General features: G+C 37.4%; 2 protein-coding genes and 1 pseudogene across 4 annotated transcripts; 1 reads left to right on the top strand and 2 right to left on the bottom strand.

Annotated features, from left to right (window-relative positions):
• Nucleotides 1–6313: 6313 nt before the first annotated feature.
• pnp6 (purine nucleoside phosphorylase 6) lies at nt 6314–13556 on the bottom strand. Of its 3 annotated transcripts, none has more exons than XR_009204498.1 (7): nt 13342–13555; nt 11417–11586; nt 10301–10404; nt 8403–8578; nt 7577–7767; nt 6644–6956; nt 6314–6591 (listed from the first exon to the last, which is right to left on the bottom strand). XR_009204498.1 is itself a non-coding variant. In XM_058388415.1 (6 exons), exons 1-6 carry the CDS (start codon nt 13362–13364, stop codon nt 6760–6762), a joined length of 861 nt encoding a protein of 286 aa, XP_058244398.1. In that variant the 5' UTR covers nt 13365–13556; the 3' UTR covers nt 6314–6759. The 3 variants fall into 3 exon arrangements, 1 of the variants encoding a protein (XP_058244398.1); XR_009204499.1 differs by lacking the exon at nt 13342–13555 and adding an exon at nt 11866–11884; XM_058388415.1 differs by having other exon boundaries at nt 6314–6956; nt 13342–13556.
• A 4780-nt stretch (nt 13557–18336) lies between these two features.
• On the top strand, nt 18337–94918 carry hydin (HYDIN axonemal central pair apparatus protein). The gene is made up of 84 exons (XM_058388292.1): nt 18337–18555; nt 18916–19072; nt 20462–20587; nt 20947–21066; nt 22251–22385; nt 23704–23903; nt 24008–24132; nt 30422–30623; nt 31349–31532; nt 34886–34985; nt 35502–35620; nt 36245–36468; nt 36923–36990; nt 37108–37343; nt 39384–39484; nt 39581–39716; nt 39876–40040; nt 40216–40368; nt 44222–44460; nt 44562–44838; nt 45636–45779; nt 47679–47822; nt 49180–49493; nt 52927–53200; nt 53970–54179; nt 54270–54410; nt 54725–54899; nt 58281–58411; nt 59332–59471; nt 59745–59881; nt 59999–60126; nt 61924–62118; nt 63046–63195; nt 64365–64604; nt 66409–66538; nt 67201–67368; nt 67501–67662; nt 68486–68656; nt 68738–68931; nt 69543–69659; nt 69830–70013; nt 70269–70410; nt 70488–70632; nt 70713–70916; nt 71146–71556; nt 71759–71977; nt 72077–72291; nt 72754–72936; nt 73052–73171; nt 73414–73573; nt 74311–74483; nt 75577–75775; nt 75994–76093; nt 76195–76294; nt 76412–76580; nt 76662–76903; nt 76989–77094; nt 77451–77655; nt 81287–81522; nt 81600–81751; nt 82441–82618; nt 82710–82818; nt 83877–84113; nt 84252–84613; nt 84883–85043; nt 85185–85279; nt 85485–85698; nt 86119–86340; nt 86433–86559; nt 86687–86852; nt 88753–88900; nt 89041–89248; nt 89488–89709; nt 89821–89990; nt 90078–90276; nt 90383–90541; nt 90751–91031; nt 91689–91908; nt 92020–92232; nt 92538–92701; nt 92826–92976; nt 93091–93321; nt 93529–93753; nt 94283–94918. Exons 1-84 carry the CDS (start codon nt 18467–18469, stop codon nt 94793–94795), a joined length of 15261 nt encoding a protein of 5086 aa, XP_058244275.1. The 5' UTR covers nt 18337–18466; the 3' UTR covers nt 94796–94918.
• LOC131352447 (U1 spliceosomal RNA) lies at nt 56196–56343 on the bottom strand (annotated as a pseudogene).
• Nucleotides 94919–101515: the final 6597 nt, after the last annotated feature.

The following is a 101515-nucleotide window of genomic DNA, read 5'->3' as shown; positions in this document are numbered from 1 at the left end:
TTAGGCATCTAAACTCTTTCTTTGAAATGACTCATGGTTAGATCATTGTCTGGTGCTTAAAGCTTCTTTACTAATGAATGGGTGTGTAGGAGTGATAGTACTGGAAATTCAACTTCAATAATTAGTCTGTCATACTGCAGTATCCTCAATAACATACTCAGTAAAGTACTATATTTTGATCTGGTGGGTACCAGTGTGCATAATCTGCTTTAACCAATCATCCTAAATGGCACTGGGGTCTACATAGCACAGCAGTATTTTGGAGATCCTAAGGAGAAAATTTCTTCTATTCTGCTTGATGTTATTCCCTGCACACTTCTTAGCGCTCCCTTAATCCACAGTAGTTACCAAGCTGTAAGGGCAAAAGGCTTGTTTCGAGTCGAATGCCATTTCTTCTACACAGAGAGCAGGCCAATTAGCATTTTTAATTAATGTAATTTAACACTTTGAATTCTTGGAACTGTTTCTTAACAGACTACATATTGGATTTTACTTGATGTGTTAGTGAATTAAATTTGATTTGATTCAATCTTATTTATATTCTGTATCATTTGTGGGCATTGTCACAGGGCAGCTTCACAGGAATATAGAATTTCAGGATGGAAATGATAGATTAAAATTAAATTTAAGATTTGAATTTAAATTTATCGCTAATAAGCCTGAGATGGAAAACTCACTGAGACAATATTAGAAAGACTCCAAGTGATAAGAACTGCAACCAAAAACTGGTCATGAGGTGAGGGCAACTTCCTGAGGCAGAATAAACCAAACCCCTTAACCTTTTCTTCCACTTGATAGTGGGATTCATGAAGTCAGGAGTCACACTGTAGACAAACCTGAGTCAGAACTGTGGTTCTGGCTAGGTTGCCTTCGGAGCCTTTAGATACAATTAACTCTACGGATTAATTACTATGCTAAATTATCATGTAACAATTGTATATAAATAGCATATCCAGTCATGGGGAGCCACACAGCAGTTTCTCTTCTTATAACACACCAAATTAAGCTCATAGAAGACCTGTCAATTTTCTGATGAGTGTGGGGAAATTCTATACTACAGTGACAGTTCAGGAAATGAGCAATGACTGGTTTGAATGGGTTATGTAAAAGGATGCATAATGGTTTCAGATAATTAGGTTATTTTTTGGCAACAATAACCAATTTTCTTTTTTGTAAATGGTCTTGGCTTTGGAGTTGAGTTTAGAGTCAACAAATTTCCGGAGTGAGAGGTCTGAATAGGAGAAGACCATAGTACAGGAGGCAGTGGTTATTGCATATTTAGTCATTATCAAAAACCTCAGCACTTCTCATATAAAACACATGTAATTGCGTTTCATACATTGAATTATAATGTATGAATGAAAGTAAGTAAGCTTCATCAGTAACTGTTACATTTATCCAAGCTGTTCAGAGGGGGACCCTGCATGTTGAAATGTTGAGGTTGCTGTGCATAGTGAACTAGTGAATTCAGAGTGCTGCATTCTGTCACATTCTAGCTGCATGCTGAATTATGCAGATGTGGGAGCATGGGATGGAATCAGCAGGAAATACAGGGAAACCACTTCTCAGTTCAGAAGGTGTAGAGCACGTATGTACTGTTGTCCATCTGTATTCAAGATGTGTTTTGCTTTTTCATGTTCTCCCCTTTTAGATTTTAATGTATGTGGTTACCTGATCCATGACTCTTGCCTGATTTATATCATGCACAAGTGCCAATGTTATAATGCACCAAATCTGTAACATGCATGTGTATGACATTAGAGCACAGTTTGTAACATTTCTTATTTGTTACAGCTGGTGGATAAAAAAAGTATTTGTTCATGAAAATTTTCTTGCTTAATTGGTTGTTTACTTGTAATAAGTTGTAATTCTATAAGAAATAGATTTGGGCCAACCCACGTAAATACCAAAATGAAAATAGTATTCCATATTAAGTAATGATTAGAGGAAAATTCTCTTAATTAGTTCATTTTAAAATCTATTTTTCAAGGAGGCAAAATGGTTGCAGTATAGACCACCATATTCAGAATATTCAGAATAACAAATTTTTTAATACATCAAGCTTTTTGTTATGATACAGATTTGTTTTGCCAGGTTTGCATTTGTTTGTTATAACCATGGGTGCTCAAATTTCATAATGTGACCTTGTTTACATGCACAGAGGATTGTCTCCATCTGTAAAATATTAATGTGTGTGTGGTACAGATAGGGCAGCATCATCAGTGCAGTGCAAATTCAGCAGGAGACATGAATCTGTTAACCTTGATGTACCTGTAAGCCAAATTTTTAGATCTACAAAGCATAATTCAGAATTGGGTGTCAGCAAATAAAAGCAATAAATGTCAGAGATGTAAAAAAAAAAACACAGAGGTATTAAAAAAATTTAATATATGAAATGGACAGTTCTTACAGTTGTTAGGCAATACTTCAGTAATGTACACTACATATATAAGCTGACACACACACATACACACTCACACTGAAGTGCACACTGGAAACAATTTTTAGATCATTGAAACAGCTCTTTTGTTCTCCTCCTTAGCTGACAACACATTGCTTCCTTCTACACTCCCCACACCAGGCCATTTTTTTTCTTTTTCATCTTGTACTAATCTAATCCTTGCTAATGATAAAGAAATTCCCTGCCTGTGTTTGGAACAGGCAATGCCAGTAAGAAGGAGAAAAGAAAGAGACAGCCCAAGGGGCAAGGCTACATTAGGCAACCAAATACTTCACAGGAAAATCCCAGTATCCAGCATAGTTTGCTACAGTGACTGAAATACTCTGAAGGCCAAAATTGAATCCACAATCTTTTCTTGAGTATGTTAAGGTAACCTATCTAGACTGTAAAACACACATATACAGAGAGAAAGTAATATAATAGTAGAGAAATATAGGATTCAGGCACAAACAACATCACCAGCAAATCTAGATTGCTGTCTTACTAATTTGTATGCCTCAAAACCCTTTAAAAATATACTTCAAACAGGAAGGAAGCTAATAAAAAAACTATTTAATACATTTGACGTTGCTGTGATCTTGACACTGTTTGGATCAGTTCCAAAAATCTAATCTTAATCTAATCTATATCTTGATCTTGAGAATGAGCTAACAAGAATCTCGGGCGGACTCATAGCCATCTAACCAGACTGACGAGCGGACAGCTGGATAGAATGGCAACCCGAAAACAAAAGAAAGTGTGCATACACTGCAGGGGTTGATGTCTTACTTACATCTCCCATGGTGTTGTATCGTATTCTAAAATGATAATCCATTTGCCCTTGCATCCTCAATAAACTCAGAGTTGATCGATTTCACAGTTACAAAAGCAGCCAAGGAAATAGACTCTGACATGTCTGCTGAACATTGACTTTTTTCACTTTTCAACTCACCCGTCACCCTAGTGGTGCCCAGCCAAGAGGCATGCAATGGGGCTGCCATATGCGCTATTGACTCACTGTCCCTCACTCATCATATTAACTTACTGTCACTTTCAGGACACACTGACTGGCATTTTTGTCCTGTATTTGATATCAGATAACTGCCCATTGCACATCCTTCCTGACTGTCAATTGATTTGACAATAGTAACTGACTGACAGAAAAACTAGAGTAGCCCCATGTTTCAGAGAATTTAATGGGGAATTTTTTCCAGACTGAAAATCTGAAATAATAGCACATATATTTCAGAAAGCTTTGATAAAAATATATGATATAAACCAAAAAGTAAACATTATATCTTTCAAAGAGCATAAATAACTATGCAGATGGGCCTCAAAAAAGTCTATTTAGAGAAGTATCCTGATGTGATCCAGGGCATCAGTTAAGTGCTGTGTTGGGGCTGAGGTAGGCAAAAGACAACTATAAACTTGACTTTCCTCTGTGTACTGAAACCTTGTCTGCGGTCAGGACACAATGGACCAGATTACTCCTGTTTCTGTTACTAGCTTCTGGAAGAGCTGCAACCTCACATGGCTGTATGTTTCTTCTGACATTTGGATGCTAGAAGAGACTGGAAACTGATTATTTTTAACCCTTGTCTTGTAGAGACCCAAGGACCTTCGGTGGGATTGTCATGTTGCAAAAGATACACTGAGCTACACTGCTAGCCAAATCTTTAGTGATTTCACAGTATGAAAGCACTGTAGCAAACTTAAAAAAACTTAAGATGTAACTTTGATGTTAGGTTGTGTTAAATGTTTAGTATCTAAGTGCAATCTATAGGTAACACTTAGGATCATGTGTAAGGGGTATATTTTCTAGATAGCTAACTATGTAGCTAGAAACATGTCTGAATTATTAAGAGTTGAATTCATGTTAACTCATACTCATAATCAAACTAGCAAGCTCCAGCATCATTTGGCATAGTCAGCTAGCCATAAAAACAAAATACATTCTAGAACATTTTCTGATTATTTGTCTAAAGATGCCTTTATGTTAAGAGTCATTGAGTTGAATACACTATGTTGCCAAATGTTTTGGGACACCCCTCCAAATCTTAATCTTTGACTCTTAACATAAAGGCCTCTTTAGACAAAGCCCAATCCCTGACAAACAACACCTGAATTCAATGATTTGGAGGGGTGTCCCAAAATTTTTGGCAACATAGTGTAGGACAGTTAAAGGGGCCACTGTAAACGTTTACCAAATGAATCATTTATTCATTGGATGTACCTCTTGGGTATGGAATAACTATTTAATGTTTGTGTGTGTATATTGATTGTGTTTTGCTTTAAATTGTCAGGACCAAAAGTCTGGTATGCAAAAGCTATGCTTTTTTCAAAAACAAAAGTAAAGCCTTTTCTTTATGGTTAATTAGCTTATGGTTAAAGTTAGGATTAAGTGTTAATTTTTTTTTATTACATATAATAGTTACATGCTATTTTAGCTGCCATTGAAGTGATGGCGACTCAATAGTTGTCCTCAAAAGCATCCGTTCTTTCACCAACCAGCTAAGACTTGCCCAGCATGATGTCCTTCCCCATTGACTGTCCTCTCTGCATGATGTGATCAAAGTTAGAGAAGCCAAGCTGTGTTATCTGAGCTTCCAACAACATTTTTGGTTTGATCTGCTGCAATACCCATGTATTTGTTTTCCAGGCTGTCGCGGGTAAACACGGGATTCTTCGTCAGTTACATACATACAATATTTGCATTACATATGTATAAACTTGGAAATGTTTTGAAACAAAAACAAATGTGTGTTTGTATGTTTGTGTTTTGGTCTATTTACTCTGTCTCAAATCACATACATAATAGCAGGTAATGATAATAACAATTATTATTATTATTATTATTATTATTATTATTATTACTTCTTCTTCTTCTTCTTCTTTTTCTACTACTACTACTACTACTACTACTACTACTACTACTAATAATAATAATAATAATTCTATGAAACCCATATAAACATATCATGTGTAAATGATTATGTACAAGAATATAATACACACATTTTATTATTTGTCATATATTTATTTAGAAGTTATGTTAACATTTATATGTGCTCAGAATAAGAATAGAATAGAATAAGAATTTAATAAAATAGAGAATAGAATAGTTTTCCAAATACTATATAAAACCATTTAGTCTCAAAAAAAGAAAAGACATTAGCATCATGTCTCAGATGAAGCTCATGCTAGTCTACATTGTAACATAAAAATGTGTAAAATACTTTTTTAATTTGTTCTTTTCAATAAAAATTCAGCTGCTCTGATCGACTCTGCCTTATCATGATTCAATTTAATTAAACCTTATTTGTGTTGTGCTTTTAACAATAGATATACAGTGATTGTAGCAAGGAAAAATCCCAGAGAAACGTAAGTAAGAATTATTTCTTAACATTATATTTTGCAAGCATTATTGCTAGCATCACATGCTCTGTGAATGCATGTGTGTACTAGTTTGTTCTAGTAACTCTTTTTTAGGGTGGGAGAGGCAGGTATGACTTGAAAATAATTCAAATGATGGTTGCTCACAGTGTAGTACACTAATGTGCCAAAGAAAATATTTTCTTGCTTGGTAGCTTACTGTAAAATATTATGTATTCGTTGTATCATTTAGAAGTAATGTGTGAAGTAAAAAAAAAAATCATGTACCTTCTGCTGTATATTTGTTCTAAGGCTTCAGAATAATGAGGTAGAGCATTATCAATTGATCTCATGGCCACTGGCTATAGATACTGGTTTACTGGTTATGGATATAGTCCGCTTACTCTGGTTCTAATGGCATCTTGATAATTTAAGACTTGCTTGATTTGTCTGAGGAGGTGAATATACTATCAAAAAAGAAGAACAGGCCATTTGTTGTCACACACACACAGACACACACACACACACTCACACACACACACTCACACACACACACACACACGATTAGATGATCTTTCCAGGATACTGTGGGTTGTGATATTACTCTTCAGTGTAGACTGCAAACAGTAATTTAAGTATTTAAGTGACTACAGGGTTCACAGTGAAGAGTAAAAGTGTGTCAATCATGTACCGTAATAAATATTATTTATAGTTATCTGTAGATAGGTAGATATAGCAGTCTAAATCATCTTAATATTGCTGGGATTAAATTATAAGATGTCAGACTGCTAGTGCAAAATATAAATTACTCTTTACAGTTAATGCTATAATCTCTAAGTCTCTTATTAGTGCAATTATTCCATTATAGCATTTTACACATACTTTGTTGGTTATGTAAGCTTCATTGTTAGGGAGCTTGTATTGCCTGTAGACCAGGAAGCATGACTTTATATTTTTTTCACAAGATGACTGACCAAGCGCTGAATATCTTGAGTACGCATGTTTGTGGTTGTAAGAACCTCATCATGGTTGGCACGCTCCTCACTGTTGTAGTCGGACACCACCTTGTTGGTGATGAGGGAGAGGCCAAAGACGCGCAGGCCACAGTGACGTGCCACCACAACCTCTGGCACCGTGCTCATGCCTGCAAAAGAGTTAAACAAATGAGAAAGGCCACATCTCACTCTGCGCTCACAGAAGTTGCTAAAATTGCTCCAGGTTTGTATATTGTGACCACTTGCCACAGATATTCAATGTTTCAAAATAAGTTTATACTTAAGTTGCAGTAGAATGAAAAACCTGGGCACTGGGTTATCCTTTGCCGAGTAGCGCATAGAACATTGTTTTTCTTCTTTAACTTTACTGTATAGTAATAGTAGTCTAATAGCAATAACAGTCTTCATTTATTTGTCTGCAAAGTGCTTAGTGATAATTGAATGTTTTAAAATGTACTTTTGAAGTCATTATTTTAATTAGTATCTGTAGAGATTTCATTAGTGCTCTTGACTTTAGTTAGCTAAAATGTAAATTGATACGTTTATAACATTCTATAGAAATCTTTAAAAATGGTAAAGTTGGTGGTCTTTTGTAGCCCATCATAATATATGTACATATCTACTGACAATTAACATTTACATTGACAATTAGCATAAAATAACATAACAAGGCAGATGGAATACTAATGAACAGCTAAAGTATCAGTTTTTGGTAAATAAGTTGGTTCACACAACATTCCTATTGTGAGTCTGTGGGTTTTCCACTTACCTACAGCATCTGCCCCCAGTAACTGGAGGACTTTACACTCAGCTACAGTTTCATACGTAGGTCCAGCCAGCATACAGTAGACTCCCTGTTGGAGGAATTCATCAAAGCCCAGATCCTTAGCTGTCTGCCTGGCTAGCTGAGCCAGGTCTTTATCATATGCATCCGACATGCAGGGAAATCGCACGCCAAACCTGCACATACACATGACCACATAAATTCAGGCAATAGAAGAAGGAGCTCTGTTGTTCCAGATCTCCTCTAGGAAGTTCAAAGCATTCAAATACAAGGATCAGCAAATAGCCAAGTTCCTCAGTTGTTTACTTATATGCTCAGATTTTAGTCTGATTCAGTTTTAAGCATTTAAAAAAAGTCTGAATCAAATGTAGTTATCCATCAACATGCAGATTCATTAGCATTACTATGCTTTCAGAACATATGCAAAGAATGGAATATTTTCAGAGCAATAACAGAACTCACAGATTTACAACACTGAGAAAAAATTTGAATGATTTATTTTAGTTCATTGAACATAATGTGCAATTTTCCACACTGCTGTTGAAACACTCACATAATGAGTTTGAGAACATGTTTTTAATGGCTTGTGCCATTAAAGTAAACATATTCAGATCATCACTGATGCAATAGAAAATTATGTGCTATTCATATGCATGCTTAAGATAATATCCAGTATGGCTTAAGAAAACCAATTGCAAAGTTTCTCAATGTGCTGTATGTATGATTTGTCAATTATTTCTCATGAACATGCTTACATGCTTCATATTTACAATGATAGAAACTTTATTACTAATAAAAAACAACAATTCACCTCTCATCATTTGGGCCACACAGAGGATTCTGGCCTGCAAAGCCAGGAATATTGATGTGATCCTTGATCATCATAATATCTCCCACCTTATAATTAGAGTTTAACCCTCCTGCAGCATTCGTTACAATCAAAGTCTCGACTCCAAGAAGGAAAAAGACACGTACTGGGAATGTGACCTGTGTGGGAAGAAATAGGATGTATTTCTTGCTGACTCAAGAAAGCAAAAGTGAAGTTTCAGATCTCTACTTACTACATATATAATATTTGTTTTTACATGCTAAAGTTCTCTATGCAGTCCTATCACCAAAATGTAGTTATTTTTATTGTATACAAATTAGCTAACTGCTTTATCTTTCTGCTTATGAAGAACAGAGAAATGTACATAAAATAAAAAGCCCTCTCACCCCACTATATTGTTCAAAGATCCAGTCATAAACATACATATCCTGAATTACAATTAAGGTCACTGAACTGTAGTTTCACTTTAAAAAAGAACAGTAAACCCTTGCACTCTCTGTTTTTTAAAAACACACTGTGTCTTTAAGGTTTAATCAAAGACTAAATCTCCAGTTCATAATTTAAGAGTGTGACATGGGACACGTGGTCTAAAAAGAGCGACATTACTGAATTGAGGTGTCTGTAGTAAAAGATTGATGTAGGTTAAACTAAGTGGTTAATTGTTAAATAAAATAAAAAGTTTGTCTGTTTGGAGGTATATGATTTATGAGTAAAAGAAAGTGTCAACTCCAACATTATTGTTCATGTTTAGCTCATGCATCACTGTATATTACTAGCTTTTAGCGGCCCAGTGAGAGGCTAGTCTGAGAGGCTTTCATTTGTAACTTTAAGGAAGTTTGTTTTATCTGCATTCCATGTTTGATTATATAACTCCCATTATATCAGATAAATCATTTGCTGTTACAAGTTACTATTTAACACATGCAATATCATTGCTGCAGCATTCACAATGAAATATCATGAATTTACCTAGACCTATATGTGATTAATGATGCTCTTTTTATATGCTGTGTTCCACATTGAGAAGAGAGAACCACCTGAGTTGTCTATACGTAAATCAGGGTATCAATCGAAATGCAAATAACCCTAAGTAAGACAGAGTAGTGTGTACATGGCCCAAGGTTTAGTGAACCAATCAACTTCTCTCTCAGTGGGTTGGGGTGCAGACAACTGATGACATCAGAGACAATGTCAGCTTTGTGGTGCTGGATGATTACTGGTGGGTTCATCATAATGGGTCCAATTTTCCCTGAATGCCAACCCTTCACACCCTTGACCACCCTCCATACAACCAAAGCCAAGGTGGGGAATTGGAATTGGAAGATTGGGTGAGGTTCGGTGTAAACTCTAGTGACTGCTGTATGTGAAATTCCTGAGAGATTAGCAGTTCTGAAATACCCAAACCAGCCCATTTTGCTTCAGTAACAATGCCATGGATAAAGTCACAGACATCAAATTTCACATCCCCATTCTGATGACTGATGTGAAAATTAACTAAAGCTCTTGACATCTTGCTGTATTATTTTGTGCACACTCTTTTGACACATGACCGGCTGATTGAACAATTGCGTAATGAGCAGGTGCACAGATATTCCTACTAAAGTGGTACAAAATAAAATCCAAAATGGTACAAAGGTGCTTTATAAATCTTTCTCATTTTATACTCTAATCAACATTGATCCATTGCACAAAAAATGTTTAATAGTTGTCAAGTTCTATATTAAAATAAAATCTTGAGCTCTTGAACAATGAATGCATTTATATTGTTCTCAATTTTTTTCTCTAGTCATTGCTGTATGAGAAATTTGCAAATACTGATTACACAGGGCATGCCCCTTGCTTATAAATCCCTGCTTTCTGTAAATACATTTGATTCTCACCATGGCAATGTCATAGCCCTCATAGAAGTGAAAGCGGCCTTTCATGCAAACACACTGCTTTCCGTTCAGCTCCCCAAACACCAGCTCTCCTGCATGTCCTGCTACTGCAGGAGTAAGAGAGAGAGAGATTATATTTCAATGCAAAATAAAGAGGAAAGTCCTTGCTGATGTGAGAATTCAATGGAGAATGTCTATAATGGTTTGAGCTGACAGCAAAGCTGCAGTACCCTAATAACAACTCTGTACATTTGTGGTGAACAGAAAATAATCTCAGAATGCACAAACACCTTGAACATTTAGGTAGATTGGCTAAAACAGCAGAAGACCACATCAGGTTCTACTTATGTCAGTCAAGAACAGAAAGCTAAGGCTGCAGTGGGCACCTGCTCAGCAAAACTGGATAGCTGAAGACTGGAAAAACATAGCCTGGTCTGATGACACAACCAACCTTGTGTCAATAGTTCAGGAAGTGGTGTAATAGTGTGCCACAGCCTGTCTGTGTATTGTTGGTAACCATGTCACCCCTTCATTGCCACAGTTAATCAATTTTCTAATGCATGGATGTCCAATCTTATCCAGAATGGGAGTGCTGCTGCAAGTGTTCATTCCAATCAATTGAGAAATCACACCACATAGTGTGTTGAAAGATCGGCCAATCAAACAGGTAGAATCAGGTGTGGCTCCCACTTGATTGGAATGACATCTTGCACTTCCAGTATGACAGCGTACCATGTCATGAAGCAAAAGTTGTCTCAAACTGGAATGAACATAACAATGAGTTCACAGATCTTCAGTGGATCACCAGATCTGAATCCAGTAGAACTTCACTGGGGAATGAAAAGGGAAATTTTGGGGAAATTTGTAGCATGAAAGAGTACCGAAAAACTGCAGGAATTGCTTACACATTGTTGTGTCAAAGTGTTTAGCTGTGGTTCTCTTTTCTCCTTACAAACATCTTAGATCTATTTCTGGTCTTGAGGCACTTGTATGAGCCAACTAAATAGTTGTTTTAATTAAAGTCAATTGCCAAATTAATAAGCATTAAAGTAAGTGTAAATGATTAACTTAATTTAGGCACATTGTTGGGAATCTTAAGAGATCATGAAGTATGCATACCTGTACTGTGTGGGAAATTGGGGATATCCATATAAGGAAACACAATCCTGTTGTTCAGCAGATCAGACAGGCCTCCAAGACCTGATCCACAGATAATAGCTACTTTTGGCTGGATGTTTGTATGAGCCAGCAGCCAGTCTACTGTTTCTTTGCATTCCTCATATTTGTACCTATAGCCATAAAAAAAATAATTGTTTCGTTTATTAATCTCAATACTTATATTTATTGGTGTGATAAGATAATTAGGTGTAAGTACTATGCTGATCATGTCAGACCACACATCATGAGGACCAAGACTACCTAGTGAACATGTAATGACAAGTAAGATCAAAAAATGTCTACAGGAATTTCAGTGCAAGTAAGAATGTAAGATCTCATCTGTAGTTGACTGACTGGTACTAGATAAGAAGCACAAAACATAGCTGTCAGTAACATCTGTTTTGGACTACCTTTCCCACCTCCATGTACACACACACAAACGAACTCATACAATGAAATGAACTGTCATCTGCAGTAACCCCCATCAAGCTCTGTTGGCAGTTTCATAGAGATGAAGAATAGTCCAGAAGAGTACCAGAAAGCCACAGCATTTATAGATAAAGTGTCCAGTACACAATAGATTAACACAATTTATGGATGCTCTAGAAATATTTAACCTTGTTCAGTTCTGTTCTATTTTATGTAGACACAGTTACAAACAGTAGATAAGTAATCTCTTCATGCCTCATAATGTATAAAGTGGGTCTCCCTTAAACAATAACTGTTGCTGTAGTTAAATGTTGTTCTTTACAAGTAACATATTGAAACCATCCTGTTTATAAGTGATCACAGAACACTACAAACATGAAGCCAACCTAGGAAACACACACACACACACAAATTTTTCTAATAATAGTTCATTACTTACTATCAGTGCATTAAATTTGACCAAACTGTGTGGGATTAGTAAGTAATAAATTAATATGTAGTAAGCTAAATGTGTCATTAGTGTGAGTAGAGTGTTTCTTATACAAAAGTGCTCTCAATACAATACTTTTTGTGTAGTTCTCAAAAAACGTCCAAGTTTCTATGTTATTTAGTAATCATACAATGGCATTGATCATAAAAGTTTATCTCCAGCTTTTATGGAGCAAATTTCATTCCAAAATAAAACTGACAGGACTGATAGTATAACTTTAACCTCGGTTTAATTGTTCAAATAGACGGACACTCCTGGAGTAAACGTGTTCTAAAAGCATCACATGACTTGGAGGTCGCGTGCTTTAGTGGGGAGGGGAGGGTGAGTCTGGCGCTGTCCGTGGTGCTACACCACAAACACACACACACACACACACACACACACAGAAAGTGTGATTAGCATGAAGCTCACTAATTCTGGGCATGTCATTATGGGACTCTGGAAAGCTCACAGGGAATGCACAATAGAGCGCCTCATTAGCAGCCACTGTAGATGAATGTGGTTCTTTTGAAAAGCTTTGGCAAACAGTGTACACTGAATCTGGAATTTAGTCATAAATCTGTCCCTTTAAGAGCTAACCCACTGGCACGTTGGTATTCCCTAAACAGGAATTGCGTCTGGCAGAATTAATCACTCTCATATACTGTAATCGGAAGGCATACATTAAAATACAGTAACGCCTCCGACAGCAGTGTGGGATCGACAGACATTACAATACATTCTTATAATTTATGGGACGCAGTAGTTAGTAGAACCTGGGCACTGAATACATTTGCTTACTTGCGCTTCGTGATTATAGAAGGTATTTTTTATAGCAAGCAATGATTACAGAAATGGCACAGAAAACAAACTCTTCAGGGAATATTACAACATTTTGAATAAAAAAAATGTGACATTTCCCCTAGCATCAGCGGGTGAATTATGAATGGTACATACCGAATACACTCGATTCTCCAAATAATCTTACCTGCACTCGCTGGATGCAGCCATGTCCGGAGCGGCTGGGGTGCGAAATTACCGAAACGCTTAGGATGAAGGACGTTTAGAGTTTCTACTACGGGTGGATTACTAGGTTAATTGTAACCAAGAGACGGGTCATGAACGCGATATCCTGACGGGAATGACGTGTTGGAGGTGGAGTCTCCGAGCTCAGCGGTTTCTTTAAAAAGTGGGTCGCAGTGATAATCCTGTTTTCTAACAGACTGAGCCGCTCACTGACCCGGAGGCAGAGCACAATGGGCACTGGCAAAATGGACAGTGAGAGTTTATCCGGGCTCACAAATGAAAAAAAAAAAACTGCTGACAGAACACTTTAGTGTTTATATAACTAAACTATTGTTTGCAGTAGCGCCCTGACTATTATCTTCTCTTAAATACTATTATCACAAGATTTTATTATTGCAGTTATAGTTACAGGCTTCTTACATCTGTATTTAGTGAATGACTTTTAGTAATGTCTATGAGTTTTCCTTGAAACCCGATTTGTTTTTGAATGTAATATGGCCACGACCAGCTTTGTTGTTTTAGCAGTGTTAATGATCATCCATTTTTATTTTTAGTCTCTTTATTTAGATAAATACATGAACTATGTACACACAAACACACACACACACACACACACACACAAAAAAAAAAAAAAAAAAAAAACCCAGAATAAAATCTAGGGAAATGTCAGTAGTGTGACCTCCTAACCTGGGGAAACTGTCCAGAAGTTTTCTGAAGTAATTTGGTATATCATACCAAGCAAACAGGAGTTCTTTGTTAGATTTAGGCTGTGTTTTATATTTTTCTCTTTCCATGAGATCCCATACTGGAATATATTATTCAGGTCTGGCCTCTGTGGAGGCATGACTGTCAGTGTTTTATCAGAAGTTTTTGTCTCCAAATATAATTTGGACAATATCACCAACACCACTGGCAGAAATGCAGCCCAAAACCAGGACAGACCCTCCACCGTGTACCAACAAAGGCCGCAAGCACCCATTTCTCCATCTCTCTCCAACTCAAAAACTCTACAATACTCTTTTCCACTGATTTCATTCCTCATGAACTCATTCTTTATGGGTTTTAGCATATCTCAGCATTTCCCCCGTTCCCCTTCCAAAAAAGTGGGTTCATGGCTGCTCCTCTTCCACACAGACCATTCCTGATCAATTTTCTTTGGATTGTAAAAGGGTCAACTGTAGAGCCAGGTTCTTGCTGGACTTCCTCTGATCTCTCAAAAAAAAGAAACTCTGAGAAACTTCTCATCAGATTTTTTAAGTTTTCTTGGACAGTCTTTTTTTTTTTGTCTTTGACCTCTCCTGATTCTTCAAATTTCTTTATAACAGTTTGAAGACCACATTTTGGATATCCAGTTTGTTTGCTGATTTTGCCTTGAGAGTGGCCTTGCTGATGGAAATTTGTGATTTTTTTTCTGTCAAATTCTGTGATCTTTGGCATTTTGAATTGAATTATGTAATTGAAAGTTAATCTTGTTAGCAAACGTCCGATGAACAAAACTCATACAACATGTGTATTTAATGCTAAAGTATGTCTTACACAAACCTAGTGTAATAGACCTTTTTCACAGCAGTTATTTTGATATGAGATTGTAGGACAAATACAAGTGTTAGCAGTTCCATTCCATTTAGGTTTAAGGTCCCTGCTATTTCAAGGGTATTTCACACTAAATACTTCCTACTTTATGTTATAGAAGCTGATTTTTCTGAAAATTTTCTCCTGTTTCTTAGTGCTGCATACAAATTTCCTCTATTCTCTGGTGGTATTCTAATAGAGACACTGAGAAATAATTATATATGGTCATTATACCATTGCTAAAACAACAAATCTAATAGTTTCCATTATAAACCATACACCATTCACTATCTAGAGAGGAAACTAGTTAAATCACTTTATATTTTCTCCATCATTCATCACTTATTCTCAGTAACTGATTTATCCAGGTTAGGCTCACCATGAATCCAAAACCTACTCTGGGAACAATGGGTGTGAGGTGGGAGAATTCATCTCAGACGGTACACCAGCCAATCCCATGACACCGTGCATGCACACACACTTAGGTGCAATTTAGCATAGCCAATCCACACTACCTGCCTGCTTTTTGCAATTGGAGGAAAGCTGGAGAACCTGGAGGAAACCTACAATAGCGCAGGAAGAATGTGTGTGGTGAAGTGCTTCACTGACTTGAGCTTAGGATTGAACCCCAGACTCTGGTGCTGTTAGGCATTAATGCTATCCATTGTGCCACTGTACTGCCTTGTTCTTTTTTAATCATAAATATGTATGAAAATCATGCTATATATTCAGAGCTATATTTTATATGTTAATTCATAAACCAAATAAGAACAATATTAAAGAGAAAGAGAAAACATTATATTTTTAACCAATAAAGAACAACAAACTATTCATTGCATTCAGTTTGAAATATGAATATTAAAAAAGCTTAAGATTTTGATTGAAAATGTAATCTGAATAATGAATCATATCATATCATTTTTGCTTCACTGATCATCATTCATTTACCAATTCCTTAGCCAAATTGGTTTTGGGTAAAAAGCTATTTGTGCTTTGTGCATTTTATTATTTACTTTCTAAACATAAAGTCCAAACAGATCTGATCACTACCATAAAATAGGACCATATAATAGTTTTATCATCTAAACTGGAAATAAAACAAAAAAGTAATAAACAACAACAAAAACAGAAGACACATGTGCTTCATACACACCATAAACCATAAATAGTGCAAAAAGAACTACAGAGGTTTACCACAAACAACCTACTGGCTGCATATTGTTACATTGTCTTTAAATCATAAGTCATATACTAATTGTTTTGTTCAAACTCCCAAAGGCTGTTAACAATTATACAGTTTAATGTAATTTACAGTGATGCCTGGAGCCAATCATCATTTAACAAACTAGTTCCATGAACATGACAATGAGTTTATTATATAATGAGATGAGTGGCCTCCCTAGTCACTAGATCTGAATACAACAAAGCACCTTTGGGATGTGCTAGAACAGCAGATTCATGGCATGAATGTGCAGCTGACACATCTGTAGCACTTATGTGACGCAATCATGTCAACATGGAGCAGAATCTCAAAGGAATGTTTCCAACACCTTGTGGAATCCTTGCCACAAAGGATTGAGTCTGTTCTGAGAGCAACTGGGGGTACTACAGTATTAATATTAGTGGGTATGTATCATAAATGTAGCAGTGGCTGCATGATATAAATAAAAGGACATGTAAACAAATGACTTGTTAAATGTCTTGAGTAAGTTACCAGCCTACAGTTTAATCAAGTCAAATGCGTTTTTATTGTCCACTATATAGTTGGATATTTGGGAATGATATTTGGTTTCTCTAGGACCATAGTGCAACACATAGCAGAACTACAAGACTACATAAAGTGCAAATACACAACAATGTGAAATGAGTGCAGGACAATAAATACCCAGGACAATAAATAAACAGAACATGGGTTATATAGTGGAAACTATTTGGTGATGTAGCAGTAATGAGTATAGCTGTAATAGGTAAAGTGTTCCCTATGCAGCTGTATCTGATGCAACTTTGTAAAGTGTGATGAGTCAGAGTGGGTTATGGCTTTTGACTAAGCCCAGGTGAGAAGCAGGGTGTTGATTAATCTCACTGCCCCACAGAAATAACTATTGCAGAGTCTACCAATGGCTACACTAATACTCCTGTACCTTCTGCTATAGGCAACTCCCCAATGCTGGTGCAACCATAGATTTCAAAATGGGGTCCTGGGACTCACAGAGGTCTCTGAGGCATAGACAATAGGTCCTTCATTTTAAAATTGTTTTACAGTTGGGGAAATTACAGCCTACTACCACTACAATTATTATTATTATTATTATTATTATTATTATTATTATTATTATTTAGTTCTTTGACAAGCCACATGAATTTAAGTGGGTTAACTTCAAATCTCAGTAACTCAAAAGGCCTGTAATGTTCAATTCAATTTAATTCAGTTCAATTTTATTTGTATAGCGCTTTTAACAAAGAGCATTGTCTCAAAGCAGCTTTACATAAAAAACAACATAAGAAAACAACAAACATATAAACAGACAAACAGTCCTAGATGTTATCCCAGGTGAGCAAGCCTGAGGTGACTGAGGCGACTGTGGCAAGGAAAAACTCCCTTAGATGGTATGAGGAAGAAACCTTGAGAGGAACCAGACTCAAAAGGGAACCCATCCTCATTTGGGTGACAGAGTGTGATTATATTGTGCATTTATGTGTAATCAATTGTGTGATGCCGATACAGCATGTGTAGAATATTATGTAAATTAATAAGGAGGTTGTTGTCGTCCATGTAAGGTTGACAGCGTTGCTTTGAGTACCCCAATCCTCACAAAGCAGAACCCGGCTGGAGCTGGTCCATCTCCGGATGCCACTGGAGCCGGCACAGTCACTGTATGCCTCGGTATGGGTAGAAGAAGGGAAACAATGGAACAGAATTAGCGTAGCTGCTGTTCATAATATTAGCAGCACTAGATGATAATGTGATACTGTTAACTTGATAATTTTACTAAATTGTGTCAGTAAAAAATACCCAAAATATCATTGCATACATGTTAAATATTGAACACATTTGAATAGAAACCCTCATGTTTAAAAAGGTTACATATTTAAATAGTATGTGTTATAAGAATAAGAATATACTAAAAGGGACCGTACATTTTTTTTTTTATAGTTAAAACTTTGAGTCAAAAAAAAAATTCTGAAAAGGCACCTCTGGACTTATTATGAAATTTCAAGTTCAAAATTCTTGTGTTTTTCTCCTGTTATAAGTGATTATACCATAGAAACGTGCTTTAAAAACATGAACATATATTTTTTTACGATTTAAATGGACTTTTGCAAATCTTCGCATCATTTTACGCATGCGCAAGACCATCACCCCTCCCTCCCTCCCTCCCGCTCAGTGTGTTATGTTGCTGTGTTGCTAAGACAGGGACTCGGCACTACTGCACGCGCCTCGCCCTTTGTCACAAGAGCAGCCTGTTATCCAATCAGCGCAGGCCACTGCAGACTTCAGCGAATCAGATGGCTCGATGTTGGAACGCGAAAGGACTTGCTGTCATGGCAACCATCAAGCTAAGAGTGTTGTGAGAAACGTGTGCATGTTGAATACGGGTTGCTCGTAAGTAATTTATTTTAAAACACGTATATTCTGTTTCTGGTGTATATATTTTATTCAAATAACAGTAAAAACAAACAACCAAAAAATATGAGAAATATTAGCATTACTTACGTGATCGTGAGGTGTTGACAGATATGAGCGGTCATAGTTATATTAGCTAGCAAGCTCGTTACTCTGTACTCGCTTATTTATTTATTTATTTATTTATTTATTTGTTTGTTTGTTTGTTTGTTTGTTTGTGTTCATTCATTCATTCATTCATTCATTCATGCATTTATTATGTTTATTTGGTTTATTAGTTGCTTGATAAATACAGAAAAATGCCATTAACTATCTGTCTGTCTGCATGTCCAACTACAGGTCAAGGTCAGGTGATTTCACGATGCTCACCTCTAAAATTCCAGTTTCGAGCTCAGCTTTGCAAACCTTGCCTCTGAAGATGCCAGAAGGAGTCAAGACTAAAGTAGTAGCACCAAGAAATCCCAAGCTGGTAAAAAGAGAAGAGAAAGATAGAAAGGTGAATAAGAAATTATGTGGGTCTGAGTATAAACAAACCCAAATAAAAAATAAATTAAAAAAAAAAAACAGGGTGCTTTTTCTCTCTCTTTTTTTAATGAATAAAAATTGAGCACATAGGTATGGCCTCCATAAAAAGGTAAATGTGTGCCTACACACACAAACAAATTCCACATGATCATACTTAATTTTCTCTTTTTAAGCTTAAATAAATAGCTGTTATTAGTTTCTGTTGCCTTTATAACATGAAAAGTCTCCTTTATCAAGCTGGATAATAATGGATTTATTTGTAAATTGAGTGAAACAAATGAAAAATTCATGAAAAATTCATGTCCTGCTCCTACTCCAAATTGTGTGTAATGCATAAGAAGTCTAACTAATGTAAACATTGACTTGATATCTATCTATCTATCTATCTATCTATCTATCTATCTATCTATCTATCTATCTATCTATCTATCTATATATATATATATATATATATATATATATATATATATATATACACATATATATATATGTATATAATACACTGTCAAATAACTTCACAGTCTCTATCTAAAACACATTTTCATGCTTGCTCACTTGTACCAGAAAAAATTGTGAAAATAATAATAATATAATAAAATAAAGAAAACAGGCCAACCCAAAGCCATAAATTAAGACAAAAGAAAAGTTGTTGTGTAAACAGGATGAGCCAGTCTGTCTGTGCATATCCATAAACAATAAACAAATGCCACAGCTGGCAGAGAATGTAGTGCTCACTTAATATTATTTATATAATATAATATTCAATATTATCATTGGCATTGTGAGTCCAAAAATTTTCAACTTTTCTTTTATAGTTTTTCCCTCATCCTTAATTTTGTGCTCCCAGCTGTCTTTGCACTTGAACCTTTAGGTTTTGTGGGCGTTACTTTAGGCAAATGGACTGCTTTGCATGTTACAGGTGATTAACATACGCACCCAAGTACAAACAAATTCAGCCTTTCTGAAACCTTTATAAACCTGGTGGAAAATATTTTGTCCCAATGAGGCCCAATGTTTGAAAAATACATATTGTATAACTTAAAACTTTTTAACAAAATGGCACCATATATCCATTTTTTCATAATCAATTTATGTCTGATTTGTGCAACAATTAATTTTTGCAGCAAATATTCCAGTTCTAGTGTGCAGAATAATATGTACACTCTGCAGTAATCAAACAATGTACCCCACATGTGTGTATGACCTGGAATATAACATTCCATAGTATTTTTGATTGATGTTACTGCACAGCTAATGTTTGCCCTGATGCACCTCCAAATAGGTACTGTTCAAAATATTACCAACATAAATCAGTGTTCTATGTTCATGAAGGAACTCATGGTGGCTTATGTCATTATAGCTATCTCCATCTGCATATGCACATGAAATGTCTCAGACGACGGAGGAGAGATTAACTACCACATATAAGATGTATCCACCTCGCATTCTGGAGCTTTTAGACATGAGTGAGACCACACATCACAAGGTAAATCACTAGTAAAACCTGACTAGTAAACTAAATATTTCAACCATTCTGTCTTCTTATTGTGGGACTTGGTTGTAATTTTACATTAAATAGACAGAAACCTTTGGCTGTACTGGATGTTTTGAATGGAATATTGACTGTGTGGTATTTATGCAGGACTAAAATGTGCAGGTTGCATAAATACATCATACCAATGAGTACCACTTTCTCTTTCTATTCCTTTTTTTCACTTTGTATATAATTGATGTCAATAAGTCATATCAAGGGGGATGGTGTGTAGAAATGGAGGTCTTAGAAAAATGACCTTTTGTTGCTCAAATTTCTAACCTAAGGGGCTTTCTGTTCTGTTTTGTTCCCAGTTTTCTGCTGTAGATGTAGACCAGCCTTTTTTCCAGCCATACCCATCTGAGATTGTGTTCCAGAACTATCTGCCCTCTGAGGTGTATGAAGTGCCGCTGGTGTTACGCAATAATGACAAGGTAACTTCAACATGGGCTCAGTGTCTGAATATAAATACATTATTGTGTGAATGCAGTCTGCATTCACATAAATGGTTTAACAGGTATAACATAACATGCCTTTAAAATGCCAAGAATTTAGAACTCATAATTTCTTGTAAAACCCAGGGAAAGCTTTATTAGCAGGTAAGAAGGTATTGTTCTGCTGAAAGCCACTGAAAGTCAGGACCAGAAATATTCAGTGTAAGTTGGTCTGCACATGTATATACAGTATATACATATGGTGTATGGTGGTACATACATACCCCAGACTGACTGCACTCATTTACAAAGGAAATAAATTATTAGAAGCATTAATGTAATGTACCTTGAAGATCTTTGTATGTCTCTTTACATTTCAAACATTTCAAAAGGCTTCATATATTAAACTGAATTACTCCACAGTGCACCTGCAGCTTACAGAAATTGCAGCAACTTTTTGTCTGTGCTGGACTATGATGATGTGATATATATGAATGCATCTTCTCAGTGTTTACACACCTTAGACACTATTTACTATACAACACTGAGGTTCATAACAAATTTAAAGCCCTCACTCATTGTGTTGTATGCTTGTGTTAGATGGTCTGCCTTGTACATTTGCAGACTAAAACACTAGCATGTCCTTATTTATAAATGTATTCTGGCTCTGATTCCGTCATATGTTTAGACATATATCTGTAGAAAACATGCAGGTAGCTACAGCCTTTGATCCCAAGAATTTTTCTTACTGTCTGTTCCATTGATGCACTCTAAACTAGAAAAAAAAAACATTAAATTAAATTAAATTTGCTGAATGATCAGTCTCTGATATTATCTTACTAACTAAAAAGAAAATTTTCACACGAATGCGACACAGGTAAACATGGCCATAACATATTTGAGTAAGCAGACAGCAAATACATCCAATGTAAATAAAACATATACCTTGATATTCCAAGCTTAAGATCTAACAGTGGCTCATTGCTAGTGTTGGCAGTCATGGGGTTTCAACTGACAACATTTTGACCACTACTCCAGAACTTTTACCCTTCCGGCTAATCTTGTTCAGTTTGATGTAAACTGTACAGGTCTTAAGGACTGGGGCTGAAAATGCCAAATTAATAATATAATTTCATTGCAAATGGCATATCTCATCTCATTGTGGGTTCTCCTGCAACTTGTAGATCCCTCGCCTTGTGAAGGTGGTTGAAGATGACTCCCTTTATTTCAAAGTGGTGAGCCCAGTAGATGTATGCAGCAAAGTGGCCCCGGGCATGGCGTCCACTTTTACAGTTCTATTCACTCCACAGGAGAATAAGGTACACTTAACACACCTTTATAATTAGGTCTAGAGGAAGCCTGGTTTTAAATACTCCTTGTAGGAAGGCATTTAATCACAAACATGATCTTTAAATGTATTGCTAATTTTGCTGCTTGCTAGTCAAATTCACTGCTCAATTTTGTGTATGTATCACAGTGGAACTCATGAAAATACTAAACCTAAAGAAATGGAATTTGTATTATTCTGTATTCCAGTATACATGTCCAGTTAAAGAGGGTAATTGTCATGAGACCTGATAAAGAAGCAACTTGGCACTCTTGGTGCCTTGGTGATTCTGTCTGTTTGCAGAGGATGATCAATAAGAAGGGTTGCATTGCATTTTTTATTATGGCTTAAAGTCAAAATTTGTTCAAGAGGTTCCTGCAGAGGGCCTATGTGTAATTCTGATTCTTCTACCACCCACTCTCTTCCCATTAGTTGCCTTTCTGCAGTGTGTTGTATAGGTGACTAATCTGCTTTTCTATGTCGGCACATTAATACTGATTGTAGCATAGTCACACTCCAGACCGAGTCCTCCCAGAGTCAGACACTGTAACCTAATCACTGAATCTTCAACACTGCTCACTTACCAACAGGAAACATCCTGGGCTCATATTGATGACTAATAGTTTGCAGTGCTCAGAGATATCAGAAGGAGCCAAGGGGTATAATGTTTTTTTTTCCTATAGTGCGAAAGCACCCCGAAAATATAGAGCTTAGTTTTGAATTAGTTGAAATATGCATCACTTGGAATGTGATTTGGTTGGAAAGAAAATATCTAAAATCTTCTGAAAGCATAGCCACAAAGAACACTAAAGCAATGCTCCATAGGTGAGTCTATTGTCTATTGTTGTTGTAGCTTATCCTAGGAACACTTGGTACCTTGGATGGGATGCCAGTCAATTTCAGAGCAAGAGTCAATTATGGCATATGAACCTACAGAGTACAGTCTTCACAAAGCTATCTTTCAGAGGAGGCCGGGTTTAAGTTTAACTTGAAATTAATATCTGGACATGTGCAATAAAATTTAAATGATTATGAGATTATGCAATTTTGTAGCCTTAAGAGAAAGACTCAATATTGTGTTATAAATCAGGGTATAATAAGGACACGAATAATTAAATTACACTGAATCTTCTGTATGATGCACTGTATATTTGAAAACTGCACTGTATATTTGTCCTGTTCATCTTGTAAACAAGCTTATGTAATTCAACCGTATGTCATTTGCTGGTGTTTTGGTGTCATATTATACTCACATTATAACAAACTCATGTAACTTAGATTTCCATTTCCATGTTTGGTCTTTTCAATAGGACTATAGACACCAAGTAATTTTTGTGACTGAGAGGGAGAAGTTTGAAGTGCCCATCCGGGCAATAGGGCCACGTGCCATCCTGGACTTTCCAGATGAGCTGCACTTTTCTCTGTGTCCTGTGAAATGTTTATCTCAGAAAACCCTCCTAGTACGCAATATTGGAAAAGGCGAGGCCAAATTTCAGCTCAGCACACAAAAGTAAGCACACACTGTAGAAAAGCAAAATAGTTTTTTCACAGTGCTTTTTATATTCATATACTATTGTGTTTATTTACTGAGTATTTATGTTCTTCTCCCCATAGCCCATTTTCTGTAGAACCTTCAGTAGCAGCCCTTAGCGTTGGTGAGAGCATGCAGGTGACTGTTGATTTTCTACCCAGAACTAGAGGAGACCACAACCAACTACTGCTTCTCCACTACCACACAGGTTCAGTATTTGTACTGTAGTGCTTATAATGCTGCTCCACTCCAGTGCATATAAACAGCATAATTACACAAGTTCTATCGTGGAACCATCTAACCTAATTAAATGAAGTAGAACTGAAAGGATTTATCTGTTTTTGATTGGCACCAAGGAATTAAAGGCATCATGGAATTACCTACCCCTTTAGCTAATATGGTAAAACACATTGAATCACATCTGCAGCCAGGTTAAAGAAACAGAGCATGTTTCTTGATGTTTCAGGGCTTTTTGCTGTTATATGATTTACTATTATGCAAATACCTGATTGTTTTTAGTGCTCTTGCTTAATGAAAAGAAAAACTATTCAAAGAGAACATTTTCATGTTGTGTTTCTTTCTAATGTTTTCTGTCACAGTGATGTTAGCATTTCTGATATGCTAGGTTTATTCATTAAAAGGTGACCTTTATGGTTTACTTTGTGGTTTAAAAAAGTTGCTAAGATTTAGCTGATGGGCAATTTCACTGTTTATGATTAGTTTAAATAAGAATAAGGAGTTCTGTGGTTGTGCATACATTTGCAAAACCTTAACGGTGTGTGTGTGTGTGTGTGTGTGTGTGTGTGTATGCATATTCTCTGCTGAATGTGGCTGAGCTGTCTCAGTGCATTAACCCACAGGTCTTCTGAAGGCTAAAGCTATTAACATTTCATAATACATACATTTCTAAAATTACCACTTTGAGCCCATTAGGGTAGTATCATTTTTAATTTAACACCTTACAATAGCTCCCGATTTTGTTTTTGACAGTAAGCTGCCATTTCATGGCTTCCCAGTCACATAGGGCACAGCTGGATCTGTCCACTGAATTTAGATATATAACACAGTAAATTCAAACGTAACATCCTTTATTTGCACTCATTACTTTTGTCTGCTCTTTTATAGTATACAAGAGTAATAAATAAGATAAAAACAGTAAATAGGCTGGGCTGTTTGATTGGATTTGTAATTGCATTGCTTGTAAACAGTATTGTATGAGGTCACACCATAGCCACTAGGATATAGCAAGTACAGATTACTCAGCTTCATAAACAACTAATGTCTTATATGGATTCCACAGCTTAACAACTCTGCAGTGAGAACATTCTCTTCAGTAAAGAGTATGAATTTGCAGTCTTTCTGAAAGCTATGTCTTCTTAATTGCTAATTTCCAGCTGTTTTAGAGACTGTCTGTGCTCTGTCTAGCATGGCCAGGGATGAGATAGTTGAACCACTGTACATTTCTGTATGGATCTTAACAGACTTCACAGACTGCATTATTTTTTTTATCTGCTGGCTTACTGCAGTGAAATATGTATGAGAAACAGAGATGCATCATGTCTCTTTATGCACCATTGCTCTTCATGCCAGCACCAGTTAAGGGAAATTTCAGCAACCCGTCCCTCTTCTTCTTACCACTCAATAGTCTCAATAACAGTGTAATATATTTTTCCAAAGTTATTCTATAAATAAACACATGTTTCCAAGTTCACTGTGACAAATAGTTTATTGTATTCAAAGTAACATGCATATCTCATTCTGTGAAGTTTTTCAATTATGAATTAGGTCTGGGGCATTACTGAACACTAGGTAGTGAAATCTCATTACAGTGTCTGAGGGTGAGATGGCCAAGGGAGCTCCTGGCGCCTCAGTTGTGGATAAATGTCAAGACTTAGACAGCGATAACTAATGAAAGTAAACAGCTGCATAGTCACAAAAAAAGAAAAAGAAAAACATGGGTCATAGGGTTATTACCATAATGTCATCTTCTCTAAAGCTTAGCAAGCAGGATCACTACCACATACACAATAAAGGACTTCCTACTCTTTTTGAGGTGCTGCAGTGTTCAAAACCAGAAAAACTGATTAGCACCAAAAGTTTGTTGGTACATACTGTACATCTCTGTACATAATTGTGAGGTAAGCAATATATAAGCAATAAATATATAAGCAATATATAATTGTAATTTCTTTCTTTTACCCAGCTCTGCTTACTTCGATATCTTATGCAGTCTTTGGGATATTTAATGCTCTGTGTTGTTTCAGTAATCCTTTTTTGATAGTAGATTTCTGTGCTATTTGAGCATTAGCTCACTTTGCTCACTCAACTCTAAATATATGAGAGATTATAGTTTCATTGAATTGGTGTCCAAAGTTGACTCTGAAAGTGTTCTTATTGGCTCCTTAGTCTGGTGAATTAGTGTCAGTGAAGAGATATAGAACGGAACAAAGCAGCCCACATAGTTATTGCTTATAAGCAATAACAAGTGTTTTATATTTATCATGTTCTAGCTAGTTAGAAATTCTGTATGGGCTATTTGAACAGACTCGCAGTTGAAAACAGTAACTAGGTTAATTTTCTGTCAGAATAATAGGTCACTATACAATAGGTAGTGTTACTGCTACATGTACTTTAGACTCAGAACATACACATGGTTTGACTTTCTGCAATGCAAAGTCCACAGTTTTTAAATATCCACCTTTCTGTGTAGAGAATGTCAATTTTTAAGAATACCAGGTCCATTTTTTCCATTTACCCATTTCCTGAAGTGGAGCTTTTTCACACTTATTTACCACATGTTCAAAAGTTTTTTGTAGACACCTGAGCTTCGCAACCATTTATGGGTGTTTCCCATTACTTTCAAACAGATAAGAACCATAAATATATGGTATATTTGGATACATTTTTCACTAATGATTAAATCATTTCAAAAGATTAGGCCAGCAGTCATCCACTAATTTTTAAAACATTTTTTAAAAATGTTGGATCCCGTTTATTCCAGGAACACTGGTTGTGAGGCAGGAACACACCCTGGATGGGATACCTGTACAATGAAGGTCACCATATCTGACAGCTTTGACCTTGCTTATATATTTAGTTGGTCCCCGTGATAAAAACTCACATATAAAGAACCAAAGGTTTCATTTTGTTACTGAGGTAGAGGTTAGTGTGAGGTTAAAGTTTCGGCATAGAATAAGTTTAATTAGCTGCATTAATAATTATGTCAGTGGAAGTGTGTGTGTGTGTGTGTGTGTGTGTATGTGTGTGTGTGTGGGTGGGTGTGTGTGTCTCTGTGTCTGTGTGCACGCACTGTCTCTTATTTGCCTGTGTTTGCTCTCAGAGTACAGAAAGTGTCAATGATTTTTTTAAAGTCTTTTTTCTTCAAAACATCTGCCTCTGTCTTAGCAGATGAACATCACTGCTAATAAATTTGCTTGGAGCAAAACAGATGTGCAAGCTCTTTTTGTTCCTGCTCTGCTAAAATATGGTCTGTCTAGATATTAGCAGACATGCTGCAATAAGAGCAGTACAGAACATATTACAGTGAGGGAAAAAAATATTTGATCCCCTGCTGATTTTGTACGTTTGCCCACTGACAAAGAAATGATCAGTCTGTAATTTTAATGGTAGGTTTATCTGAATAGTGAGAGACAGAATAACAACAAAAAAAATCCAGAAAAACACATTTCAAAAAAGTTATACATTGATTTGCATTTTATTGAGTGAAATAAGTATTTGACCCCTTTGCAAAACATGACTTAGTACTTGGTGGCAAACCCTTGTTGGCAATCACAGACGTCAGACATTTCTTGTAGTTGGCCACCAGGTTTGCACACATCTCACATCTCAAGGAATTTGGACCCACTCCTCTTTGCAGATCCTCTCCAAGTCATTAAGGTTTTGTGGCTGACCCTTCAGCTCCCTCCACAGATTTTCTATGGGATTAACGTCTGGAGACTGGCTAGGCCACTACAGGACCTTAATGTGCTTCTTTTTGAACCACTCCTTTGTTGCCTTGGCCGTGTGTTTTGGGTTATTGTCAGGCTGGAATATCCATCCACGACCTATTTTCAATGCCCTGGCTGAGGGAAGGAGGTTCTCATCCAAGATTTAACGGTACATGGCCCCGTCCATCGTCCCTTTGATGCGGTGCAGTTGTCCTGTCACCTGGGGATGGTGTACTTGGGGTCACAGGCAGCATTCCTCCTCCTCCAAACACGGCGAGTTGAGTTGATGCCAAAGAGCTGGATTTTGGTCTCATTTGACCACAACACTTTCACCCAGTTCTCCTCTGAATCATTCAGATGTTCACTGGCAAACTTCAGATGAGCCTGTACATGTGCTTTCTTTAGTAGGGGGACCTTGCGGGCGCTACTGGATTTCAGTCTTTCACGGCATAGTGTGTTACCTATTGTTTTCTTGGTGACTATGGTCCCAGCTGCCTTGAGATCATTGACAAAATCCTCCAGTGTAATTCTGGGCTGATTCCTTGCCGTTCTCATGATCATTGAAACTCCATGAGGTGAGATCTTGCATGGAGCCCCAGACCGAGGAAGATTGACAGTCCTTTTGTGTTTCTTCCATTTGGGAATAATCGCACCAACTGTTGTCACCTTCTCACCAAGCTGCTTGGCGATGGTCTTGTAGCTCATTCCAGCCTTGTGTAGGTCTACAATCTTGTCCCTGACATCCATGGACAGCTCCTTGGTCATGGCCATGATGGAGAGTTTGGAATCTGATTGATTGCTTCCTTCTGTGGACAGGTGTCTTTCATACAGTTAAGGAGCTGAGATTAAGAGCACTCCCCGAGAGTGCTCCTACTGTAATCTCAGCTCCTTACCTGTATAAAAGACACCTGGGAGCCAGAAATCTTTATGATTGATAGGGGATCAAATACTTATTTCACTCATTAAAATGCAAATCAATGTAGAACTTTTCTGAAATGCGTTTTTCTGGATTTTTTTTGTTGTTATTCTGCCTCTCACTGTTCAAATACACCTACCATTAAAATTACAGACTGATCATTTCTTTGTCAGTGGGCAAACGTACAAAATCAGCAGGGGATCAAATAATTTTTTCCCTCACTGTATGTTACTGTGATCCTAACAAAGCTACACTCACTCACTAATGTACAGATGTGACAGAGAGAACACAAAAATTAGTGGCAAAAGAGATTGGAGACAAAAATGTTTCTTCCTTTTATGAGGATCTGTGGTTTTATATGAGACTATTTTAATGTGGTCATTATTTGCTGTGTGTTAGATAATTAGATAAGTTTTGTCATTAGAAAAAATGACAATAACATCTATGCAAATTTTTATAATTAGATGCTCTGTTTCCTGCATTCAAAACAACTTTCCAATGTTGTTAGGATAGCTATTTTCAAAGCACACAAAAACAGGCACACAAGGGTGAAGTTACATTGCAATTGATACCAAACTATCCCCAGTGTCAAGTGATTGTCTTGAAGGCCTCTGGTGACCTGCCTGTTTATGTCTAGGCCTCTATAGAATACAGTCATGTGAAAGAACCATGGTGATTTCTTATTGATTTCATTATGAGAGAAATACATGTATTCCCTACAGAATGCATGCAACACTCATATTACTGCAATCATTTATGAAACAGCAAAAATGTGCACTGTATCATGATGTGAGCTCATCATTTGTCATGCATGTTGGAAAAGAATTTGGACAGAGTAAAAATTTTATTCAGAATTACAGTGGGATCCTCATGTTACAGTACAACAAAAAAAGTTATTTTTTATTCCTTGTTTGTTCTTGAAGCTTTCACTTGCAGTTTTTTGTAAAAGTGCTTCTGAGTGTGAGTGCTAGAATGCTTGACCTCTGCTGAAGGATACAGTTTACAGGTAGAAAAATATGAAAAAATAAATCCTCAAAACCAGTAACACTATGTACCCTATATAAGCTCTTTGGTGGATTCTAAGAAGACATTTTTAATGCTCATTTTTGAAAAATCCTTTTGACCTGTTATGTCAGGACATAGCCATACCCTGTGTTTTTTTATTTGAATACTCTCCACTTTGTGTGTTGGGCTGGGAGTGTGTTTTCAGGCATTGTTTTGCTAGGTCAGGGTATCTGGTCGAGCATGAAGCTGCTGCTTTGAATGTAGCCAAATGAACAAAAATCAGTCAAAATACTGCAATAATTTACATACTCTGCTCCTGACTTGGGCCCTTGTTTTGAATTGCATTTTTTTTAATGCTATTGGTTGCTTTGGAGTCATGTGACTGCATGCCCCTTGAGAGCACTTGTTTAAATAGATAATTAAGTGCCAGCTCAGCAGTCCAACACTGCCACCTTGGTTTCCATTTGAAAGCAACTGAAAACTGCACTTGTCCTCAGGTTAATCTGTTGTCTCATCAAAGCATTTGATTGTATTTTTTGCCTAAACAATGTCTGCTAAGTACAGATGTTATTTCTCAGCCTCATAAGGTGAATAATATACCGAAGTTATCCATTTTTGTTCTTTTATAGGAGAAGACATTTCCATCAATTTGTATGGAGCCTCCACAGATATAAATGTGAGGCTGGATAAGAATTCCCTTTGGGTGGAAAAGACTTATATCACCATGGCCAACCAGCGCACAGTGGCTATCCTGAACAGAAGTGACACCATTGTGCATTTCCAGTGGAAGAGTTTTGCCACTGAGGTGGAGGAGAAACAGCATAAACTCAGGTCTAATAAGTTTGCTTAAATTCCCTAGATTCTCAGAACTGCAGAACTCCTTCCTGTCAGTTTAAGTTAACACCTTTCATTTCTAGATTATAATTCAGTTCAACAAAGCAGCTTTTGTAGATTATGTACATTACATTATTCAGTCATACAGAGAAAAGACAAAATGTATTACATGTTTAGTAAGAATGCATAATGCTTGATATGATAATATTGCATAGGCCAGTCTTTATGATTACAGCAGCAGTTCTTAGGAAGTGTAAGTTTATGTTATCCAGATAAGATTAAGCAGGCTAAGGCATAAACAAACAAAACAAAGTAATTATAAGTCTTTAGGGTAGCTAGGTGAGCTTAAAGTCTGCACCAGCTGGGTGCAATAAATGTATAGATTCTTCCTAACAAATATTGTTAAATAAGTGCTTTTGGTTATTCACTAACTGTATTTATATTGATATGAAAAACATGTTTTTACAAGTGTGAGCAATGAAAGTCTAGAACCACTAAGAGGTCCTGAGATTTAAGGGTTAAACCATGGTTTGTGAATTGGCTTATCTTAAAACATCTGTGTTGTTAAATTTCAATCACATCTATCAGAAAGCTGCCCCACTTAAGAGGATGAGATGCTCTCCCTTTCAGAAACAGTCATGAATATCAATGATTTTGTATTTTAATATGACCCTCTCTCTCTTTCTGACATTCTCTCTCTCTCCCTCTCATTTTCTATCCAGAGTCTTTTCTAAGCTGCAGCAAGAAGAGGATGATGAGATGGAACAGTTTTTAACAGAGTGTGGCGCTGACCACACTCTCCGAGACCGCCTCTCAGTGCTCTCACGCACCTTCCAGCATAGGCGTAAGCAGCTTCGTCAGGACAGCCTGGCTTTCTGTGACCAGCACATCATCATAGAGCCACAGGTGTCTAATGGACACACACACATACACACACACGCACACACACAAAACCAGTGACTGATTTTACTCCTGAGTAAATAAATAGAAAACGAAACCATGCTGAATGTTATACATTTAATAACATTTTAGATTTATTAATATCAGAAGTGTCTAATTAACCCTGTACAATTTCACAGACCCAATGCACATAACAAATCTGACCTCCCTTTTCTATTTGCATAGCCTTTCTATATTTATATGGACAATTTCATATATACGTTGTGGCTTATTTAGATAAACAATAAATGGATGATATACAATATAATTCAAAAACACAGAAAAAATATATAAGAAAATAGAAAAATGTATTAACCACAGATACACTCCATGTATCTGTGTATTAAATACAAATGAAGAGTGATTAAGGCCTGTAATACTGTAATAAGGGCTTTGAATAACAAACAGTCTACCCATAGAGATAGAGATACCATTCAAGAGAATGGTATGAGAAAGAGATGTATGAGCTATGCTGCAATTAAATACAATCATTCAAGTTAACTCAAGTTAACTGCATCATTCAATCAAGTTGCAGTCAGAGATTTTGGCAGAGGTTGGCTGAAGAATCTATTTTGAAATTCAAACTTTAAACAAATATATCTAGCTCCTGTCAGTGTTTTCCAAAAGCCATGCCCCTAAAACAAATGCACATGTGCTGCCTAGGCTAGTACAGCTGAATGCTAATGCCTGAGGGGGAGCTTACTGAACTGACAGGGAAATGGAGCTTCTCCCTGTACTGATGAGTTGGATGAACATTTTCCTTTTATATACAGAGCCTGAGATTCCACAAAATACGGTTCCTTAATAGTTTTTTTTTATTTTTTGTTTATCACAACTACCCAAATATGTGGATCTAAACGTCAAGTACATCATTGCATTTCTACAAATACTGTTGTGTGGAGAGAACACAAGCATGCTTGCCTTTTTAGCAAAACCTAATTATTGTTATGCAATCTGGTGTGTATATTGCATATATCACTTTTTTTCATTTGTCCTCATAAAAAAATGTTGCAGTCAAAAGACTGCAGCTTAAAACACTGCAGCTATTATCTACCTTTTCACAGGTTTTGAGACAGCAGTATTTATTGTCCTGTGGTTCTGTGTTGCTCCGAGTTAACCGAGTGTTTCTGCTACAGTAAATCTGTCATGTTGCACACAATTTGCTTTCATACAAACTTAAACTTTACACACTCACAGTAGTTTGCCTTATTCTACTTTATAGCTTCGAAATAGATGTATTCTATGTGCAGATAATGATATTATAAAAATGGGATTAGTAGGACTATTGGACGATGTTTACAGAAGGTTTCTTTTTTGATCGGTATAACAAGAACTGTTATTAATCATCAGTGATCCACTTTCTTGTTCATCTACTGCCCATAAGATCTCTCTCTCTCTCTCTCTCTCTCTCTCACACACACACACACACACACACACATACACTGACAAACAGAGGCACATGCAATGCAAACACAAACACATTTTCATGTACTTATGCATGCACAGCTATAGCTATACAGCTATATATTACATAGAAAGAAAACACAAATCTGTGACATTGCTTAAATGCATACATGTATACACATGCATGCACATATGCATTTACAAACACAGACACACACACACACACACACACACACACACAATACAGTAATTACTTTGAACAAACAGGAACATGTGCTGATAGAACCCAGCAGAACTATGGTTAAACACAAAATTCTCTATTTAAGCTAGTAATCACTTTGTAATTCAACAAATAACCATTTTTAACATTTGCAAATTATGTCAGCTGCCAGTATTTTTAAAAAATTATTTAAAGTATTTTTTTTGCATATTTGGATTACGATAGACTTCCTGTCAGCTCAATCCAGTCTGGTCATTCTCCTCTCTGGTCATGATCTCTCTCACCAACAAGGTGTTTCATCCTGCAGACTCTCTATTCACAGGATGCATTTTTGCTTTTCATACCATTCTAAGTAAACTTTAGAGTCTGTTATGTATGAAAAATAGGACATCAGCAGTTTCTGAAATACTCAAGCCAGCCCATCTGTCAACCATGACACGGTTAAACTTACAAAGATCACACTTTAAAGCAGAATCCAGATTGTTTTTTGTGGGTCTGTTATAGCTGGGTGAGTAAATGGTTTTGTCTGCTACAGTTTTTGGATTTGCACCTGTCTTTTTATTTTCTCATCCATCAATACAGATCTGTCTCAGTGGTTTATCAGCACTCTGATGAAACATGATCCCCATCTCCCCCATCCACTAATTCTTAACACTTAAATTAGGACATTAAAATAAAGGTACAGGAGGTATACCAGTGATTTTACATTTTTGGGCAAAATGGTCATGGGAAATACCATCCCATGCAGAAGGATGCTATTTACCATGCAGAAATCACATCACATAGGTAGAATCCACCTATGGTTTAGGGCCTTCTTTTGAGGCCAATATAGCATCAATTTGCCTCGGGAATGACCTGCACAGTGGCCAGAGGGATTTTAAACCTCTTGTAGAACATTGAGTAGCTCACTACCTGATGCTGGTGGAGAAAAGTGTTTCGTGACTCGCTCCACCAAAACAACCCAAAGTGGCTCAATAATATTCAAATCTGGTGACTAGACAGGCCAATTGAGATGTTCAAATTCACTTTTGTGTTCAACACACCTCTCTGTCACCAGTCTTGCTGTTATGCATTATTACTGTAATTAGCACCATTTTACATTTTACTTTTTACTGTGCATTTTGTCTGATGTGCTCTTTTTCTTTTCTTTCTTTTTCTTTTCTACTGTACATTTTACTATAAGTGCAGAGGAATGTGTTCATCTGTTGTCTGTTTGAAAACATTTCCTCAGTTGAAAAAGTTAACACATATACAACACATTTAACTACCACAGAGCAACATTGTCTGCAAACGTCTTTGCAATATAGTTATGAATATATAGGATGTATTCCCTAGTGGATTCTACAGTAAATTATTGTTGTAGTATACATGGTATAATACAACGTAACCTGTAACTGGAGACAGACAGTGTTTCTTTAATTGTAGCTATCTAGTTTTGTAGACTACTAGGTAGATAGATACAACTTGATTGTCATTGCAAAGTACAGGTACATAGCAACAAAATGCCGTTGCCGTTGTTTTTTACAATACGTTTTTATTCAGTTTACATTTATTTCTCTTTACATGATCTATACAAGAGAGTGTTGCCTAATAACAACATCTAAAAGCATCTGAAGTGCCTTAGGTTGCAGTTTATAGTGAGGTGGAGTGGAAAGAACATTATGGTTGAGTTAGTATCTCTCTGTATTGCTTACAGGAGGGGGACATCTGGCCAAACCGCACAGCAGAAATCAGTGTCATCTTTAAGCCCCAAGAAGCCAAACTTTACCAACACACCATATACTGTGATGTCACAGGTACTGGTTAGCCTAATATTGATGCAGTTAAAATGAATATAAGTTTAAATGTGCAACAAATCACTGTTGTTTACTTCTTTTTTAAGCCAGTCGTTGAGTGTTTTGCATGTGTGTATATAAGCCCATCTGTCATTGAAGTCCTCACATTTGCATCAGGTTGCCAGAGGTTAGTGAAGAAAGGGTGGTGACCTAATGACATGTCAGTCTTTTGGGATTTTAGTTTAGTTAATAAAATTCTGTAACCATCCTCTGATCCTTCTTCTTAAAAAGTGTGTTTTCTTATATACATATGACAGATTATATATACTAAATGTGCTTGTTTTTAATAAGGTACTTTTTAAGCTTAGTTAAGCTTTTCATAAAGGGATTGTGTGCGGCTTGTCAATCAAACCAGCAAGAGTAAGAGGTGGCTGAGCAAATATTTATTGCTACTTTTTTCATTTTTATTTTGCTAATCCACTGTATTGCTTCTGCATATAAAGTAAACAATGTATTATGAATGCCCTCCTCATGCAGGCAGAGAGTCTTGTTTGCCACTGCGTATAAAGGGGGAAGGCATGGGGCCCAAACTGCAGTTTAACTTTGATCTGCTGGATATTGGCAACATTTTTGTTGGCTCCAAGCATAGCTATGAGGTATGAGTGACACACTATTGTCCATGCATAAGTTATTCCTAGCAATAGACAAGATACCCCTAAAATCCCTGGTAATTTGACCCTGTATTCGAAGTTGAAACCATGTAAGTTTTTAAATAAGATTATGTTATTTAAAGATGAGACACAGGAAGTCATTTGACAATACTACACTTCTAAAGTATAATATATTTCTGCACATTTAAAATATATTTATAGTTATATTATCACTGATAGGAGAGAAATGATTAAAGTCATATAAAATATAGAAACCTATGTATAACTTTTTATTAAACTAAATTAAAATACATTTTGGAGGCTTATTTGTATTTGAAAATAAAACAATTACATTTTTTAAAGTCAATGCAGGTTGCTCTGATTTGAACTGAACTATTTGTAATCTAACCATAACACTAAGACATAACAGTAAAATGTGTTATTTAACTAAATCTGTGAAACATCCCCATGGTTAGCAAATCACAGTTATCGATATCAAAATCTAACTTCAATCCACCTTAACTGAATTTGTTTCCATACATTCTAGTCATCTCAGTGTGCCTTTATAAACTACGACTCTTAGCAACGGATTGTGATTCTGTGCTGTATCTGCTCTTACCTTTACCCAAGGTGCTTGTGAGCAATAAGGGACTTATAGATGCCCCCTATAGGCTCATGTCTCCTACTACAGCTATGGGCCTGTGCTTTTCCTTCAGCCCTCCTGAGGGCATGGTGCCGCCTGGGGCATGCCATGTTCTGGAGGTCCGCTTCTCCTCTGACAAACTGGGCACCTTCTCTGAAGAGTTTTATTTTACTGTTCTGGGGAATCCCCAGCCTCTCATTCTCACATTCAGGTAACTGTCTTCTTGTTGACTGATTTTGCCAATGTGTTGCTGCTCCTGTAGCCATTGTTTTTCAAGGACACAGCATAATGTTGTTATGCAGATGAAATAAATGCATAATGGTTTCACCTATATGAGTACTGAGCCATAGTTTAGGGAATGTTCTATAAGTCACTTGTCATTCTTGCCACATCTTTCAGAGTAAGATGGATTACTGTTGAAAATGCTGAAAGTAGAGATTACAGGAGCACCGCACTTCACTGTCATCTTCCAAATGGATTGATTTATTTTATTCTCCCTGTCACAATCTCCCTTTTTCTCTTCTCTAGTAGCCACTGGTCCTTAATTAAATAATGCATTAACAATTAATTATATTTCATGTTGCATAACCAGTGACCTTCACTTTTCAGTGGGCAGTATGGAGTAAATTGAATTGAAAATCTCTTTGTCCTGTTGTTTGTGGCAGGGGGTGTGTAATAGGCCCGACGTTTCATTTTGACATTCCTGAGCTTGACTTTGGAGAGGTATCCTATGGTAAATGAACTTTGTATTGACCATGATCACATGCTTACCAAAATCCCCAGTATCTTCTAGTTTCCCTGATTATTTTCTCTGTTTATTTGTATCTACTCTCTGTATTGACCTCAAAAGGCTTTCCTCAAACACTGACCTGCTCACTTACCAATACCTCATTGGTATCTATGAGTTTTGGCCTACGGATCCCTGGTGATGGAATGGGAAGAGACAGTGTGACCAGTACTGAGCAGGTAACAGAGCTGGACAGGAATGACTGGAAGCCAGGAGACAGGGCATCTGAGAGGCCTCGAGAATTTAGAGTGACACCCAGTTCTGGCACCATCCGGGCTCAGAGCCAAATGGTCATCAAGGTAGGACTCTTTGTTTTATAGCTCCTCCTCTGACCCTTCAGTGCATGTGCTCACAGCATATTTGACACAAATTAGAATTGATTTCACTATGCAAAGGTTAGCCTGATCCACTCCAGCTAGACTGTCTCATCTGCCCTTTTAAAAAATAAGTTGCAGAAAAAATAGTCTTTTTCCAAGCTGTTGCCTTCAAAATGAACTGAGGAGATCTTAAAAATTTAAATCCATAATAGACAGAACTGACCTAATCTCTAATCAGCTTAAGACAATTAAATATTTTTTTAAAAAAGAAAAGTCTTGCTGTTGTTAAAACCAAAATGAACGAGGTAACAAAAAATAGAGTACCAAATAACTCAGACCAATCACCTTGCTTCTCTTACTGGATGTCCAGCACTGTGTGTAACTGTCAGCCAGTAGTCCTTTCCATCAGTAGTAGCTGTCATATGCTTTGAAAGGACTAATCTGATGCCTTTGTCTGGATGTCTGTGGGCCTCTCTGAGGTTGGGGTATCTCCTGTCAGTATGCAGGATGTCCTGGTCTTATTCTTTAATAGCTCTGTCATCCGTGTGAACTTAAATAAGGCAGGGTGATTCAGAAAGCCTTAGCAATCAGTAGCTGTATCTTGCTTGTCTGGGTGAGGTCTCTCAAAGTAGGATGTGTTGCTGTTTGCACCCATTTTTTCAATTAGGGTTTATCCTGTGCAAAACTGACATATGGGTCTAAATACTCCACAGTAGAATGCAACATGCAAAGTGTCCTCATCCTTATTAAACATATACAGTATATTAGATTTGAAATGGATTGTCCAAACGATAGGAGGTCAGGAGAAAGAAGGTGGAAAATTGGCTATTCATATTTATATTCCACTGTTTTCAGTTATTCAATTTATTTATTTATTCATTTCGGGCAATTAGTGACAGATGGCTTTGCATGTGAACCAGTGAAAATGATCAGCAGACGTGTTGCTCAGAGCAGGATAGGCAATGTTGGCAAGTGTGTGGTTTCCTTGCACAACCAAATGACTGAAACAGGCTGATATTTCTTTACTCATTCTTAAAGACATGTTAAGTCATAATACAATTATTTAATATAAGATATAAGGGCTTTGATAGAAGAAAGAAAACTGCTAGTAAGAGAAACTGCTGTAATACTGCTTGTCCATTGGACTGCTTTTGTCACACATAGCATCCCTGATCATAGAATATACAATCACAAACTTTACAAACATATGCTTCAACTTTTTTCCATCTAACAAAGAAAGTTAACACATTAAACACTAAACTTGTGTGACATTTTTTTGTTTCATTGTTTAAATTGTCCAAATGTTATAGAAGGTGCAACTGACAAAAATACATATGGGATGTAGTAATTACACCCTTTCGCATGGAAGAATAGTAGTCGTTTCATTAGGATATCCTCAAATACATCAATGCCATTACTGTTGTTTACTTGTCCTAACACAAGAATGAGAACTTTATTTATTAACATATTTGTCTTCAGATTACTAAACATGTCTCTTGAGAGAGAAAATCTCTTTAGCCTTGATCTTTTTGAGAACTCAAAAGTGGTTTACACTTTTCACTGTGTCTCAGCCAGTTTATAATCATATAGCTATAACATCAGTAAATTATACATTATTGTCAGATTAATGGGAGGTGCATATTGGGGCCACAAGAAGTCATGTTTTTTATTGCACCTTCTTATGCATGTATATCTGGTCTTCAGTAAACACTTAGTGACAGCTGGCCTGGATTAGGAATTGTTAACTAAAGAAATATTATTGGTCAGTATCTGACAGTCTTGACTAGTATCTGTCTGTGATTTCCTTGTACTTTGAACTTTTTAAATAATTAATTTAATTGATATGGCTTTTTAAATAATTGATGTTTAAATAATTGCTATTATTTAAACAAATGCAGTAAATGTGATGTTGTTTACTGATTTTTTTCCCATTAGGTACATCTGGAGGTGAATAGTGTCATAAACAGTAATATAATATGTACTGTATATAGATATAGCCATGATAGTGTTTGTTGGCTGCAGGTGACCTTGTGCTCCAATACAGTACAGCAGTACAGTCTAGCAATGGTCGTGGATGTTAATGGAGTTGGGGAGGAGTTGTTAGCTCTCCCAATTAAGGCTAGGTAGGACATTTATGATGATATACTCTAGTGTGTTTATATTCTCAAGGTGTACACTATATATAAAGGTTATTTCTTTGCTGACGACTCTCTCTACAGCTGTGTTGTTCCTGAAGTATACCTGGAGAGTTCTGTGCTTCGGTTCCAGCACTGCTTCCTGGGTTATCCCTATGAAAAAACCATCAGGCTGATTAATGACACAAATCTCCCTGCATGCTATGGCCTTTTAGCCCAGGTAAAATGACCATTAAAAAAGTCTATTATCTTGTTGTTAATAATAGGAAATCATAACATAAACATGACTGGGAGGATTGGGGATCTTCTACACAATTAAATAGGTTGTATTGTATATTCAGCATGTCTCTCTGACCAGCATGTGTCTCTGTATATGCAGAAGCATGAGAAGAACCCACCTCTACTGTATGCTACTGTTCATCCAAGAGGAGTGATCCAGCCATACAGTACCGAGCAGATTCCTCTGGTTCTCCAGGCTAAAACAGTGGGCCAAGTTCAACTCACTGCTCTTATTGCAATTTTAGGCCAACAGGATACTCCACTGGTGAGCATATGTGTATATGTGTACACACATGTATGAGACAGAGCCCCAGGCAAACAGACTAGACTAGTGCCTTTTTTAATGCATTTTTTTCAGTAGAACTACAAACTGAATCAGCTGTAATTTGTATTTAATTAAATGACCCCTTGCTCCTCCATTTCCTCTCTGTCTCCCATAGGAGTTACTCCTGTCCTGCATTGGCCAGGGGCCAGTTGTATCCATCTCTGCCACTGAGCTACACTTTGGCAACATCCCAGTGCTCACTGACATTCCAAGGACGCTGCAGTTGTTCAACCAGTCCCCCATTCCAGCCCGGTTCTTGGCACAAATGGTGGGTCAAGCTTTATTTTAATCAGAGTCCAAATATTACAGGAAGTGACAGGTATACTTTCTCTTTATACTAGGCTATACTTTTTTCCACAGCCCACATGCTCGTTAAATTTTACCCTTAATTAATTCTTAGCTTCATTGAGTGCATAATAAAATAGGTGACTGGTTTGTTGGCTTTGTAGATAATTGGCTCCCAGTGACTGTACATTGAACATTACCCAGTCATCCCTTTTCTATTATTCTGATTTTGGGGGCTTAGTCCAATCTCCCAACAACCAGTAGACATATGCCTAAGAATAAAACCCCTGTCATATACAATATTGTATTTAACTGTTGTAATTTTTCTTCATCTCTGTTTTTCTTTTAATAGAGCAGAGACCATATACACTTGCTGGCCACATTAATAAGACCCCTGCTCATTCATGCATTTATTCAACAGCCAGTCATTTGGTAGCAGTACAATGCATGCAATCATGCAGACACATATCAAGAATTTCAGAACAAACATCAATATTTTCACACCCAACTGTCTCTTGAGTTTAGTGTGAAATCAGGCAGTTACTGTATGTGGGCAAAAATGCCTTGTTGATGAGAGAGGTCAGAGAGGTCTATCTCCCCTTTAGGGCTGATGACCAGCCCACTGGTGAAGCAAGGAGCTTAATAAAGCATTTTTCAGCTTCAGTGAATCACAAAATTTCATGAATTACATTACAGGCCCTCAGAATCGTGGGCTTCCACCCAGGAAGAGGCACTGTAGTGTGCCAGAAGAAGTGTGCATTTTCTTATATCTGATTAATTAGGTTTTCTAAATATGTTTGTATTTGTGTCTATAGCAATGCTTCATTCATAGCATAGCAGTGTTAGCGGTTTGGAACACCTAGAGATTTGTTTCCATTTTAAACCTCTCCAGTCTGATGAGGTTCAAAGCAATCAATGGTGTTAAACCTTGCTAATGCATGCCTGATCTGATTATTGAAATTTCAGCCCTCTTGCTGTTCACTTGGATTCTTCTTTCAAGGGGAAGCCATCCTGTTTTTGATCCAGTCCCCTATTGACCATATGTCTTTCTCTTCTCTCTTCTTTCTTCTCCCTTCTCTCTCTATCTCACTGAGAGAGTGATCTATGACTCCAAGATGACTCCTCTGTATTCTCACATGGCTAAAATGATTTGTCTCTTTTCCGGAGTGCCATCTTCATTGCACAGAAAGGTGTGCTTGCCTTTTTCCACTGCACCAAGGGTAATCTCTGCTGCTGTTTGTACCACTGTACTACAGGCTTCATTCCTTTAAGTTCTGAGGACTAAATAATTGACAGCAGACATTAGGCTGTAAAACTGCACACAATGACTTATAAGAACATGCATTACTTTGTCCAGAGTTTTATTCAATCTGTAGTCCAGGGTGCAGGCCCTGGTTCTTAGTTTGAATGCCCTCCTTTCACCCTCAACATTGCCAGACGTGCCAGTATGATTCTGGAAAGGAGATAAACTGTAAATGAGTGTCTTGAGGGCAGTTTATAGAATTCTGGCTAAGCACAGCAACTTTAAGGAGATTAGAAGAGTTGCTGCTGGACTAGCAATGTACCTGCACACATTTTGAGAGTAAAGTTGACATTCAAATACAGCTACTCATGTAGCATTTTTGACTGATCTTTTCTAGGATTCCATAACAAAGTTAATTTTTACATTATAAATCGATTAACTATTTCAAGTGCCATGATGCCAAAATTTATCATAGAATACAGTGAACACAACTGTTAACTTATTATACTGTATACAGTGTTATCACTTTGTATAATTAATTCATAACAGTTTCTTTTTGCAATTACCACCTCTAAGATTTAAGATTTCTCTAAGAATTAATCTCAATATAAGCTTAAAATATTATTTTGTACTTTATTTACAGGTTTGCCATGTAGTAAACTAATACCTTCACATTTGAACCATTTTGAGTGTTAATGTGTACAAAAATGAATGTGTCTGGAGCAGTAAGTATATGAGCAAAGGCTTAACTTTTTTGGCCATTATAGTTAATTTTTGGGACAAACAAACAAACAAACTCAATTATGAAATAAAAAATCAGTTGATATGATTATGCACAGTACATGGCAAAATGAATAGAATCAGTAGCACAAATAATAAAAATAAATAAAAATAAAAAAAAAATTAAAAAAATTTGTTCCTACCACTAAAATATCAATGCACTGACTTGTCCGCTCAGTTTTGCAAAGATTTAATTTGATTGGATATTTAAGCAGCAATTCAGCCACATCTCTTGATACTATGTTCATTCTTGCTTCTGTTAATTTGAAAGGTTTCTGTCTGCACCTGGGAGCATGAAATACATAATGCCACAATCTTTTGATATTTTCTTGCTCTATGATTCAGAAAATATGTGACTCTGTCTTAACGTCCTGCAGGCATATGTATTTCACTTTGGATGAGTTTGTAACCAAAAAAGTTTATACTTTAATACTTAATTAACAATGTGGTCTTCCACATCACAGTATGCTCTCGAGAGGAGTAGAAGCTCTATACCTGCATTTGGTCTAGTTAGCTTTCTGTTTCACCATGGTGGAATAGAACAAGGGATGTAGGAGGGGTGTGATGAATGCAAATAGCTGCATGAGCCATGCAGAAAAAGATAAATAATATGCCATTAATCAGAATAACCCACACACAGCGCTCCTCCCTTACTATGAAAATTCCAATTAAAACCTTATCCAGGAGATGTCACTCAGCATAGCGCATTATGGGAATTGATTTTAATCTGCCTTTCAGCTACTTAACACTGCTTTTAAGAGTAGAAAAAGCAAATGAAGATGGAATAGGGTGCTGTATGTTAATGCTTAGTAAAAAAAAAAAAAAAAAAAGGTGAACATTAAACATCTAGCTTAGGAAGTTTTTCTCTGTCAATATCCCACACTGTAGGTGCTAGGGTCCCACAGCTGATAAAACACAGGCAGAACACTTATTGCTTGCATCAGCCTGCCTGCACTCTTCGTCAGTCTGATAGATTAGCCATCTCTGTTTACAATTTGATAGATTAACTCTCTTTCTATAATTTTCCTCTTCCATCTCATGCTGTCCTCTTCTACTCCTTGCAGCCATTCTCCTGACAGCATGCTTAAAGTAATGGACTCTGGTCCCTTCCGAAGTGATCATGACATCATATTCTATTCTGTCCATACTCTGACGCTGAAGGGTGTTACTCTGAACAGCCATTTCAAACATACCTCATTATTTTTTAAAGCCAGAACAGTTTACTGTTGCACAATCACTGACACTTACTATATGTAAAACAACAACAACAAAACTATTGCAATATATTAATAAATAGGTTAACTAAGCAGATGAAAATTCACCATTCTGCCAAATGGGCTGTTACCTGAGGTGGAGATGAAAGCATTTAACCAAATAGGTTTCTCTGTGGCATCAGCTGTTCAATTTCTTTTAGTTAGGTCATAAAACATAGAAATTTAGGAGCAAAGTGTCCATCAGTTGTTCCCCTTTTTAAAGATTATTGTTTTGAAGAGTCCATGTAAGTAAATGTTTTTTATCACTTAAATCTCGTACATACAAGTAAATCCAAGTTGACTCTAATTGACAGGACTTTATTGTTAATAATATGCCTTTATAGTCAGTAACTTGGCAGGGAGTAGTACTGAATGGGGATGTGTCACAGTACTTCTGGCTACAAGTTTGCCTTCACTTAAACTGAAAATTATGTCTGAATGTGTTAACAGTGAGTGCTGTACCCATATTACAAGATCTGCAGGAAATACATTTGAGAGTTTTAAATGAAATGTGTTAAATATAGCATGCTATGTTACATTAAAACAAAGGTGTTCAGCAGGCTAAGAGTAACTCTCAGTGGCGGGTGGAGCCAGCAGAAGGAGAGATCCCCCCAGAGGGGCGACTAGAACTGACACTGGTGGCCTATCTAGATGATGCTCTGCCATTCCAGGATAACTTGCAGCTGGCCGTCCATGACAGCCAGACCCACACAGTACCCTTGTGGGCTACAGGGAAGGGCACTACTATTGTCACTGACCGACCCTTTGCACCCCATCTGGACCTTGGAACCCACTTTAGGTATAGTGCGAAAGTCTGACAGTTAATTATCTTTTTACAAAAAGTCTCTTGTTCAACTAATATACATTTGGAATGAACACCTGTCTGTTTCTGCTCTGCAGCTCAGGTCCATGCCAGTATCGCTTTAAGATTACCAACAGAGGTCAACGATTTCACAAGCTTTTCTGGACCACTGAAGGCTTTCCTCACTTCCGCCGCAGAGACCCACCAACCACAAAAAAACAACCACTCACTACTTCTAGAGATGGCAAAGCCAGGAGTCAACTGGCACCTTCAACTTTGGGTGCTCCTGTCTTCTCCCTGACACGCACACGGTTGGAGCTTGGTCCAGGTCACTCAGCTGACATGCTGCTAGAGGGCTCCTGTGATACCCCAAAAGTAAAGCAGACATTTTGTCTTATTATATACCATAACATATTCTGAATGGCTGAATTGTACTTAAGAGCTTACTCTATCTACAGTATTTTGTTTCTACTAAAACAACATAGTTAATGCTCACAACTAAGTACATACTGTGCTGTGAAAAAATATTTGTTGAATCCTGATTTTTAATTTTTTCTTGCACAGTTAAATGATTGAGATCATAAAACAAATTTTAGCATTACACAAAAATAACCAGAGTAAATACAAAATGCAGTTTTTAAATGATGATTTAATTTATTAAGGGGAAAAAGCTGTCCAAAACTACCCAGTGTGAAAAAGTAATATGTAAACATGTTTGTTTTTTTTTAGGTGTAGGGATTGCCTTCATTTATTGGTCATTTATATATTGTGAAATGTGTAATCTCTGCTCTGTTTTCGATGCACCTAAGCCTATTACATTTAATGCATTTCCTCATAATACTCATAATACGTACCAAATAATGTCAGAAATGCACCAAGCAATGTATCACCATCCTTCTCAGGCACTTTTGCCCTGAGCCTCAATTGATTGAATAGGTAGCGACAAAGGAGGGAAGGTGAAAAGCAGAGATAAACCCAGTCCGCTTACGGCATATATCAGTATGCTGGAGCTCAGTCCTGACAGAGCATGGCTGTATTTCAGATCAGTACTGCCAGGCTTGTCTAAGAATATGAATAAGGTGAATATGAATAAGGGGCACATCTCACAGCTTAGGCTTTGAATATGAAAAGTTTAAAGGAGTGTGTGTGTGTGTGTGTGTGTGTATGTGTAGGTGGTAAGAGAAAGACTGTTATGCCATGCCATCGTGGGGAATCAGAATGGGAAGGAACATATCATGACAGTGGATATCACATGCCAATTCATTGCCCCAGTCTTGAATATCTCCCCTCAGCAGCTCAACTTCTGCGTTGAAAAGGTTTGTGTATTTTACTCATAAAACACCTTTATTACTTTATTTAGGATCTTCTTCACTGTCCTTGCATCAAAATAAGGCCAAACCTAGCAGAACCAAATATTGTGTGAAAGCATCTACACTGCATGCCATTTTCATTATCCAGGTGAATTATAGCAGCTTCATGGTTTAAACCTGAAATATTGGTCAGCATTTGTACTTTAGTCTTATACTGTGAGGTCATCAGTCTCTTCCACATGCTTGCATTGTGGCAATTACACATTCCTCTGCATTGGATTTTTTGTGATTTGCTTAGTCTGTAGAGCAGATAATGGACATGAAAGTGGTGCAGTCCATTTTTTTTTAGATCAATAAATCAATATTAAGATCAATTCAATGCTGAAAATATCTTTAGAGCAGAACTACAATTTACTACAAATCACAGATGGCTGACTGTGGACTGTCAATGTTGACTGTGCTATTGCTTTGGGCACAAGGTATAGCATTTTGTTTTAGTTACTTGGTGTAAATTGACAATTGTTAGGTGGTAAGCTACAGTGTAAACAAACAGATAAATCATACAGTATGTCTACTCCTCCTGTAGTGAAGAAATGCTAAAGAATATTCACTTTAAGCTCAGGAGGTACCATCATTATAATGAAGCTCTCTCACACACACACACACAGAGCCACATGTGCACAGCCTCCCACCCTTTCCCCATTGTAAGCTTCAGCTTTAGTGGTTTTCATATATCTTCATGATATTCTGACAACCGCTTTCAAGTCCCATTGCCAGGCAGCTTTTTCAGAACTTAAAATGCTAATTTGGCTTGAGAGCATTCTTTTATCTGGTACAGTCCCATATGTCTACATGTTGACAGCTCATGCTAGATTTACAGACAGCTCCTGCACAAGGGCCTGCAAGACTAAAGCAATTAAGGAGAAGGAGAGGGGAGGTAAAGGCAGAGGAGCTCAATGATTAAATCGGATGAGAAAAGAAAAAGGAGTGAGGAGGAAATTTTGGTTTCTACAAATTGGCACCAATCTTACAGAAGTCTTGAAGATATTATTACTGTGGGCAGTCATCCATGGGTAACAAATTATTAGATTCTCTGTACTTAGGGGAAAATCACAGAGGAAATCCTTGATAAGACAGAATCATAGTATGACATTTATAATTGTGAGGGCCAATATGGCATAATGTTATACAGAGTTAAACAGAGATTCCTATAATTATGCCCTATAAATCTTTGCTGAGTGATAAAAAGTATTTAAAATGGAATGATGAACATATTTTAACTACAATTTGCTTGTTAGGTTTACATTTTCTTGCTGCAGTTGTCAATAGTTGTAATAATGTGATTTTTGGACACTTAACTCTTCCTGAAAGCTGGACTATGTATAGTCAAGTTAGATGCTGTTCTGTAGAATCCCTATAGTTTATGTGTAGATTTTGTCATATTTTGCTTTTTTTTTTTTGTCAAAACAAAAGCAGTATAAAGAAAATGTTATAATAATAATAATAATAATAATAATAATAATAATAATAATAATAATGATAATATTATGTTGTTGTAAAATATGATGGTTGTGCTTTCTTTTGAGTGTTTATGTCTGACTTTAGACAGTTTTATAACAATATACACATTGAATGTTTATAATCATATATTGAAAAAATATTGTTTAATGTACTGGACAAGATAAATTGAAAAAAGCAGGGCTACTTAACTGATATATACTTACATACTTGATATATATAGACTTACTGACCTCTACATATATATGTCATTTGTTCCGTGTTTAATTTGCACATGACAGTCCTTTCCACAATCTTGAAACTGCTGAAAATATTAACATCTCTTCTCAATATTGTGGGTGTTTTTTGTGTTTTTTTAGTTTGATGGGTTTGTTCTATGTCCTCCAGGTTCCAGGCATGTCCCTTGTGCCTCTGTATGAAAAGCTTTGTCTGAAGAATGTCTCCACTTTGGCTCTCTCTCTGGAGCTTACCCTGGCTGAGCCTTTTGGGCTCTGTGACTGTACCAGTGATGACTCATTCACCTCCTCAAAGGTACACAAAAGAACTCAAAAAGAGTTCTCTGGCATGGGTTGGCAGAAGACTAGTGAGAGGATGGAGTGGGATATTATTAGAAAAGCATATTTTTGCATGTACTTGAACTCCATATGGATTTGTGTCCATTTTAGAACAAAAGCATTGATGTGGTCAGATGCTGATTCTGGGCAATGAGACCTGGTATGCAGTCAGCTTTCAAATTCATCCCACAGTGATTAATGGTGTTGGGCTCAGGGACCCTTGTAGGCCATTTAACTTTTTCTACTATTGCAACCTTGCTTTGTGTTCAGAGGCATTTTTATGCTGGAACAGTTTTAAGCCCCTTAGTTTAAGTGTTCACTGAAGGGAAATGTTAATTTTATAGCTTCAAAGACCATCAAGACCATTCTAATTCTGTCTGTCAGACTATGTGACAACAGTGTGGGGAAGGCTCGCGTGAGTGTGTAGGGCAGGTGTCCACATACCTCATACACGCCATATAGTGTTTGCATACGTTCATTAACAGGCTCTGATCCATAAGAAGACTATGGCTTCAACAGCATCATAGGAATTCAAACATAGAAGCTCCTAATGCCAAGCTGACTGCTTACACTGAGGAACACTGATAAATGTTTGATAAGAAAAATTGTACACTAGAATAAAACTTTCTCATATAATGAACAATTTAATGTAGATCAAAGTTGCCATGGTAGTGCAACATGTAACATGTCCAGTGTCCACAGTTTGATCCTGATCTCAGGAGTGTAGTTTCACCTTTTGTTTTTGTCAGTGGGTGTTTCCTTTTTTTTTCCAGGCTGCTAAATTGCCCTTAGGTGTGAATGTGTATGTGGTATTCCATTCAGGGTGTGGCTCTGCTCCCAGGCTCACAACAGGATAAGCTGAAGTTAAATATATAAATGACTATTGTTGAATGAAAAAGATTTCATGACTATGTCCTTACCAATACATAAAGCCGTAAAGTTATTTGACAACTAGTGTACCTCTCTTGTTTTTAAGTGTCCCTTCTCATTCACACATTTGTAATATAGATATTTTGATATTAAGATATTTTGGTCGTGTCGTGAAACTGTGAGACATAACCCAGAAGTGTGTCTCAAATGTAAGCCAGTTGTTCACCCTCTTAATCTGGCAGTAAAATTTCTACCTTTTTGTTAGATCAAACCAGCACTGTGATAGTCTAAATCAAATAATTTTTATTTAACATTTTAACAACTTAACCTATCGATTACAATTAAAGGCAAATATATTCAATTACACTATATGCATATGACTACAAACAAATGTGTGCAATTACACTCTATGTATTTGACTATTAATATTTTCACTCTTATTTCTCCTGTGTTGGTGTATGTAGAGTCTAGTGATGGGCATTGGTGCTGAAGCAGAGCTGTGGGTTCGCTTCAACCCTTCATACCAGCTGGATTTAGTGAGCCGTGTGGCTGAGGAAGTGCTGGAGGTGAGCTACAGTGGGCACCCTCAGCGGGACACTGTGGCTCTGCGAGGAGAGGTACACTTTCCTAACCTGCACTTCTCCAGTCATGTAGTGGACTTTGGCTGTATCCTCAACTGCACAGAGGTCCAGCAGCAGCTTACCATGACAAATTCCAGCTCACTCCCTGTTATCTACCGCTGGGCTTTTCTGCTGGATCAACAGCATAACCACATCAGGTGAAGACCTTTCTCATGGTAATAAAATAATAATACTGCAAAAATAGCTTATGCTACTCAAGGTGAAGAAAAACCCTCCAATTAGCACTAAGCCAAAATCCTTAATATTACTGAAATTTACTGAACGAGCTAACCCAAGAAGCCTATTATTGCTCATAAAGATTGAAATATAATAGAGCTTGCATTGTGCAAGACAGCATTATGCAAATCCGTCTGTGTTCAATGGTCTATAAAAAGTTTTCAATCAGTGTTAGCTGCATTAGCATTTGTTTGACCTTATGCTTATATGTGTCCTTAAGATTATATCTAACCTTTTGGCATCAAGCAGAAAAGGAGCTAGCTGCTGATCCATCTATAAAATTTAGTTTTATTGTGATTCATTATTTTATAGTTTTCTTTATGGGTTTTTATCTAGTTTCTTGCGATTTGTTCATTATGCAGCATATGGACCTTTAAGGGACAAATATGGCACTATTTTGTGGTGTGTACAGCACTATTGAGGTGTATTAGTATATACATAAAGTATATTCAATGCAGAAATGTGCAGAGACACACTATCACAACCAAGCAGGCAGGGCAATGGTCATTTAGAAATTTAGTCATAGGTGTTTCTTCTCTTAAGCAAGGTCAATTAAACACAACCAATTCTCTGGCACCCTTGTTTCTTTGATACCTTCCGAAAGTCTAGTATACTTGTATTATAACTGTAAGTCAGTTTATTTTCTTCTAAATATTTCTAATAGCCTAGTCACTGACAGTTCTCAGTGTTGTGCATCTTGCCCGTTTTACCATTGCACATGTGTTCAGAACACACACATTTTACATTATACCCAAAAGACCACAGATTGATGAACTTTGCCATAGCCAGGACTAAATCCCAGTGCAGTGCTGAGCAATTCTTTGGGTTTGCATCTCTATAAGGAAATGTTCATCACTTTTGATAAGAGCCAGAATCAAATCCAGTCATGCCTCACAAGTCATTAGTAAAGACTGAATAAAATGCCACGGATAAATAAGCTTTTGATGACTTATCTGAGAATGAAGCTATCAGCAGCCTTCCCTCTGGTGATGTTCTGTTGTACTTGCAATAATCGATTACCACGATTTTCCTCTGGCAGAACACTCTGTAATCACCTTTCAAACATTTGATCAGTGTTGGACAAAAAAGGTGACAGAGCAACTGATAAAAATATGTGAAAATGACCTACAGAGCTCTGCAGTGTCATTACTCCTACACACACTCATGCACAGTGGCTGCCCACAACAGCATGCAAAGCACAAAGTGCTGTGTTAAATCTCAGCTGTCAATAGGGGGCCAGCTCCAGGCTGCATGGACTACAGTTTTTATAGTTTTTAAATTGTACTTCAGCAGCTGCCATGTCCCATCTCAAGCAAATCAATAGCATGCTCCATGGGAGTAGATTGCTGGCTAGTGAAAATTAATCACTCTCCCGCTTTTCCTCAGCCACCCATCAGCAAATCCATCTAATAATGGCCTGACCTTTCCTATCAATACTGGCAAGCGTTCAGCATTGTCCTACCTGCTAATTAAAAGCCTGCTGGTAATTAAAGCAGCTGTAAAGGTAGCATCATTGCTGCATTCCACTGAGGTGTGTCTCTGCCTGCCATGCAGGGACCCCTTGCTGAAAAATGTGGATTTTGTTGGATTTATTTAACTCACATTCAATATAACCAATAAGTATAACTGCTTTACTTCTACTGTTCTGGAAGTATGGGAGGGAGTGGAATATGATAGTGGTCCTCACTGAGGAGATGAGGCACAGCAGGAGAGAGTAAAGTGCCAGTGGAACCCACTGGGACATAAAAAGTACTTCTTTGTTTCTCACAAAATTCTTAAAAGACTAGAGATGTATCCTGCATCAGGTCTGAGATCTTGCAGCACCCAACAAAAACGTTGTGGGGATGGGCAGTTTTTACTTTTCCTTTTTACTCAGGAGCAGGCACTCATATATAAAACTTGTGAGACATTTATTAATATGCAGTTGTATTTGGTGGCATGTATTGCACTTGCTGCATTTATTCATTCTTCTTCAGTAGCTACTTTATCCTGGGCAGGGTGTAAATAAAGAATTAATTTAATTTATATGTCAAGTAGAACCAGTTCAGTTTGTCAGAAAATATCACATTCAACTTTCTGAGATAATGGGACTGGTCAAGAGTGTCCGAGTAAGTGGGCAGGGTTAATCAGAATTGAAAAAAAAAATACAATGCACACCTCTAGTCCAGGCTTCCCAAGCTGAATTAGACGTCATAATACTTTTTTTTTTAAATTAATTCTTTACTTTAGTAAACACTTTTTGTCCTGGTCAGGGTTGCAGTGGATATGGAACCGATCCTGATAACACTGGGTGTGAGGCAGGAATCCGTCCAACATCTAATTTGCATACCCATTAATTCTTAAGGCCAATTTAGAGAAGCCTACCTGTATGCCTGTGTTTGGGTGGAATGAGAAAATCAGAGAACCTGGAGGGAATGTGCAAAGATACAGATAGAACATGCAAAACTCTAATGCAAGCTCAAGATAAAACGGAGGACCCTGGAATTGTGAGAAGGATATGCTAGGCCACCATGCTGTACACTGGGAGCTCTGCTTAATTGAAATGTTTGCTGTGGATACAGAGGTTCCTGGGGATTAGAATAAGCTGACACCAATGAAAGCACATAAACAAGTGCAGCGGGAAAAGTGAGTGGTGATCATTTAAAATTAGTTTTGTTTAAATGCAAGAAGAAGTCTCATGGATGCTTGGCTTCTTAAAAGAGTAAAAGAGCAATAGGGAACATTTATTATTTCTTTTAAACAACTTGTCATGAGGTGAAGTGTCTATGAGCTTGATTCCATATACAACACTGCCCCCTGTTGCGTTGTCACAAAAGAGCCAAGCAATGTTCCTTTAGTGCATGCTCTAGTACACATGGTAGCCTGGTGCATAGAAGCACAATACAAAAAGGGTAGTTTTTAATTCAATATATTATTAAAGTATTTATTATCAAACAAAGTGTGCACAGTGCAGCACAGCTGCATTTTCATCACATAGAATAAAATTTTACTTCAGTAAAATTTCACATCAGTATGCCAGTGGTAGATAAAGATTTTAAGGTCTAGATAGACTGTCTTCAGCTACTTTGGCTGTTCTACTCCAACACTGGGGCTCCACACACCTCCTGTGGCTCTCTGGCAGCACACTTCCCCCAGTCAGTGAGGAAAGTATCCTTAGTCATTATTTGTCTCTTATGGGTCACTTGTGAATCAGTACTTGTGAATTCTCTTGTAAATTCTATGCATTGTTGTCAGAACTAGCAGTAGAGGTAGAAATGCATAGAGTAGACAGCATGGCCAGTGAATTCAATTTAATAAAATTTTATTTCATTTGTGCAGTGCTATTATTCATTTATTTAAATATGATGTTTTTAGGCAGAATAGAATCTCTAACCCTCAGCAAGAAGAAGAGGGGGACAATAAGAAGATAAACCCAAAGTCTGGTACTAATGAGCAAAGAGGAGCAAGGGAGCAACTGACAGCTTCTGGGCTGAACATGCTTGAAGCAGAGGGGCCACATACATGCAGCTCTGGTCTACTGGGACAGACCAGCAGAGCATCTACAGCACAGAAGAGTACAGGGTTAGAGCTGGAGATCAGCGCAGCCAGCCTGACAGATAGAGAGACACCAAGTATAAGTGTGGAAGAGGTAAGTTGTGTTCATGTGTTATTTCGTCTTATTTCTGTGAATTTATTGCATTCCTTTATAATGTATGTGCATTTGTTGTCTGTTTGTATGTAATCCAGATGTTCTAGCTCTAGCACAGTTGTTCTTTTTTGGCCAAATATTACAGTGCCTGGCATGAATGAAGAGAGGTGTGCATTTTATATTTGCTGTTGGACTAGTGTTTTTGAACAATCTTGGTCCAAAATTGAGCTTATATTATTACATTTGATCTTACATTATTATTATTATTATACTACAAGAATTTTGTCCCATTTCCTACAGACAGTTTTTATTTTTAAACAAAAACACATTAAACTGATTATGTGTCATACAAATCCCATTTGAATACGTTGATACTAAAAACAATAATATATTAGAACTAGCACATTAACATACTAAACCTGAGATCTGCTTTTCACTTAATGCTGTCTGAAGTGTACTCTTTTAGAAAATTACAAAAACAGGAATTCAATAGCAGTGTGGTATATAAAGATGCAATGGACTGTATTATTTTACACACTGTATTGTAAGAGAGAGGAACTTTTCACAGATACTGCCTCCATCAGTAAACTGTAATACCAATAATAACAATAAAATACAAATATACTGTATGCCACACCCACATGTGCCAGTGACCCTAAATTATATGTATATAAAAATATGTGTTCACTACTGTACCCAAAACTGTGGTCAAAAATTCACTGTCAGCTTCTGTCTTTCTCTCTTCCTCCTGTTTCTTGTTTTCTCTCAGATATTTGACATTATGCCAATTTATGGAGTTCTGCAGCCTGGTGAGATTCAGCAGGTGACATTCTCATTCTTTGGCCATGCTGACATCAGTGCTGAAGTCCTGGCTGTGTGTGTAGTAGAAGAAGGCCCTACATATGAGCTTGCCCTCAAAGGGGAGGCTTCACTGATCACCTACACCTTGGACACAAATGAGGTCAATTTTGGTCCTCAGGTAGATATCTTTTATAGCATACAAGCATGCATGTGTTTTTTGTAATGCTATAAGTGGTAAATGAGTCAACATATTTACATTTTTTTTAAGTTATTTGACCATGTGGCAGAAGCAGAGATCATTTTGAAAAATACTGGAAAGGTTGGTTTTGACTTCAGTTTTCTGCTGGAAGATCAGCACGTGTCCCCTAAAGGCACCTTACCTGGACAACCCCTTGTTATTCCCAGCATGGTAAGGTGCTGCATTTTATCACTTTGTTTACAGGAGAAAATGCTCTACAATATATAGTAACTTTTCACTACTACAGCATACTTCACTACTTCACTACAATGTCATTATTAAAGTGGTTTTAAAGTGCCAGTCAGTTTAAAGAATCTCGCTATATTCATTGTTTTGTAAATTAAATGACAGGCAAATTTCTACAGTGTGAGAGTGATATAAATCAAAGATGTATACTGTATGTATTCTAGCACTGAGTACTGTACATTGTGATTTGAACTAATATGTAATTTCTGCTTGTGTGCTTTGGCATATCTTGTCCTAAGGGCCACATAAGTGCTAATGAGGAGCTGAAAGCTTCTGTGTACTATCTTCCTGGAATCCCAGAGGTTTTTAAGAAGGTGTTCCAACTGCAGGTGGCATTCTTTGAACCAGAAAGCATTACGATTAGGGGAGAGGGCATCTTTCCTAGAGTGTTCTTGGACCTGCCAAGAGATCTAAGTAAGGGCTTATTATTCAATAATGCACACACATTTTTTTAAAGGTACAATATTCTAGAATATCTTGTATTTTATAATATCTAGTATATTGTTTACCTGGTGTCAACTTATGACATTTGTGTAGCTTTAAAGGTATATATATGATGATATATATTAAAAGTGAATGTTGATGTTGATTATGATATCACTGATTTAATTACTGCCTCTAAGATTAGGAAACCATTAGTACTGCAGTTAACACAATGGGGCTTACTTTGTCAGGTAAAGTTGTGTCATATTCAGTGTACTTACTGAATAGTTATAAATAGCTAAAATATTGAAATACTGTAAATATTGAAATACTGACATACTACTTATTGGTTGCAGGTCTGCAGTCCAATATAATGGGAATTGCCCAATCCTACATCAGTAACCGTTTGATGTAACCTATCTTGTATTTGAACTGCCTTAATTCAAAACCTAACCTTACGTAGCAACATGTGCTTTCAGCTCGATATAAACTATGGCACATTTAAACACATTCATCTCTGTCAAAGAAATAAGATATTAAAGAAAAATTAATATAGCAGCATGTATTTGCAGCTTAGTTTTTATCCAGAGAAACTTTCAATTTATCTCATTTTATATAACTGAGCAATCGAGGGTTGAGGGCTTTGCTTAGGGGCCCAGCAGTGGGAGCTTGGTGGACCTAGGATTCAAACACACTACCTTCTGAACAGTAGTCCAATGCCTTGAGAGTGAATAGTGCATTTTAGAAATTTTAACAGTGATTCTAAAATATAGGAACCCACCCCCATTACATAGGTCCTTTAAAGTTGCTAATATATAATGCTATTATATATATATATATATATATATATATATATATATATATATATATATATATATATATATATGCTAACTACTTGGAATTATTTATTTAATTACTATTTCCATGGGACAAGGTGCTAGATTGCAATTACTTAAAGTATTGAATAAAATTCAGTTACCCTCATCCGAGAACCTTGGGACGGTACCTTTATCCCAGAATCTTGGATGGGCCTGGACAACATGCCTGCAAGTTAAACATACAGGAAGAAGAAGCCATTATTGCACCATGAATTTCTTTCTTGGCATATCCCAGCTTGTATGTTGGAATTAGAGTGAAGGCTCAGCCATGAAATAGTGCCCCTGGAGCAGAGAAGGTTAGGGACCTTGCTCAGGTGCCCAACAGTGGCAGTTGGCAGTGCTGGGGCTTGAACCCTGATCCACAAGCCAGAGCCTTAACCACTTGAGTTACCACTGCCCCCAAATGAGAAAGGGGAGAGCGCGAATGTAGTCCCCAACCATCAGAAATTATGCAGCCGAAATTCCGGCATTTGGGAAATTCGTAAAGGTCAGCACAGCCCGAGTGCAATGGCTGAGACTTGCTTGATCACGGTATTGCCCCTGCCAGGAACCAGTGACCCAGGAAATGTCAGCAAATGTGTTGTTTTTTTAAAGAAATAAAGCAGAAACTTGATGAGGTATTGATTGAAATTTTGGTAAAAAGATTATTGATTGAACTTGCCACCTTACTTTCCATTTTAATTACTTTATATCTTTCCATTTTCATTTCAAACTGGTTGGCAAGTGATGTAGTCTGCACATTAATGGGGAAGACTTCTAGATATATGGAGTGAAGCACACAATTGAAATCAACAGTAGCAAAATAATTATTTTTTTTAAATATAGGCAATAGCAAGAAGCTTCACCCATCCCTTTTAACAAGTGGCAAACAATTAAATAAATAACACAACAATTTTAAATATTAACTGGAACAACAGAAGGAAGTATGTTCTATCTCCCATTCTTCAAACATTCTGCATACAGCATATATGTAACAGAATGTAAAAATAAGCAGTCGATCCATAGCCCTAGAACATCAATATGATGGCCCTGGAGGGCAATGTTAAGGGCAGATGCACCTGTTACTTTTTCCTCTAAACATATATAGCTCTTGTAACAGAGGGTTGTTTTAAACTGACAGGAAAACAAGTAGAAAATAAGCTAAATAGTTTTCCTTTAGCACAGCAAGTAGTGCTACCTCACAGCTCCTGGGCTTGAGTTTTTGTCTGGGTGGTATTCTTTCTGTGTTTGTGTGGTTTTCTGGCTACTAGCTACTCTATATTGCCCTAGTTGTGAATAAGTGTGTGAATGTACAGGGGTTGGACAATGAAACTGAAACACTGGCCAATTTAGTATTGGAGGTTTCATGGCTAAATTTGACCAGCCTAGTGGCCAATCTTCATTGATTGCACATTCCACCAGTAAGAGCAGAGTGTGAAGGTTTAATTAGCAGAGTAATAGCACAGTTTTGCTTAAAATATTGCAATGCACACAACATTATGGGTGACATATCAGAGTTCAAAAGAGGACAAATTGTTGGTGCACGTCTCGCTGGCGCATCTGTGACTAAGACAGCAAGTCTTTGTGATGTATCAAGAGCCACGGTATCCAGGGTAATGTCAGCATACCACCAAGAAGGACGAACCACATCCAACAGGAGTAACTGTGGACGCAAGAGGAAGCTGTCTGAAAGGGATGTCCGGGTGCTAACCCGGATTGTATCCAAAAAACATAAAACCAAAGCTGCCCAACTCACTGCAGAATTAAATGTGCACCTCAACTCTCCTGTTTCCACCAAAACTGTCCGTCGGGAGCTCCACAGGGTCAATGTACATGGCCGGGCTGTTATAGCCAAACCTTTGGTCACTCGTGCCAATGCCAACCATCTGTTTCAATGGTGCCAGCAGCAAAAATCTTGGGCTGTGGACAATGTGAAACATGTATTGTTCTCTGATGAGTCCACCTTCACTGTCTTTCCCACATCCGGGAGAGTTACGGTGTGGAGCCATTCTGCAAGAAGAATGGCTCAAAATCCCTCTGGCCACTGTGCAGGACTTGTATCTGTCATTCCCAAGATGAATTGATGCTGTATTGGCCGCAAAAGGAGGCCCTACACCATACTAATGAATTATTGTGGTCTAAAACCAGCCGTTTCAGTTTCATTGTCCAACCTCTGTATAAGTGCATGGGTGCCTTGTGATGGATTGGAACCAAATTCCAGGTTGTATTCCTGCCTCATGTCCAGTGTCCCTGTATAGTCTCTGAATCCACTGAAATCTGGTAAAGATAGGCCTGTCCAGACATTCCACATTGGCTCTTACAGTTTAAAAAACACAGTAAAAAAAAGTATTCCACAGTTTTGAGGGGCAGCAGTTTGCATTGGCTTTACAGTAGTATTGTGACGAGATGGGAATGATGAAATGATCAGGCTGGATGAATTGGGGATGCTATAGGCAGGATGTGGGTACAATTTGGTCCCCCTGCAAAGTGGTCCTAAATTTGTGTCTTTTTGTAGATGAAGAACAATTCAGCTCAGTGCTGAAACAGGCAAAGGAAGCAGTTGAAAGTGAATCTCAAAGAGAGGACATGCTAAGCAGACCTGGTACAGGGTTTGGTGAGATGTGTGAAGAGGACTACATTACCACAGTAAGTCCACATTTTAACACCAGAGACAAAGCTCACTTGTTAGTTCTTTTCATGGATTATGATGATTATGTGTCTTACTGATTTACTGAATCTACCTACTTATTACCAACTAATAACAAGGGTATTTATTGCTAAGTGTGGCCAGAAATGTAAGTTGTTATATACTTGTGTATTGCATGTCATTTTCCTCCTAGTGAAATTGCATGCTATATACACCAACTACCCTCTTTATTAGGATCACCTGTACACTTGCACTTTCATGCAATTATTCAATCAGTCAATTATATAGCATCAGCACAATCACAATCATCCTTACCTGGAGTTTGACCTGCATCTATATGCCCTAGATAACAATTGTGCATTCCTCACCAACATCTATAAACATATAACAGCCAGGTGACAACAAAAACACACAACAGATTTTAGTATGTAGTCATTTTTTTCTATATAGAAAAAACAACATTCTGAAACCAGGTGGGGAAAATGCTGAACCACCCTTAGCAGCAATAACTTCGGCATTTTCTAAAGAGGTTTATCAGTCTCTGAGGTCATGACTGATGTACTTTCCTCTTGGCATGGTGCAGACACATGACTGAGTCCTACAAAACACCAAATTTCTAGATGTTCTGCTTTTATAGAGGTAGTCAGTCTTCTTGATAAACTAATCTTGTGCTTTGCATTAATAACACCTGGCTACTCTTAATGATGTGCAAGTAGAAAGGGTGTACTTATTTTCTCCCATCTGGTTTCTGAATGTTGAACTACATATTGAAATCTGTTCTCTCACTTTGTTGTCACCCAATGTTATTTGTTTGTTTACAAACACAATTGTTATGTAAACCCTGATGAATAAAAGGAGGGTTGAAAGAGAGTGTACTTTCTTTTTCCAATGACTGCAAATGTTGTGTGCATGTGTGCAGTATGATGCGCTCCTGCAGATGGAGGTTGAGAGGCTGCTAGTCAAAGAAAACTCTATAGCCACTGAGAAATCCCAAAGAGACTCTGTGCAAAGTGAAACACCTGGATCCATTTCTAGCATGTGGCGCAAAAAGCTTAGCAGGTAACATCACATAAACACATAGACAAAATTGTTGGTACTGTTCCATTAAAGAAAGAAAAACAATGGTCACTGAAATAACTTGAAACTGATAAAAGTAATAATAAATAAAAAATTACTGAAAATTGACTAATGAAAATCAGACATTGCTTTTGAACTGTGGTTCAACAGAAGCATTTAAAGATACAAAATTTTGTCCACATGTGTAATAAAATGATTAAAGATCCTTGCTTTTATTTAAGAACAACTTGTTTTCTTAATGTACCATTCTCACAGGTTTGTTTTGCCTGAGTACCTTCTGGACTTTGGTTATGTGATTCACGGCACTGTCTCTACTCATATTGTAAAAGTGACAAACACTGGGCCTCTCCCAGTGTCCTTCAGAGCTGAACGACGTTCTCTGGCAGGCACAGGTTGGTTTATACCAATAAACTTATAGTTTTTGAGTGTACTCTGTCAGAAACTGAGCTTTTTTCTGATTTAGTGATATTTATAAAACAATGCATACAAAAGACAATGCATGTTTTCAGGATTTAGTACAGAGTTGGACAGGGTGAAGAATCTGCCCTACTGTGAAACAGAGACATTTGAGGTGAAGTTTGATCCACAAAGTGCAAGTCTAGAGGTTGGGGAGATGAGCACCGTATTACCTATACAGGTAGGTTTGCCAAAGTGTTTAAGGGCATTTGCCTGTAGAGGTGAACAAATGTAATTCATGGATTTCAAGGGGTTTACTTTTAATGACTTATTATAAATGCAATTGGTGTTATTCCAGTGATTCACTTTTTAGATACTATTATGCAGGAATATGCAGATTCTAGCTCTTCCTTCTGTAAAATAGCAACTTTAATGAAACTGGAAGAAAATAATCCATCTAGATCATGGTCGGTCTATATATAAGAAAAATGTAACAATATCCGTACTGCTATGAAAGACCTATTAAGGTCTGTAAGTACTTAAACCATCTTTAATTCCTATCATAGTCCTGCACAGTTTGTTTGTGGGATATTAAACCAGTCTTCCAGAAGAAAACCTTTTGTGAGATGAAGGCCAGCATCTGCTTCTCTGAATATGCTCCAGTATTTCCCCTCAAGTTTCACTGATGTTTTATTTTAGTGTTGAATTTAGTGGTTGAGGAAACCATGGAATGTGTTGTCTTTTTATGATCCTAGAATATAGGAACATCATCAGGAAAGCATATACCTGTGTCAAGCAGCAAATCAAAAACCCAAATAATAACACATGGGATATAATGCTTGGTAATGTCTGAATGAATACAGAGTTTCCAGTTGATGTGAAAACCTGGTCCTGTGGAACTATTTCATATTTGTTGCTGTTATTTGAACATGCAAAGCAATGTCTACACCTAATGATTTTCAAGAAATTTATACCTACCCTTATGGTTCCATTATTAAACTTAGTAGTTGGCTTCATAAACTGATATTTGTGGGTTTATGGCAAACTTTGGCTTCCTTAAAACATTAATCTATCTACATGTAGTAAACATTGTGAGAATTGAATCATCAATCTTTATTACATTTATTACTCAATAGGAGTCTTGGGCCTTTTGCTCTTTATACCATTATTATGTATTTTCCCAAAGGGGTGTTTGATATAGATTTCTATAAGAGTCTATCAATCTTTGTCAGTGTGCTTCAACTTGTGATCACTGTGCCTCGTTGCTGATGTTATTTGTCCTTGTTTGACAGCCACCACCGTGAAGTTTGACAGTGTTCCCCTTGAAATATTAGATAATTGGCCGTTGTTTTTGTGACTGACAGAAAGAAGAAATCCCTCATTCTTATGGTAGAACAAAATGATCAACCAGTCTCCTCTTAGTTTCTCTGATGTATAGCTGATTGCATTTCTTGTAGGAGAAGCAATATACTCTTGCAGTGATGCATGATAAATGATGAGTTATCTAAAAACAGATTCTTTACAGCATGTAATTATAGTGTCTGTGATAATAAATTTGCAAATGGCACATCTTGAATGGTCGAATGCAGACATACCATAGTCATTATGGTGATGATTTCATTTACTCCTTACAAGCAAAAACCCTGCCAAAAGGAAGCCTCCATGTGACATTTGGCCTAATGGCAATTGCCTACTTGGCCTAAAAACAAACCTGCTAAGCCATCTGAGGTTATTTGTTTGTTTATTGAAGTTGGTGATGACCACATAATTGTTATTAACTTAAAAAAGATAAAAACATTTGAACACTTGTTTTCCCATGACTCTATGTAGGGGGACACATTTTCAAAATCTTGCCTAAAGACCAGGGCCTGACAATGGGCTGTGAATTGTCATAAGTCTAACAATGTTAATGCAAATGAACACATATCATTGTACTTTTATTTGATTATAGCTTTGCAGTATGTTTCTGCATTATAAGAAATGTTAGCATTCTTATTTATAGTTCCTCCTTTAATGCCTTGCTTTTTGTAATATATAGGTGTTGGGGGGTCCTACATTTCCGGTCCGTCTATGTGCAGTGGTCACAATGCCCTCCTTGACCACCTCCACTAACATGTTACAGTTTGATAGTGTTCAGTGTGGCATGTGCAAAGTGGCTATAGTGCAGTTGCACAACCCTGAACCAGTGCCCTGCAAGTGGAGTATCAAAGAGGAGGAGCAGATGAAGAGAAAGGTAAAGGTACTTTGTAAAAACACCTATGGCTAATATATACTGTGTACTTTTGCTATTATGTCACTCGGGAGTATGTCATTGCATACACCAATGTCCATACACATGCGCCAACCTTATGTAGCCCTTTTTCCCTCATGCTTGTGATTATGTGGGTGTTGTATGATGTGTCTAAAACACATTTTGAACTTCTGTTTTGGCCTACTGTTCTAACCCCTAAACCTGAATACAGACCAGGAGGGAAAGAGACATCTCACTAACAAAAGAAATCTGTCTAGGGTAAACTACAATTCTCAATCTAATTCAGTACCATTTGAGAGGCTCAGGCCAGAACAATCACATACAGCGAAGCACACTAGTCCGGAAGCAGCTCAAAGTTTTATTTTCCCGAACATACCTAACATCGAGTATAACGGACGTCTTTTAAACTCTTTTAAAACTAAGATCCAGCGCAACACATCTGCTTCACCTGTGTGCCATTTTTTCTTCCCTCTTCTTCCATCTTCTCATCCTTTCTTTTTGCTCTGCCCCCTAGCTTCTAGCTCTTTCACTTTCCTCCATCACTTCTCTTTAGAGAAAAAAATAAATCCTATGCAATAAAGAACATTAATACAAACACACCGAAGACATTTGTGAATATGTAATACATAATTTCCCAGTGCACATGAACATCAGCTGAGTAATTTACACATCTCTTCAATAGGCCTCAAAACCAAAAGTAGAAAAAGAAAATATCTGATGTAAATATTTCTGGGGGATTTGTACAATTAATATTATGCTATACTGGAAATTATAAACATGTCACAAAAGCAAACCCAGATGTGTATTTTCCTGTGAAATTAGTATTTCTTCATTTTAAATTCCAGCAGAAACATAACAACTAAACTAACTACATCAGTATGTTTTGTTTTCTTCTTTGTTTTTGTTAAGACTGAGAAGCACATCCCACGTCACCTGAGACAGGAGGCTCGTTTAGAGAAGCTGAATTCTCCACTTATCTTTGAGATATTGCCATCCAGTGGTATGCTGTATCCTGATGATAGGGTTAACCTTCAGATCAAATTCAGTCCAGCTGAAGGGGTAAGAATCACTAGCTGTTGGTGTTTGATACAGTCGCCAGATTTTCTACTCTAATTGATATGGATATAAATTAGAGAAGGATGATTTGTGCTCTCAAACATTTCAATAAAACCTATGTGCAAATCTAAAACATGATTGTGGAAAGTGCTTACATCCATGGCCCCTTTAAAAACTTCCACATATAGAACTTAATCCAGATCTTAAAGTGCTCATCCTCCCCCCTTGCCTAGGGCTAAGCAAAAAAAGTGATGGGTTCTCACACATTCTTGTACATACATTATCTATTTATGTCTAGCAACATCACAGAGTAGCAGACCCAAGCATGACACTTGCACCCGCACTCAAATACTCTACTAATCTATGGTTTAGATAAGTAATAAGCCTATCTTTAGCTAAGGTTTTAAATAATACTGTGACAGCAAATTATGTGGCAGAGGGTTTGAGTAATAAAGATGGATAAACCAGAGCAAGACTGGAAGATTATTTCTTTTTATCTGATTAAACAGATTTGAATGTCTTCACTCTATGAGCAAGCAAACTCATTAGAATCAAAGTTTAGTTTTTGCTTCAGACCATCCACACATATCAGACCATGTGATGTATGTCTAGAGAATGAGTTGGTTTTTGCATTTGTCATTTGTGTTGTTGTTGAGGGTTTGTATCTAGTTAATAGATCCATCTACAAGCTGGTCTTAGCATCCTGGCAGTATGATTAAATGTCTTTGTAGAGAGCCCCTGGAACCACAACGTAGCCCTAAAGCATCACTGATCCATTGCTATATTTTACAGTGACCATAAAGGGTCTTATTATTGTATGCAGACAACATGCACATGGTCAAAATGCTATGTCCATTACCTGACAGGTTAATAGGCTCTAATGTGATGAAAGCTCTTCATTTATTTTTCTCCACAGTGATTTTATATGTCATATGCCAACCTCATGCCAACATTGATTTATGTTTTAGATGTTTAGATATTTTTAAGAGAAATCTGTATGCTTTTGGGAACAAAATAAGATGTAAAGTTATTCATAGAAAAGAAGGAAAGAAGAACTTGAGCAAGTGGAAAATTTAAATAATTGTATATAATGTAATGTTTAGTTTATGCAATCACTTTTGCTCATTCTTTTGATGTTTAGCAATAATTCTAGAGATGACTGTTTTTTGCAGAGAATGTATAAAGAGAAGCTGGTGATAACAGTGTCCCAGAACACCCATCGGATCGTACTATTAGCTCAGGGACAGGGATTGGAGCCACAGCTAGAGTTTTCCACCTCAGAAATCAAGCTGGGGCCTGTGCTGCCCTACAGCAATGGAGAGGAGGTTGAGGTGCTGGTCCGCAACCCCTGCCCTTTCCCAATTGAGTTCTACTCCCTGGATTATGACAGACAGTACCTGGAGGAAGAGAGTGTGAGTGTTCTCTATACCCTTTTTGAACAGAAGGTCTAACTGGGAATTAAAAAACATATGGCTTTTAAGAACTGCATCAGAAATTCTTAAGAATGAAAAAAAAAATGGTCATGTCAGCTGGTCTCTCCCAGTATGTTCAAGTAAGTTTAAGAAACAAAGATCCATCATCTTCAGTTCAGAGTTAAGGACTCTTATTTCAATATATGCAAATATTTATTGTGTAATACCTGTATTTATGTTTAGCTGAGATTCTGATGAATAAGCAATTCTACACTTCTGAGTGATACATGCCACACTATAGTCTGCTGCGCTAGTAACTTTTGATAGCAAGCCAGCATTTTTATACAATGTCAAAAAAGTGTTCATGAACACATTCTTTTTTACTGCGTACTATCAAATTCCAGGCCAAAGGGCCAAGGCCACCACAGTTACAGACAATTAGGTGGGATAATTAGTCAGAGGAGCCCTGTCCACTGTCCAGTTCATCTCAGCTAAGTAGCTTACTATCAGAATGACTTGTTAACTAGGATTAAATGAAATAAACACTTGGTTTTCCTGCAATTTTCTCAAACTTAACAGCAATAAGACAGAGGTTCTCCTCATAGGGTCAAAATCCACCTTCTCCAAGTCCAACAGTTTCTCACACTGCATCGATGGGTTCTCAGTTTCTCCCTCTCCTCAGGTCAAAAACCTGGGGGCCATCCATGATGGCACTTTGTCCTTCGAGGCCCATATAAACAATATCTGTAGATCATGTTACTTCCAGCTACGCAAGATTTCTCGTCTTCACCCGTTCCTCACCCCACACACTGCTGCCACTCTCATACCTGTTCTGGTCACTTCCCATATTGATTACTGTAATTCACTTCTAACTGGCCTACCACAAAAAATCCTATATAAACTCCAACTTTTCCAGAACTCTGCTGCCTGTATCGTAACCCAAATAGCCTTACTGCATCACATTACCCCCACCCTTCACACCAACAACTTCACTGGCTCCCCATCAAATACCGTATAGAGTTTAAAATTCTTCTCCTCACATTTAAAGCACTTCATAATCTCGCTCCCCCTTACTTATCAGAGCTTGTTCAGTTCTACACCCCCTCTCGCACTCTTCTCTCTTTTTCATTAAGGCTTCTAGTTACACCCCCTCTCCTTAAGACCCACTTATTTAGAAGCGCTTATCCTACATGATGTAAGGCTGCACTTAAATCTCCATTTAAATCTCCTTTTGAATCGTCATTTGTTTTTATATGTCTTAAATTATGACACTGTCTCTTGTTTAATTTAATATTGTTTTAATCACTTGCTACTCAACGTTATCTTTATCAATGTTATCTTGTTTTATCTTTTATCTGGAAGGTGACCTTGGGTTACCAGAAAGGCACCTATATAAATAAAATGCATTATTATTATTATTATTATTATTATTATTATTATTATTATTATTATTATTATTATTATTTTAACTGGCTTTGCTTTATTTTGCTTTACCAAACCTATGTAGTATGCCTAAATTCATAATCTAATACTGACTGGGTAGGTCATGTTCTTCCTGAGTTTCCTATAATTTATGCATTTCAACTTTGTTCAACTAACAAATGAGTAGATGACATCTGGTTGGGCAGCACCTCAGCTTTCAGTGCCATAGCATTCTTGATGTTGTTATCAATAAACATTACCTCATAAACCACAAGTTCTGTATCCTGATTCTTACAAGATACTTGATGATGATAATTTATTGTACCAGTCAACTCTCAGACCTTTTCTCTTATATATAAGCTTTATCCATCTCTCTCCCCAGATCCTGCGGTTGATGAAAGGATATGATGCACATAATATATTGCTGCTGCCTCCTCGAGCCCCTGGCGAACCTCTGCCTGCTGAACTCCTGGAATACTACCAAGAGCACAGGTCACGGAATCCTGAATCAGGTATCATTAAAAGTATATCTAATAAAGCTAACAGTATTTGATAGCAGTTGTCATGATCTTTTTTGCATAATTCTGTTTTACCCAAAAGACATGTTGATAGTTGTGATCATGCTTTGTTGCATTTATCTTTGAGCCTGACTAGTACAAGGCAAACGATTCATTGGGTTTTGTTTGACCACTGAGTGTAAACATACTTACTCTGTATTAGTAAGTATCAAAATATGCACTAATAACATTTGCAGTGACCGAAAATACACACAGAATTCTGAAATCTATTCTAGTACAAATACAAGTAGCTGTGTAGTCACTGTAGTCTGAAATTATTTGGTTTTCAAATTACATATTCTAACAGCTAGTATAATCAGCAAAAACATTATAATTAAATGTGTAAATTCTTTTCTTGACTGTTTTTGTAAAGCAGGATTTCCTCCTAATAAAGTGTATATAGTATCTTATAGTAACTCATTTATGATACATTGCTGTATTTCGAAAACCTTTTTTCAAAAGTTCTGCTGTCAGAGGTTGTTAGATTTATGAACAAAGTCAGTCAGAGACTGTACACTATATATCATGCTATATTAAAAAGGGATTGTTCTCTATTGGAAGAAACTTTCAAGGTTGTTCCTAACCTGGGCAACGTCCACATGCCCCTTGTGCTTTAGCATCCAACACGGACTCCTGTAAAGATGCTGACTCTTCTGATGCCAGGGAGAAGGAGAAGTGTGCAAGGCAAGTGGATAACATATCAAATGCTCCAGCTGAAGAGTGCACCCTGGAGAAGGTTGAGGCAGATGCCACATCTGTACTATCCAAATATGGGACATCCACGGGTATGCTTAACACTGAGTTAATAAAAATGTATATGACTTAATGTTCAATACTGGAGTATTTCATATGATGAATAGATCAGGTACAATTTTCAAATCACAGTGAATAATGAGGATGCTGGGTTTTCCTTACAGATATGGTCAAAAACAACAGAACCATCAGGATGGGCGATCTGGAGGTGAAGCTTGTTTATAGAGCTATTGCTAACTACATGGGTATTGATTTGACACCAGCAGGCCAAGCTGTTCACAATTCCAAAGGCATTGCCATTGTAGTGCATGGCGCACCACTCTCAGGTAATCTCTGCTAAACTCTGAACCTCTTGGTTAAATAATAACACATCGTAGATACTTTCAAACCACACAACCATACTATTTAATAGTCATGTCATCACTCTAATTTAAGGGAATGCAGCACATTCCTAGCACATTTATGTTATGTTATGTTATGTTATGTTATGTTATGTTATGTTATGTTATGTTATGTTATGTTATGTTATGTTATGTTATGTTATGTTATGTTATGTTATGTTATATGTTATGTTATGTTATGTTATGTTATGTTATGTTATGTTATGTTATGTTATGTTATATGTTATGTTATGTTATGTTATGTTATATGTGATGTTATGTTATGTTATGTTATGTTATGTTATGTTATGTTATGTTATGTTATGTTATGTTATGTTATGTTATGTTATGTTATGTTATATGTGATGTTATGTTATGTTATGTTATGTTATGTTCTGTTATGTTATGTTATGTTATGTTATGTTATGTTATGTTATATGTTATGTTATGTTATGTTATGTTATGTTATGTTATGTTATGTTATGTTATGTTATATGTTATATGTTATATGTTATGTTATGTTATGTTATGTTATGTTATGTTATGTTATGTTATGTTATGTTATGTTATGTTATGTATACCTTGTTATAATCCAAATGAATGATGTGATTATTAATAGGATTTTGTACTACATTTTATTAAATACAAACCTTGCACTGTACTAAAAGTTCATGCCTGCATCTCCATAGATGGTATATAGCTTTATGTTTTCATGGTTCTTGGTTTTGCCTTTGCAACTGGTAAGATGATTGTTTGTATGTGTGTGCAGGTAAGACAGCTTTGGCAGTGAGCTTGGCAAGGTACTATGGTGCTGCATGTCTAAACATTGACTCAGTGGTACAAGAGGCTGTGGCATCAGGAACCAGCACTGCAAGCAAGCAGGCCAGAGAGCTGTTTGGAGCAGCCATGGAGTCTATGCAAGGCACAGCAGAGCATACTGGTGAATATATAAGTTTCTGAATTCTTTTCTACCTTTTTTCCACCACGTATAAGTTTTCTGTATATTTTTGTGTCTCTTTAGCTCCAGCTGTGTTAGATGGGATGACTGTGGCTAGTCAGCCTGTAGGCATTCTCAGTGTTGAGGCATTAGCCCAGCACACAGCTGATGGTGTTCAGGATACTGATTCTAAAGTTCCTGCATCCACTTTCTCCACAAACAAGACCAGCACCATGGGAGCAAAGAAAAACGGTGGCTCCAATCCCACTGCTTCAGTGGTATATACCTTCAAACATTTATTCACAGTACTTAATGCACACAATTATATATATTCAATTATATACATATATTTTAGATAGAAAAGATTTTAAAAAAATGTTTTCGGAATTCAGTTGGACAGGGCATCATAAAATAATAATTTGGCTTTGACACATTTCCTAATATTGCTTAGAAGCAACCTCAAATTCCATTTTTATGTTTGTCTCTTTTTGCGCTCATTATATATTTCTCTCCTCCTTTCAACACCCTTCCCTCTTCTTTATATTAACAATAGACACTCTTCAATAACTGTTTATACTTTATTAGATTTCTTGCAGTCATTTGAAAAAGGAGTCTGTAGTATCTATAAACATCTTGTATTTAATTGCATTGTACCATATTTCAAACATGCTGTATTACATAGGAACATGTCTTAAATTATATTGCATTGAATAAGTGAAATATTGAAATATTGTTTATACATTGGATTGAACTGGATTGAATCATAAATTGTTATGCCTGCTGTTTTCATCACAGGAAGATACCTCTAATAACCTAGTTTTATACAGTGTCTGTGTGAATTAGACTGAATATGAGGTGAGTGCAATTACTGTTTATTGATTATGTGCAGGCTGGTCCGAATCGCAGGCTCCTTAGTGAGAGTGTGAGTCACGCGAGTGAGCTGGGAGGCATGAACAGTTTACTCCCTGATGATCTCCTGGTAGAGATACTGTCAGAAAGACTACAGGTGACAATCACCACATGTTAATGGCCACTATAAAACCACCCACAAAATAATTTGACTGCATTATTTAACATACTTTGTGTTAAACATTCCTTTTCAGTTATATGTTTATTTTTAACAAAAAGCGTCTTCGCTTTGATGAATGCCAGTTATGCATTTCCACTGTGCTGTAGCTTAGCGACTGCAACCGAGGTGTGGTGATTGATGGCTTGGAGACACTGTACTGCCGCTTTCCAAGCACTGCGCTCCATATTATCATCAAAGCCTTCAACAACCGCCAGCACATCTATGTTATCAACCTCACTGACAGCTACTTTGAATTCAAATCCAGAGAAAGAGCTCAACTGGAGATGGCAGGTAATGGTGGAGGAAAAAAATGGGAACAAGAGAGAAGAAGGTAACGACAGGGTGAAAAAGAGAAAAGGAAATTAAGGAGAAAAGGAAATATTGTGAAAAGAAAGCAGTGTATTATACTACTAATTGGAAACAATGTATAGGGCACATATTTTCTTAAGAGCATTTGTGTTAATTATACAGACTGCAAAGAATTACACAGATTATTAGAGCAGTAAATGGATGTTTGCAGTTGACAAAATCTGTTTATATGATCAGGGGTATTACAGAGGGAACAGACTGAAAGAGAAAAGCTGCATATGCAGGAGATGGATGAGGATGAGTATGATGCACTGTGTGAGGAAGACAAAGCACGTGCAGACCTTCAGCACTTGGAGATGCTAAAGGAATACATCTACAGGTAATCTTCAGCAGCTTTATGGCAGTTTTACAAAAAAAATTGATCTAATATTTGATCTAAAAATTTTTTTGCTGTAGCAAACAAGAGAGGGAGCAAGAAAAGAGGCATCAGGAGGAAAAGCTCAGAGAAGACGAGGAGATGAAGAAAAAAAACAAGAGAGGAAAAAAGGAAGTACTTACAGAGGATTTAGCAGAAAGGAGGAGTCAGCTGGGAGTTTCCCAAGTAAGAGCTGTAGAGAGTAAGCATGTTACTAAAAGAAATAAGATCATCAGCTGATAATCTGATATTCTTTCCCTATATAGTCTGTTTTAGCACTGCACTCTGACATGGGACAGGAACAGCAACCTAAAGTGGGTAGAAAGATGTCTTCCTGCACAGAAGCCAAAGATTCACTTTTAGACGGTGCCAGAGAACATGATGAAGGAGGCAAAAAGAAAGACAAAGACAAAGACAGCAAGCAGACTGATCATTCTTTAATGCCACTGGACGAACTGGACAAAGAGCTAGTCAGTTTGAACCATTTCTAAATCTATACTACCTGTCAAAAAAATAATGCAATGTATCTTATAAAATCATGTGAGATGTTTTAGCTGCAACTAGGTAATACTAAGATTTCTTTTCTTACATTAATATAAAACAGGGAGTTTAAACCTACTTAGCTTGCAACATTTTGGACAAAGCTTCCATAATCTTGGCCTAATTCCAGTGTCTCTCTGGCTGCGTGACATTTACCAGATAACCGATGTCGAAAGGCAGCTGTTTTCCCGCTTCCGTCTGTATGAACAGAGCCAGCCACAGATTCAGCACATGCTGCAGAACTGGGATAGGACTCAAGGCCTTCTGCTGAATACTCTTCCATCAGAGGAGGAGCAGCAGGGGCATGAGGAAGTCCCAGAACACCATAAGCTACCCAGCAAGAGGGCCAAGAAGGAGCGGGAGAAGGAGAGGATGAAAACGGACACTGCTGACCCTAAGCTGCTGTCTCCAACCCCTAGCCAGACTCACCTATTGCCCTATGGCACAGAAGGCTCAGAGAATGAGCTGGCAATAGAGCTCATCCCCTACATCTGCATCTCTATCAGCAAAAAAGAGGAGGCAAGCATAGGCAAGCTTCTCAGCAGTATGAAACTGCCATCTCTGGATGAGGTAATGCAAGATTTGGGTGGTACAAAAAAATGTGTTAAGACCTCAATAAAAGACTAGTTTAATGGTTTTAAAGCCTCACAATTTCCAGCTGGTCTATACTCTCATTTTGTGCTGATATATAAAAAATACTAAAAGCAGAAACATTTAAGGTAATAAATGCATATCCTGAGCTAATGTTTTACTTAATCTCTGTTGTCCCTAGGTTTTGGATGGGTTAGGACTTGGACCCAAAGGTCCACCCATTCCTCCTCCCATGCTGTTCTCAGTAGTGCAATACCCCAAAAGGAGAGTGGTGTCCAGCTCCCATTTTGCTCCTGGTTGTTTCACCTTCTTGATGCCCTCAACTATGGAAGACTCAACTGAGGAGAAGCAGGAGGCTGAATTGGAGACAGAAGCCGTGAGCCCTACTGTGTCTGCAAAGGTACATGCAAAGATTTTACAAAAACAGGGTTTTTTTTTGTAGTTAATTTCAGATCCCATTACTGAAACAGATACGTATTTCTTTGCTTTGTCTGCTTAGGAGGATATTACAACCCCTAACAAAGGCAAAGGGAAGAAGGCACAAGTGAAAGAGGAATCAGTGAAAGGGACCCCAAAAGACAAACGTCGATTTCCTGCAAAAAAAGGAAGCAAGACCATAGACTCTCATTCACCTCCTTTAAACACGGTCACCCCCTTATCTGAAACTGACCATAGCAAGTCTCTGGAAGATTGTCTTTCAGAGCACAGCCAGAGGTATAACACACACACACACACACTTATTCTGTTTTGCTTTGAGTAATAAAATAAACCATTGTAACATATTTAATAAACTAAACACTAAACCTAATTAAATATCTGTGCAAATATCAAAATCATTAAGATTTTGTTAATATTATGTTAAGGCTATTTGTAAACATGTAAACATGTAGGCAATTTTAATCCCTATCACATGCTCTCCATCTATTACTTAGAATATACTTGTACACATGCATTCATCAGCAGCAGCATAAAAAGGGGTTTTGTGTGGCTTTTTTTATAATAATAATAATAATTAAAATGCAGATGTATTTTTGTATTTTACATTGTACTATAATTAAAAAATTGGACAGGGTCAGTTGAATTGAGATGCAAACAAGGATCAATGAAAAGGATTTCTCATGTACAATTGTTCTTCTTTTGTTACTACTTGTTAATGGGTTCATGGTTTTCATAAAGGCTCACTCATTTCCGCTGGATCGTGCCACCAAATGGAGAAGTAACCCTGAAACTGTGGTTCCACTCATCTGTGCCAGGTGATTTTAAACAGACTTTGGGTTTTGAAGTGATGGGGACCAAGCGCTGCTATCAGCTCTACTGCAGTGGCATTTGTGCTTTCCCATCCATCAGCAAAGACTATAAGTGAGTATTACTTGCAGGTCTAGAGAACATGCAGTAGGCCAATGACCAGAGCTCATCTTAGCAACCACTTAGCCAATATTCTCCTATTTATTCTGTTGGTGTGTGTGTGCTCTAGAACGGTGTTTGCCCACTGTAAAAAGACCATGCAGAAAGTGAATGGCTTACAGAAGACATATGTTATCCGCTCAGGCCTGTATGACTTCGGGCCCCTGCTTTGTGGAAGAACTAGAGACAGGTGCTTTAGTTTTGTACTCTTACAGTTTACGTACAGTATGCATTTCCTAATAAATCCTCAAATGTACTTACAGTGCTCATACATATAGAAATTTAAATAATGTGTGGAATGCATACTTCAGTCTGCATTACCTTTCATGATTTTGTGAATGTTGCATAATGTAGAGGAATTTATAGCAAGGCAAATTTGCAAGTGATATACAGTAATGAAGTTAAAACAATGACATTCTTTAAATTACATAGATACAAGGAAAAGAAGTGCCCAGAAAATGAAGAAAGACTAGTAATCCACAACAACTCTCCCATGGAGGCAGAGGTTCATTTCTACCTCCACCAGGACACCAAATCGATGACATTTTTCCTGGACCCTCTGAGCATTATTCTTAAGCCCAATGAGAGAAAGGTAAGTGTATATATATATATATATATATATATATATATATATATATATATATATATATACATATATATATATATATATATATACATATATACACATAGTGACAAATGAGGAAAACGCAGAGAAAGGGCACAGAGTCAGGGAAAATAGTGGTCTTTTATTTAAACAAGGGGCAAAAAAGAAACAGGAAAAATAAAGAAGGTTGTCACTCAGACAAAGGAAAATGAAGAAAGACTAGTAATCCACAACAACTCTCCCATGGAGGCAGAGGTTCATTTCTACCTCCACCAGGACACCAAATCGATGACATTCTTCCTGGACCCTCTGAGCATTATTCTTAAGCCCAATGAGAGAAAGGTAAGTGTATATAACAGGAAAACAGGAAAAATAAAGAAGGTTGTCACTCAGACAAAGGTGCAGGTATGGCAGTGCTGAAGGCTTTGGTGGAGTGCGGGTAAAGCAGCAGGGTGGCGAGGCAGTAAGGCAGACCCCAGGAGTGTGGCTTGGGCTCAGTAGGTTAGGGAGCATCGTCCTCTTCATGGTGTTGACTCTGAAACACATGCCATGAGACAGCGCATAACATTAGGCACCATCTAGAACCCTTGTTGTGTGTGTGTGTGTTTGTGTGTGTGTGTGTATACATTGAGCAATGTACAGAGTTAGAAATAAATCTATAAATCTCATTCAGAAAGGCTCATGAATGACTATGTGTTTTGTGTTCTGAATTCTTTGTCCTGCAGGAGCTCAGAGTAGGGGCATACCCCACCACTCCAGGTCTTATAGAGGACAGTGTGGTGTGCTGTATTAAGGAGAACCCAGAACCTGTTATCTTCCACATCGCTTGCAAAGGAGTCCGTCCAGAACTGGAAGTAGACCGCAAGCAACTTAATTTTGATAAGATTTTCCTGGACAGGTCAGGACAATGATACAAAGACATACTTTGTTTTAAAGAATAGTATTTTGTCTCTATGTTTAGTATATAGTATTATTATAGAATAGTATTTTGAACTATGTGTTCCAAAAGTATTAAAGCCCCTGTTAATTTGGAACATATCATTTTTCAGAAAAAAAAAACATTATTTCATTAATATGAAACTGCACACACACACACACACAATCATCCATTACCAGTGAAAAAAAAAACAAATTTGAACACAAAGGAGATCTGCTCATGAACTAAAATATGCAAGCTCATCTGTGAAACATGGAGGTAGAGTCATGGCTTTGCATGTACTGGGTTTGCATGGCTGCTTCTGAAACAGGCTCACTAAGGTTTACTGATGATATCCTATGATGGTAGCAGCAGAATGAATTCTTAAGTCCTACAGAAACTTTAGCAAATTGATGTGCTAATTTTCAGAGAAATGCACCCAATCTAATTGGAAGGAACTTAATCATACAGCAAGGCAATGATCCAGAACACACTGCCAACACAACAAAGGTGTTTATCAGTGAAAGGAAGGTTTTAGATTGGCCAAGTCAAACACTAAACCTTAACCCAGTTGAGCAGGCATTTTACTTCCCCAAGAGGAGATTGACGGGAGAAACCCCCAAAACAATTAAAGCCTTGAAAAGCTGAAATCCTAAGCCCTTGTCTCAAATCCATCTTTTGATCTCAAACCCAAATGACTTTGGTCTAACCACAAATAAAATGAATTGGCATTGCTATAGTTTCAGAGAGGACTGTATCTCTGACATACAGCTCAAAAACATCAAAAACATCAAAACAAACTTTATTTTACAGTTTGTTTCTTTGTCTTACTTCCTGCATCCTTGCTTCTTGCATGTGTTATTCTTTCTTATTGCATGTGTTATTATTCACTTTTGCTAATTTTGGGATGAATAACTCCAGAGGGTGAAAAATATAACAAAAATATGACATTCTAATTTTATGTTTTAATACAGTCATTCTACCTTTGACATGAGTTGTTGCCATAATAGTGTTATTCTTTTACCCTGTGGTAAAGGTAATATAATTTCACTTTTCCATGGCTGTGGTTTTCCAGGAGAGAGACCCGCAGTTTGTGTTTGCGTAACCCCACCACACTTCCAGTTGCCTGGAGGCTGAGTGGCCTTGAGGGGCTGGGTGAGGAGTTTAGCATTTCCCAGGACCATGGCATCATTATGGCACACTCTGAGTTTTTCTTGCTTATCCATTTCCAAGCCATAAAACCTATTAGCCTGAAGAAAACCATAAGATTGGAGGTAAAATGCTTAACCAATAAATCAAATGTTAGCATAGATCCCCCTTTCACAAAGTAATTTTTTTAATTTTTTTTATTTTAAAGATGATAGCTCAGCTTGAGTCTTAGTTCAGAATAATGGAAAGAATAATCAGAAACAGTATCATTTGTTGTTGAAATTGATTTTTCTCCCTACATTGTGTGCATGTGTGTGTGTGTGTGTGTGTGTTTGTTTGTCAGGTATCGGATGTGGAGAATATTCTTGGTGTTGTCCATACTGAGAACATTAATATTGTGGCAGAGGCTTATGATGTGGCCCTGGAAATTACCTTTGCCAAAGGTAGTTTTAATCCCTCATTCATATCCAACAAGTTTGTTTTTTGCCTATCAATCCATAAATAACAGTTTGTTCGCATTTTATCTTAATAACAATTATGTTAGGTACGGACAACAGTCTGGACTTTGGCATAATTAAAGTATCAGAAGAAGTGAAGTTATCTGTTAACTTGAAAAACAAGGGCAAACATGATATTGCCTACAAGTATGTTCACACCCACATTCTCTACATAAGCATCTAATATATATTATAATTTTTCAAGGAATAAAAATGCCATTAAAAGCTCAGTGGCTAATGTGTAATGTGTAATTGCTGTTTGAGGTTTGTCCTGGAGCCTACGGAGCCTCAAATACCTAACCTCAACTCAGTCTTTACTATTACACCTCAAAAAGGCATTCTTCATCCCAATGACCGACCCACATGTGTCCAAGTCATCTTCTGCTACAACAAGGAGGTGTCTATTAGACAACAGCCAATTTTACACTGCCAGGTCAGAAGAAAATCCCTTAGTATAGATTTTGCTCAGTCTCTGTTACATGTGAAAGATAACTTTGTGTGATTGTTGTTTTAGGTCATTGAGCCAAATATCGATGAAGATAAAGAAACCATTAAGGTTGTTCCTATCAAAGTGTCTGCACAGTGTCTCTATTCCAAGTACACCATCCACCCTGCAAATGACATCAACTTTGGCCCTGTAGTGCATGGTTCCCGCAAGACACAGACAATTACATTGGAGAACAGGGGTGAATTTGATATCTGTTTCACCATCTCCAGCATGTTTAAAGATCTCCAAGTGTCTGAACAGAAGAGAGGGTACAGACACTAATCCATACGTATTAAGATTTTACCATTTTCCTTCATGAATGAGAATAATTCATGGAAGCCTTATTTATTATAGAATAGGCAAGAAAACATCCAGAGAAAGTAACTCTGCAAGACGTTCATCCTCAGCCATTAAACTACGCCAGTCTGACTCTATCCAGAAGGACACCATACCTTCTCAGGTAAGGGACAGCCTTTGTATGTCATGTTCTTCCTACTACGTATCAACGGGTGTCCAGTTGTTAGTTGATGACTCCTTACCCAAAATAATAAAATATTAGTTAAAATGTATGTAACCAAGTTATTTTTATTTTTTGTAATTTTTTCCTCATAAAATCTTTGCATTAGATTATTCAGTTGAATTTTGTTGGTTGCTGTATTGCATAAAAATGTATAAAAAAAGACCTGACATGATTTTATGATTTTTCACATCACAAAAACCTGCACTTTTTATTTTTACTGTATACATTATTTTACGGAATTTCATGAAACTAACTTTATTTCTTTTTTTTTGTCTTATTTCTACTCAATTCTGTAGACACGTTTGCCTTTGGGGTTGTTCTCCTTGTCTCCATGCTTTGGCATTCTTCCACCCGGTGCTCAGCAGGTGGTAACTGTGGACTGTGTGGGAGAGCAGGTAGGCTGCTGGGAAGAGTGCCTGGTGGTGGACATCACTGATCGAGACCCTACTGACAACCCAGGAGGGATTCTCTACAAGTTACTAGCAGAGGTCTGCATGCCAGGTTTGTAAATTCCTGAAATACATTTGCAGCTAGGATACAGTCCAACTGATTAACTCTTAAAATTTTAATTCGAAGTCACATTTAAAGTACGCACATTTATATTCTACCAGTGAAATGTTTTTCACCGTACATGCCTGCATGTGTAAAAAAGTCATGCACCCACAAAAAATCATCTTTTAAATGAGCAAAATAGTAGTCTTCTACATTTTGGCACATTTCATAATGACAAAATAAAGCTATTATTTTATTTTGTATGTGCTTTTTAATTTATGCCTCTGTAGCAGATTATTGCGAGAATTTGTTTATGAACAAGTGGGAGCTTTGACCACATCTATAGTCCTAGGAAATCCGTCTGGAATTTTCCAAAGATGTTCAACTGGGTCGAACTGTAACTGCAGTCTATAGCATACAATTTACATTATTTTCATACTCATCAAATCATTCAGTGAGCCCACATGCCCAGTTGTTGGGGAACTGATATCCTGGTGGAGAGAATAAGGATAGGATCAGTCCTTCTAATCAGTTCCATGACACACTGCTTGAAGCTGATAAATGGACCCAAAACATGTTAGCAATGCACCCACAGCATTACAGAGTCACAAGTTTTTCCTTTAAATGAAATGTCTCTATATTTGTCTTAAAGCTGATAGTAACACTGGATAAATACTCTAGTGTTTTATAAACCTAATCGCCAGAGGTGGACAGTAAAGAAGTACATTTACTTGAGTACTGTACTTAAGTACACTTTTTGAGTATCTGTACTTTACTTGAGTATTATTTTTTCTGGATACTTTTTACTTTAACTTCACTACATTTGAAAGACAAATACTCTACTTTTTACTCCACTACATTTCTGTCAATGTCATTGAGTAGAAAGTAATTACATTTATCATAGGATGATTTTTTTTTCACTCTTGTAGCGTCACGTGTCGTAAAGTTCAGTGGTTTTCCATAATTTGTTGAACTCAGTTGCTGACAAAATGGATGAATATATGCTTTGTATATTATACACCAACAACGCATTGGTAATGATGTTAGTTAACACACAAAAATGTATGCTGTGTCCAAATTCTCATACGATGTGTCCTAAATGGTATTCAAAAATAGAATTAGTATGCCCCAAATCATAGTATACTGAAAAGAGTATTCCAAAAATTCCTGGATGGTCTACTACTTCCGGTAGAAATTCAAAGTGCAGAACAATGCACACTCTAATGGGTAATATTGCCCACAACACATTGCACACAGGAGGGAGGAGCCTGGACAATGGTGTAAATGCATATTAAAACGGTGTAAATGAATTGTGGAAATATATATAACTCTTTGTTAAAGCAGTGTTGCTGTTGGGTGGTTGTACAGCTACAGTTGTGTAGCTGGGTTTTAAAGCAGGTTAGTTTTTTTTTTCTGACCAGTCTTCATTTACAGACCATTTGATTGAAATGTGCATGAGTGGATACACATAGATGTGTACAGGTACATCTCAAAATTTAGAATATAATGAAAAAGGTCAATATTTTTTGTCACTCAGTACAGAAAGTGAAACCCATATATTATATAGATTCATTACACATAGAGTGAAATATTTCAAGCATTTATTTCCTGAAATTGTGATGATTATGGCTTACAGATAAGGAAAACCCAAAATTCTGTGTCTCAGAGAATTAGAATATTGTGAAAAAGTTCAATATTGGAAAGTCATGGTGTCGTACCCTAATCAGCTAATTACCTCAAAACACCTGCAAAGGTTTCCTGAGCTTTTAAATGGTCTCTCAGTCTGGGTCAGTAGGCTACACAATCATGGGGAAGACTGCTGACTTGACAGTTATCCAGAAGACAGTCAATGACACGCTCCACAAGGAGGGTAAGCCACAAAAGGTAATTGCTAAAGAAGCTGGTTGTTCACAGAGTGCTGTATCCAAGCATATTCACAGAAAGTTGAGTGGAAGGAAAAAGTGTGGTAGGAGAAGGTGCACCAGCAAAAGGGATAACCGCAGCCTTGAGAGGATTGTCAGGCAAAATCCATTCAAGAATTTGGGGGAGCTTAAGACAAATCCTAGACATGGCCTATAAATGTCGCATTCCTCGTGTCAAGCCACTCCTGAACCAGAGACAACGTCAGAAGCATCTTACCTGGGCTGTGGGGAAAAAGAACTGGACTGTTGCTCAGTGGTCCAAAGTCCTCTTTTCAGATGAAAGTAAGTTTTGCATTTCATTTGGAAATCAAGGTCCCAGAGTCTGGAGTAAGAGTGGAGAGGCACAGAATCCATGTTGCTTGAAGTCCAGTGTGAAGTTTCCACAGTCAGTGATGATTTGGGTTGCCATGTCATCTGCTGGTGTTGGTCCACTGTGTTTTCTGAAGTCCATAGTCAACGCAGCCATTTACCAGGAAATCTTAGAGCACTTCATGCTTCCTTCTGATGACGAGCTTTATGGAGATGCTGAGTTCATTTTCCAGCAGGACTTGGCACCTGCCCACACTGCTAAAGGTACCATAAGCTGGTTCAATGACCATGGTGTTACTGTGCTTGATTGGCCAGGAAACTCGCCTGACCTGAACCCCATAGAGAATCTATGGGGTATTGTCAAGAGGAAGATGAGAGACACCAGACCCAACAATGCAGATGACCTGAAGGCCGCTATCAAAGCAACCTGGGCTTCCATTACACCTGAGCAGTGCCACAGGCTGATTGTCTCCATGCCACGCCGCACTGATGCAAAAGGAGGCCCAACCAAGTACTGAGTGCATAGAAACGAACATACTTTTCAGAAGTCTGACAGTTCTCTTTGAAATATCCTTTTTTTATTGATCTTATGTAATATTCTAATTTTCTGAGACACAGAATTTTGGGTTTTCCTCATCTGTAAGCCATAATCATCACAATTTCAAGAAATAAAGGCTTGAAATATTTCACTATGTGTGAGGAATCTATATAATATATGGGTTTCACTTTCTGAACTGAGTGACAAAAAATATTGACCTTTTTCATGATATTCTAATTCTTGAGATGTACCTGTACTTTTTTGTTGTGGGTGGTAGGAGTGTTAAATTAAAAATAAATGATTATACCTGTCTTTTTTTGTCAATTCAGTTGTTTAATTTCTATAGGTTTTGTAACATTCTAAAAGCTCTTAATTCCACAGAAAGTATTGCATACAACAATGCAACAATAATAAAACAATGCGTTGACATTTACTTTTGATACTTAAGTACTTTTAAAAACAAGCACTTCTGTACTTTTACTTAAGTAAAAATCTGTCTTTACAACTTTTACTTGTAATGGAGTAATGTTTGACCAGTAGTATTTGTACTTTCACTCAAGTAAGGAAGTTGTGTACTTCGTCCACCTCTGCTAATCGCTAAGTTAAATATTTCAATCCAGAGGGTTTCTTTATTGTTTCAGGGAGACCTGTGAAAATTTTTTGTTTTTGGAAAGATGTGGTACATTATGTTAACACTGAGGTACACTTTAAATGGTTTCATCAAACAGATTTGAGACACCTATTTAATATTTTCCTCTGTACCTTTTAGTTTTGTCAGTGGCAATGACAATGATTCATATGTAATAAATCACAGGTAAATACAAGTATTCATAAATGTTTGACTACCAGTATATGTCTCTTCTTTGTATAGGAATAGCTCATGAAGATATTGCTTCCATATTTGAAGAGCACAGATTGTGCAAGAACAGTAACATGCTACAATGTGAGCAGTATCAGGAGGCTATGGGCATCTATATCCAGGACGAGAACAAGTTTGTCTTCAACAATGTGTTGGCTGGCCAGTCAGCCAAAGCCCGCTTCCGTCTTACCAACCCTGGCAAAATACCCTGTAAACTCAGTTTGCAGGTGAAATCTGTCCCTAACAAGGTGTGCTTATGTGTGTAACTACTGCTACTTCAAACATGACATATTTAAATATGTGTTAATGATTATAGTTCTTTCAGATGCCTATGCGTAGCTCTGAAGTGTTTGAGCTGAGCCCTACACGGATGAATATCCCCAGTCACTCACATGCGTTTGCTACAATTACCTTCACTCCCCAAAACATGCAGACCTACCTTGGAGTTTTTGAAGCCTCTCTAGAAGGGCCAACCGGGTTAGTGTATATATACAGTTTACAGAAAATAAACATATCCCCTTTTAAGAGATTTTGATTAAAAGGGGATGTTCTTGACCTAGAACCTGGAAAAACAGGTTTATCCCAGACTCACATGTTCATGCACCCTGGAATGTGTATTGGTGTGTGGGTATGTGTGTGTGAGTGTGTGTCAGGAACTCTGCCTGCTTGATGTATATTCAGATGTGGTGACTTGAGTCAGCCATTTAAGTCCAAAATCAGTATTTACACAGGAAAAGTTCAGCATATTCATGCATATACTGTTTTAACACATCAAAAGGACACATCAAAAGATAATCATTTTACTAAGTTGATGGTCTATAGATGCAATGGTTAGTGCATAGAAATATAATTCTAGTATGTTCATTTTGCCCATATAACTGAGATGATGTTCAAGAGTAAAGTGGTAGAATACAAAGATACAAGTTTTCATAAACTTATTGCAAGTTAATGCATCGAGACTTTTGCCTCTTGGCTCTATTTTCATAGTTACACAAGCATTTTTTGGTTGGCACTGGCATGTTCCTATTATAGTTGGGTACAAGCCTATTTAACCTATTTTAGTTTTAGTTTACATTGCCACCTCTCAAAATCCCCCTCTTAGTACAGACACAAGGAAAGGTCAGTATATATTGTCTTATCTTTATTAGTGTGTTCTCTTTGGGCAGGAGCAAGGTGCTGGTGTTTGATTTGATTGGAGAGGGCAATTTGCCCTGTATAACTATTCTAAAACCAGTTCAGAGGAGCAAACATGGGCAACCAGTCCTGCAGTTTAAGCGGCTTCTGGTAGACAAAAGACAAATCCTCCCTCTGGTCATCAAGAACATTGGCAATGTACCTGCACAGGTAAGATGAATAAATACTTTAAACACTTTAGTTTGCAGGGTATTGATCACCTCATATAAAAGACATATATTTACTTTTTTGACATTCATAGGTTAGCATTGATCTGCTTGACAAGATCGGAGTCTTTGCTTTAAGGGCAGCTCCTGGTACTGTATGCAACCACATCTCCTCTTCACACATAGAAAGTGAGCCTGGAACAGGTCAGTATTACTGAATCAGTATTGATTGCTAGTGAGGATATAATTGGGAACAATTGTACCTACAGATTTAAACACTATTCAAACATGATTTTACAACAGTGGTTTATCTCATATCGTGTGACTGCATTAAGTTATGTGTACACATTAAGTAGATAAGGGGCTATTTTACAAGCTACCAAAATGTGGGAGTAAGCCATATTGTTAAAGAAAACTAACTTTGTTAAAATTAATGTGATTATTACAAATATAACTATTTATGCAATATATTGGCAACATATTAGACTCCTATTAGATGTTTAAAATTCAAACGCTTGCCAACTTAATTCACAAGTTCATCATATGAACCTTGGACAGAATCACACCTTCTCAGACCCCAACCCCATGTGTACTAACAACCCCAGCTGAAGCCTATTTTAAATAGATACACAAAACATGCCACTTGCACAGCATTTTTTATTCACTGATATATTAATTTATCTTTGGTCTCCCATATTATATTAATTAGCTTTGCAGTGAATCCTGAGCTTACTACAAAAGCAGTGGCAATGTAAAATTGGAATATAATGTCCACTATAGTACATCATTGCAATGGTGTGACCTCCAATTTATTGCACATAATAAATAAGTGCCTTCAGGCTCAGTTCCACACCCATGAAACATTATTTCCTGCTTTTATAATTTAGTTCCTTTCTGTATAAATTGTTCATGAACTTATTAGACATTACAACCAACATGATACAGTCAATATAGTCTACACACCCCGATTCAGATTAAATAACTGGTAACATCACATGATAGGATAACAACTATGGTAACATCACATGATAGGATAACAACCATAAAGTGTGTATAGATAATCTATTAAACATCAAAAACCATAAACTGATGCAGACGCTAGCTTTCATTCCCTTAGTGCTTGGAATCCATTGTGTAGTATATGAAATACACAGCAGGTGAGGATTGCCAATAATAAAAAAAATAATAATAAAACGTAACATTTACTCAAGCACTCATTTTCATTAAGACTTCTTCAAAGAATAAAATATCATTCTTCACAGAAGAAAGGCCAGTGGCTCATTTGGCCTCCCTGACTCTAACGGTTGGACAACAAGCAGAGTTTGAGGTGGAGTTTCATCCTGACGTCACTCAGAATTTTGAGGCCACCATGCAGCTATTTGTAAAAGACAACCCATATGAAAAGACACTGATACAACTCCTAGGAGAGGGCTACCGTGACATAATTTCTTTGGACAGTATCAGCAGCAAGGTTCCTCAGGAGCAGAACAGCACAGAAGGTCAGTACAAACTTACAAATTGCACTAGAATAATTTATGGACATTGAAAAACATTTACTGTTAATTTAGCAAAACAAGCAAAGTACATGCCTTGTCTCCAGCATCTTTCTTTTCTTCTCTACTGTGCACCTCCTACAGCCATATGTGATATTGTGCACTTCGGAGACTGTCACATTGGCCATCTTTACCACAAGACCTTCACCATGACCAACCACAGCAACTCAGTGGTTCTGCGCTTTCAGTGGCCTCAGGGTGAGCCTCATCTGTATTTCTCACCTCAGATAGGCCACCTTCATGCCAGATGCACCAAGGAGGTGACAGTAAGCTTCAGCTCAGAGCAGCCCATAGTGCTGACTGCACAGGTGATGAAGTGTAAACTCTGCCAGATAACTTTCCAGCAGCCTGTGGACCAAGTGCCAGACTGGGATGACCGTCACCGGACTGTCAAGTGGGTGGATGCGGAAAAGCCGCTCTCACCTCAGAGACCAGCCAAGAAAAAGGTAAGAGGGTGGTGGGAAAGCTTGTAAGCAGAATTCCTGTAATGTCAGATATACCCTTGGTGTTGGAATGAGAAGTATAGCTGTACCAAGTTACGCTTCTTTCATTCTAGACCCTAGCAATTGTAAGAGTCCTCATCTGCATGCTTATATCAAAGAATTAACAAATACATTATATCATATATGTCACAACTGGAAAACATAACTTTTAGGGGCCAGCACCGCATGGGATATATGGAATAGTACTAACTGCTGTTGTGTTCTGATTCTAGGTGGTAGAGACTGATCCAGAACCCGTCCATTCAGTGGTGGAAAACTCGTTTAGGGAACTAGAACTGGGGATAAGTGCCATATGTGATTATGCCAAGTTTGAGTGTGATGCTGAACCTATCCATTTTAAAGACACCATGCTGTTTCAAACCAGAGTCGTCAAGTATGTATGACTGAATCTTGGCCACTGATACTTAGAGATAACACAGTACATCATCTATTTTTTATATTATTTTGGGGTATTTCTTTAATAATTAAGTTTAAGGATTGATTATAATATATGTATCTTATGTGGTGCCTCCAGAATGCAGATGGCCAACAAAGGCACTGTGGAGCTTGAATACTCTTGGCAGGTTATGATGGAGACCTCTGTGAAGACTCAGAGCTTTAATCCTGGAGGTAACTCTTGAGTTTGCATCTAATGATAGCACAAAAATCAATATATGTAAGCACAAAATCTAACATCAGCATTTTTGATGTTAGATATTTGCTTACTAGTAATGGAAATTAGCTGCCTTCAAGAAAATTGAAATACACTTAATGACTAATATTATAGTAATTGAGTAATAATCTTATTTATGTTTATGCAATTTTATCTGAACAGACACAACGCCTACTTCTGCCAAGGGCAGTCAGACAGGGCTGAGGCCAGCCAGCAATTTGAGGGGCTTGTCCACTCTTCTGTTAGGAGATCCAGAGCTTCCTCCATTCACTGTGGAGCCCAATATGGGGCTTATCCTGCCTGGGACCAACCAGATATTTCATATCCGCTTCTGTCCGCTAGAAGTAGCACACTATGAGGCCAGATTAGTCTGCAGGTATGCAAAAGAAATACACCTTGTTCTTAACTTCCTAATGAAATATATCCTTACAATGAAATATTATCTCTTTTAATGAGGATTTACATCTGTTTCTTTTATTACGTACTGTCTTTTATTACGTACTGTCACTTTACAATTTTTATCTTCATGGCAAAGAAGAGGTGCAACAAACAATTATACTTACAATGGGTCTCATTTATTTTGCGAATAAATCCATTCATAACCAGCTCAATAACTGAGCCATTCCTAGCAAGGCATTAGTATAGATTGCCTGGCACTGTGAATATGTAATTACACCAACTAGTCTAATTATTTTTCATTCAGTATAAAGTCTTTCCACTTCTGATTAACACTCTAGTACTGAAAGTACCTCTAAGAAATTAATATTTAGCACAAGCTATATTGACTTATTGGCAGCATTCCAAATCTGAAAGACAAGCAAGGTCCTGTGGTAGCAGTGAATGGACGCAGTATGATGCCTTACTGCCATTTCCACCTGGAAGACTCAGGATACCTGACTGATAACAGGCAGAACCTTGAGCTCCCTGATCCCCAGAGGTCTACACCCAGGGCCAAGCTGGATCCCAACACCAAAGTCATTGAATTCACATCCACAGGGGTTGGCACATCCATCTGCAGGTGATAAATCAGTTTCATTTATACTTTGATCATTACTGACATTTTGTTATAGTAATTGTTTTGATCATTTGCATACTTTATTGATTCTGCAGGACCTTCAGTGTCGTAAATCCCACAAACAAGCCATACTCATTGTTGTGGAGATGTGAAGACTCTGAAGTTAAACCCTTCTCCTGCCTCACACCAAAGGACTCTATTCAGCCTGGCAAGAAAGTGGAGGTACAAATAGTTTATATAACTGCATATTATATTCAGCATATGCTTGCATATACAGTATATCCTGATATATTTAAATTAGCCTGCAATTAATTTTTCTATTAATCTTGAAAAAATCCTCAATCCTCAGGTTTCATTTAAATTCCATGCCCAAGAACTAGATTTGGTGGAGTCCTTCTGGACCTTCTTAATCCCAGAGTATAAGTTCTCAGTGCCTTTCCTGCTGGTGGGCATAGCAAAAGATCCAATGGTGTACATTGATCATGCTCATCTTAATCTCGGCAGTCTGCTTGTTGGTGAGATTCCAATTGATACCATTTGAGGTTACATACATCATACATACATTACAGAATTGAAAGAGTAAACAATGAGTATAACAGAATATGTTAGAAATGTCAGATAAGTGCACCAATGTATGAACAGTATGATTTAGGCTGGTAAAAATATGTGAATTCAAATTTAATCATTTCTACTCTAGCTGGAATAACCTCCATCAAACTGAAACAGTTGTGCTTGGAGAAATGGTCTAAAATTCCTACCCTCTTTCTGTTCCAACTGAATGAGTCCTTTGGTCATATTCAAACACTGTTTTTCAACCATATGGAAACATACTGGAGTATCATAAGACAGTTAATATATACAGTGCATACTTTTTTTTTTCAATTTTGTTATGTTGCAGCCTGATACTAGAATCGTTCAAACTCATGTTTTTCTCATTAATCTACACTCAGTACCCCATGATGACAAAGTGAAAACAGAAATCTAGACATGTTTATCAATTTATTAAACAGAAAAAACTGAAATACCATATGTACATAAGTATTCAGACTCTTTACTCAGTACATAGTTGAAGCAGCTTTGGCAGCAATTACTGCCTCAAGTCTTTTTAGGTATGATGCAACAAACTTTGTGCACCTGGCCATTCTTCTTTGCAATTCCTGTCAGGCTTGGCTAGACTGAATGGGGACTGTCAGTGGACAGCCATTTTCAGGTCTCTCCAAAGATGTTCAGTAGGGTTCAAGTCATCAATCTCTGTATTTTGCTCCATTCAGCTTTCCCTCAACCCTGACCAGTCTCCTAGTCCCTGCTGCTGAAAAACACCTCCACAGTATGATGCTGCCACCACCATGCTTCACTGCTGGGATGGTATTGAGCAGGTGATGAGCAGCGCCTGGTTTCCTCCAGACATAAAGTTTAGAATTGAGGCCAAAGAGTGTAATCTAGGCTTAATCAGATCAGAGATCACCTTGTTCCTCACAGTCTGAGAGTCCTTCGGCCAACTCCAAGTGGGCTTTCATGTGTTTTGCACTGAGAAGAGACTTCCATCTAGCCATTCTACCATAATGCCCAGATAGGTGGAGGGCTGCAGTGATGGTTGTCCTTCTGGAATTTTGTCCCATCTCCACACAGGGTCACCTCTTTTACTAAGGTGACCAGCTCATGGAAAATCCTGGTTGTGCCAAACTTCTTCCATTTGAGAATTCTGAAGGCTGCTGTGCTCTTGGGAATCTTCAGTGCACCAGAATGTTTTGTAGCATTTCCCTGATCTGAGCCTTGCAACAATCCTGTCTCTGAGCTCTGCAGGCAGTTCCTTTGACCTCATGGATTGGTTTTTGCTTTGATATGCGTGCTCAACTGTGAGACCTTCTCTAGAGAGGTGTGTGCCTTTCCAATTCATATTCAATCAATTTAATTTACCACAGGTGGTCTCCAGTCAAAGTGTAAAAACATCTTAGCAATGATCAAGAGAAATTGGAGGTACCTGAGCTTAATTCCAAGTTTTGTTGCAAAGGGCCTGAATACTTAAGTACATGTGATATTTCAGTTTTTCATAAACATATCTAGAATTCTGTTTTTACTTTGTCATTATAGGTTACTGAGTATAGATAATGAGAAGAAAAATAAATTTAAATTATTGTAGTATCAGGCTGCAACATAAATAAACAATAAAATAAACAATATTGAAAACAGTGAAGGGAGTCTAAATACTTTCTGAATGCACTGTACCTATCACAGTTAAACCATAAAGTATCATGTATTTACTATAAAGCACTGTAGTTAGAGCATGATAATACATACTGTTTACAGCTATCACATAGGTACCTCAGTAAAATTGTGGTGGTGTCATAGTAAAACAATAAGCAACTATTGGGAATTTTCATATTGATTATTATGCATGAATGTGTTCATATGTAGGTCGTGAGGTCCAGAAAATTGTGTATGTAGTGAATAAAGAAGACCAGCCTTTCCACTTTGCCATTGAGGAGATCTCTCGGCACACAAAGTCATTCAGAGACAGCCTGATACTGAAGCCCATGCAAGGGACAATACCCCCCAGAGACAAGTAAGGCCCTCTTAACACCATACTTGTGCAAAAGGAACCCCAGTCCTATCACCAGTAATATGAAAAGAAAAACATTGCTTAATGAGAAGAAAAGGTAAGTATGGTCACCAGCAATGTGCATGCTGTTTTTTGTCTATCAGGTTCCCAGTGGCCATATCCTTCACACCCACACAAGAGGGTCTGGTGACATTTAACCTATGCATGGTGATCAAGGGAAAAGTTCAGCCACTCACTATGAGCGTGAAGGCAGATGGTTATAACATGAATGTCTGTGTCCAATATGAGAGTCCAGAAGGGGTCATGACTGAACTTTCTGCTACTGATTGTCATCTTGTGGACTTCAAACAGGTGAGTTATGATATAAGTTATGAAAAAGCATGTTTATCTGAAAGTTCATTATATGTCACTTTAAAAATGTAACAGTTTAGGTTCTGTGGTGTAAAAGAAAAAAATTCCTAACTCTATGCCTTGTACATTTCACAGATATGTAGTGAAATGACAGAATTATGTAACTTTAGCGGGGATTTTGTATATTCCAGTATGTTTATTAGATGTGAATGTGTGCGTTATTCTTCTCTTTTGGACAGGTGGAGCTGAGTGGTAAGTCCACATGTGCCTTTGTGGTATTCAACCCAGGGAGGTTCAATGCAGATGTGCAGTATGAGATAACAGGGCCTGAAGAGCTGCAGTGCCACCTACAGGTGGAGCCCACAACAGCTGTTGTTCTAGTGGGAAAACATGATCGTTGCATCCTCAGTTTCTTCCCCCTAAAGAAGTGTGACCTCAGTGATATGGGCTTCTCAATCAAGGCATCCTTTCTGTTTCTTTTTTGCCTCTCTGTCTTTTACTTTTTTACAACTTTTTCATATTTATTGGCCAAATATTTATGATTCATGCTTTTGATTCATGTTACTCTGTAGGTAAAGGATGGCCCAGTTTTCCGTTGCACTCTGCTGGGTTCTACCACCAGCCTGGGGCTGGAGTTTTCCTTCCTCAAGTACAATTTTGGAAAGACTTTCATTTACACTGCTGGCATGGTGCCTGCCACATGTACACTGCTCATTAGCAACAAGGGGGAAAGAGGAATCAGGTAAATGGTGGGACTCATTATGCATAAACTATAAACTCATATTTTGGTTACAATTTTAACTGTATAATTCCTCATCATTTATTACAGTGTGGACTGTTTATTCTCCAACACCCCTTTTCTGGAAGTGGGTTTCATGCCTGGCGTGCTGCCCCCTAGTGGGATCATGGAGGTACCTATAACATTCTACCCCCGAGAAGCAATGCGCTACCACGAAAAGGTGGTCTTTGAGATAAATGAGTGTTCCACACAGGTAGTGGAGATCATGGGGAAAGGTATTGAGTTGAAGGTGAGAACGAAAAAAAAATTGATGCCCTTGGAAAGGCCTACATGTTATCATGCATTTTTGATCTGTTTAAATAATTTTAAATAGTATCAGGCTCTGGTTTCCCTAGATTGGTGTAGAGGATCCAAAATTAAAGACTGTTAAGCTTGGAACTCTGCAGGTGGGCCAGAAGAGCAAGAAGCTCATCCCCCTGATCAACAACAGTCTGTCTTCCTTGACTATCTCTCTCATCTTCACACCCTCTGCACAGACTCTACTGAACTCTAAGGTAGGACACACTTGTACAATATTATTATTAGTAGTATTATTAGTATTACTATTATTATTATTATTATTATTATTATTATTACAACTAGTAATAATAAGTACAGTATAGTCCCTTTTTTATATTAGTACACAATAAGTCACAATTGTTTAAGAATAGTATGTTTTAATATAAATGATGAGTGGTCCCACTTCAGTATGTATGTTCTTCAGGCCCTGTCAGTCAATCCAAGTGGGGAGGTGACATTGAAGGGCGGAGGGGGAAAGTGTGTAGTGGAGGTGCTCTTTAGCCCTCAGCAACGCATGGCCCCCTTCAGTGAGGAGGTGCAGCTAAAGTGTTTAGGTACCATGCGTCCCTTACTAGTGCTGAAAGGCTGCTGCCAGGGTGTGGAGGTTACACTGGACCCGAACTACTTGTCCTTCGGCGGTGTGGCCCAGCATGGCCAAGCCACACGTCAGATTATGCTGCAAAATACAGGAGACATTGGGGCTAGGTACATATATACATGTTCATATTCATATCTACCATCTTTTGCATGCTATATTCTAGAGCAGAGGTGTTAGACTCCAATCCTGAAAGATGACAATGCATGCTTCAGCACTTTCCTTGTTTATTGAGCTCATCAGGTAATAGACCCTTTTGCATGGTTCCAGGATCTATTTAAAAGACTTTCTTGGTAGTAGAAAGAACATGACAGCAAAGGCACAATTTATGAATTACCATCCAGAATTTGTTGTGTTTAAGAAGAAGAAGAAGATGAAGAAGAAGGTGTAAAATAGTAGCAGAATTTGACACTCCCACTTTGGAAAAGGAAATAAGAGCTACTCTTTATTCACTGTTCTTTTTTTAATGTTCACAAATGTTCACAATTCACTCTGCCCATGAATCCATTATTGAATAATATTTTTTTATCCTGATATGATTATATTCACTAATCTTCTTTCTTTTTCAGATGTAATCATTTACCTAATATGATAATTAAGTGCATTCTAGCTTTCTAAATTGTTTTTCTCTTGTACACATATTTTATGAATTGTGGTTTATAAGTTTTTATTACTTTTGCAGTAACTGCTATGCTCTGGCAAATCAAGCATTGTGGATTCTTATTTTGCATAACTTTGTAAAGACCTTGTGTGTATTTTTGTATCAGGTTCAAGTGGGATGGCAAAGCTTTTGCTCCAGACTTTAGTATTTGCCCAACTGAAGGTTATATCTGCCCAGGAATGGAAGTACCTCTGATGGTGACTTTCGCTCCTGTGGAGGTCAAGCAGGATCTGTGCTATGATAACATTTTCTGCTCTATAGAAGGGGGCAAGCCTGTGACCCTTACCCTTGTTGGCTCCTGCATTGCTCTGCCAGTTGCCAATCAGGTAAAACATTGTCTCTGTGTGATTACCAAAGGTATTATTTGTATTATTATGATCCGTGACCTATATATTATATAAAGTCCTATATAAATGCTCCCTCTTTCCCCTCCACAGGTGCTGAATTTTGTGTGTCAGGTCCGTAGTCATTGCACTCAGTCTGTGTCTCTGTCTAATAATACTAACCAGCGCTGGCACCTGAAGCCTGTTATTGAGGGTGAACATTGGAGTGCTTCACTCTCCTTTTTCATTGAGCCCTACCAGCAAAATAAAGCCTATGAGATCACCTATAAGCCCATGGCCATGACCACAGATGGCAAAAAGCACCTGGTAAATCTCTCTACACCAGAAATCAGTTTGTTTAGTTTAAGTAAACTGACAGAACATGGACAAGCCTGGAATCCCTGTTTGACAGTGTAATTAATGTCAGTTGTCTTTGAATGGTCTTTGTTTGCTACTTCAGACAATTTGTGAATTTGTGTAATTAGGAAATTCAATCAGTTTTATTTGTAAACAGTGAAGAATACATGAGAAACTACCCAAAATGTAGCACATTTTTAATCAACAAAGACCTCCATTTTCCTGGAGCTGTATGCAAAATCCTGAGAGAGAATGTGCTTTTATGTTTGTTCTAGGGCTCCGTGTTTTTCTCTTTCCCCGATGGTTCAGGCATGCTGTACACCCTACAGGGCACGGCAGAGCCACCTAAAGCTGTGAGCACAATCAGCCGTGAAGTACCTTGCAAGACATCCTACACAGAGATTGTGCCTGTTCATAACTGGTTGCCCAAACCTCAGAGGTACTACACACCAGCTCACATACACAGACTTATTGTATTTATTACACAAATAATAATAATGATTCAGGTCTAAATGGATGTTCTTATATAGTTGTATAATTTGCATTGTGCTCCTGTTGTGCAGATTCCGTGCTATAATGGAGATTATCAAACCAGAACGTTCTGACAGCACGGTCTCGCTAAAAGGGCTTGATTATGTGGATGTTTCAGCTTTGACTAAAAGGGATTACAAAATCTCCTTCTTCAGCTACAAGGAATGCCAATACAATGCCAGGGTAGTACCATATCCATTCTGTGATAATTACAGTTGTACCATCCCAATTATACAGTATTAATAAGTCAGTCTAACTGATTTCTGTCATTTTTACACCTACATTTTAATTCCACAGCTGACCTTTAAAAATGAGGCCACAGGCGAGTACCAGTTCTACTACCTCAATTTCAAGGCCACACCTCCAGGAGTGATTAGTACTATTGAGATGGTGACAGTGGTTAGGCAGGTGACTTCAGGCTGTGTGAAATTGGAAAATCCTTTACCCATGAACCTGTTGTTCACAACCGAGTGCCGCAGTGTGGATGTTAATGTGCAACCTCAGTTCTCAGTGCCTGCACAATCTACGGTATTACCTGTTTTAGTTTCCTTGTTCATTAGAGTTTTAAATGTTGCTGATGAGTAAAGGCATTTATCATTTGTTTGTTCTTACTGTGTTGAAGTTTTCAAAGGACTTCTATTAATACTCTCTCTCTCTCTCTCTCTCTCTTTGTCACACACACATGCACATACACAAAAACGCACACATTCTCTTGCTATTTTTTTTCTCTCCCAGGAAACCTTGAGGTTTGAGTACCAGCCTCTCCGTTCAGGTGAGACTACAGCACGGCTCATGCTGTATAACAATGAATTGGGTTATTTCCACTATGAGCTTTTACTCCGTGCGCTTCCTGCTCCTCCTGAGAAACCCCTTTACTTCAGAGCACCACTGGGCAGCGGACAATATCTCACTGCCAAGTTCACCAGCTATTCCCGTGTCAAGACTGAGTACACTTGCAAGGTACAGCTTTGTTGAAGTTTCCATATTTAGATTGTAGATTACATCTTTAATTCTAATGAATGAAATTGTTGTTTAGACTATAGAAGTAACTCTGTCCATTGCAAGTCTCTCTTTATATACCATGAAACTACCTTTATCTTAACCTGTTTTATTTAGACTAAAATAACCTACTTTTCCCATGTTTTACCAAAGAAAAAAGCAGTACTAAAATAGTTTTCCAGCAGCAAAAAAGTGGTTGGCTTGAATTCTGAAAGATGTTTAAATTGCAGTGCAAGATTTTGGTTGATGTTCAATTAGTTGCTGTTACTCACATATAAATATCAGAAGTATCCCTAGTCATGTTTGGAGGTTTATTCATCTGTTTGGATAGTTATTATATATGTATTAATAATAGCTGAAATGAACAAATATTCTATAAAAATAAATAATCTTTTCGCAATAAAATAGGAAGCAGGATGAACAACAGTATAAAATAAATTTAGCTTTTGCACATATTAACTCCTGTTAATCCTACTAAACTTATTTTCAGACAGACCATCAGGACTTCATTGTGGAAAAAAATGTAATCCCAGTGGCAGCAAGCTCCCAAGCAGGCACTGATGTGAGTGTGGAGGTCTACTTTGAGCCCTGCCAATTAGGTGAGGTGCGAAGCCTATTGACTCTATCATCCAGCACTGGAGGAGATTATCTGTTCCCTCTGTATGGAACATGCACACCTCCCAAAGCCCAGGGACCCATGGTCATCCGTGCTGGCTCCAACATCTCCATTCCCTTCAAGAATGTCTTCATGGAGACCACAGCCTTTTCTTGTCAAGTGGATAACCCAGCCTTCACCATCAAGGGCATGGACACCATTCGCTCAAAGAAGACACACCAAATTCTTGTGAGCTTTGAGAGCCCACAGCCAGGCTCCAAGATCCCCTGCACAGGAAAACTGATCATCTCTAGTCCACGCACTGAGGGCCATGGCCAGGGACTCTCCTGGGTATATTATTTGAAGGGCATCTCCCCAGAGCAGCCTCAAAGAGAGAAACTGTCATAAAGTGCTGCCTAGGTCAAAAGAACAAAACTTATGAATGTTTATATTAAAAATATTGATAAACTTTTGAATGTTTATCTTAAACATAAAACTGTAGTTTCCAAGTAAATAAATGTTTTAACAGTGGTCACTTTTTGCCTTGTACAATTGTTTTAAAACCAAACAAACCCAAATAATAATTTTTACTCTACAGTAATATTAGCATAATTACATTTCAGTTACAAGTAAAATCAAAAGTAATTGCAATAGTGTAATGTAAAAGACCTGTAGGTGTTCTTCCTTTACTCTATATGCAATATGAATTTGATCACTAACCCTAAGACTTGCCTCCAGTTTATCCAATATTTGAATGTTTTTAACAGTCTGCCAAGACACTTCATAGAGCGTGGGAGTACTTTAATGAGAGAGTGGGCGAGGAGAGCTAAAGCAAGGGCAGCATGACATTAAGCATCAGTCCTCATAGGGGCACGGTTTAAATTGGCTCTCAATTTTCAATTTGTTCAATGCACTCTCTTTTCCAAACATTCTCTTGAGCCCCAGCAGGTCAATTAGCAATATGATGACATTGAGCTGCATATGGTAGCCAGATCATTCTGTCATATAAATGTTTTTAACTAATAATAATCGGTCCTTATTGGTTAAATGGACTCTTAGGTCTGAGACTCTTCACTGATGTAGTGCTGATAAAGAAGACTGAGTTGCATTTGATGGCTTTACATGTGGCTGTTTGCAGTCATAAGGCATTTTCAGAGCAATCAAGACAAAATGGCTCTTTTGGTGAAAGTGCTGTCGGACAGCAGCTCCAGTGGGGCTTTATGCCAATGTGTCCATCTTTTAGTGAGCACAGGAGATCACTGACAGAGCGTGAGAGAGCCACAGCAAGGGGTTAATGAGCCTATAGCACTATTACCTAGAGTAACCACTCCAGTTAAGGGCCTTCTCATGTCCACAGAAGCACCACTAAGCCACAATAGGGGGAGCAGTTGTGTTACTGTGGGGGCTATTTGGAGGGGTCTGGTATATGTCCCCAACTCTGGCAAAGATAAAAGATTACTGCTTGTCAAAATTAAGCCAAGCCCAGGTTCTGGAGGAAAAGCAGGAAATGTTTTGCTGGCAATGTATGAAAAAGCCATATTTTCCTTTTGAATGCCTCACTATAGGACCACAAACACACACACACACACTTTCTATGTGGGAGAGCTGTGCTGTTCCTAATGCCAATTAAATAACTGCCTTTTAACAGGAATACCTTAATTACCTGTGTCAAAGGAAAAGACTAGGGTGTTTTAACCCTCAGCAGGATATTGCTTCTATTTGTGTGTGTGTGTGTGTGTGTGTGTGCATATTTGTTTCATATACAAGACACAGTGGGATCAATGGCATGTTTTATTCCACTTATACCATAGCAATGTGCACATTTTATTTATTAATCAGCAAAGTGTGATGCATTTATCTCACATAAAGCATGTTTGTTCCTAATAGTTCTCCCTCCTGTTTTTATATGAAAAAACTTAAATGCATCTTGTCCTGTTACTGTTATGTTCTTCTTTACATTATTTAAAATTCATTTTCATTCTCCTAGCTATGTTATGCCATGTGTGGCATATTACCACAAATTTCATTAGAAAGACTAACTAGTGTTGACTAGTAGCTATGGACCTGTGTTTCTGTAAGCATAAAATATTTTCCTAGTACTATATTCAGTTTTCATTTGGCAACAGGGCTGATATCATTATAAAAAAAAATCAAGATTGTGGATATGTTAAACAGCAATATTTATTAATTAACTGTACATACACTATATTGCCAAAAGTATTCGCTCACCCATCCAAATAATCAGAATCAGGTGTTCCAATCACTTCCATGGCCACAGGTGTATAAAATCAAGCACCTAGGCATGCAGACTGTTTTTACAAACATTTGTGAAAGAATGGGTCGCTCTCAGGAGCTCAGTGAATTCCAGCGTGGAACTGTGATAGGATGCCACCTGTGCAACAAATCCAGTTGTGAAATTTCCTCGCTCCTAAATATTCCACAGTCAACTGTCAGCTGTATTATAAGAACGTGGAAGTGTTTGGGAACGACAGCAACTCAGCCACGAAGTGGTAGGCCACGTAAACTGACGGAGCGGGGTCAGCGGATGCTGAGGCGCATAGTGCGAAGAGGTCGCCAACTTTCTGCAGAGTCAATCGCTACAGACCTCCAAACTTCATGTGGCCTTCAGATTAGCTCAAGAACAGTAGCAGAGAGCTTCATGGAATGGGTTTCCATGGCCGAGCAGCTGCATCCAAGCCATACATCACCAAGTGCAATGCAAAGCGTCGGATGCAGTGGTGTAAAGCACACCGCCACTGGACTCTAGAGCAGTGGAGACGCATTCTCTGGAGTGACGAATCGCGCTTCTCCATCTGGCAATCTGATGGACGAGTCTGGGTTTGGCGGTTGCCAGGAGAACGGTACTTGTCTGACTGCATTGTGCCAAGTGTAAAGTTTGGTGGAGGGGGGATTATGGTGTGGGGTTGTTTTTCAGGAGCTGGGCTTGACCCCTTAGTTCCAGTGAAAGGAACTCTGAATGCTTCAGCATACCGAGACATTTTGGACAATTCCATGCTCCCAACTTTGTGGGAACAGTTTGGAGCTGGCCCCTTCCTCTTCCAACATGACTGTGCACCAGTGCACAAAGCAAGGTCCATAAAGACATGGATGACAGAGTCTGGTGTGGATGAACTTGACTGGCCTGCACAGAGTCCTGACCTCAACCCGATAGAACACCTTTGGGATGAATTAGAGCGGAGACTGAGAGCCAGGTCTTCTCGTCCAACATCAGTGTGTGACCTCACAAATGAGCTTCTGGAAGAATGGTCAAAAATTCCCATAAACACACTCCTAAACCTTGTGGACAGCCTTCCCAGAAGAGTTGAAGCTGTTATAGCTGCAAAGGGTGGACCGACGTCATATTGAACCCTATGGATTAGGAATGGGATGTCACTTAAGTTCATATGCGAGTCAAGGCAGGTGAGTGAATACTTTTGGCAATATAGTGTATAATGTTAACATGAAGTACTAGAAAGACATTAGATCAGAACAGTCTGTGAAACTTCACTGATTCAAGCCTATTTTAGTATCATTGCTGTAGAAATTTTGCTGATTATGCAGTATTGATGTCCCCAGCTCCCTATGTCTGGTGCTGGAATCCAGTTCAAGACGTGTGAAAGACACCCAGCAAATGCCAACCCTCTAAAGGCCATTTGAATGAGGAAGAGTATCATGTGACCCAAGGATGGATGTAAAGCTTGTCAATGCTTTCTACAGAAACATAGCCTCAGTCTCTACTTTAAAGTCTCTAATTTGTTTCACCTCAGTATTACATTCTGTGGGGTTATTGCCAGTCTCAGAGAGATATCTTAAACATAAGTACAACAGCATTTGTTATTTTCACCAAGAGATCAGTCAGTTCAATTGACACAACACAGACAACCCAGCTCAGCTGTTTTTTGTGTTTGTTGAAGGAATAACAAAATTTTCTTTGCTATTCTTCAAATCAGTCAAAAAACAGTTAAACCATTGCATGCAAATTATGAATACTATTGATACGGTTTGCAACCAAATACCAGCTCTTCTTTTGATGAACTCTACATTACAGGTTTAAGATCATTTGTGGCAGTCTGCTTCAGAGTTTAAGAGTACACCAAACAGAGAAAGGCAAAGTTGATGCCATGATGGCTTGAAGAATTGGGACCGAGCTGTTTAGATAAGGTAAAGCATTAAGTAATTATTTAAATGACACTGTTTCATAATAGTCCTACTTAATATATCACATTTACATTTTTTTCACTCATTAAGCAAAACAGTGATGTCATCTGGTGTTCACAAAAATTCAGTTTAATGAGAGTTGAAAAGATTAGAATGCATCTGATATTTGAGAGGATTTTAAGCAATAAATTGTCTAGTTCTGTGTTTACAAGAGAGAAAGAAAGAAAGAAAGAAAGAAAGAAAGAAAGAAAGAAAGAAAGAAAGAAAGAAAGAAAGAAAGAAAGAAAGAAAGAAAGAAATGTGACTTAATAATAATAATTACAATTTACATACTAGTGGTAGTTTTACTTAAGAATAATCTTCTGTATAGGGAATTAAAATTGTATAAAGAGTCTAGCATTAATGCAACAAGTGTGAATAGCATTTGAGACTGTCAGTCTGTCTGTAAGTTAGATGTATTTACTATGTATTTGCAGACCATTTCTTTCTCTCATGATTAATCTCTTACAGTACAACATATATTATAACACTTAAACACACGCAAATTTGTTTATTCAAATTCTAAATAAGTCAATAAGTTTAAATTATTTTGTGGTATTATGGAGAATTATTTGTACTTTGATGATACAGAGTGAGGTTTAATAAATGTCTTCATGTCAGTGGAGGTTGGTCCATGTTTGGCATTTCAGGTAAACATCAGTTTTCTCATAAATATAGCATCAGGAAGACTATATATAAACATAATGATTCTGGATCAGTTGCAGGTACATGCATGAAAAGATCAAATTTTAAGATGACAAGGAATTGAACAAGCACCTGAGTGGCCTCCAAAACTAGTGGTTGTCCAAAAGTACACCAAGGTTTTGTGCTTTGCTGGATATTGTTTATAGTCACAAATTTACACTGGGTATTCCACCCCACTCCAAAAGTATTTTAAAATGTGTTAAATGTCAAGTTCCGTTGTCCTTGTCTAGGTCTGGTCCTCTTAAATGATTCACTCCCCACACTCTTAATGGGACTCCTGACAATTAGTTTTCAACCCTGGTGCTGTTACTTGCATGGCTGGAGGTGACAGCAGTTTGCCATCTCCCTTGGGTCTCCAATTTTTTCACTGTAATAAATCTCAGCATGGTTTCATTTTAATAGTTATTACATGAAGCAGGCTAGATTGCTCAAAAGCTGTTTTGAACCTTTTTTGAATATTCATATTGTCCATCCATGCAGTAAGTGCCATTCATTTGCTTCGTATTTGAGAAACAGACATTGATATGACCAGGTTCTCACTTATTATTGGTACAGTTTACATGCATTATGGTTCCTCAATAGGCCCTTTTGACATTTCTGGGTTTCATGTTGTCTTAACTAACATTCAAAAGGTAATTTTACTTCCCCTACAGTCAATGAATTGGAGTGTCCTTTTGTGTTACAATTCTAAACAAAAACAGCCCTTGATGAAGATGAAGAGCAGAGCACACAAAGGGATAGATCAAGCAGGAGGGATGAAGTCAGAGGGATGTAGTCAGAAGCGTTTCACTGCTTCTGACTACATCAAAGGTAGCTCGAAGCTAAAAATATCAGCACACATACAAGAACAAATAAACTGGAACTGAAGTGCAGAACTTCTCTATCTGAGCAAAGCTAATCTGAAAGTCCCTTAAGCCAACTTCAAGTTTATGTGGCTTTTCGTTCCACGTCAATTGGCAGCATTTGGCTCTCTCATGTTGCTGTTTAATACATTTGAAAGTGAACAAAAATACTCATTGTACAGCTCTGAATTAATTGCTAGCCTATTTTAGCTGCTCTACATTTTCATAAAGAAAAATTGAGATGTACAGAAGTGTTGTAAATATGAAATAACACATACACAATAACAGTTAACATAAGTATATACTCATCATCACTTCTAATGTCAGATTATATTACTTTACTCTGATAGCCATAGGTGAATTCTTCTACAGAGAAATAATTTCCATATATTTAGTTTTGTTGCTCAGTGTATGCTAGACTCTGCAGTAGATGATGAAATAAAAAACACCTTTCTTTTGCAAATGAAGATGATAATAATGCTATGTTATATATAATTGTATTTCTGTTGTAAATAAATAACTACAAGGATTATAGGAAATAATTTTACGCTATGTCAGTGTACTTCCATCTTTTTAATAATCTATACCATAGAATGAACTGAATCATGTTGTTCAGGGCTCTAGTTGCTTCTACTTTTAGATTATGACATTCCCGATGGCTCTTATCAGTATTCTCAGCGAATGCTTGTCCTTTCTAAGGACATTTTCATACCTCCAAGACATGTATGCTTTTGATCAGTGTCTCAAATTTCTTGCCAAAATTTTGAAAATGGTCTAGCAGGGTTAAGAAAGACCTTGGTTAGACCTTGTAAACTTGCTGGCACTGTGCATAGTTCAGTGATAGAGTTTAAGGACAGAACATTGGCTAATAAACTTTGGCTAAATCTTACAATTAAATAAGTCTCTTATCATAAAATGTATACTTTTATGAAATGCCACAGTATGTTATCTGCTGTATAGGATAATCACAGTCTGTACACTAATCTTTTTTTAATATACTTTTTTTGTTGTTTTAATCTACCCTATCAAACCAGCTCAAAAGTATGATGAGGGGCTTCCAGAAAAGCTAATATGTTTTACAGCACCCCCTGCAGTAATATAATTATCAACTCTGTATGCCCCTGCATACACCTATCACACACACACACACACACACACAATTTTAAAAATGAATTTAATTTTATTAAAAATAAACCATTCACCTCACTTTAGTTCATGACAGTTCTCTTATTTTGTATGTCCATTTGCTCTGTTTTCAATCCTAACTCTTAAAATGTTGATTCATCCTCATGCTACTTATTCTGCAGGTGTTCAGCACCTACCTGTGGAATAATACCTCACTGCTATGATAGTTATGATTAATTCTTTATTTTTACTTTTATTA

This window comes from Hemibagrus wyckioides, linkage group LG04 (genome assembly GCF_019097595.1).
Source record: "Hemibagrus wyckioides isolate EC202008001 linkage group LG04, SWU_Hwy_1.0, whole genome shotgun sequence".
NCBI lineage: Eukaryota > Metazoa > Chordata > Actinopteri > Siluriformes > Bagridae > Hemibagrus > Hemibagrus wyckioides.
The sequence above is the reverse complement of the archived record's forward strand: the minus strand, read 5'-3'. Positions and strand labels throughout refer to the sequence as shown.

Coding starts and splice junctions, on each gene's coding strand:
- pnp6 (XM_058388415.1), bottom strand. CDS start 13,364: ATGGCTGCATCCAGCGAGTGCAG. Junction 10,405..11,416: donor CAATTTCCCACACAGTACAG/GTATGCATACTT, acceptor TTACTCCTGCAG/TAGCAGGACATGCAGGAGAG. Junction 8,579..10,300: donor AGGGCTATGACATTGCCATG/GTGAGAATCAAA, acceptor CTTCCCACACAG/GTCACATTCCCAGTACGTGT.
- hydin (XM_058388292.1), top strand. CDS start 18,467: ATGTTGGAACGCGAAAGGACTTGCTGTCATGGCAACCATCAAGCTAAG. Junction 24,133..30,421: donor GCTTCTCCACTACCACACAG/GTTCAGTATTTG, acceptor GTTCTTTTATAG/GAGAAGACATTTCCATCAAT. Junction 45,780..47,678: donor TCAACTTCTGCGTTGAAAAG/GTTTGTGTATTT, acceptor TATGTCCTCCAG/GTTCCAGGCATGTCCCTTGT.